The 121,896-nt window shown below is 51.1% G+C and overlaps 1 protein-coding gene across 1 annotated transcript; it reads right to left on the bottom strand.

Annotated features, from left to right (window-relative positions):
• Nucleotides 1-21,933: 21,933 nt before the first annotated feature.
• Nucleotides 21,934-72,669, bottom strand: KLF13 (Kruppel like factor 13). The gene is made up of 2 exons (XM_021940392.2): nt 71,727-72,669; nt 21,934-27,749 (listed from the first exon to the last, which is right to left on the bottom strand). The coding sequence occupies exons 1-2, from the start codon at nt 72,301-72,303 to the stop codon at nt 27,460-27,462; spliced, it is 867 nt and encodes a 288-aa protein (XP_021796084.2). The 5' UTR covers nt 72,304-72,669; the 3' UTR covers nt 21,934-27,459.
• Between the last annotated feature and the right edge of the window lie 49,227 nt (nt 72,670-121,896).

The raw sequence follows: 121,896 nt of genomic DNA, 5'->3' as shown, positions 1-121,896 counted from the left end.
CCGTAATCCCAGCACTTTGGGAGGCTGAGGCGGGTGGATCACGAGGTCAGGAGATCGAGACCATCCTGGCTAACACGGTGAAACCCCGTCTCTACTAAAAATGTAAAAAACTAGCCGGGCGTGGTGGCGAGCGCCTGTAGTCCCAGCTACTAGGGAGGCTGAGGCAGGAGAATGGCGTGAACCCACGAGGCGGAGTTTGCAGTGAGGCGACATTGTGCCACTGCACTCCAGCCTGAGCGACAGAGTAAGACTCTGTCTCAAAACAAACAAACAAACAAACAAAAACTCTAATTCCCCAGTGCTTGAGGAGACTGATTTGAGTAATAACGAAACTCCAGTCTCCAGCACAGCTGGCTCTGAGAGAATTACTCATTCTCTATTGCAGTTCCCGTCTTGAGAAACCAGCTCTGTTCAGGCAGCGGGCAAGATGAAGCCATTAGTGGGTTACCCTGTCTCCCCAAAACATAGCCCAAGGCTTTCACAGGAGACCCTTCTTGCCCCACCAGGCTCTTCTCCGGCCCTACAGCCCCTGGCTCGGCCTGATCCCTCTACACAGAAGTCCTGCTATGCCCTGTCACCTGGTCCCCCTTTTCTTTAGTATCCCACGTCACCCTCACAGCCCCCAGGCTCTAAGGCCCAGCACCTCACTTGGGGCTTGTGTGTTCCTCATGGGCTGGGAAGCCTGGCGGACAGGGATGGGGACTTAACTGCACCCCCAGGAAAGTCCTGCCAGGCCAAGACAAGGCCAAAGGCAGGAAAAGACAAGGGGCCTCTGCCTAGGGGGCTACCCCCCGAGTCACTCAGAAACTCTACTCTGTCCCCAAGGTCCCGTCCCTGCAGCTCTGGTACCACCATCCCAGACCTGGGGTATTAAGAAAACGAAGGGCCACATCAACTTCCAAACTGGATCCAACCGGCTTAACTAGACTTGCCCATCTCCTTTTGTTCCTTCTCTTTTTCATGAAATAAAAAGAATGAAGAGATGAGCTTTGGTTTTATAGCAGTGATTCTCAGGGCGTTGTGGGGCCCAGCAGTGGCAGCAGTACCTGGGAACCGGCTGGAGTACCCAGGCCCACCGCAAACTCACTGAAGCAGACACTGTTTAATGAGCCCTCCAGAGAAGCCTGATGCTGGCTGCAGTGTGCAAGCTCCTGGCCTGCAGCCTCTCTGTCTCACCCTCACACATGACCCCACCATTGCTTCCTTCAGACCAGGAGCTCAGGAGTTCGGGGGCCCCGAGGGCATCTCCCACTCAGAATCACTCCAGGGCTTCCCTCCAGGGCCTCCCATCTGTTCCCCTCATCTCTGATGCACACCCAGGCTGACTCCTGGAACTCCTGATCTGCCTGAACGTTGCCCTCACCAAAGACCACACCCAGGTGCGTGGGCAGCTTAGGGTCAGACCCCCTACTCGGCTCACGGGCTAGGAGTCCCGGTCCTATGGACACTTGCCTTTTGCCTTTTAACCAGGCTGGGGGTTACAGATCTATCTCAGTGTCTGGTCTTCTTTCTTCAAAGGCACAGCCAAGCATCTGAGCAGGGACAGAATAGGGCGCTCTGCAACCTCTGTCTGCTGGAGACACTGGTAACAGAGGCGGCCACGGAGACATGGGGGTGACTTCCACAGTAAGGTGCCCAGACCAGCATGCCAAGAAGCCACCGTACACTGCTTGGGCACCCTGACCCTCCCTCCACTATCTCAGTTCACATGTCAGTGCTGATGGGATGCCCTTTCAGGGCCCCACTTGTCCCCCATCCAACTAACCAGGCTGAAAATGTAAGCCCTTGTTACCTAGTATGCAAAAAGCTGCAGGAGCTGCTCCCCCCTACTCCGCAAGACCCAAGCAGAGCCCCGGAGTCCTTCACTGGGTCCACTGCTTTGCCCACCCTCCCTGTGTCCCCATGTCCAGCCAAGCCAGCCATCAGACAGTATCAGTCCCCCACACCAGGTGTGCCCCTGCCCCTGAAGCCCACAGACTGTGGTCCTTTCTCTACAACCCAGTGCCAGCTCTGTGCATCTCTTGGGTGGTGTCTTTTCCTTTGGAGTAGTACCTCAAGTCCCTGTGGTCTCCCTGACAAAGGAGACCTTCATCCCTTGAGGGCAGATTCCTCATTCACCTGAATGTGTTCTCCCTCTGCCACCCTCCCAGCACCGGCCACAAGTCCAGGCACATGGAATCGCATGAGTCAGAAAGACTCTTTTTTTTCTGAGACAGAGTCTTGTTGACCAGGCTGGAGTGCAATGGAGTGATCTTGGCTCACTGCAACCTCTGCCTTCCGGGTTCAAGCAATTCTCCTGCCTCAGCCTCCCGAGTAGCTGGGATTACAGGCATGCACCACCACACCCAGCTAATTTTGTATTTTTAGTAGAGATGGGGTTCCTCCATGTTGCCCAGGCTGGTCTCGAATTCCCCACCTCAGGTGATTTGCCCGCCTCAACCTCCCAAAGTGCTGGGATTATAGGGGTGAGCCACCACGCCTGACCTGAGACTCTTACATATAGTAAACTGCATTTGAACATTTAAGTTTTAATTTTCTTTTTAAATAGTTCAATAGTCTCAATAACATTAAGAAAAAAAAAACTTTCCCAAGTATGTAATCAATTAAGTATATTAAAATATGATGATTCACATTTTCGAAGTGTTGTGGTATTATATATGAACTCAGATTTGGGGCCAGGCATGGTGTCCATGCCTGTAATCCTAGCACTTTGAAAAGCCAAGGCAGGTGGATTGCTTGAGGCCAGGAGTCTGAGACCAGCCTGGGCAACATGGCAAAGCCCTGTCTCTACAAAAAATTAGCCAGGCCTGGTGGCATGCACCTATAGTCCCAGCTGCATGGGAGGCTGAGGTGGGAAGATCACTTGAGCCTGGGAGGTCAAGGATGCAGTGAGCCATGATCATGCCACTGCACTCCAGATTGGATGACAGTGTGAGACCTTGTCTCAAAAAGAAAAGAAAAAAAAAAGAACTTAGAAGTTAAAATCTCAAGTCTAAATTAATTCCTCAATTTTAACTTTAAATTCTTATTACATGGTTGGCCTATGACTCTAACGGGCCACATTATCCAAAACATAACAAATGCTGAAAAGACCAGGTGCACATGTTTTACAATGTTAAAATTGTGGGTTTGATTCTCCTTAACATCTGGATGAACAATTCTACAATGTTGTCATCAAGATGGTATCAGAGTTACCTTTCCAAGGAACGTCGGGTTAGGTTCCTGGCTAGTGGAGTGTTTAACATGTGGAGTGGCCCTGCTCACAGCCAGGCAAGAGGCTGAGCCTATGTCGCGGCTGCTTTGCCAATTTTTTTCACATGGCAGGAGAGGAAGAGCCCTCCTACACAAGTTCCCTGAACACTGGTCACACGTCACCTAATTCCTACCTCTTTTCACTGACATTTTCTAGCTCCACTCTGGTGGCTGCACACTTCTGTGTCCCACTGGACTATTTACTGCTTCCTTTACTTCCGGGGTGTGTGTGTGTGTGTGTGTGTGTGTGTGTGTGATTTTTTTTTTTTCCAGGCCTTCCTGTCTGTTAGCAGAGCCAACAGGTATTTAAATGACACTTGTCTGACTCTCCGCAACCTGGTGACACCTGACCAGGACCGTGGCTGCTTGGTAATGGTAGGCCCCCGTGCCCTGGTCATCTGTCCCCGACAAAGCTGTACCAGCCTCAAGTAGATTGTGCTGTCTGGTGGCTCCAGCTAGATGTCCAGCAGCATGGACAGGATGACAGGGTGTCCCAGCCCCGCCCTACATCCCCAAAACGAATCTGTGTGAGGAACAAGCCCCATCCACCAGCCCCAGGCACCCCCCAAAGCCAGCCTCCCCACAAAACCCCCTGCTCCCCCGGTGTGTTCGGACATCCCTGCATCCCTCCCTCCAGTCACTCCAGATGTTGAGCTGCAGACCTGAAAAGGGGATGTCCTCAGGCACCGGCCTCTCAGGGGTGTGGGGGAACCGTAGGGGAAGGGATTCTCAGCCTGACCATCCATGCCCAGGCAAAGAGGCGTGGGAAGCGCCCAAGCCCCAGTGTGTTAGACACTGCCCGTGGTGACAAAGAGCAGATGTCCTCCTCGGCTGGAGAAGTGGGCTGGCAACAGAAGGAGGAGGCCTGGGAGAGCTGGTGGCCGACCCACCATCCTCTGTCTTGATTAAACCAATGCTCCCTGCTGGGCATGATGGCTCACTCCTGTAATCCCAGCACTTTGGGAGGCTGAAGTGGGCGGATCACCTGAAGTCGGGAGTTTGAGAGCAGCCTGACCAATACGGAGAAACCCCATCTCTATTAAAAATACAAAATGAGCCAGGCGTGATGGCGCATGCCTGTAATCCCAGCTACTCGAGAGGCTGAGGCAGGAGAATCCCTTGAACCTGGGAGGCAGAGGTTGCAGTGAGCCAAGATCACGCCATTGCACTCCAGCCTGGGAAACAAGAGCGAAATTCCGTCTCAGAAAGAAAAGAAAGAAAAGAAAGAAAGAAAGAAAGAAAGAAAGAAAGGGAAGGGAGGGAGGGAGGGAGGGAGGGAGGGAGGGAGGGAGGAAGGAAGGAAGGAAGGAAGGAAGGAAGGAAGGAAGGAAGGAAGGACCCAACCTTCCCAGGGCATGTGTATCACAGCCCTGAGGGGACAACAGCCAGAAAAGTGAATGTCCAGTAGGCAGAGGATGGAGGGTCGGGGACTCTGAGGCAGACTTCTTGGGCCAGAACCTCAGCTCCACCACCAAGCAGCAGCATAACTTGGGAAACTCAATTCCTTCTACTTTGGGGGTTCCCCTCCCCGATTTTTATTTTAACAAATTAATTTTTAGGTGATATTATTAAATGAAATTAAATGTCAAAACTGTAGATGAAATGTGCACCCTTGCCATCCAGGAAATGCAAATCAAAACCATAATAAGGTACCACTTCACATCCATGAGGATGGCTATGAACAAAAAGGTGGACAGTAACAAGTGTCGGGGGATGTGGAGAAGCTGGACCTCTCATGGATTGCCAGTGGGAATGTAAAACAGTGCAGATGGAAACAGTCTGGCAGCTCCTCAAAACTAAACATAATGTTGCCACATGACCCAGTAATCCCACTCCTAGGTGTATACCCGAGAGAAACGAAAACTTATATCCAAACATAAATAAATAAGGAAAAAAGAAAACTTATGTCTACACAGAAACTTGTACACACATGTTCATAGCAGCAGCATTCATAGCAGCTAAGGAGTAGAAATAACCCAAACATCCATCAGTGGACGAATGGACTTTAAAAAATAGTATGCCCATACGACAGAGTATTATTCAGCCATAATAGGGAGTGGGGGCCGGGCACAGTGGCTCACGCCTGTAATCCCAGTACTTTGGGAGGCAGAAGTGGGCAAATCACTTGAGGTCAGGAGTTTGAGACCAGCCTGGTCAATGTGGTGAAACCCAGTCTCTACTAAAAATACAAAAAGTAGCCGGGTGTGGTGGCGGGCATCTGCAATCCCAGCTACTCCAGAGGCTGAGACAGAAGAATCCCTTGAATCCAGTAGGTGGAGGCTGCAGTGAGCCGAGATTGCCCCGCTGCACTCCAGCCTGGGAAACAGAGGGAGAGACTCCATCTGAAAAAACAAAAACAAAAGCAAAGCAAAGCAAAGGGAGTGGAGTACTAACACATGCTACAACATGGATGAAACTTAACAATTTATGCTAGGTGAAACGAAACAGACACAAAAAGCCACGTATTGTTTGATTACATTTATATGAGATATTCAGAAAAGGCAAATCCAGAGACAGCACGTAGATGAGTGGCTCCTAGGGCCAGAGCAAATAGGGGAATATCCCGCGGGTGGGAGGGGATAGCTAAAGGGTACAGGGTTTCGTTTTCAGATAGTATTCTATGATTGACTGTGGTAATGGTTGCACATGTCTGTGAATATACTAAAAGCCAACGGATTATATACAGTAAAAGGGTGAATTATATGATATGTGAATTATATCTCAAAAATGTCATCGAAAAAATGGCCTAGAGAAATCTGACTTCCACCTCCATCCTCTCTGCCCATATCCACAGGACTTCTTTTTGAAAAAATAAGCAAAGTCTATATAAAATACACACCCACACTCTTTAAAATACTCCAGGTGTGCCCCTGCCCCTTTTCCTTTTCTTCTTTCTTTTTTCTCAATCGCTCAGGCTGGAGGGCACTGGCTTGCGATCTCGGCTCACTGCAAGCTCCGCCTCCCGGGTTCACGCCATTCTCCTGCCTCAGCCTCCCGAGTAGCTGGGACCACAGGCGCCCGTCACCACGCCCGGCTAATTTGTTTTTGCATTGTTTTAGTAGAGACGGGTTTCACCGTGTTAGTCAGGATGGTCTCCATCTCCTGACCTTGTGATCCGCCCGCCTCCGCCTCCCAAAGTGCTGGGATTACAGGCGTGAGCCACCGCGCCCGGCCAAAATACTCCCTCCTTTCTTACTCAGGTAGTGTTGTCTTTCCTGTGCTGCTTGGCACCTTCCTTTTCTTTTCTTTAACTTAGCAGTGTACCCCAGCGCTGTCAGCATCTCTCTTTGGTGCACAGCGCTTCTCCGTGGAGACCTTAGCCTCATGGACTGTGCCGCCAGGAACAACCCTGCCTGCAGGTTGCTTCCTGTCTGTCCAGGTGATCCCTGTGGGAGGCCCCTGAGATGCAAGGGCAAAGGCAGTCCAGACTTGGCAGGTGCGGCTGCCTGTCCCCCCACCTCCCCACCCACCACCCTCACAGACGGGAGCCCGACCCCGTGCCCTCCAGCCACGCAGCATGCCCTTGACTCTCCACAGAGGCCTCCGTTTGCTCTGTGAACCGGACTGTGGTAGTAATGAGACGAGTGGATACAGGTCCAGCACTCAGAACGGTGCCTGGGTCATAATGAACATGAGCTCAGTGGGAACTCTCCTCACCACTCCCCTCACCTTCAAGGCCAAAGCAGCGATGCCTGGCTGGGAAAGCTCTGCCTTTGCTTGCTCTCTGGTCTTGGAGCACAGAAGCGGCTGCAGCTGCGACCCCAGAGCACAGCGGGGTTGAGCCCCGCGGCGCGGCGTGTAGGGGGTACTAGAGGAGTAGTGGGAGGACCCAGGGACAGGGTGCTGGGATGGGGGCTGGATGGCCGGCACCCTGCCCTGGCTCTGAGACCCCCTGGCGGGTGGGTGCATCCTAGGTCTGCGGGAAACGGGGCGACGGGCCGGGGGGTGACAGGGAGGGTGCTCTTTAGCCAGGTTTAGGGAAGGCCTCTCAGGGGGAGCACTGCAGCAGAGGCGTACAGGGAGTGCGCAGCACACCTCCGTCACCTCTCTCTCTGGACCAGGAAGTGCAAAGGCCGAAGGCCGCGCCGGTGGCTGCTTAGTGAACGCTGCATGCTGCTGGGAGGCCCAGGTAGCCCCAGCAGGGTGGGGGCTGGCGGGAAGGTAGGGGCAGGCCGAGTTCTGGGAGAGACCTAGGTGCCAGGTGGGGGAGGATCTAGAGGCCGCTGGAGCAAGAAGGCAAGCCGCTGTGGGTTCTCCTTGTAAAAGGCTCGCGCGCCCGCCTCCGGGCTTGCAGGCTCTCCCAGGCTGCGGTCCGTCTCCGTCCAGGCGGGTATGGTGGGGCTGGAGCCAGCGGGGCTGCACAGTCGTGGGAAGGAGATCTGCTTTGCAGGTGGAGCCGGCAGAACTTGCCTCCATGCTCTCCAAGCGTAGCGGACCTGGCCGGAGCCGGACCGCGCACCTAGAGCCGTTCCCAACGCGCCCATTGCAGCCGCTTAGACCTCCCGGAAGCGTCGGGGGCGGGAGGTGTGCGGCGGGGGCGGGGTGGGGGCTAATCCCAGAAATGGGTGTGGGGCCCCAGATGGGGCTCCTGGCCCAGCCCGGAGCTGACCCGTGTCTTGGGCCGGTGCAGGGCCCCCATTGTTAAAATACCGCCAGCAGACTCCACTGAATTTCCAAAACGCCACCCAAGTCACTGGGGCTCCTTCCTCGGGGCTATTTACAGGGCGGACCCCCAGGACAGGCCTGAGGGGTCAGGGAGGACGCACCCTGAAAGCCCCTTCAGGAGCGGGACAGTCGCGCGCGTGGAGGACCCGGGATGCGCGGTCAGGGGCCTGAGGAGCCCAGAGTACCGGGGGGAAAAGGACGCGGGTGGGGAGCGGGGAGAGCGGGGCGGGGCCACGTCCCCGTGACCTGTGACTCGGCGCCTGAGCCCGCGGCCAAGGAGGTGGCGCCTCCCCGGGTCTCACCGAGGGTCGCTGTCCGCGTTACATGAGCTCACGTGAGGAGAAGAAACTTAGAATGACAGAGTGCAAAGCACAGTGACGATTCTTATCGTTCTCTCCCGGACCACGGGCTCATCCTTGTGCCATCTGAGCTCGCGGTGGGCTGGGGGCATCGCAGTGGACAGAGGGCGCTGCGAAGTGGAGACGACGTCCTGCGGTGGCCGCGAGGGCCTGGGGCTGGCCGGGGTCCGAGCCGGGGTGGAGACGGCGCCGCGGGGGTCGGGGGCGAGGGGGCAGCTGTCGGGTGTGGCCAGTCGCTTCGGAGGCAGTGAATGGCCCGGCCCGGCTCAGAGAGCCCGCCCGGCCAAGGGCTCCCCCGCCCCCGGCCCAGCAGTCCCGGCTGCCCTCCGGGCGCGGCAGTCCGCGCAGGAATCCTCGGCCTCCCCGGGGCCCTCATAGATCCTCCCCCAGGCCGGCAGTTCCCTAATTCCAGGAACTTACTAGAGCCTGGGAAGCCCGGGAAGCGCCTCCCGCCGAGGTCCGCCTCCCCTAGCCCAACTCCGCGGACTCCTCTAGGGCTCCTGGCTGCCTGAGGAGCACAGTAACACCCAGCCCCCCACAGCCCACACAGCCCCACACAGCCCCCCACAGAGTCCCCTCACAGACCTGCAGCCCCACACAGACCCCACAGTCCCCCACAGACCCCACACCCAGGCCCCCACACTCAGCCCCCCACAGCCCCACACCTCCTACACCCACAGCCCTACACAGCTCCACATCCAGCTCCACACATCCTCCCTCAGCCCCCCACAGCCCAACACCCAGCACCACCCCCACAGCCTCCTCAGTCCTATTCCCAGCCCCTCCACAGCACCACACAACCCCCCCTAGAGCCCCTCACAGCCCCCTCAGCCCCACACAGCCTCCCACACTCACCTATAGTCCCCCACATTATCCCTCCCCTCCGCCCCATAGTCCCCACAGCCCTCCAACCCATAGAGAAGGCCCATGCAGTTGAGAATGTACATCCTTTCCTGACTCAACAGCCTAGTAAGGGTCAGGACAAAATGCCATGGCCAAAAGTGCCATGAACAATGCCTGGGGACAGGATGGCCAGAAAGGCTCCCACAGGACATGACCTGTGGTCTGGGTCTTAGGGGATGAGTGAGATTTGAATAAGCAAGCCTGTTTCAGCTCAGGGAGCAGACCAGAAGAAAAGAAGGAAAATAAACACAGGGCTAATGCTGAACACAGAGATAAGGGACACAGAAGCCTGAATCAGTAAATCCACCTTCAACTAATAGGAATTCCAAAAGAAAAGAATGTAGAGGGAGGGCAATTAACAATACAAGATTGGAGGAAAGCAGTGCAGACCTAAGGAACAGACCTAAGGAGACATGGGTCTGCAGATGGAGTGCTCCATGGAATGCAGGATCAAGGAAAAAATAACCTGCCTCTAGAAATATCTGAACAAAAGTGCAGAGCGACAGGGAGTAAGATTGGCTGACAGATTTCAAAGATGGTAAAAATAAAATGTTCACTGCAAGGGCTGAGAACTGCAGTGCATCACATCCCCATCAGTAGCAATAGTCGTAAGAAGATGATTGGGAAGTAATTTTGAACCTTGTTTTCTACACTAGGCCAAATTATGAATCAAGCATGGGGTAGAAAAAAAGATACTGTTAGACCTCCAAGGACTCAAAAAAACAGAAACCCATCCTCCCATGCATCCTTTCTTGGATAGTTACTTGAGGATGTATTCCAGCAAAGTGAGAAAGAAAGCTAAGAGAAAGACCTGGGATTGACTCTTGAGTGATCCACCAGGGGGTGGTAGAGGGAGTCCAGGGCTGTGCTCCTACCCAGGGACAAGGAGTTGGAGTCTGGATCCATGGGGTAGGAGAGGGAAGGGGAGGTCTTGAGAACAAAAAGGTGGCAAAACTGAGGCCATGTCAGAGGCACATTATTATTCTGTTATTAATATTATGTGTTAATAAGGAAGAAAGGCAATTTAAAGCTCTAGGGAAAATGTATGTAACAAAATTCAGCTTCAACTATAAAGCAAACGAACATAGGATAGGATTTTCAGTTCCTGAGGGAAGGCAAAATGAGTTTGCCCCATTTGCTCTGATGCTAAGAATACCTTCCTTGTGTGGTTGGACAGGGTGGTGGTGGTGGTGATGACTTTAGGCCCACAGAGAAAGAAATGTCCCCCTGGCCCAGCAGGTAGCTGTGCAGTGAGTAACATGTAACAGTGATATGCCCAACTGCCCATGAGTGTAGAGGCTCCCACTGTTGCAGTTTGAATCCACTGGGCTCCACTTTTACTATAGACAAAGCCGCAGAAGTAAAGGCTGAGGAGGATGGTGTTGTGGGACCTAGAGAGAGTGGATAGCAGAGGCCATCCTACTATCACCTTCCATGAAGGGGAGTCAAGACGCAGACCAAAGGTATGGTGGTAAACACAGGGGAGTAAGAGCTAATGTAAAGTTTCAGAGATAACCTGCAGAAGGTTAAAACACTCCTCTAATGTAAACACAGGGGGAGGAGGGAGAAGGTACAGAGGGGAGAGGGGACTGGAGGTAATTATAGTTGATGCTTGAACAACACCGGGGTTGGGACCATTGATCCCCTCCCTCATGAAGTCAAGAATCCACATAAAACTTTTGACTCCTCAAACATTTAACTACTGATAGCCTGTTGACCGGAAGAAGCCTTGCCGATCACATAAACAGTTAATTAACACATCTTTTGTATGTGAGATATATTATATTCTGCATTCTTACAATACAGGAAGCTAGAGAAAAGAAAATGTTATTAAGAAAATATAAGAAAGAGAAAATATATTTAGTACTCATTAAGTGGAAGTGGATCATTATAAAGGTGTTCATTCTCATTGTCTTCATGCTGAGTAGGCTGAGGAGGAGGAGGAAGAGGAGAAGATGGTCTTGCTGTCTCGGGGTGGCAGAGGCAGGAGAAAATTTACATAGAAGTGGACCCACACAGTTCAAACTCGTGTTGTTGAAGGGTCAACGGTATTCATCTTTCATATTAGGAAGCCAGTATATTTTGTCAAATACTCATAAATCACAAAGTAGGAGGACAAGTATTTTATTGAAGCTGAAGGGAATAACGACAAAAACAAATTAAAAACAGAAGCGATAAAGTTTAGTCCCAAGGTGGTAGAACTGGTGTGTGTGTGGGGGGATGGGTAAAGAGACATTCTATCATTCGTTTTTTGTTTTTTGTTTTTGGTATTTTTTAACCTTGTTCATATGTATGATTTGAATTCCTGAATTTTAAAAACAAAACCAACAGTCAAATTACTTCCAAAGTCCTTGAACATCATGACTCAATACTCCATAAAATAAACATATTTTACTGTTCCTTTTTCTTTTTCTTTCTTTTTTTTTTTGAGACAGAGTTTCGCTCTTGTCGCCCAGCTTGAAATCTTGGCTCACCACAAGCTCCACCTCCCGGGTTCAAGTGATTCTCCTGCCTCAGCCTCCTGAGTAGCTGGGAGGGTTTACAGCCATGCACCACCATACCTGGCTAATTTTGTATTTTCAGTAGAGACGGGGTTTCTCCATGCTAGTCAGGCTGGTCTCGAACTCCTGACCTCAGGTGATCTGCCCGCCTTGTCCTCCCAAAGTGCTGGGATTACAGGTATGAGCCACCATGCCCAGCCTTACTGTTTCATTTTTTAAATCATTTTCACTGGCACTTTCTCAGTTTTACAACTGTCAGCAACTGTATGCAGAGTATGCATTCTTTACCTAGACATGAAGGGAAAACAAACAAAAACAGTTTCTAATGCTTTCCTAAAGGGACAGTGCCAGCTGATAAGAAGAGTAATAACCACCCAGCCCCATCATGTTCAGGCACTTCCAGGTACCAGGGCAGATGACTTGACTCCTTCCTGACTCGAGGCAGCATCCTTACCTAGTCTCAGATCAATGAAACCTGCTCTTGTTTTAAAGGCCTCGCAGCAGGGAGCTCAGCCTGTCTCCTCTCCAGCTGAAGCAGTTCTATTTTTATTCCACGCTGTCGGATGGCTCGTGTCCAAGCCAGTGGCTGTGCTCCAGGTGCCAGACTCCCTGGCAGCACCCCTATTATGGGACAAAGCTCTGCCTGCTCCAGACAGCAGCCTGGCCACAGCCTGATCACAGGCTAGTCACAGCCCTGTCACAGACATCTGTGCACACTTCAATCTGCCCATTGTGGGGACAGCCTGCAGGCCTGCCTGAACCTGGCCAAGCCCCGATAACAGGCAGGAACCACATCTGTGAACCAGGTCACAGATTGTCAGATTGTCAAACATTTCACACCTAAAGTGAATACGGAGAAAGGAAAAACAAGCCTCACTTTTCCCACCGCCCAGTTCTAGTACAGGCAGACCTCAGGATATTGTGGGTTTGGTTCCAGACCACTGCAATCAGCAAATATCACAATAAAGAGAGTCAAACACATTTTCTGGTTTCCCAGTGCATATAAAAGTTATGTTTAAACTATACTGTAGCCTATTAAGCGTGCAATAGCATTCTGTCTGTAAAAGCAATGTACATACCTTAATTTAAAAATACTTTTTGCTAACAAATGCTAACAATCATCTAAGCCTTCAGCAATTTTTGTCTTTTTCCTGCTGGAAGGTTTTGATTCAATGTTGATGGTTGCAGACTGATCAGGGTGGTGGTTGCTGAGGGTTGGGGTGGCTGTGGCAATTCCTTCAAATAAGACAACAATGAAGTTTGCCACACCAATGGACTAGTCTTTTAGTGATGGACTTCTCCGTAGTGTGCAATGCTGATGGCATTTTACCCATGGTAAAACTTCCTCCGAAATTGGAGTCCGTCCTCTCAAACCCTGACACTGCTTTATCAACTAAGTTTATGGAATAGTCTAAATCCTTTGTTGTCATTTCAACAATGTTCACAGCGTCTTCACAAGGAGTAGATTCCATCTCAAGAAACCACTGTTTTTCCTCATCCATAAGAAGCAACTCCTCATTCATTCAAGTTTCATCAGAAAGGAGTCTCAAAGTGGGCTTCAAAATATTCGGTAAGCCATGCTGTAAATAGGTGTGCTGTCCTCCAGGCTTTGTTCTTCCACTTCTAGAGCGTAGGCAGAGTAGATTTAGCGTATTTTTAATGGTCCCAGGATTTTCCGAGTGGTAAATGAGCGCTGGTTTTAACTTAAAGTCATCAACTGCCTTAGCCTCTAACAAGAGAGCCAGCCTGTCCTTTAAAGCCAGCCATTGACTTATCTCTAGCTTTGAAAGTCCTAGATGGGATCTTCCTCAAATAGAAGTCAGTTTCATTTACACTGAAAATCTGCTGTGTAGTGAAGCCACCTTCAGCAATGATCTTGGCGAAGATCTTCTGGATAACGTGCCGCAGCTTCTGTAGCAGCACTTGCTGCTTCGCCTTGCACTTTTATGTTGTGCAGATGCCCTCTTTCTTTTTTCTTTTTTTTAAGATGGAGTTTCACTCTTGTTGCCTAAGGTGGAGTGCAATGGTGCAACCTCCGCCTCCCAGGTTCAAGCAATTCTCCTGCTTCAGCCTCTCAAGTAGCTGGGATTACAGGTGCACACCACCACGCCTGGCTAATTTTTTGTATTTTTAGTAGAAATGGGGTTTCACCGTGTTAGCCAGGCTGGTCTCGAACTCCTGACCTCAGGTGGTCCGCCTGCCTCAGCCTCCCAAAATGCTGGGATTACAGGCTTGAGCCACTGCGCCCAGCCTAATACCTTCTTTCTTTAAACCTCATGAACAAACCTCTGCCAGCTTCCAACTTTTCTTCTGTAGCTTCGTAGCTTCTCTTAGCCTTTGTAGAATTGAAAGAAAGTTAGGGACCTTGCTCTGAATTAGGCTTTGACTAAAGGGAATGTTGTGGCTGGTTTGATCTTCTATCCAAGCCACTGAAACTTTCTCCATATCAGCAATAAGCCCATTTCACTTTTGTATCATTCATGTGTTCACTGGAGTAGCCCTTTTAAAAGTTTCTTTGAGAACATTTCCTTTGCATTCACCATGTGGTTAACTACTTGGCACAAGGTGCCTAGCTTTCAGCCTACCTCACCTTTTGAAGCTTCCTCGCATGGCTTCCTAAGCTTAACTATTTCTAGCTTTTGATTTAAAGTGAGAGACCTCTGACTCCTCCTTTCACTTGAACACTTAGAGGCAATTGTAGGGTTATTAATTGGCCTAATTTCAATATTGTGTCTCAGGGAATAGGGAGGCCTGAGGAGAGAGGGAGAGACAGGGAAAGGCAGGTTGATGGAGCAGTGAGAACACACACATTTATCAATTAAATTTGCCACCTTATATGGAAGTGGTTCATGGCACTCCAATTATAAGAGTAACATCAAAGATCACTGATCACAGATCACCATAACAGATGTAATAATAATAAAAATGTTTGAAATATTTTGAGAAATACCAAAATGTGACCAAGACACAAAGTGAGCATGTGCTGTTGGAAAAATTGCACCGATAGACTTGCTCAAGGTAGATTTGCCACAAATCTTCAATTTCTAAAAAACACAATATTTGCAAAGTGCAATAAAATGGTGTGCACTAGAACAAGAAATACCTGTAAATCCTAAATAAATCTAATGTTGCAACCCCCTTGGGCCCCTCTCAGTCATCTTGTCCTGACTTTGGGATTAACCTTCATCATGTGGTTTCATACTCTTGGTCTATAGATACTCATCAGTTCAGGCTGCTAAAACTAATTACTATAGACTGGATGACTTAAACAACAAACATTTACTTTTCATAGTTCTAGAGGCAGGGAAGTCCAAGATCAAGGTGCCAACAGATCCAGTGTCTGGTGAGGGCTCTCCTCCTTGTTTGCAGATGGCCACCACCTCCTTGTATCCTCATATGGCTGAGAGAGAGATCATCCCTCTCACATCTCTTCTTGTGAAGGCATCAATCCCATTCATGAGGATTATGAAATCATGAGATCCACCCTCATGGTCTAATCACCTCCCAAAGGCCTCACCTCCTAATGCCATCCTATTGAGGGTTAGAGTTTAACATGTGAGTTTGGCAGGGACACAAACATTCAGTCCATAGTAGGTATGGATGCATGAGCAGCACATGGCATTGCTTGGTGTGTTTGGTGCTCCTTTAGCTGTTTGCTTTTGTGGTGCAGCATTGTTTTTGGTGACTTTGGGATGACACCCTCAGTTCTACATCATCCCTTTGCACCAATGTGTGGTCAGCCATTGGGCGTGTCTGTCCTTGTGTGGACATGTTGAGGGCATTTGGGGTGTGTCCAAAAGTACGGTCATGAATGTTGGTGGACATCTTTTGGGGGATGGAGTGGGGACACACTGCACCAGCTTACCTTTGGCAAGCTCTTAGCCTCACAAAAGTGCTATTGTGAGTTTTAATGACAAAAGTGATACCTGAGTAGTTTTGAGAATTTGGAGAGCACACAAAAATAAGTAAATAAAAGTCCTCTGTTGTCTTCTACCTAAAGGTAACAATTGCTTGAGTTTGTTCTGTCTCTTACCTATCCTTATGTTTTTGAGAAGGAGCCTCACTCTGTCGCCCAGGGTGGAGTGCAGTGGCGCGATCTCGGCTCACTGCAACCTCCGTCTCCCGGGTTCAAGCCGTTCTCCTGCCTCAGCCTCCTGAGTAACTGGGATTACAGGCACCACCACCACACCCGGCTAATTTTTGTATTTTTAGGAGAGACGGGGTTTCACCATGTTGGCCAGCCGGGTCTTGAGCTCCTGAGCTCAGAGGATCTTCCCACCTCAGACTTCCAAAGTGCTGGGATTACAGGCATGAGCCACCTCACCTGGCCTACCTACCCTTTTTCTATGCATTTAAACATGTAAACACAATATAGCTATAGAGAAAATTTTTTTAAATAAATCATGATCATACTTCCGTACTGTTTTGCAACCTACCTCTTTCACTTAATAATAGATTGGGTATTGGTGATTATGGAGGTTATGTGGTTCATTGAATTGATCTCGTATTCCTGGACATTTAAGCTATTTGAAACATCTTGGTATTTTTAACAGATAACTTTCTTTTAATGTTGTTCTTATGTGATATTCGCTGCATTCACAAGAACATATGCAATGAAAGTGTAAGTGCGGCCCTGTCCTCAGCACTAGGCTGCTCGTCATCGCTGACACTCCTGTGTGTGCCTCTCCTGGCCCTGTGGCCCTCACTGCAGAGGCACCTGTTCTCTCGGAGTTAGAAGTTGTGTTTCCATTGTAATCCGGGTTCTGCAAACTAGCAGCTGGTCTTCCCAAAGTGGAAGGTTCATGTACAAAGTCCACTGGGCCATGGTGGGAGAGCACTGCAGAGCCTGGGAAGGAGGCCATCCTCCCTGCTCTGAGCGTGTCCAGCCCCCACAGGCCAACAGTCAATGTCAGGAGACCCACCAGAGTGTGTTTATGGTGAAAAGACCAGGAGACAGATAAGAGACAAGGAGTAGCTGTGTTCAGGGTAAGCAGGTAATAACCACTTTCCCAAAATACAATCCGTCAGTGACCCTTGTGTCGCTGGTGTTGAGATGAGGACTCCTCTTAGGCGGTCCAGAGGAAGTCTGCTAATTATGCAGGCCATCTTGATATTTACTGTCAATTCTCCCTGGTCCCCTGGCGAATTCATAAGTAAATGATTACCCAATTGTGAGGTTGGGAATGGAAGACATTATGATGGGCTCAAGAAGGAGCCCTGGAGCTGGGGTCAGGACACCCAGACTGAGCTCCTCAGGCCTATCATGTGTTTGCAAATAAGGGCAACGCCCATCACCACGTTGTACTCTCTAAGTTCCAAGAGGTCTGAGTGGATGTGATATCTACACACATTGGCACCCTGGGCACGGGAAGTCACAGCTATGCAGGAGAAAAGGCTTTGCCTGGTTGCTTGGCGGGCCCTAAAGGGAGGTCTGAACCTCACAGTGACTGGGACTGGGCCCCTTGAGGGCAGCTTGCTCGTCTTCTTAGAGGACATTGCATTGGACACATGAGTCTGCCAGGTGCAGGCACACAGACTGGCCAGTGTTCAGGCCCCAGAAATGCAGCAGCCAGAAAAATGCTAAGTCACCAGCCCTGTGTCATGGGGCCCGCCAGTCTTCTGGGCCTGTCCCACAATGCCACAGAATAGACAAAGGTACCCCTAGACAGGATAGAAGCCTTTAGAACTCAGAGCTTAAAAGGCAGCTGTGGCTGGTGGTCCAATCAGACCAGGATCCCTCCGTGACTTTTGCCAGCTGTGTGACCTTGAGAAGACCACTTGACCCCTCTGAGCCTCGTACCCTCTGCAGCCCTAAGTTGGGACTACTCACACCTCCCTCTGAGAGTGCTCAGAGGGCACAGCTCAGCAAGCAAGCACCTGGCCCAGGACCCGGCCAAGTGGCTGCTGCCTGGGAGGCATCTGGGACAGGGAGTGCCGTGTGAGACAGCCTTCCTCGGTGTCCCCGGTCGGTCCCGGTCTCCATCCACAGGGATCATTTCCCAGTGGCATGTGAGAGTGGAGGCCTGGCCTGGGGGCCTGAGTATCTGGCATGGGCACAGTTCCCAGCATCTGACATCTCACAGCCCACTGTGAACTTCACCATGACCCTACACAGACCATGCCAAGCTTGCTTCCCAGGTGAAGGCAAGGCTTAGGGAAAGACTTCTTTCCACAGCTGCGTGGCAGGTTGCCCAGAGCGGAGACACCAGACCTTTCTCCAACACTGTGTTGTGTGGTCACCGCCCTGAGCAACGGCTGTGCAGGCAGCAGCAGGTGAGCTGGGGTGCAGGCCTTCAAGAACTGATCGGCTTTTAAGAACTGTAGTGAAGTGACAATTATTTTGATTATTACTCCTACTTTTTAAAGCTGAATAATTGATGGGGAATACTATGAAGGACAACAAAACACAGGTGGAAGAGATACTCAGTCCAGTTTAATTCAACTATGTGTTGTGGCCCTTGCTAGGGCCGTGGAGAGTGGGATGCAGGTTCCTTCCACTATGCAGGAGTTCATCAAGCCCTGCAGCCTAAGCCACCACTTTGCTCTCCCCAGCCCAGGGGAGTGCAGGAAGGACATGAAGGCTGGGACGGATGGGGGGCTCATCCTGGACTAGCTGGGGGTTGGGGGCAGCCTAATGTGCAGCCACATCTCAGCCTCACAGGGTAATCACAGAGGCCCTTATAAGAGGGAGGTCAGGAGATCAGAGAGGAGATGCTGCTTTGCTGGATTTGAAGATAGGGGAGGAGGGCACAAGCCAAGGAATGTAGGTGGCCTTTACAAGCTGGAAAGGAAAACAGACTCCAGAAGGAAGCAGCCCTGATGACACCTGGATTTTAGCCCTGTAAGACTTGTTTTGCGCTTCTGACCTCCAGAGCTATAAGAGAATAAAAGAATAAACTTGTGTTGCTTTAAGCCACTGCTTATGGTAATTTGTTACAGCAGCAACAGGCAATTCTTTTTTTTTTTTTGAGACAGTCTTGCACTGTTGCCCAGGCTGGAGTGCAATGGCACGATCTCACCTCACTGCAACCTCCAGCTCCTGGGTTCAAGCCATTCTCCTGCCTCAGCCTCCCGAGTAGCTGGGATTACAGGTGCCCGCCACCACGCCTGGCTAATTTTTGTATTTTTAGTGGAGATGGGGTTTCATGATGTTAGCCAGGCTGGTCTTGAACTCCTGATCTCATGATCTGCCTGCCTTGGCCTCCCAAAGTGCTGGGATTACAGGCATAAGCCACTGCGCCCAGCCAGCAATTGGCAATTAATACAGACCTTGTGTTTCCAACACTGTCTTCTGTTCAAACCTGCCTGTCCTATGTACCATCGGAATGCTGGTCTCCGACGCGTAACGGTGCAGGAAAGTTGGTGCAGAGATAGCAGCCCTACCAGGAGTAGCCGCGTGTCTTTACTGCTTCCCACACAGAAGACCTTTCCGGAATGGTGCTAATGGCAGGAATTTTATCATGGCCTAGATGAGGTTTGATTGGGGGTGACTGAGCCACCCATGTCCCCAGAATAAGCTACACATTGCCTTATCTGTTATTCAAGGCCTTCTACAGCCAAACCCAATCCAGAAAAGGCTAGTCCACACCCCAACACGACCGACAAGGCTAGGAGCAAGTGTCAGAGGGTCTTGATGATTACACCCCAGTGAGTCCCCTTGGAAAATCCTGTGGCCCTTCCTCTGAACACTAACCAGGCCCCCTTCCAGAACACCAGTCCCTTCATGGAATTCCTGGCAAGCAGTGTTTCAGCTCCTGCTTGAATGCCTCCAGTGACAGGGTGCTCACTGCCTACAGGCCAGCACCAAGGGATGGGAAGTCCTTCTTTATTTATTTATTTACTTGTTTTTGAGACAGAGTTTCGCTCTTGTTGTCCATGCTGAAGTGCAGTGGCGTGATCTCGGCTCACTGCAACCTCCGCCTCCTGGGTTCAAACGATTCTCCTGCCTCAGTCTCCCGAGCAGCTGGGACTATAGGAACATGCCACATTTTTGAATTTTTAGTAGAGACAGGGTTTCTCCATGTTGGTCAGGCTGGTCTTGAACTCGAACTCCTGACCTCAGGTGATCCGCCTGCCTTGGCCTCCCGAAGTGCTGGGATTACAGGCGTGAACCACCACGCCAGGCCGGAAGTCCTTCTTTAGAGGGGCAGATGTCACTGTGAGCCTTCGCCAGGCTCTGCCCTCTTGGGGAGTGCACCCCCGCCCTCCACCAGATGCTTCTCCTCACCTGCTCACTATGCAGCCAGACACAGCACTTCACCTAACTGCCACAAACTGACTTCTAATCCAAGTCTTGAGAAATATGGAAAAAGGGTCAGAGCCAGGAGTGTCCTGAGGCTGACCCCTCAGGCCTGCCTCCAGGATGCTGTCATCTCTGACACGATCTGTCAGCCACAGACCCTCTCTGCCACCCAAAACTGCTTTGTGACCTGGTCCAAAAAGGAAGTGTGAGAAGAAAATGTGCTATGCGCATACCACAGACACTCATACATGTGTTCTTCGAACGCCAGGAAAATCTATTGCTTGCTTTTTTTCTCCCTCTTACATTACTGGGGGCCTCTGAAGGCCTTAGGAGACCCCTCACTCCTGGGACGGGGGCTCCATGAATGGTGGGGGCCCCAGTCTTCTGGAAAGAAACCCCAGGAGGGGTTTCAAATCTTGGCAGTGACATCATAACTGACAGGCTTTTTTTTTTTTTTTTTCTGTCAATATTTTTTAAGCATCTGGGATCCTCTCGACACAAACCTATTTCTGGAAGCGGATCCACCCTGCAGTTGCTGCTATCTGGAGAAGTTCCTGAGCAATAAATGGCTCTGAGAAGGCGGAACAGTGGCTGTCCCGGGAAAATACTCCAACCAAGAACGGGCTCCAAATGTCTCCGTACCAAAAAGACTTTTGTTTGAAAAATGTGTGCTTGTTTTTATGACTGTTCAGCGTGTGCCTGGGTGCATTCATTTCACGCCTCCCTGCCCCCAACCTGATACAGAAAACAAACGTTCATCAGGCGATGCCAGCTGGTGTCGGGGGAGCTTTGGGAAAACCCACGTCTGATCAGCTGCAATGCCTGCATTTGTTAGTAACACTTCACATTTTGTGGTGGTTTTCATTTACCCCATGAGCCGGTCATCACAGGCCGGGTATGGTGGCTCAATCCTGTAATCCCAGCACTTTGGGAGGCCGAGCAGGTGGATCACCTGAGGTCCAGAGTTCGAGACCAGCCTGGCCGATATGGCGAAGCCTCGTTTCTACTGAAAATACAAGTATTATCTGGGCATGGTGGCAGACGTCTGTAATCCCAGCTACTCAGGAAGCTGAGGCAGGAGAATTGCTTGAACCTGGGAGGCAGAGGTTGCAGTGAGCTGAGACTGCACCACTGCACTCCAGCCTCGGCGACAGTGAAGAGTGGGGCTACACAGCGAGACTCTGTCTCAAAAAAAACAAAACAAAACAGGTAATCATGTACAAACAGCGTACGGCCCAGACGCAGCGCTGGTCTACCCCTGGGTGACCCTGAGATGTGGCTGCACCAGCACCTCCCTTCCACATGCTGTAGCTAGAACAGGGTTCAGGCCAGACCTCCACCCCAGCAGCTACCTCCTCCACTAGCTGCAGGCTTCCAATTGCCTCTGATGAGGACATCATCTGCCTTGGGGGCAGCCAGGGGCAGTTAGTGTTCCTTGGGGACTTCAACAGGCTCTGCTATCAACACCTGCCTTCCTACTCCCCAGACTCCTAGGGCCTGGGGACCTGTCCTCGCTGCAGCACACTTTGGGGTCTGTGCCCATAGTAGGTTGTAAGAACTTTGGTAGCTAGAAACAGGTGTGTTTTCTAGACTCCAGGCTGAGGGGTAAGGCGAGCAGGGCACATGGGATTGAAAGAAGCGGTGGCTGCTGCCCAGCCAGGAGAAGGAAGTCCAGGTGTTTTGGGGAGACTCTGAGGGAAAGGCGCTGTGCCCTTTGAGGGAACCTGCCATCGCCACATCCCTTTCTCCTCCATGCTCTTTCGGATGGACGGAGGGGTGGGAATGTGATGAGCTGAAATAGCCTCCCATGGGCAGGAGGGGAGCCAGAAGAGCACCCACTCTCTGCAAGAGCTCTTCTGCAAAGCCTTCCTTCCAAAACACGACCCGCCAAGTTCCAGGCAAGCTTCAGTCCCTCAGTCAATTGCGACTGCTTGATTTTGTCCATTTCAGTTCCCTTCCCATCCCAGAGCCTCTGCAAGACATGCTCTTCAAACAGACTAGCTCCAGCAAATAAAATAATGAATCATAAATTTTATTTCAAAATGTAAACGTCACTAAACATGCATACACGTTAAAACAATAAAATTTACAATTTCGTTAATTTTTCTTTTTGCATAGGACATCATTACAATATAGAATCTATGCCATACAAAATACATACAAAGTTTTATCCGAGCAAGCCAAGGCCAGACTGGGAACTGTACAACTGTAATACTTCACTGTAGTGATCCAGGAAGATGAAACATGGCCTTCAGAATTATGGTGGGTGCTGGTTAAAAAAAAGTTCCTACAGAAAAGAAAAACATGAGCTCCATGGAAATGGTCTTGGACCCTTGGATTCTGCCTTGGGCTTTTGGCAAACGATTCCAGAGAAGCTCCACCAATGGCTTTGGATGGGAAAGGGTTGCCTGTGCGGGCCTGAGGCAGCTGAGGCCCGGAAGCATGCACCCAACACATGCACACAAGCAATTCCCAGTCACCAAGGAACCACTGCAAGCCCCAAACCCGACAATGACAATGCATAGTTGCTCAGTAGTGCCTCCTTCCTGCTGAGGCCGACCAGCCCCAGAGGCCCCAGCACTCGGCACCAGGGGTGGAGCCCGCACAGACACTGGGGCTGATGGGCCCGCGGGGTGTCTAGAGCCACATGGGAGGTGGCCCTTGCTCCTCTCGGGGCAGCCAGATACAGGGGGGCTCCTGTGCCGAGTGTGTGGCCTCGCAGGCATTCGGCTCACACACCTGGTTTCCAAATAAGCAGGCGCTGTGGCCTGTCCACAGGCCCTCCAGAAGAGGCCGGAGAAAGCAGGACCCTGAGGCCTTAAGCAAGCTGTTCGCCCCCCACCCCACCCCCGGACTTCCTGCCTCCACCCCCCACCCCCTCTCGGGAATGTGTGACTTGTAGGGTAGGGGAAGCTACTTCTCTCCCATCCAGTTCGTTTTTAAATAAAAGTAGTAAAGTTTTAAAGCTGTATGAGAAAGAGAGAGGCAGGGCAGGGCCAGGTAGCCGCACTGCAAGTCCGAAATCCGTAGAAACCAAGCGCGGCCCCTCTCCCCTCATGGACACCGGGCTCCCGTCTCCGGCCGAATTCAACTCTTCTGATGCTGAGGGACACGACGGCAGGCAGGCGGCGGCACCTCGCCCTAAAGGGTACTCAGGTGTGTGTCAGTAGTAAGCTGGACTGTGCATCCAAGTTCTGGTACAAAGGTCTCTGGAATGTGTCTCAGACAAGTCTTCAGAGCCTCAGAATCAGGAAACTTAGTAATAGGACCTGGTTCTCCCTGGGGTAATCCTGATTTCAAAAACCATCAGCCCACGCCTCAGATTTTAGCTTTGGAAAATATGGTGGCCAGAATTGTATATGGAAACAGTCAGCAAAAGATGTGGATAACCTACAAAGCGTTTCTTACCGGTTGTGATGTGACCAACACATCACACCCTTTAAACCTTCTGGCACTGTGTCTTTGACTAAATGACCTTTTTTAAATGGGGGAAAGAAAATCAGTGACACCTGTCAGAGGTCAAAATAGTCAGGTAGCCCTGTAAACACAGCCACAACCAGAAGTGGAGAAACAAGGCCACACTATTGCTCAGATCACATCTTCCCGTTGGGTGGCACCCCTGCCCAGCTGAGATCCTGAATGGGTCCCTAGGGAGTACCAGGGCCCTGTGCAGTCCATCTTAGCATTTGCTTCTGGCAAGAAAGAGGATGGTCTTCTGGACACACCAGGTCAGGAGACAGAAGACTTGAGGTCAAGTCTTGAGGCAGAGTGGCCAGCCCTCTCTGCCCATCCCCACCTCTGAATCACCCCTCACTGGTCTGAGCTGTGTTCAGGGTGCAGCAAGGCCTGGGATCGCCATTGCCTCAGATCTTTGTACCTGGAGGCTGCACCATGGCGAATCCTGCACCTGCCTTGGTGTGGGGCCTGGGAATAAAGTCAGGATTAGGAGTGAGGCCATCTTGCACTCGAGTGTCGTGGGGAGGGGCGCAGCAGGATGCAGGCAGGGCACCTCCAGGACCATGTTCCCATCCAGGACATCTCTGCTCGTTCCTACGCAGCACCCTGCAGGACAGGATCCCAGGGCTCTTTGAGGAAAGGGCTGTGTCCATCTGTTTTCCTGTATGGCTGTAGGATCCAGTAGGCATTTGGGGAGCTGACAACCATTCCCCTAATATGGCTGATGTAAAGAGGGGCTTCCTTGTCTGGGACATGAGCAACACCAGCCCCTTGATGGCTGAGCCCCAAATCAATGTTAGGCCTTTTATAGGGGAACTCTCCCTTCACTCAGGCAAACTTCATTCTGAGATCTCTGCCCCTATGGACCACTAGAACTGAAGTCCCAGAATAAGGGTTTGAGTTTTCACTATTATTTATATGAGTCCTATGGGTTCCTCAACCCCACCAAAACTGGCAAGCATGGCCATAAACCACAAAAATGGAAGACCCTGAAATAGATGCAGTCTGGGAAAACATTCTGCATGTTTGAAGAAAATGAAGGCTGTTTCAGGAGGGTCCGCCTTGTGTGCCCACTTCAGTGGAGGCAGCGTTCCAAGGCCCACCACCCTCTTCCACAGGAATCCCTCACTTCATGACGAGATGGACATCTGCCCTTGAGGACCCCTGTGAACTGTGCCTGAGATTCATGGGTTTCTCCCCGCCCTTCAAGTGAGATGAGTTTAAAACCCCAGATGATCCAGGAGGGTCTGGCCAGGAGTACCCAGCAGGATTTCTCTCCTGGTGCCCCACCCGCCCCCATTTCCCAGTCCAGGCCGGGGCCTAAGGACCACACCCTGCCATTAAACGAGAACCACTTTGGGAAAGAAGACACACTCTTAAGCCAAAAATAGCCAATGCCTGCATATTTCTGTTTTAAGGCAATGTTACCCTTCCATCTATCAGACGGAACAGCCCTGGGTCATTTAAAGGAAAAATTAAATTAAGTGCTCTCTTTGGAAACAGCCAACACCCGCTTCCCTCCCCCACCCCCCGCCCTGCTCTAAAACAAACCAGCTCTTCTTTTTATTCCAAGATGACTAGGTTTAGAGTCCTATCTTTTCCTTCCTATGTGCAGACAGATGTGGAGCTAGAAAATCTCCTTCCATGACACCCTGGGCAGATCACAAGGACGCCTGACCGCTCCCTGGAGAGCGCTTTGCCAGCCTCCCAGGGATGGGCCGTTCCCTCTCCCTGCCTTGGGGAACGGTGGACAGTGAGTGCACCAAAGGACTTTGGAATAAAATTCCTGAACCTGGAATGTGAATTCCTGAGACATAAAATGTAGTCAGAGTGTGGCTTTCTCTGCCTCACACGAAAACAACTTTGGGAGGGACCTCACTTTGGAACTGGGCATGAAGATCTTTGCACCACAAGCACCCAGGGCTCTCTTCTGTCAAGGTCCCTACCGAATATTCCACTCTCTCTTCCAGACCCGACGCAAGCAGGGCTGTCAGGGAGCCTAACACAGCATGGCAGCCAGAGTGGCCAGTTCCGCATCCAACCAGTGTGGGGGTGACCCTCTCCCTGCCAGTTCTCACCGCAGCAGAAACAATGCCACTGCCCAATTTAGGGCCCATCGTTCTACCTAGAAAACACTACCACGCTGTCGGCCACTCCCCGCTGGCACACAGTGGTGAGAAGCGGGCACCCGGCGGCATCCTGTGCCTGAGCAGCTGCTGTGGACAGAGGGTACCTGTCCACTCTGGAGCCAGCCACAACAGTGGCCAGCAGCGGTGAGCAGTGGCTAGGCCTGGGTCCCGGGTTTGTGCTGCACCCCATACCATGGTAGGACTGAGTAGAAGCAGGATGGCCACGACCAAGGCACGCTGGGCCCAGGAAGCCCATCTGCGGCCCTCTGAGGTCCCAGAGCCGCTCCTTTGCATCAAAATAGGTACTCATCAAAACAGGTATCTCTGGCAAGACACCCTGAGTCCACCCCAATCCCCCCACCCCCCAACACACACGCGTGTGTGCTCACACACGCACACACACACGCACGCACACACTCTGTCCTGGGCCCTTGTATTTACAGGCCCCAACTCTCAGGAGGAAGGGAAGGTGGTACCTGGGCCACAAGCCTGGGGTCGACACTCCAGCCATCTGCAGAGGAGTTTGCTGGACCACAGCTTGACTGATCCGGCCCAGGGCTCCAATCCCAACCCAGGACCCAGCTCTCTGCTCCTCCTCTCCTGCCAGGAGAAGGCTGGTGATGGGGCACTGGAGCAGCCCCACCAGCTGGGTATGGCCTGGAGCCTCCAGGCAGGACAAGGAGAAGCAGGAGGAAAAGGGAGGAGGAGTCCGGGGACACGGAGAGGCTGGAGGTTTGCTAAGTCTGAGTTGGGGACATGGTGGGTCTGAGAAAAGTGTGGCCCACAACTTTCCATCTGGCATTCCCTGGGGAGGAAATAGAATGCGCGCTCTCCGACAGCATTTCCTGTAACATCCGCGCCACTCCTGAAAAGGTCCAAGTCACAATGTTCCGGTCTCTTGCTACAGAAGTCTCTGTGAAGCACGATGCGCTGCCACAGGCACAGCCGCTCACACAGGCCATCTGACGAGGAGGCCCCATGACCTGCCCATTGTTTCCAACACACGTGCCCATGCGGGAGGACTCCGGAACTGGATGTGCCACCAGGAATTTCTAACATCTTTTTACAAGACCAGAATTCCCCATCAGAGGCCCAGGTATAATAGTGACAGGGTCCTGCATGCCTTCTGCAGGGACACGGAGAAGCGGAGTCCTGGCAGGTGTGACCCCGGCCCCTGACTCGGAGGTCGGACGGTGCAGTGCTACGCTCAGCCAGGGCTGGCACCTCTGCTTTCAGTGCTCCCTAGCGCCGAAGGAGAGGGTTCCCGGAGGCGGGGTGTGAGGCAGGCAGGGTGCAGAGGGCTGAAGGCCCCCTCCACTGTCCCCAAGGTGGAGTGCTCCTCCAGCCGGGGACAGCTTTAAGGCATCCCTCTGCAGGGGCCTGTCTCAGAATCAGCTGCGTTGCAAGCCCGGCCAGGCTTGTTGGGCAGACGCCAGAGGCTGGGTGGGGGGCCGGGCAGGAAAAGGTCAGGCCCGCTGCTTAGGAATCTGCCATGGAGGCACAAACGTCAGTGACCACATCTGCTCCCAACAGACCCACAGGCTGGCCAGCCAGCCAGACGCTGAGCTCCACCAGACTGGCTGGCCTGCTCTGTCCCCAGCGTGTTCCCGAACCTAACAGAAAACTCCAGAGTGCAAATCTATGTACAGAGTAAGGCGGCAGGAAGGGGTGTCCTCACTGACCTCGTGGAACGTGTCCATCCCTGAGAAAGGGGGTTCAACACCGCTGAATCTCAACTTTGTGGGTATATCTGTTGTGCAATTGGTGGGTGGTGTTTTTTGAAATTTTTGTGTTTTTTTTTTTTTTTTAACAAATTTACTTTGACACCTGAGGTGAAAAAAATTGTTTTTTCGTGGACTTCACATCAAGTTCTCTCTCTTCTCTCTTATTACAAAAGGAAAGGCCAGGGACTCACGAGGGGGTGGGAGCGGCTGCTCATGGCTGTGGCGGGCTCAGGGCGAGCTGGCCGGGCTGATGGTGGGGCTGCTGGCGTCGGAGCGGCTGTAGTCGCTGAGGGAGCCGGTCCGCGAGCCCCCGCCGCGCCGCTGCAGCATTCCGGGGTGGAAGTTGGCGTGGCGGCGCGCGTGCTTGGTCAGGTGGTCGCTGCGCATGAAGCGCTTCTCGCAGATGGGGCAGCTGAACTTCTTCTCGCCCGTGTGCGTGCGGTAGTGCCGCGCCAGCTCGTCGGAGCGCGCGAACTTCTTGTTGCAGTCCTGCCAGCTGCAGGCGAAGGGCCTCTCACCTGTGGACACAGGGGCAGAGCGTCAGTATCCGCACCTGGCCCCGCTTTCACACCCTCTCTGGGAAAGGACCCGCAACACCCAACACCCCGATCTCTCATCACCCCTCCCATGTGCCCCACCTCCAAGGGCTCCTGTGACAAATCCATCAGGGCAGAGATGAAGGTGGCCCCTGCCCTCCCACCCACGCCTGGGATGGAGGCAGAGGACACGGCCTAGGATAAAACAGCATTTCAGGTGCTGAAGCTGCAGGGCCCATGGGTAGGAACCGGTCAGGGCCCCAGGCTCCTGGCAGTGGACCCCCTAAGTACACCACAAAGCAGGCTGCACTACACACTCATGCAGGGCCAGCGGTCTCCAATGCATGGGGGTTGCAGGCCCACGCCCTGGCTTCACAGGCCTCCGGGAGCCCAGCTGCCCATGTTGCTCCATGGGAGCCACACTCTGGACCCCTGCAGGGCAGGAAGGCAATTCCCATCCTGACCCTCCTCAGTCTAGTCTGTAACATGAGAGGGTTAGCCTACGTGAGTTCCTGGGCCTGGAATTCTACAAACAGTCTGCTGCTCCTTCTCTCACAGAAGTCCCAAAGTTGCCAACCAGGGACGGCTGGCAGAGCAGGAGAATGAGACAGGCTCTTGCATCCCAAGCGTGGTGACATACAAGGGCAGCAGCCCAGAACACCCCATTAGGGGCCTGTGCAGGTGGGGAGGAGGCAGAACACAGTGGGGTGCGAGGTAATCAAGGTAGGTCTGGATGCTGCTCCCTCCTTCCCATCCCTCACTCAGAGCGGGAAACAGGCCAGCGTTTACCCAGGCAAACTCTTCACACACAAAACTCTCAATCACAAAAATGACATCAACGGCTCAGGAAGAACCAGGCTTGGGGCGGGGGGGGGGGGGGGGGGGGGGGGGCTCTGGCACCCCAGAAAGGAGCCCTTCTGGTATTAGGGGTGGCCGCAGGGCTGGCGTTCCTACCTGGTCACTTCCCCTCTCACCCCCACACAGACCCTAAAGTGACTGCCAGTCATTGAAGCTGGTCTACCCATGTTCAACAGAGGAAACCCACTCACCCACCCACCTTAAACACAAGCAGACACCCAGGGATGGCCAGACAGCCAAGGAGAACCAGCAGCATGGAAGAGAAAGGCCAAGCGCAATGCAACCACCAACTCTAGAGGAAAAGAGTGAAGCCAGGAAACAGAAGACAATTTTAACTTGAAACTTCTGTATTCTCTGAGGAATCTGAGACAAAATTTGATGCAAAAGCAAAGAGGATACAATACAAAGGAAGTTCAGAGGGCAAAAACGGCCAGGCACGGTGGCTCACGCTTGTAATCTCAGCACTTTGGGAGGCTGAGGCGGGTGGATCACTTGAGATCAGGGGTTTGAGACCAGCCTGGCCAACATGGTGAAACCCCGTCTCTACTAAAAATACAAAAATTAGCCAGGTGTGGTGGTGTGCGCCTGCAATTCCAGCTACTTGGGAGGCTGAAGCAGGAGAATTACTTGAACCTGGGAGGTGGAAGCTGCAGAGTGTCCAGACTGCATCACTGCACTCTAGCCTGGGCAAGAGAGTGAGGGTCCATCTCCAAAAAAACACAAAAAAAAAACAACCCAGCAAAACAACAGCATTTAGAAATTGAAAACAGCATTATGTCCATATAAAACCTTCATATAAAAGCTGGAAATACACTCAAAGCAAATATATGAGAAAAAAACAACAAAAAACAGTTCTGGAAAAGATGTGTTCCGTCTCCTGGCACTGCTGAAGCAGGGGCCACGTGTGGGTGCCTTTGTTCTCTTTATTGATTTTACATTTTGGGGGAAAAGGTGTTGGGGGGATTCAAAATCAAGTAGCACCACGATTTCCCAAATACATGACAATTACAATCAAGTGAGAAAACAGAAAATACGGAGAAGAAATTACAAAAGAAATAACAACAGTCTCTGTCAAAGAGTACAAAAAAAAAAAAAAAAAGAAGAAAAAGAAAAAGGAGACAGGAGACTAACATGAGACAGGCTGCACTGAGGTGGACCAGGTAAGTGAGTTAAGATCTCTGCTGTGAGAAGCTCTGCAATGTCAGAACACTGAGTAAAAACAGGAGCTCTCACAGCTTAATAGAGAGAGGAGGAAGAAACAAACACCAGGTCATCCACAAAGGAACAAGGCTGGGACAGACACCAGACTTTTCCTAAGTCACAGTGGATCCTGAAGACAAAGGAACAGGGTCTTCCAAGTTAATGTCTCACACACTCCAGCTAAAATGAGATAAGACCAAGGAGCTAGGGACATGACTGTATAGTAAAGGGCCACCTCATGACAAGAGCGAGGCAGAGACCTGGGAGGTCACTGAAGCACAGGACCGGGGCTCACGGGGGAAAATTCCAGGAGGAAAGTGAGTTTTGTGCACCACAGAGTACCATCAAAAGGCTGGATACACTTCAGGATACAGTAAAGACACATCACTCTTCTTTGTTTAAAAGAAAAAAGAGGCAATTAGAAACTCCAGGAAAAATAAAAGACATATTAAAAAACTGTGGTTCAAATTAGATGTAAACGAAAATGCCTCATGATTATGGGTCAAGAGCTCCGAGCCAAGCTCGGTTCTAGGGATTTTTCCTATGCTCTATTATTTATTCTTCACAACTCCATGAGGTGGTGGCAAGAAACGTAATCCCAGCACAGGCCCTGCTGATGGAAGCAAACTTTACACAGCTGTGGTCATGCTAACCTTAGCACTAGTTGTCAGTGTTCAGAACCAATCCTATAAACAAAGGCCATACAACTGACCTGTGGGCCCAGCAGAGAACATGGATTTAAGGGAAAAGTCGGAATGCACACAGTGTGCAAAGAACATACCTAAATCAAACACAGAGATTTAAAATTACAAAGATAGTCAAAATAAGTAAAATAATACATCCATCAATTTAGGAAGAGTTGGAGGGGAGGGACAGGAGTGAGGTAAATCCTTAAATTTCATGGCAGGGGGGATAACAGAGAATATCTAAATTTGATAAATCAAGAAACAGCAATAAGATACAGTTCATTTATAGCAGTAACCATCAAGACAACTAAAATCAGAAAAGAAATGCTCTCTAGGGAGTGGGGCTGGACTGGTGAGAGGATTTTTTTTTGTTGCAAGCTCCTCTGTGTTATGGGTATCTCTACCTATTTACCTATCTATCTAACCTGAGCCAGTCTTGCTCTGCCACTGCAACCTCCACCTCCCGGGTTCAAGTGATTCTTCTGCCTCAGCCTCCCAACTGGCTGGGATTACAGGCGCCCACCCACGCCTGACTAGTTTTTATATTTTTAGTAGAGACAGGGTTTCACCATGTTGGCTAGGCTGGTCGTGAACTCCTGACCTCAAGTGACCTGTCTTCCTCAGCCTCCCAAAGTGCTGGGATTATAGGTATGAGCCACACGCCCACCTTGGGTCTTAAAAAAAAAATCCTATGTATTTGTTTCTTCCATAACAATAAGAAGAAATGTTTAAATATAGTTCCTTACATATCTAGTCCAACATTTCCCAAAACATGTTCAAAGAAATGTTATCATTGTATAAAACTATTCACTGCTTCCAGAATAAAAAATTTTGTCAACCAAAGAGTGAAAATGTTGCACAGTAATTCCACTCTTGGAGATTCACGTCGCACACTAGTCATCAAAAGCTTGGGAAAGTCCAGCATTAAATGGTTTAGCATTAACCATGTCAGGTCTGACAGATGAGGTTCAGACCCTGTTCCCTAGCTGTGACACTATGGCCTCGAACAAGCTCCTTGCTGGCTGTAGTAGAGTGAATAATGGTCCCCAAAAAGATATAGCCAAGCCATAACCCCCAGAACCTGTGCATGTGATCTTATCGGGAAAAAGGGTCTTTGCAGATGTAATCAGGTAAGGAGCTGGAGATGCGTTCCCAAGTGTGGAGGGTGGGGAAGAGGGGGAAGGGAACAACTGAGAAGGGGGAGAAAGGGGGCAGGGGAAGGAAGGGGAGGCATGGAGCAGATTCTCCCTCAGAGCCTCCGGAAGGAATTAACCCTGCCAACACCTTGGTTTCTGGAACTGTGAGACAGTGAGTTTCAGGTGCTTTTCAGCCACCCAGTTTGTGGTAATGTGTAACAGCAGCCACAGGAAGTGAGCACACTGCCCCATCCTCATAGGGTGGTCCATACAGTGATCCCGAGGGGCGGTGCATGACTGGCCTCAGCACAGTGCCTGGCACGTTCCAAAGGTCCACTCCTGAAATCTCAGCTGTTACTGTTGCTCTTAGTCATTAGCCCTGTCAAGTGATTTGCGCCTGTTGGTGTGGGGGGAAGCCACACTCAGCCTTGCTTCCTAATAGCTCTTGTGAGGAGCCTTGTCCTTTAGCTCCTTCTGCCTGCAGGCCGGGGAAGCATGTGAGGTACACAGAGCTACAGATGGGCCACACGATGTTGGGGCCGCAGAGAAATGCAGCATCCAATGGATGGGGCGCTGGTGCCAGGCAGCCTGGAGTGGAGGAAGGCGGGTGTCTGGTGCAGCCACTCCACCAGCACAGCTCTTGGCCTCCCTGTACGTCAGGAGCTTTATGCTTTGACAGGGGACATACTGGGTGCCTGGCCCAGACACACGGTCCTGACCCAGGCAGATGCAGGCCCCACGGCTCCATTCTCTGCTCCTCCCTCAGCCCGCTGCAGAGAGGTGACAGTTGTGAACTGGCCCACAACAGGAGTTATGGCTCAGGCCAGCAAGGAGCAGCAGCACCAGGTCTGGCTGGGTCCCCTGGTAGTGACACTCAGGCAGCACCCAGGAGGCTGACAAGGAACAGCTCAGAGAAGGGAGAACAGGCTGGGGCGGGAACAGGGAGCAACATGCCCCAGGCCACTTTCACCCACACGGTCGCAAGGAGCCCCAGGAGCTTTCGTGTATGTGGGTGAGAGCCCCTGCTATTCATCATATTAGAAATTAGAAATTAAAATGGAAACAAAGTCTTCAATCCAAGCATGCATTCCAGTCACTGAAGAGGGACAGTGCTGTCACACATCTTGTAGCATCTGCAATAGCCTACTGTACTCTTTTGGGAGAATGAGGCAAACAGTGCTACTGTTATGAAAACAGTTTTGATCTTATGGCCCCGGTGAAGGGAAGACACCTGCGGGTGTCTTCCAGCTTCACTCTAAAAACTGCTGTTCTGGGGACAGACTCCAGGGGGGCTGTGTGCAGCCAAGTGAAGTGAGCACAGGGGGGCACCCAGTGAGGTGAGGGGCCAGCCAGGCCTGGCCCTTCAGGGAGTGCGCCCACCTCTCATTCTACGGCAAAGGGGGCCCATCGGACTAAACAAACCCAAGCACCCTCCTTGCTGGGCTCAAACCCTTCATCTGCCTCCAGCCGGGCATGTCATATGGAGACAGCAACAGCAGGACAGGGACTCAACAGGACAGGGCTCCCTCTAGCTCCAAAATGACAAGAGAATCGGTAGGAGATTCTAGACTCTTGCGGAGGAGCTCCTAGCCTTCCTGCCGGATCCCAGAGCCACTCCAGCTCCCCAGGTGGGAGGGCCCCAGGGGTTCTGGCTGTGTGTGCCTGCGCCTGTGCATGGGATGGGGGTCCTGAGACAAGGTGGGATTAGGCCTTGTGAGGAGATTGGGTGAGAGGAAGGGGGCTGGGGTGGAGCCTGGAGGGGCGCTAGGTGCCCTGGAGCCTGGAAGGGGGGCTGTAAGAGGGCTGGGGGAACTGTGGGGAGCTGGGGGAGGGGCTACGCCATGCTGGGGTTTGGGGGTCCTACGGGTGCCAGGTAGTGGGGGACTCTTCGGGTACCAGGCTGCATGGCCGGGGGGTGCAGGGTAGGGGACCGCATGGAGTTGCGGGAGAGTAGGGGGTGGGGATTGGAGTAAGGTTGGGCAGGGCAGCTGCTCAGGGCTGCGCGTTACATAAATGTTCCCTGGCGCCACAGCGAGGCCGCGAGCGGAGCAGCGCCGACTGAGAGCAATTGCCTCATCTTATCAGGGAACACAGCGTCCCACATGCTGCTCTTGCCCAAGCCGCAGGCCCAGGCAGGGACAGCGTGTTCCCTCAGAGAGCCAGCCGGGAGGGGAGCGCAGGGGCTTTCTCTCCTTCAGCTGAGCCCCCCATCCACCTCAGCAGCCACCTCCCCCCTCCCCCACAGCAGCCACGTGCAAATGCAGCCAGCTCAGGAGTGTGCATGCTCCAGCTCAAAGCCTGAGCTCAGACTCGGGCCGTGGCGCGGACTCCACTCTGCTCACCTACGCAAAGGGCACGCTCCAAGTTATCTCCTGCGATCCAGCCTTAGCCAAACTCCTACCCACCACCCCACAGGTGAGTGGGCCCCCCGCCCTCCACCCGGCTCCAGCTACCCCTGTATGAACCACACTGCAGATCTTTCTGTCTGTGAACCTCCTGTGGGAAGCCTGTTGAGGGGTCATTTTTCCAATGTTCCCAATGCCCAGCACCAAGCTAGGGCCAGAGCAGCATCTGCCGCAAGGGCCTCTTCTTCTGGCCTCCTGCTGGGTCTTCTCTCGGAAGCCTGGCTGAGCTCCCCTTCATGGAAGGGAGAAGGGAAGAAATGCAACTCCTACCGGGAGGTCCTGGAAAGGCAGATGAGCTGGCACCCTCACAGGGATGTCTTGGATGCAACAGCAGACCTCTGCAGCGCAAAGGTCCACGTGGGTGTGTATCTGGGGGCAATGGCTGGGGCAGGGCTGGTCAGACTCAAAGGGAGGCATGGGGAGAGCCTTCCAAAGAGAAACTGCTTCCCCTCGGGCTCCCAGGCCACTGCCCCCAGTCTCCAGCTATTCCCCACCAGTGAGTGGGCTGTCATTCACCGATGGACAGCTTTGCCCTGTGGGCAGTGGTTTGGGGCCACTTCTAGCTCCCAACCTCAAGACTGCCATGTTTTTCACTCCAGGGAAGCCTGTTCCCCTCCTGCTGGAGCAGCTCGGCACACAGCCAAACACAGGGGCTGATCAACTGCTGGCCTCCAATGAAACTCAGGCATACGGCCTCAGGGGTGGCAGAAAGAAAGGTCTGGCCTCTGTGGTGGGAGGTGGACTTCCTAACTCCTTTGGAGGCCATTTGGTTGCCCTGCTCGTCTCTAGAAATGTTAGTAGTGGTTTATTAAGCCACATGCAGCTGACATGCACATGGCCGCCCAGGAAGTCCAGGCTGGAAGCTCTTACCCACCCATTGAGCAGGTAAGGGAAGTGAGGCCCGAGAGGAGACAGTGAGCTGTCATTCAGCTGGCTGGCGCCAGAGCGAGAGCCACAGCTGGGATCTGCCTGTGGCAAGGAAGCAGCCTGCCCCACCCCCACTCCTTTGTTGATGCCTCAGGGATTGTCATCCAGCCTGTTTCTGTCACTGTGAGGGTTACGTGGGAGAATACACGGGACACATGCCTGCTGCACAGTGGTGCCTGGAGGAGATAACAATGTTATCACCTATGGGCCAAGGGGCCCCGGGAAGCATGTCTGTGAGCCACGCAGTAAAAAGGACATGGGGGGCACGTGTGCCCCGTCCCAGGACGCTCTGGTCTAGTGCCGCTGATCACACACTACTATCCACTCTTCACATGCAAGAGCTGGCAGGGTGCTGAAGCCTGGCTGGAGACTGCCACAGTGTCGGAGGGAACGCTGCTTCAACGAGAGAATCCTCCTTGGGCAAATGTGTGTCTCTACATTTCTACAATGCATGTGAAGGTATTTTTTAAAGTAGGCATTTTTCTTGTCGCTTTGCTTTGTTTTCGAATAGGATAACTTGATCCTAAAAATTCATACAGAAAAACACGCAGGAATAGCCAGAAAAAATCCTGCAAAACCATGACGTGGGGAAACGAGACCACCAGGATTCAACACAGTTTCGTAAGATGATCACTGGCCAGTGAAGCCCAGAGGAAATGGCAGAATTAGAACGAAAGGCAGTGATAACTGCATAGGATGGAGAGACATTTCCAACCCCTAGGGCAGGGAGCAGTCAATATAAGGGAGGAGACCACCCCTCATATTATCTTATGCCCAATTTCTGCCTCCAAAGAAAGAAGAAGTAAAAACTAAAAGGCAGAAATGAAATCCACAAGCAGACAGCCCGGCGCCACACCCTGGGCCTGGTAGTTAAAGTTCGACCCCTGACCTAATCAGTTATGTTATCTATAGATTACAGACATTGTATAGAAAAGCACTGTGAAAATCCCTGTCCTATTCTGTTCCATTCTAATTACCAGTGCATGCAGTCCCCAGTCACACACCCCCTGCTTGCTCAACTGATCACGACTCTCTCACATGCACCCCCTTAGAGTTGTGAGCCCTTGAAAGGGACAGGAATTACTCGGGGAGCTCGGCTGTTGGAGACGTGAGTCTTGCCAAAGCTCCCGGCCGAATAAAGCCCTTCCTTCTTTAACTCGGTGTCTGAGGAGTTTTGTCTGTGGCTTCTCCTGCTACAAATACACATATCAGGACGCTTCGGTAGCATCTGGAAAGGTTGGGTTCATTCTTCCCACCCTATACCAGCATAAGTTCTAAATGGGTCAAAGATTCAAATGTGAAAAATAAAACCACAAACATTCTAGGAGAAAACTGTAAGACAGAAGTTCCTTCTATGAATCAAAGTCCACAAACCATAAAAGAAAAGACTAAAGGCTGGGCGTGGTGGCTCATGCCTGTAATCCCAGCACTTTGGGAGGCTGAGGCAGGAGGATCACCTGAGGTCAGGAGTTCAAGACCAACCTGGCCAACATGGTGAAACCCTGTCTCTACTAAAAATACAAAATCAGCTAGGTGTGGTGGCGGGTGCCTGTAATCACAGCTACTCAGGAGGCTGAGACAGGAGAATCACTTGAGCGTGGGAGGCAGAGGTTGCAGTGAGCCGAGATCACACCACTGAATTCCAGCCTAGGTGACAGAGTGAGACTCAGTCTCAATCAATCAATCAATCAACTGCACAAAAAAGTATACTATACTTCTCCATGAACAAAGTCATCATAAACAAAGGCAAGAGATAACTGACAAAACTGAGAGAAAAAATATTTGCAGCTCATATCACAAATGGCTGATCTCCAAACCAGAAAGAGCTCACAGGAATTTTAAAAAGAAAAATATCCAGCAGAAAAATGGGCAAAGCCGATTCATAAAAAAGGAACTACAAATGGCTCTCAAGTGCCTGAAAAGATGCTCCACCTCATCCATTACACACGTTTGCAGTATGTAACGGCAAACGAAACACACTGAGATGCAGCTTGGTAGCCATCATCTCGGTAAGGCTGCAAGTAAGCAGGCATTCTTTGCTGATGGAAGTACAAACTGCTACAACCTCCATGGAGGGCGATTTGGCAATACCTATTAAAATGAGAAATGGGCACACCCTTTTATCCCACATCTGAACTTTTGACATCCTAGCCTATAAACCCATCTGCACATCTCCAAAATGGGATATGGTCCTGATTAGTCAATGCAGCAGGAGCCTGAAAACAACTCATGTCCTTCCACTGGGGCCTGTCAAATAAATTATGGAACGCCCATATAACAGAATACTATCGCAAAGAGGTAGAACGAGTTCTTTGCAAACTGATACGGAAAGATTTCCAAGCTGAGTGAAGAAAACAAGGTTGAGGAGAGATGACCAGCGAGGATCTACGTGTGCCTTGGCCTGTATGTGCAGAGAGAGGGTCCCTAGGAAAGTAAGAACAGAGACCACCCAAGGGAACACTGAGCAGATGGAGGACGAGGAAGGTTGACAGAATTTTCCCTGGGGAAACTACTTAAATCTTTCAGATTCTGAAACACATACATGCATTTCCTACTCAAAAAGTTAAATTCAAAACAAAAAAATCCATAGCAAACTAGAAAACGCAGCCATCAATAATGCCAATTTAAAAAGCAGATATTCAACACTCTGAGCACATTACTGGCCCCATTCTGTATTCCCTGTTTCAAAGCACATTTCCTCATATTACCCCAAGAGCTCTCTTAAAATAACAATGGTCGCCCAGACAGATTCTCCTCAGAATGTGCTGGGCAGTGGCTTCCAGGATGAGAAACTCAAAAATAGCAATCAAGTCCAGTCTAGCTTTGTAGGAGATGCTCCCAGGGCAGGGCTCTGGGGCTTGAGAGCCCCTGGGTCACACTGCAAACTGTCCTGTTGGAGGAGGGTGCTCCCTGATAAATTATTTGACAGGCCCAGCAGTTTAGAACGGGTCAGACTTAAAAGGCTATGGGTGACAAATATTCAGCAAAGGATTTAAACAGAAGCAGTTCCAGGGTTGTAATTACACGTCAGAAGCTCCCTTCAGGCTTCTGAATATCACACTCCTGCCATAAGACCACTCTGTGACACCACTGTGGGCTGAAAATTAGCCCAGGTGGACGGGGCAGGTATTGGCAGCTAGGACAGCCATGTCCATCTGGCCACTAGGATGCAGACCCTAAGTGCTGCTGCAGGGGCTCATGAGGAGTGGGAACCAGGGAATCTGTGGATTACTGGGAAAGGGGTTTCTCTTGCACCAAAACAGAAAAGGCAGGAGGGAGGGAGGGAGGGAAGAAAGAGGGCAGAGCACGTGGTGGGTAGGTAAAGGGACACAGTATGGAAAGGCCTCTTGGGCTTGCCTCTGGCTGTGATGTCTGGGCGGGGGTGGGGGGCACCAGCCTTGGCAGTCACAGAGGAGATCTGCAGAACCTCACAGAGAAGTCCAACTGCTCCTTGACATGAACAAGCACCTGCACAGCCAGCCCCAGCTCTGCACCCCAGGGCCCCGTGCTCCCGGCTGGCAATCTAGGCAACTGAGGGAGGGGCCCCTGTCTGCAGAGCCTTCGGCAACCATTGTGGCCCACTTCCTCTTCCTGTGTCTCCCCTCCCCCAGCCTTCATTTCCTCCCCCTGCCCTCTCCTTCTGTGTCTCCCGGGGCGGGGGGACCTTGCTGGCAGGGACCCCACCCTGCTAAGCTCTGCTATAGACACTCAATGGCACAAACAGCTGCATGCACACTCTTTACAGGGGCGCAGCTTTTACTTTTGGCCTGCACTGGGCTCACTGGACTCTACCAACCTGGAGAGACAGAAAGTGTTGATGTGAAACCCATGTCAGAGGTAAGGAACCAAGTGACCTCACCAAGGTAACACACCCAGAAGAGTGGGGCCTGAGGCTAGGCTCCACCAGGAAGAAAGACATTCTCACAGCCCCTCCCCAGCATGGAATAGGAACACTGCTGCCCACGTTCACGTTCCAGGAGGAGCAAGCAGGGACACCCACCCACTGTGCGGTGAGGCTACCCTCTGCACCCCGGGGTCCCTGCGGCCCCCACAGTCAGGTTCTACGGGCCTATTTCACTGTAGGCTTGCCCAGGCTGGGGGCATTTGGGCCTGAGGACCTGTGGGGGACCTCCACGTGGGGGACCTCCACGGTCCCCAGCTCCCCTGCAGCAGGAAGCCACAGCTGAGGAACGAGCCGGGCAGTTCCCTGGGAAGGGCCGAGGGCCACCAGGCAGCGCACTCAAAACAATGGCACTCAGAAGCGCTGGAGAAGCCTCGGCGGGCTCCCCTTCCAGGCCCAGCACCTGCCACCTGGCCGGCTCCAGGTGCACAGCAGGCTCAGTTTTCTCAGGAAAAATGTGGCAAGGTTTCCAGCAGAATATAACAAAACAATATATTCTTCAGGGTTGGTTTCACAAAGCAAATACATCCGAATTACAATGAGCTTGTAATGTGGACGAATGGCCTAAAAAACGCCTTTGGTTTCTGAGGGAGCTGAGGCAAAACAACAACAAATGGGACAATGATCTGTTTTCTCTGGAACAGGTGAACAGTGCCAGGGGCTTCTGCTAGCAACTTCCAGACCCCCAGGAAGGAGCCAGAAAGCCCCCAGGCCTCTCCTGCAGCAGCCCAGGCCCATGGAGCCACCCGGGGCTCTCTCAGTCTTGCCCACTGGGAGCAAGTTGCCCCCTATCTTTTGGAAAAGCCCTTGTGTCCAAAAACCCTCTAGCGGAGAACAGGTGACCTGGCAGATCCAGGCCCTGTCCCTCAGCCCTGACCACAGGTCTAGTAGCCCCCTACATCCTGCTCAGGCTTGTCGCAGCCTAAGTGCACTGGAGAGAGGGCTGGCCTGAAACAGAGCTCCACTGCCTGCCATGTGGGGAGACCAGTGCTCTGGGGGCCACCTCTCCTCAGGAGACAAAGCCTGCCCACCGCGTGTCTGTGCCCATACCTTCCTCCCTGCATCCTGCTGGCCCTTTTTCCTATGCCCTTCCCTGTCCTAGCCTAGAACAGGGCCCTAACCTTAAGGGAGCTGACCCCAGGGACACCAGCCAGGAAGAAAAGCAGTGCCACACTCTGCACTATCCCATGGCTAGGCCCCCAGAAGCTTCAAGGTTGGAGTGACCCCCTCTGCAACAGCTCTGTATGGGACTCCAAGACCTGAGGCTACCTAGGTGTGCCTGATGCCAAGGGAGGGCTAGCAAGAGCTGGGAGGAGCCACTGGGGCAGGAACACTGTCCTGTGTCCTGCCTGCCTCCCTCCCCCAGGACCACAACATGGCGGGTAGGGGGTCGCGCTCCTCGAGGTTGTCCCCAAGGTCACTGGAACCAGGCTTCACAATCTGTTGAATGGGGTGGACGAGGGAGAGTAAGCACATGGAGACAGCCCAGCTATGTCTCTCGAATGTTCTTCCGAACCACTGATGTGAGCCGCTCATAAACAGCCCCTGGGAACGTGGACAGGGAAGAAAAGAGACTACCAAGTGGCTGAGCCCCGCCCTCAAATGCACACACGAAATGCATATGCCAGAGCTCTCATTGCAGGAAGGAAACAGAGGTTACCTCAGGAAGATGGGATTTGTGTGTGACTCTCCTTTCTGCATTTCTGTCTTCATCAAATGAATCCATTTGGACAGATGGAATTAATGCAATAACACTATATAACAAAGTGGTGTATGTACACACACATACCTTTTACCCAAGCTCCAGCTCACCACTGGGACTGCTTCCACGGAACCCAGCACCCCAGCTCCTAAGAAGGGAATAGCGCTAGTCTGCATGCACCAGGACACTGCCTGGAAGGTTAAAAGGACCACATGCCAGAATTTCATAAAGGTGTTTGCTCTCCTTTTGCTAAGGGTTACAAAACACATTTGCAAATTTCCGTTCTCAAGGTCTGTTTTAAAAACAGCACTAATAGAACACCAATGGTTTCTGCCAACAGAAGGCCAGAAGCCACCTGAGACAAGGGCTCTGGAGCTTCTCTCCTTCATGCACACCCCTGAGTCACAACTCCTGTTGCTCCTGAAGGAATATGTAGGGAGAGGTATATCTGCCTCTTGCCCCAGAAGCTTCCAGATCATGGATTGCTGCAAGTGAAGGCCTTCTCCAGATGAATGGTGCTACCTCTGGACTCGAGAGCTGAACCCAAAGAACAGACATTTCCATTTCCTTTCCACTGTGAGAGCCTCATCACTAATGCCTCCCAAGGGAAGCCAGGAGCATCTTCCCTGAGCGCAGTGGGGTGACGCACGTCCAGCTGACCCCCACTGCCCCCACCTTTCCTCTGCCATCTTGAAGGGAACGTTTCCTGGCTTCAGGAGCCAGTGTGTGGTTAGCACCCTCGTTCTGGGCATCGGGAGGCAATGTGACTGCTTGTACACCAACACAGCCTTGATGGCTGGTGATAGCCCAGGGATGACATTGCTATCCACCTCTTCAGAGATTTTCTGAAGCACCAAGGCAAGACAGGAACATGAGGCTGGAATCCACAATTACAGAGCCAGGTTTATTTAGCTGATAAAAATGCTCTTCATTTGAGGCTGATCAAAAGTAAAGGCAACTTGTATCTAAAATACATAAAGAACTCAATCTCAACAATAAGCAAACGCCCAATTTAAAAAATGAACAAAAGATCTGAACACTCAATCAAAGAAGATAGATGGTAAACAACTGTGTGAAAAAGTGCTCAGTGTCATTTGTTATTATGAAAATTCAAATTACAGCAAAGAGGTATCACTATACCCATTTACGAGAATGGGTAAAATCCAAAACACAGACAATACTAAATGCTGGTGGAGCAACTGGAGCACTCATCCATTGCTGCAAGCATGTTAACCACGGGGGAGCTGAGCAGCCACTCGAGGAAACGCTGTTTTGATGGAAACTGTAAGAATGCAGACAATTGTGACTGTACTATAGTCAACCTGCCAACCTTAGGTTTGAACTCTCTCCTTCCTCTGCACAACTGTCTTCTTGTGAGCTGCCTTCAGTTGCTTCCAGGATACTGCTGGGTGTATCTCTGGCAAACTCCTGGATAACACTGTTGGGCAAGAACCCCTGCCTAGTGCTTACCTTATCCTCTCATCTCTCCCCAGAGCTCCTGCACTGGACCAAAGGCCTAATAGGAACTCTGGATAAAGACGGCAGGTCAGGCACAGGCACCCACCACCTTTCCAGCCCCAGATCCCACTACAATGAAAGAAAGTCGATTTTAGCAGACAAAACAAAATATAAAGAGAATAACAAAAATAAGCTGGAAGCAAGAAATTAGAAAGACAGCAGAGAAGGCAAGAAAGCAATCCACGTTTCCCCACAAAGGCTCAGGAGTCGCTGGTGGGGGTGGGGGTGCAGTTAGTGGGGGGCACCTGGACACCAGATAAAGCAGCTGTGGACGCAAGGTCTTTCCCCACCTTACAAACGGCTGCCTGCCCTTCCTGCACCTGCCAGGGACCAGAGGCTGACTTTCTGGGAGGGTCCACACAGGAGGGAGCTCTGGACCAAGGACTCCAGACCCAGCTCAGAGTGGGGCAGCCTCCAGAACGGGGGTGTGACGAACAGCCCGCTCACTGAGTACTGCCTCCCAGCTTCTCTCCCAGTGCGGCAGCAGGACCACCCTCCCTCCCCCAGGCAGGAGCACAACACTCATCTCGGGGGAAAACGCTGAAGGAGATGGCCCAGTAGACCACCCACAGGAGGCCACCATTGCTGAGCCCGCTGGGCACCCAGGAGCCCCCACTCAGCTCAAGGCTCTCTGGGCCATGTCACCAGACACCGAGGATCAGCAGACAACGCAGAAGAGCCTGACGTGGGTGGGCGAGAGACCCAGACCAAGGAGCAGAGACAGGTGATGCGGAGGGAGCAGAGGCCACGCAACGAGAAGACCTCCAGAGCTGTCAGTAACATCCTCACCGCACAGGCGGCCTGGCGGACGCAAGAACGGCATGCGCCTTTAACAGGGAGGCCCAGAAACCCGAGTTTGAAAGTAAAGATACAGAAGGAAAAATGTGGCAGAAATAAAAATCCCAATAGCAGGGTTTGGGAGAGAACACTGAGATAATTTCACAGAAAACAGAGCAAAAATACAAATGGATGGATAAGAGAGAAAAAATACGAAAATGTAAGGATCAGTTCAACAGCTCCAAATAAAAGAAACTGCAGGCAGCCCTGAGAACACAGGAGGTGAGGTGGATCGTGAAGAAAATGGCAAGAATGTTTTCCAGATGCCACCCGAAGGGCCCGCTGCAGAGGACAGAGCTTGGCCAAGCACCTCCATGCATGTGCACACCTCCAAGCCCTGGGTAAAGGCACAAGCCCAAAAGGCCCTGAGAGGCAAAGAGACCAGCAGGTGCACACAGCCAGAATCAGAACAGCTTCAGTCTTCTCCACAGCAACATCAGAGCTCAGAGACTGCAGCAAAGCCTTCCAAACCCCACGAGGAAACCATTCCCACCTATGATTCAACCCAGAGAAACGTGAATCAACCTCAGACCAGGATCAAGACATTTCCAGACATGTAAGCCTTAAAACAATAGCCTCCCATTCTCCTAAGTGAATTAACGCAGGAAAAGAAAACCAAACACTGTATGTTCTCGCTTACTTTTTGAGATGGAGTCTCGCTCTGTCGCCTGGGCTGGAGTGCAGTGGTGCGATCTTGGCTCACTGCAACCTCTGTCTCACAGGTTCAAGCGAGTCTCCTGCCTCAGTCTCCTGAGCAGCTGGGATTACAGGCGCCCGCCACCACACCCGGCTAATTTTTGTATTTTTAGTAGAGATGGGGTTTCACCATGTTGGTCAGGCTGGTCTTGGAACGCCTGACCTCAGGTGATCCACAGGCCTTGGCCTCCCAAAGTGCTGGGATTATAGGTGTGAGCCACCGCGCCTGGCCCGTTCTCACTTATAAGTGGGAGCTACACACTGAGTACACAGGGACATAAAGGAGGGAACAGCAGACACCAGGTCCTACTTGAGCGGGGAGGGAGGAAGGTGAAAGATTGAAAAACTACCTATCCGGCACTATGTTTATTACCTGAGTGATGAAATAATAATAACATCAAACCTTGTGACATGTAATTTACCCATGTAACAAACCTGTACATGTAACCTCGAACCTAAAATAAAAGTCAGAAGGAAAGGAAAAATGGCCTCCAGTGCACCCCTTCCAGGAGGCTATGCAGCAGGAGCTCCACCAAGAAGCAGACGGCAGGGGCTCCAGGAAATGGGGCCTAGATGGTAGGGAGGGGTCCCAGGATGACAGCCAACCCCCACAGAGATGTTACCCAAGCCACACGGAACAGGCCACACTAGGTGTGTGGGGACACCTGGGGGGCTGGGGGTGTGGGGACAACAGCACTGGAAAAATCAAGTAGAAACAGCAACTATTGAGCCTCAGGGAAAGAAACACACGTAATGTATGGGTCACCTGCAACTAGCATTTACTGTCATGATCCCCAAAATACTGCATGCTGGTTCCATCCTAAATATCCAGTTATCACACGTGTGGGGGAAGGGTGCCTGCAGGCACTCATGTGCCATCATGGGAAGTCAGGAGATAATGCCCAACACTCTTCTACCATCAAGAAGAGCCCCTATGAGCATGTTATCGAGCTGGGAAAGGTAAATACCAAAGGCAGTAGCTGAAGAAGCTGGCAGAGGGTGGGGGTGACCTGCTTATCACAGTGAGCGTACAGAATGACTGGATCCTTAATCTATGTGTATTACCACATGCACTACTGTAATAATACAATTTTTAACATAATTTACAAAATGGGATGGGTGTAGCGTTCTCGCCAATCCAGCCTTTTCTTAGAGCATCACTTTCTTCTCCTAGTAGCTCCTCTTCAGAAGCCATTAGAGGGTGCTGGCCCTGCCATCTCCCCAAGGCATGTGGAGATGACACCCTGCCCTTCTGCTCACGGGAGGTGAGGGACCGTCCACAGGAGACACTGAGCACCTGGCCTCTTCCTCACCTATCTGTGTTACCTCAGTAGCACTGTTGATCGTTTCCGTTGTTGTTGCTTTTGATCTCATAAACACCTGTGTCCTGGTTGCCTTCTTTTTACCTACGGACTAGTTTTAACTCCAGGCTGAGGGATGGCGAGATGAGCTCTATCACTTCTTTAAATGGTGGCTCCAACCCCAAGCTCGGGAGTTTTAGGGCTGGACCTATACAATTCCCAATACCAAGTCACGTGGGGTGACTTCAGGCTTTGGATTCTTCACTCCACGCTATTAGCCCAGTATCAAAATTAGACGTATCAGGCTTTCATTTGAAGATGTAAGGCACTAAAATATTTATGGACAAATTGATACTGCATCTGGGATTTCCTTCAAAACAATTGGAGGGGATGGTGGTAGGAGAGAGGCAGAGATAAGACTGCAGGGGGCTAGCAGGTGCTTAAAATGTGGGTGTCCTGAAGATGTGGGCATCTGTCTGAAGTTCTCCAAACAGAAGTTTAAAAACTATTAATATGACCGGGTGCGGTGGCTCATGCCTATAATCCCAGCACTTTGGGAGGCCAAGGTGGGCGGACCACTTGAGGTCAAGAGTTTGAGACCAGCCTGGCCAACATTTCGGTGAAACCCCATCTCTATTAAAAATACAAAAAATTGTCTGGGCGCGATGGCGGGTTCCTGTAATCCCAGCTACTTGAGAGGCTGAGGCAGGAGAATTGCTTGAACCCGGGAGGCAGAGGTTGCAGAGAGCTGAGATTGCGCCATTGCACTCCAGCCTGGGCAACAGGAGTGAAACTCATCTCAAAAACAAAAACAAAAAAACAAAAAGCTATTAATATATGGACAGAGATTGCAACCCTAGGCCCTGCCCGGAGGCCACTCCTCCTAGCTGGATTTCAGCCCATCCCTCCTCTGGCTCTCCCCAGGCCTGCTCACCAGCACACCATGGTTTGGGGTTTGGTCAGCTGCTTCTCTGCCTGCCCCTGGCAGGCGAAGTCCCATCCTGCAAGCCTGGGCTGATGTCCTGGATTGGACATTGCTGTCAGTCCACCGCAGCCTGATACTCACTGGGAGGGCAGAGTTGCGCCAGGCTCCGGGGCCATGCTGGGTAGGGACTGGACAGGCCCGAGGCCTCCACACTGACACTGTCTCCAGGGCCTGGCTGTAGTCAAGTGCCACATCTGACCCCACACTACAACCTGGGTCCTGGAGTCGGAAGGGCTCAGGGGAGTCAGGGACTCTCAGGGGTCTTCAAGCTAGGCAGGGCCACGGGGTGTACTTTTCCCCCAGAAGCAGCCTGGTTTCCGTTTAAAACAAGGAGCAGCAAGCTCCGCTTCTCTGCGGCCCATGCCTGCAACACAGGCTCCTTGGTGAGAGAGGAAAGGCTGTGGGGGGCTGCCTGCCGAGAGCCCCCTGCCCCAGGCTTGGCCACTGCGAGCCACCCCACAGCCCTGCCAGCTCACTGTTGGAAGTCTGGCCACAGCCACCGCAGCCCCCCCTTCCCAGCAGCTATTCTTGGTCTGTGTCTCCCTTTGGGGGGAGGATAAGGGTGGAAATGATCAGCAGCTAAAATTAGCAAGAGGCAAACAATTGAGGCCAGGAATCTGAGGTCAGCTGAGGACAACAGTTTGTTCTCTGCAGCCCCGAGGTGGTTTTAGCAATAAAGGGAATTGAAAATGAAAACAGATCTGGAAGCACCCCAAGCCCTGGTGGGACCAGGCCCAACATGGCCAGCCCCAGGTGGGCAGGCCAGATGGCAGGGACTTTGCCCAGTCCAGACCCCCCAACCTGGGGCTCCCCTCTTCACAAGGGGGCCCTCTACAGCCGGGAGGCAACACCCAGAGCACCTGCAGCTATGGTTACAGAATGCCTGGGACAGGTTTCCCACGCACTTAACGCGGGTGTGACTTCCTCTCCAGGGGAGGCCCAGCACAGGTGGCTGTAAACACCCCCAGTAACTGCTGGATGACCAGGGCCACAAGCCCCTGCTTTGATACCTCCAGGCACTCCCCCTTTAACAGGCCCCAGCAAAACTCCCTAAGTGACAGACCAGGAAATCAGGCCACAAAGTCAGCAGATGTGGAGCCACCCTTGAGCCCAGGCCCCTGGCCCAGGGTCCCCTCCCTGTCACCACCTCTGCAGTCCCTCCTCCCCTGGAAGGCCCGCCCAGAGCAAGCCGCACACTCCGAGCTGCCACCGACAGAGCCCACAGTCTAGATGGGCTGCACGGTGGCTGCAGACAGACGGGGAGGTGGGTCTGGCCTCGTCATGCTCCACAGTCAAGAAACTGCCCTCTGGCCGGGCGCGGTGGCTCAAGCCTGTAATCCCAGCACTTTGGGAGGCCGAGGCGGGTGGATCACGAGGTCAGGAGATCGAGACCATCCTGGCTAACATGGTGAAACCCCGTCTCTACTAAAAATACAAAAAACTAGCCGGGCGTGGTGGCGGGCGCCTGTAGTCCCAGCTACTCGGAGGCTGAGGCGGGAGAATGGCATGAACCCGGGAGGCGGAGCTTGCAGTGAGCCGAGATCGCGCCACTGCACTCCAGCCTGGGCGACAGAGCGAGACTCCGTCTCAAAAAAAAAAAAAAAAAAAAAGAAACTGCCCTCCCCACAAAAACTCCAGGTAGCCACCCTGGAGGTCCCAATGCCAGTGGTCTCTGGGTTCCATCTGGTGATGCTCAGTCCTAAGGGAACTTGGCTCAGCCTAGGATGCATGGGATTAAATATAGCCTTTTATTAAGTTTTTATTCACTGATCTCTGCCACCTAACAGTTTGCAAATGTCAGAAGAAATAAATCAGCACAGTGGTCATAATTCAGAGCTCGGAAGCACACAGGAGGCTGGAAATGCACAGACCAGGTCGGCAGACCCACAGCCCTGAAGATACTGCTCCTGTCCCCAGGAGTGAGTAGATGCTGACAGGCCCTTCCATGGGGCCACCACAGGGCCAGGAGCCAGAGGCACACCAAGTGGCACCACATTAGAGACACTAATCTCACAGCTGCTGAGGCTGCTGGCCGACCTCATGGCCCATGGAGAAGGCAGGCATGGAGCCCATGGCCAGCCTACATCTGGGCCAGGCAGAGCTCACACAGCCTGTCCTCACTGGTGCCATCAGGTCTGTGCATTCTGAGCAGGACCAAGGGAGCCTGTGGGGCAGACACTGGGACTGAGGGAGGTAGAAACCCCTGAGCGTGGCCTGCAGCAGGCCAGGCCTCTGCTGTGAGACAATCTCACTTTTCCCTGAACTGCAAGATCTCAGGACCCAGCGTCCAAGGCTGGACCACAAAGCCTCCAAGATCTGAGGGTCCAGGTGAGGCCTATTTGGAAGAGTCTGAAGCTCCCAGGTACAGGGCAGCCTGGGGACCCCTCTGTTGTGTAAACTCTACTTAAACAGTGACTTCTGTTCACTGCAAAACCCCCCTTTTTTTTTTTTGAGACGGAGTCTCACTGCAACCTCCACCTCCTGGGTTCAAGCAATTCTCTGCCTCAGCCTCCTGAGTAGCTGGGATGACAGACGTCCGCCACCACACCCAGCTAATTTTTGTATTTTTAGTAGAAACGGGGTTTCACCATGTTGGCCAGGCCAGTAGTCTTAAACTCCTGACCTCATGATCCGCCCACCTCAGCCTCCCAAAGTGCTGGGATTACAGGCATGAGCCACCGCACCCGGCGTGCAAAACCCTTTCAACAGTGTTGACTTGTGAGTGGTGGGATTAAAGTTAATGATTTTCCTCTTTACTAATGTTTCTTGATACTTTCCTGTTTCCCAAATCATCCTTAATTAACATGTTCCACTTTCGTAAGTAGAAATAAAAACAAGTGCCGGGCACTCAAATGATGACGTTTTGGCAAGGCAACTTCTTACAACAACAGGAACACGCTGACATCTGACCCCAGCCCAGAGCACCAAGAGCAAGTCCATGATATGGGCTGAGCAAAGACTCTCCAGCTCCGGTTTCCCAGGCCGTGGCCCAACTCAGAATCTGCCCCAGGTCCAGGGATGGTAGATTTGGCTCATTTTACAAACCAAGTGGTTCCTGGAGACACTGGGGAACTCTTATTCGGAAGTCCATCCACACTCCCTCCTAGCCTCCCTGCTGTCACTGTCATTATCATGTTCTTACACAAAGGCCATTAAACATTAAGCTCCTTACTCAAAACTGCTGCTGCCCAGAAGGTGCCTGGGCAAAGAGTGCCAGGCCTGCATTCTGGCCTGGCCATGGGCGCACCTCACGAGCTTGCTTAGCCTCACCTTCTCCACTGGCATGGCCACCTCTAAGGTGCTTCTCAAGGGCTGTACCCAGACCAAAGCTTCCTTGCAGATCCTTCAAGGTCTGAAAGCTGAGCCAAAGAGCCAGTCATTGTGCAAGTCCCAGACTTCACCAAAAAAGGGGGTGAAGTTGGGCCAGAGACCACCCTACATGCCAAGCTGCTTTCTAAATACCCAGTGGATGGAACAGGCACAAAAGAACCAAGGCTTGGGTGTCATTTCCTTTATCCTGAACCCTGCAGGGGCATAATTTCCTACATTTCAAATATTAAGAGTTTGGTGAAGACAGAAGCAAAGTGGAGCATCCTTGCCCAGAACCACACAGACTCCCTCCTTTGAGATCTGTAATGAGATGAAGTTCACAGATGTCCACCTGCCCAGCTGAGAGACCATCGTTCTCATTAGGCCCAGGCAGAGGAGAGCTAGGGTGAGGTTCCGAACAATGGACCGATGTGGTCGGCATCCAGGTGCCCTGCACCCTTGGGGGCCTGCTTGGCCCATCCCCTCCCTCTCCAATCCCAAAGCTTCATCTTTCTGTCCAGGATCCGTGGGTCCAGGGTGCCCAATATCCTACCACGACTGAGGCAGACCCTGGCCCCTTTCTGCCCTGTAATGGGCATATTGGCTTAAAAACAGGGGCCGCATGCTGTACCACTCTCTAAGTCTGGAATGACCGAGAGTTAGGGGTCATTTTCTCTAGGGCTTCACTCGGTGGAGAAAAGCACATCATCTCATGAAATGGGATTCATCCCATGAATCACAAATTCGGCAAAGGCTAGGCTACTCTGAGGACTTGGCAGCTTCAGCAACACTCCGAGTACTTTTGGTTCCGCCAAGAACACATGGCTGGTTACATTACACCATTCAACTTCATGTGGAGTTCCAGGGACATCTGAGCTCATCTGCTTTTCATTAATTCACACCCAAGTTCACACTGGCAGGAGGGGACCTGGAAGCTGTGAACCCCCTCCCCCAGGAAGCCCTCCAGGCCCAGGAGAAACAGGCTTAAAGCAGCCTGAGGATCTGAAGCCCCCTGCTCCCAGCATGGGTCACAGGCACAGGGGCACAACAGGTTTGGCTCATACTGACCTCACAGGGGCCCGGAGGACTTCTCCTGCAGACACCAGCCTACTTCCTCCCCACTGCATGCCAGGCACTAAGAGCAGAGCACTGCCCTTGCACTCATGTAGCCAGGACAGTGAAGTACCAGAGGCAAGGTGACTAACCACAGGCTGGCACCAGCTGGAGCAGACTGGGTCCCAGAGACTCATGTTGAGAGTCAGTGCAGAACGAGGCAAGCGCCCTCCAGATCCCCAGGTCCCCGGCACGGTGGCCGTTCCATCGAGGAAAGCGCTGCTGTACCACTGCCGCCTGACAGGGCACCTGCCTCTCACATGGCCCAGCCAGTGTCAGTCCATCCCAGGCTCCGGGGAAACACGTCATAATCTGCACAGGTGGCTCACAGGGAAAGCAGCGTCAGCCTCCCCTCCCTAAATGGGCAGCAGCATTGCCCTGGGTCGTGGGATTCCCCCAGATGAAGTGACAGTCACAGGCTGTGGCCCTACAAAGTTAAGGGGCAAAAAAGCTGCCATGAATGGGGAGAGTAGGCCTGCAGAGGATACAGTACCCCACCGCACCTCGCCATCTGCACTCCGTGGTTAGGCAAGAACGCTGAGCACTGTAGGCTGAATGTCCGTGCCTCCTGAAACCCACACCCTGCGGCCCTAACTCCCAGGGTGATGGGTGGCCTTAGGAAGTGGGGCCTTTGGAAGGTGATAAGATCGTGAGGACAGGGCCCTCCTTATGGGATGAGTGCCCTTAGAAAGGAGACCCCAGAGAACCCCCTCGCTCCTCTACCAGGTGATATTATAGTAAGAAAACAGCTGTCTACGAACCAGGAAGAGGTTCCTCACCAGATACACAAGCTGCCAGCGCCTTAATCTTGGACTTCCAGCCTCCAGAACCATGAAAATAAACTTGTTGTTTATTTGCCACCCATCTCCAGTATTTCTGTTACAGCAGCACACTGGGCCTACGCCACGGCTCTGGGGTGGTGCTTAAACTCTACACCGCCAGCACCGAGACACCCCGCTGGAGCCCAAGGCACTGTGGCCTGAGAGGCAGTCAGGACTCCAGGGTCTAAAAAATGCGGACATCGGTGGCCAGAGCAGGCAGGCTGCCGTGACTGCAGGGCCACACCCTTGGCTGCCAGGAGGGGCTTCCTGGGCTCCATGTTGGCAGGTTTTCAGTGAGAACAGGGCCAAGCAACAGTCCCGTCTGGGAAGCAAAACTGTGGGTGCCACTTAATTTCTTCTTTTAGCTTTTCTGTACTTAAATGGTCTGTAGCACATGTATACTTCAATAAGAAGTATGTGGTGCGGCGTGCGCATGTGCCTACGGACCATGCATGGTTTTTTCCTTTCGGAAGGCACTGGAGGCTGGGCTGACATAGCCAGGCCCTCTGGGTTCTGCCGCCCCTTTAGTGCAAAACCAAGATGAAGAGGGGCGCCTGTGCTCCTGTGTACTACTCCCTCTTCTAGACATCACCCTCCAGTCACCCTCCACAGTCATTCTGACAAGAGTAGCAAGTTTCCTGTCCCAGCTCCACAGGCAATCCACGGGGGGAGGAATGGCGTCCCGTCTTCCCACAAAGCCTGTGTGTTTTTCACTGTCCTCCACCAGCAAGTACACCTGGGGTTTGAGGCCTGCCTCCCGCCTTCAGAAAAAAAGTCCCAGAAAGTGCAGGAAGAAGCCTCCACACTGAGGGAGACTCATGTGGAGTGGCCAAGAAGGCCAGGCTGGAGACAATGAAGCCTGAGATCTGGAACGCACTGAGAAGTGCAGCTCTCTCCCTCATGTTGGGAGCGGGTCATCCTCAGGGGGTGTGGTCCAGGAGAAGCCAACAACACACCTTCCTGTTCCACCAGCGTTGCAGCCACTATAACAGAGGCAGCCCCCAACCCCTGCAGCCTATATGCCGCCCCAGGGCCCCAGAGGCTGGAGGGCGTGGGAGAGCAGACATAAGAGGTTGGGCCCCCCTCAAGTTGCTGCCACAGGATGGCAGCATGGGGGCCTTTGGGCCCAGCCACTGAGACACCCACTTCTCCTTTAACCATTTCTTGCCTTGACTTCCCAAGCCACACTGCCCCTGCCTCTCTCCCCTACCCTGCGGCTCCGCTGGCTAAGCGCCTGCTATAGGAAGCCCCCATCCCTCATGAGCAGCACTTCCAAGGCAGAGTCACCCCCTGGGCCCCACATCCTGTCTCTCATCACCACAGTCAAGGTGGGGCCCCTCCCAGCCCAGCCTGAGGGTCCCCTTTGACGCTAGCACACACAGGTTCTAGAAGGCTTGCCACCCACGCGCCGCAAAGCCTGGGTAGCTCCTCTCTGCCTCCAGTCTCCACTGCCCACCCCCAGCCTCGCCTCAGGGGGAAGCCTGTTCACAGCTCCCCTTCCCCACCACGAGAACCAAGAACAGCCTCTTCCTGAGGTGTGATGTCCCGGTGGGGCTCAGCAAAGAAGCTAGTCGCCCTGATCCCTCCAGGGGGTTCCCAGGCCCTGCCAAAGAAGCCTTTTTCTGGGAAGGCTGGTGCTACCAGCAGAGCAATGAAGGGGGAATGCCTGCTGATCCCAGGAGGGTGTCCAAACCCTGAATTCCCTGCTTGACCTTCTAGCTTCACAGGTCCTCAAATCCTCCTACCTGCTTGGGCTCGGTGCCACGCCCTGTCACAGACCTGACCTCGTCCCAGCCCCGATGACAGCCAGCAGGTGGGGGAACCAAGGTCCTCATCCATGCTTGCTAACACAGTCTGCTCCTGCCCCCAGACTCAGGACCCTACGCTGCCCCTCTCCCCTACTGGCCCACCCAACCCACACGTCCAGTCTGCATCTTCCCAGACCCTCCCTGATGCCGCCAGCACAGAGGGTGCGGAGTGGTGGCAGGCAGGAGCCTGGCCTGCAGGCCAACAGCCCACCTATGGCAAGCAGGAGCCCCAGCCCCACCACCAAGTGCCTGGGATGTCCCTGTCTAGAAACAGAAAGATTTCGAGGCACAGGTGGTATTTTCATTTCTTCTTCCAGTTGAAGGCGATGCCTTTAAAAGAGAAAGAAAGATACGGAAGTAAAGGCTGCTGTGTGACACAAACGTCAGCCCGGGGGCCTGCAACGAGGGGACGCCCCATTTCCTGAGAAAGCTGGGGCAGGGGGCAGCAAGAGGCCTTGGGGCTCCGGCCTGGAAGCCTGTGAAGAGGAAGAAGAGAACCCGGAGAGGAGCTCCTACCCGGCTGTGGCCTGGGGGCTTTCCACAGCTGTGTGGGTGGCCACAGTTCCAGGGTGGCTGAATATTGGTAACGGGGTGGGGGGTCCATCATACTCTTTACCAAAGAGGATGCGTCAGGTCAGAGTGGACCAGTCCAGAAGGGGAAGGACAGCAGCTGCTGTGCAGGAGCTCAGGCCTGTGGCCAGGGCGAGGGGCCCATGTGGAAATCTCTCCTTCTGGCCTCAGAGAAAAGCAGAGGACAGGAGGTCGGGGGAGAAGGTTGTGAGTTTCAGAAAAAAAGAACAGGTGCTTTCTGGAAGCCACAGATGGGTAATCTTCCCAGAAACAGAGTCAAGATCATTGACCTGGTGTTCTGTGCAGAACAGCTCTGGGTTCCCGTCAGGGTTCGCGGGGGCTCCTGAGAGAAATGCCTGGGCCGTGGGCCTCTCAGCGTGAGGCAGGCATCTGTACAGAGGGGCTCACGCAGGCCTGTGCCAGATGCCGGCGCACAGGGGCACACTTGTGGAGCCCCACTCCCTCTGAGCTCAGATACTCTCCCTCTAGAACCAGAACCCCTAATAGTGCCTACAAACGGTACCCTCCAGGCAAAAGAGACAACCAGGGGTGAGAGGTGGGGAGCAGCTGCAGCCCTCCCCAGCAAGTCATTTGCCCCCGGTAAACTGACGGTGCAAATATGACCTCGTGTGGCCCACAGCATCTGACGACTTGACACCAGGCTGGCAGGGCAGACGCCCGGGTCAGAACTAAGCACACTAAGCCCTGGCGTGGTCAGTCTCAGCCTGCGGCCTCACAACTGCAACAGCCAGGCACGACGCTGCCCACGCAGGGCCACTGGGAGACAAGAGCAGGGCAGGGTCCCGTGGTGAGGGGGCTGGGGGCCAAAGGAATGGTGCACCTCCTGGGCTTTCTCCACCCCACCCAATCCTCACACTCACGGGTGTCCTGTCAGTTTCAGGAGGGGACCCTGCTACACTCCTGGAGATCCTCTGCTGCTTGCTGGTGGGCACGCGGTGGTCACTCAAGGCAGGATCTGGCCCCAACTCCAGTGCTTTCCAGGCAGGTACCCAAAGGGGCAAGACGCAGGCCAGAGGTACAGGAGGGCAAAGGCAGGCTGGGGTGGGGACACAGGCCTCCAGGCCCCCAGAGCAGCACACATGGCCCTGCTCTCAGATACCACACCCTCAAGGGACAGAAACACCAGCCAAGGCCAGGCCCCTCATGACACTCAGGCAAGGAGTGAGGAATGCCCAAGACCCCGCTCCACCCCTGTCCACCGACACCCCACAGTCCCAGCCCGATGCAGCACGCCTGCCTGTCCTGCTCCTCCCCTGGCTCTGTCCGGGATCTCACAGCTGCCTCCTCCTGACCAGCCCTATGGAGCCCAGACCCACCGCCCGACCTGCTCAAAGGTGGGGAGACCAGGGTGGCACCCTCAGAAGGGCCAGGAGCGGACCCTGACTCACACAGCCTGGAAGGCACCTGCCCCAAACTGCAACAGCTCACACTCGCTGGCCAGCCCCCAAGGTTGGCTTGTACCTAGCCTGGCTGTCCTGGGCTGAACCCTGGAACCTTGGCCTGCTCCTGGTTACTTGCGGCCCCTCCCTCCCCACTCAGGCAGCTTCCTTGGGGAACCCAGGGAGGATCCCGCACAGCCCCAGGACAAAGTCAAAACCCCTCCCACCCTCATCCTGCCCCACCCGGCAATCCTCCCAGCTCTTTCTGCACTGGATTCCAGAAGATTTTGTAAAAAGAAAGGTTCCATTATGTTTTGAATAAAAATCTGAAAATCTGTAAACCCAAGGACCAGAACTCCTTCTCCACATTCTTACAGCAAATTCTATAATGGTCCCTTGGGGGGTCTCTCCCTCCCCATTGGCCCAAACCCCCACAACCCAGAAGAGAAACAGGGCCCTTGGCCTGGCCCAGCCCAGTCTCAGCTTCTAAGCAGCAGGTGACCCCTTTTGCCATGGGCCAGCCATGACAGTGGGGTGAAGTCACCCCCAAAGGCCACCAGCCAAGGCACTGAGAAGTCAAGCTTGGCAAATGTCTGGGGTGGCTGGGGATTCCTGGCCTTGGTGCCTGGCACCCCTGCCACCTCCCCTGGAGCCCCTGCCAGCCAGACACATGAAAACGTCCAGCCATGGCATGTTTTCAGAGTATGCCCTGGCTTAAAAGGCAGGTGAAGGAGGCCACTCTCTGCTGACACTCCTTCAGTCCTGCCCCAAAGAGGGGCACGCCTAGGTGCCCACTATCCTCCTGACACAGGCTGGAGGGGAGAATCTGGGATGGATGCATCTGCACAGAGATGGGTACGGGTGTGGGGAGAGCCCCACCTCTGGAGCTGGAGTGACAGGCCCCGGGTGGTATGGGTACCCAGAGCCAGCTGGAGGTAACTGCTAAGTACTGGCAGGTGTTTGCCCCAGGGGGTTGGAGAACATCCCCCAGGGCCAAAGTCACCCGAGAGCCAGGCCATTTGTGCAGAGTAAGTATTTAGGGCAGCAACCAGGCACGGGTGACTTGCAATGTGTGGCTCTCCTGTCTCTGCTGCGGTCTCACAGGGAGAAACACTGAACACATTATACAAAGACTGACAAGTGACCAAAAGTATGGGTGGGGACAGGGGATCAAGAGGTCTCCCAGGGAAGACTAAGGAGCAGGTTAATTCGTACACCAGAGCCTCAGACCTCTCCAAGGAGACCTTCCCTGTGGAGTCACGGTGACCCGCAGTTAGTGGGAATATCCCCACACCAGGACTCAGCTTGGCCTGAGGGCTGCGTGCGCTGTTGGAAAGCCAGAGCTGACCAGCTCTTAACAACAACAGGCAGTTTAAGTTGAAAACTTTTCCAGGTCATTTCTTGAAGCTGGAAATTATCGCCTAACGTGAAATTCAGTTCTTGCTCCTGTGGTTCAGGAGACTGACAGCAAGGGTGGGCACACAGACTCTGCCAGGGCCCGTCAGCACCCAGGCCCCTGTGGATCCCCACTGAAGGCTGGATGCACCCTTCATGCCTCCGTGCCTTCTCCCTTCAGGTGAGCAGCCTGAAGGCTAGTCTCCTTCCCACTGCTAGGGGCCGACACCTGGTGGGAGGTGTGCAGACTTAAGACTGCAGGAGGCTGTTTGGGAGGCTGTGTGCACCCAGCCTGTCTGCGGGCACTGTGTCCCGCCTTAGGGATGGGGACAAGTCTGAAGTCCCGAAGGCATCTGCGTCTGCAGAACATTCAAATGCGGCCACCCCAGACCCTGCCACTGTTTCTCCCAGGATGGTGGCTGCTGCACTCCTGAGCCGGCGGGCCCTGTCCAAGGGTGCAGGACAGTCCCCAGCACAGGCGCCACTCTACACCCAGTCACGCAGAGCAGAAGAGACAAAAGGCCACTCACGACCACAAGAGCAGAGCACGAGACAGTATGTGCCTCAGTGTCCTCCTTTCCCCAAGCACAGGAGCCTGGCCAGCAGGCGGATGTGGAAACCCCATGGCCAGGAAAGGCCCCGACCCCCTCCAGCAGGCTGGCCCTGCCTGGGGAACACGCACAGTGTCCGCGGAGCAATCAGATGCCGGGAGAGCGAAGAAGGCCACGCTCTCCTTAGTCACTCCAAACGTTCACCTCCGACCACAGGAAGCACTTCCATACCAAATACACTCACAGGAAGACGGAAATCAAGCAGGAAAGGGGTGCAAAGGCCCGGCTCAGCAGCCAAGAGGCCAGCCTCAAGAAGGCCTCATGCTTCCCTTTAGGAAACAATCCTCATATTTGCAAACATAGAACTGCTGCCCCAAAAAAGAAAGAAAATAAAGGAAAAAATACATATATCCGCAGATGGCCCAAAGCTCATGAAGGCAATTACTCCTGTAAACAAGAAGTGGAATGCCTGTGGAAACGAGCGAAGCCCAGGCAAGACACAAAAATAGCAAACCTAAGTCCTGAGTGGGATTCTCTGGGCTGCTGATGGCTGAGATGCCGACGGCAGCGATGAGCTCGCCCCACTTATAAAGGAGCTGTTATAAAGCGGTCGGGTGAGGCAAGTTTTGCTGCAAACAAGATTTCTGTTGTTCTCTACTGAAGAGCTGTCAGTTAAGAAACCCATCATGGTGCCTGGGCCTTGGGAGGGGAGGCGGGCCACCCAGCAGGGCACTGCGTCCCTGGGAGTGCAGCCGGCATTCTCACCCAAGACTGCCTGGTCTCAGAAAGTCCTTCCCTTGGGGTGGGGTCACTCGGCAGGACTAGCATGGCCACCTGCAGGCACAGTCTCTCCTGTCCCTGTGAGACTGCCCAAGACTGCTGACACAGGGTGCAGGGTGCAGGGCAACCTTCAAGCCCACCTCAGACAGGTGGACTTGTCCAGAACTGTTCTGACAACTGGGAACTCAGTCTTTCACCTTGAGGTTGAGGTTTCCGTTCAGCTACTTCTGCTGATTAAAGAGTTTGGCCAGGTACAGCTTGTTGGTACCCGAGAGGGGTTGGTTACCTGGTAACACGTGAGGCTCACCTGAGACGGGGTCACCACTCCCTAGTCTGAGCATGCTTGATGCCTAGCAACACGGTCTCCATAGCAACAACAGGATGCTCACAGGAGCTCACAGACTGTACCACTTTCCTGCAACCAGTCTGGGTTTATCCAGGAGGATACAGACACAGAAGCTGAGGCTGGAGATGCCGGGAGCTTCACCCCACATGCTGTGTCACAGGGTGACTCTTGGAAGTGGGGCTCAGGGCAGGCTGTGAAGATCCTGGAAAGTGACCCAGCACCTGCTTTAACACAGTAGTTCTGGGCTGGGTGTGGTGGCTCACACCTGGAGTCCCAGCACTTTGGCAGGCTGAGGTAGGAGGATAGTGTGAGCCCAGGAAGTTTGGGGCTGTGGTGAGCCAAGATCGTACCACTTTGCTTCAGCCTGGGTGACAGACTGAGACCCAGCCTCAAAAAAAAAAAAAAAAAAAAAAAAAAAGTTCTGAATTGTCCCAGTCTCAAAAGAAAAAAAAAGGTTCTGAATTGTCTGAGAAGACAGCAAACCTGTCTGTTCATTCAGGTGCCCATGAACAATACTGCAGGGGGTGAAATTCTGCTCTTGCAAGTTAATCACTACTTACCTTACCCGACACACACATGAACACACACGCACACATCCCTCCTACTGGGTGCCTTACCCACGTTCTACCCCTCTGCTCCTAGAGGCAGCATGACCAGACCTATTTCACAGTGAAAACCCAGAGCTGGGTTCAGCCTGTCCCACTCTGAGGCCAGGGCTCTTCATCACTACGCCACAGTGCCTCTGTTTAGATAACAAAGAATGATCAGACAAGAAGGCCTTTCTCTGATGAAAAATAAAACACTGAGAGGCTCCCAAGGAAGGTCATGCGAACACAACATCTGTGGAGTCAAACTTCCAAGAGGTGGTCCAATAAGAAAGACACAGCAATGACTCGGGGCTCCAGGTCCAGAGCCCAAATTGTCAGGATGAACACAGTGCACAGGGGCGCTGGGTCCCCCGAGAAACTCCCAAGTGTGCTCATGTTTTGGACTCCTTTAACATGTTCCAATACTATTTCAATACCTTCGACTTGAGATTTTTTTCTTGTTTTTAAGACAGGATCTCCCCGTGTCGCCCAGGCTTGAGTGCAGTGGCAAGATCGTGGCTCACTGCAGCTGCCACCTCCTGGGCTCAAGTGATCCTCCTGCCCGCAGGCTCCTGAGCAGCTGGGACTACAGGTGTGTGCACCACCATGCCCCGTGGAGTCTCACTATGTTGCCCAAGCTGGTCTCGAACTTCTGGGTTCAAGCAATTCTCCGGCCTCAGCCTCCTAAAGTGTTGGGATTACAGGCATGAGCCACCATGCCCAGCACGAGTTTTTTCTTAAATACTATAAAAAGTATATTCACCAGGAAAAAAAAAATCAAATTCTGCATACATCTTTGAAAGGGGTGATGTTAGCAGGACTGTTTCTGCTTTACAAAGAGAGAAAGGATGACAAGAAAGGAGCTGAGCACCCAGGTGAGGATGGATGCTGGGGCCCTCGCCACAGCCCTGTGCCACCCAACTGCAGGCGAGTTGCCTGTTCAACAGGGAAACCTGGAAAGGCCAGGAGGCTTGGGGTGTGCACAAGCAACACCAGGGACTCATTCTAAAACAAATGCAGCAAATCTGAACATTTTTTTTAGTGCTGAGCTCGCTTGGCAACTGCCACGGCAGCTGCTGCAGAGAGAGGCTTTTGAGGCAGGTTCATGCCTGAGGATGGCCGTGAGGGCAGTGGAGAGAGGACCCAGGAGGCAGCCCAGCCCAACTCAGCACATCCTCAGCCTGCCTCAGTCGTGAGAAGGGACCCAAATAGACCTGCAGGCCTACAATGAAGACGAGACCCTGGAAACAAGCCTAGAGGCAGAGAGGCTCACAGGCCACACCACCCACCAGGGCAAGCTGGGTCAGCCCTACTGATAGTAAAATAAACAAAGCCACTTCCCCTGGGTCCTCACCTGGCTCCTCCTTGGGGTGGGTGACTCTCTACAAGATAATCCATGGGTGGGCAGAGCAGGGAAGCCCAATGAAATCCAAGGTGAAGGGTCAGGCCTGTGCGAGAGCCTGCTGCTGCATCTCCCACAGCAAAGTGCCACCTGGGGCACTCCCACGAGACAGCAGGCGGGGGGCGGGAGGCCATCCACTGGGCGCAGCCAGCCCAGGCTACCTACGTGAGCAGTTAGAATTTAACAGCAACCACCAACAAGGTATAAACAAGCACATGCCCTGACCTGCAGGGAGGGGGCCAGGCCTCTGGCAGGAGAGTCCAGCACTGGGTGGGAGGGCGCTCCTCAGGCTCAGTCAGACTCATCAGCCTTCAGACAGCTTCTGGAAGCACCAGTTATGGGTATCTGAACACCCAACAGGGGAAAGGCATCTCCCCAAAATTTTCCATGGAACTTAATTAGCCTCGAAGCCAATAAAATCCTGGTGTGGTGTTTACGTAAGAACGTCTGGTCCCTGGATTGTGGCCAGTGCTCTCCCAGCCTCCCGTGCCAGCTGTCGGCAGCGGGGGGCCCTCTTTGCTGCCCCCGCACTGCCTCACCAGGGCCTCGCCACCGTCTAAAAGAAAAGTCAATGAATCACTAAAACATTCCTCCTATAAAGGGAAGACAAATGTTTATTAAGAAATTATAGAAACCAGGTCAGACATTTTGGTATCTTAGTCATTCTTGCTAATTAAAAAAAAAAAAAAAAAAAAGGAAAAAAATCAAAATAGAAACCCATCCTAGAAACTTGAGACAACGGGAACTTCTCTAGCCAGGAGCACTTGGAGCTGTGGTACAGCCCAGTTGCCAAGGCAACCCAGTGTTTACCTCCAGTTCTGCTGTGTAGGAGGACCCTGACCATGAGCAGGGACAGTCAGCCAAGCTACCTCCTCCCAACACCCCAAGGGACAGGCCGCCAGGGCATCCCCAGAGGGCGGAAGGAGGAAGCCACAGCCTCCCCCACAGTGTCTCCCAGGCTGAGCAGCTACAGACAGCACAAAGGAGGGGTACCTTCCCCCTCTCTCCTCAGGCCCCCTGGGGTCTGCTCCCCTGCATACCCACCCACCTGCTTGTCCTGAAAATCCCTCAAGGCTCTTAAAGAAATGCTGAGATCCCAGAGTACAAGGGGGAGTAGGGGAAGTGAGAATGGGGCCACACTGAACCTCAGCTGGGCAGCCAAGGAGTTCAGTTCCCATGCATTAATCTGGCCAGGGCCAGGATCCCAACAAGTCGCTGGCCCCCCTGGTTTGCAGAGGAGGAGCAGAGAGACCAGGGGGCAGAATGGCCCAAGATGGAGTGCCCCATCACGGACTAATGGTACACACCTTCAGGCATGGCTCCAGGGTCCCACCCTCCATCCTGAAGGCTGGTTCTGCCTACACAGCCACGGCTGGGCACGCACTGCTGCTTCCTACCCTGCTCTTGTAGAGACGGGCCTTTAAGTGATGCAGCCCCACTGGGGTTCATGGGGCTGGGAGAAACAAACATCGTGCTGCAGACTGCACCACCTGGCCAGACGCCTCCACACTGGGTTCCTTCCAGTGGAACGATTGTTCTGAGACTTGGCTACATGGCTGACCACATGTGCATGTGCATACACAAACACACACACACACACGCACGCAAATACGGGCATATACACACACACACGCATACATATGCACACACTCACATAAGTATACATCTTCCAAGGTCATGTGCGGTGCTACATGTGCAAAGGAATTCCAATGCTTGGTTCATAATCCAGGGCAACTAGGAAGATCAGGGAAACAAACTTTGAAGTTTCTCAAAGGCTGAAGTGAGTAAACTTAAGAATGATACAATTTGTCCAAAGCAAACTGCTAAAGTGTACTACCCAGCCCATCATTAGGGAAACTTCAAATCACAAGCTAGAAGTAGCCAAGGCTGTATTTCCTGTAAGACTCTAAAGCCTGACAGTAATTCAGGACAACCACCCACCTGCTCGCCAACACAGCGGCTCTATACCTGTGACAGTAGACACTGAAGGTCTCCTGCTCTGTCAGCCGCAAAGGGGACACGGTGTAAAGTGCTAAAACTAATTTCAACCTTGATAAAACACGGTAGCCTGCAAAGCCCCTCAGGCTTCCCCAGAGAATGCCCTGGCACCTTAGGCCAAGCAGCAAAATACAGCCATGCACCACATAACGACATTTCAAACAATGACAGTCCATGTGGGATGACAGGCTGGTCCCATAAGATGATATCCTGTTTTAATTGTACCTTTTCTATATTTAGATACAAAATGCTTATCACTGTTACAGTTGCCCACAGTATTCAGGACAGTACCATGCTGTACAGGCTTGTACCCTAGAAGCAATAGGCTACACCATACAGCCTAGGTGTGCAGTAGGCTATGCCGTCTAGGTGTGTATAATAAGTACATTCTATGACGTTCACATGAGGACGAAACTGCCTAACGACACATTTCTCAGAACGCACCCCTGTCATTAAGCAACCTATGGCTGTAATTTTAGAAAGGGCCTGCCATGCAAGCAGAAAAAAAGGGCACTCTGGAAAAGATAGTAAAACCTTGGGCATCTTCCCTCTGAACGTACAGCTGCAAGGGGCCAGAGTCCCTGTGGGTCCTCACGTGCTGCTGTGTGAGGCGTCCTCCTGCCACCATCCCTGCTAAGAGACAAAAACGACAACTGGTGGACGAGCACAGCAGAATCCTTCCACGTGTAAGGCGGGCAGAGGAAGGAAGTAAGACCCAGCAATGGGATGGAGGGAATCTGAGTTCCTGCCTGCCCTGCCCCGGGCCACTTAGCATGCCTGGCAGGAAAGGGACATGGGGGCAGATGGCACCCCTATGGATGCCTTCAATGACCAGTAGGCAAACCAAATACGGCCAGTCATGCAGGTGAGGACAACAGGCAGTTAAGTTGGGAGAGCAGATAGGCCAAAATATGCAAAGTAAGACCATAGAGAGTCTGCCAAACCCTCAGACTGTGTGTCACATTTACATATCCCAGATTCAGATGTGTGGCAACCATGTCATTAACTCCCATTTATCTGCCCTGGTCCATGACAATGTGTTGGGGTTTGTTGTTGCTATGATGCCCGGGTGCACCCCAAGGTGCTGACTCCAGCTCCCAGATCCTGGCTTTGAGCAGCACCCCCAGCCAATGGCCCGGGTGAACAGCCTTCACCTTTCCGGTAACCCGAGACCAATGACCTGCTGGACCCATGCCCTCTGCCCCACTCCCAGTGGACAAAGGAGTCAGGTTCTGAACTTACATATGCCTTTGCTCTATTTCCAATCTCCTTTCTAACAATTCCTTGCAGACACCCCTATTCATGCTCCGCCATTAACTTTAACTTCCACCAATAGCCCTAAACCAAGTTCCCTTTATTCTTCTTCTTTACAGTGAACATTTAGACAATAAAAGAGTTAAGACAAGTAGAAAGTCTCGGAGAATATTAGAGGAGGAAATGTTGGCTGTATCACAGGCCCTGCACATACTTAGGTGTGGCCCAAGGACTCTGAGATCTCGCTAACCCATGCATACCTGTTAGATCTCCAGGGAGCACCTGACCACCTCCCACATACCAGGACACCTGGCCTCGCCATCCACAGCTTGGACCCACATATGGAAGCACAAGGCTCCTGCCATCCCCAGTGGCCATAGGCCTTGGGGTCACTGCTCTGTTCACAGGCTCTCCTTACTCCAGGAGGAAGGCAGATGAGTCCTCCAACGAGGCCAGACCAGGAAAGGATGGTAGACCCCCAAGGATTAGCTGCCAGTGCTCCAAAAGGGAGTGAGGAGGCCCCAACCAGGGCCCTGGCCACTCGCCAGGCTGCTTAGGCATCACCTCACCTCCCATGTGTGTCCCGTGGACGCTGGGGTCGGGGGAGAAGTTCCAGGTTCCTCTGAGCCCACATCATCCTCTCCCCACTTCCAAGCTTCCTTCCACCTGGCCTGCGCTCACAGGAGACAGGCACGTGCCACAACTCCACCTTTAGAAGCTTCTCCTGAGACAGGAGGCCAAGGTAGGCTCTGAGCCACATGCTCTTTGGTGAGCGATTTTTGCTTTGGGCCTTCAATTCATGCAGAGCTCTTTCATGCTGCAGCGTGGGCTCCAGCTTCAAGGAGACAAGCCTGTGCCCTGTGCCTGGGGACCCAGGGTCACCCATCCATGCAGAGTAGGCCACACCCCTGTGGCACCAGCACAAGGACATTTAATCTGAGGCATCAAGCCTCAGTGCTTCTCCAAACAAGTCACCTTGGGACAGACTGGCCAATGGCCACGGAGTGTAGCCAAGTTTCTGGTTAGCAAGTGTTTTTGTGATGAACTTCAAAAACGGAGAACAATAAACAGAATCCTCCCCCTGCCAAACGCTCTCTCTGTCTTGTTTGTCCAGAATGATGTTGGTAAAAACCAGGGACTGGTCAAGGCTGAGTTTCTGGTGCTTGGTGCCATGCTGTGCCCTCCCCCCACCCCACCCCTGCCACCACACACACACACACACGCACGCACACACACACAATGCTTAACAGCAAATGGTGATCACAGCCTGGCCCCGCATCAGGAGGGGAACTGAAGCAGTGTGGAGGACACAGGAGCCCGGTCCCTCTGCTGGGTAGGGCAGCGGGGTGCGAAGGCAGAGCCCCTTCACCACAGCCCCAGTTTGAACTGAGCAAACTCCACGTCTCACCCAAGAGCCTGACTCACAAACAGCTGATCCACATTGGCTGGGGGTGAAGACGGACTTAAGATCTAAAACTGAACTAGAAATCAGAGGTTCCACATAGCCACTATGTTCCAGGTGTGCATGCTCCTCTGTTCAGCAAGCATGAGCAGGGTGCCACGTCCACTCACACACACACCCATATGTGTTTATACACATGTACGTGGATATGGAGGCATACGTGTGTGTTCATGGCCAAATGGCAGAGCTTTTGGTTGGGTGAGGATTTCTTCTGTGCCCAGTGCCCAATTGATGCCAAGAGTAAAACAAGTTCAAGTCTCCATCATATTGGCCCAGAAAAGTGTCCAAAGCCTTCTGAACTCGGTATCTCCCACCGCAAGGACTGCACTGGTGGCTGTCTCCATAACCCCATCCCCAGCCACACAGCACAGCGGCTGCTTTTGAATCGCCAAGCTGGAGAGAAGTTTATTCCCATCTCGACCGGAAGTTGACTTCTCAAGAAAATAATCCCATTTGGGGCTTTGAAAAGAAAGAAAAACAGGCTCAGGTGCGTGGACTTAGGATCATTTTTATTTCTTGAAAGCACATAAAGACCAGGACTTTGAGGGTGTCACCCGTCGTAGGCCCTCCCCAGCCCTGGGAGACAGGCTGCCTGTGGCACAGGGCCAGCATTCAGGTAGGCTGACCAAGAACACTCGCACAGCTACCCTTGCGCTGGCTATTCACACCACCTGGAGCCATTTTCATTCAAAGGAAAATCAGGGTGCCCTGCCTGTTTGGGGAAAGGAGCGCCCAGGCCTCCTCCAGTTGGTCCTTTGACTTCGAAAGCCTTCCAAAGCTGAACCCAACCCCCAACATCTGTCCAGTCAAGGAAGTTGGAAGATGGAGTAGAAACCAACCAGCTGGATGGAAGGGGCTGAGCCTGGCCGCCCACCTTAACCATGTGGTCCTGCAGTGGGACAGGCTAATATCCCATGCCCCGCCCCCATGATGCAATGGAAGTACCCAACATCACCTGTGCCATATTTTGGACCAAAATTTGTTTAAACCAGACCTGATCACGGGAAACAATCAGACCAATCCAGATTGTGAGTTGTTCTACAAGACAACTGGCTTCGGGCCTTCAAATGCCAGTGTAATATAATAAAAGACCAAAAGATGGGAAACTATCCTAAGCTAAGGGAAACTAAATAGGACAACCAAACACAACGTGTGATTGACTGGATCCTGAATCCTATAATGGACATTTTAGGAATCACCAGGGGAACTGAATAGGGACTGTGTATCAGGTAATATATAATTTAAAGAGAGAGGCGAGATGGAAAAGAGAGAAAAATATAGACAAAAAATTAAGTTTTCTTTCTTTAGAAAGAAAAAGGGAAGGAGGAAAGGAGAAAAACGTAGCAAAATATGACCCAATGACCCTATGGGAAGAGTACTGGAGTGTTCACTGTACTACTCCCTCAATCTTTAAGCAGCAGCAAAAATCTGTGCGGGAAGCCGTGTACCGGGGACATCCAGGTTTCTACTACCACAGGGCCCTGCTCACCTGCAGTCACCTGAAACACTGATCCAGACAGAAGTGGCAGTAGACACAGTAGGTACACCTACCTCAGAAGCGCCTGCCCAGGCGCAAGCCCCAGCTCCAATCCCTGTTCCACCCTCACTTACTGTGTGACCCTGGGCACGATTCCTAAGGCATCGAAGCCTTAGCTTATTTGAAATTTAGTAATAATAAGAGAGCCTACTTCACAGGGTCCTTGTGAAGATTAGATAGCTTGATGTAAACTAATACAAACAGAACGATGCCTGGCCCCTAGAGCAAACAGTCTGGAAGTCTTAGGATTGTGAGAGCTGAGTGCACCGTTCTAGAAGTTTTTATTTTTAAAACTATTTTAACTGCTTCCTGAAAACACAAACTGAACACACTTCACAGTGCCTTGGTATCTCAAGATCCCTGCTAGAGTGTTATTCATTCCAGGGTCTCTCATGCAGACCTCAGGGACTGCTGCGGAGACACATGTGCCCCTCCACAAATGGCCCCACACTTGTTCCAGTGCTGGCTGACTGTGGGGCTTCTTCATGACCCATTTAAACACACAGACTTACACATGCATATGTTAACAACCTACTGGTTTGTTTCCTCCCCTGCCTTTAGCTGCTATCCATGTATTTCGCCCTTCCCCAGTAACCAATCAGATTAAAACTATGTGTAAAGTGGGAGCCAACAGGACCTAAGGGCAGGAGGCTGTCAGAGCTTGAGAAGTAGGCTTCATGGCACCTATTCAGAAGGATTGTGTTCCAGACATGTGAAGCCCCAGACACAGGCTACTGGTTGAATGAACTGCCTCCTATCAGTTGGCTCAGGCAGCACACCCTCCAGCCCGCTTTCTGCGGAGTGGGGAGCGGGGGCAGAGACAGCACCACACCAGCCCCCACCCAACTGCTCCGGGGCTGAGAGCCCACCACACACTCTCCATCCAATCTCTGTAAAACCAGAACTGAAGATGGCCAGGAGAGCCAGCCACCAGGCGTGCGGGAGTGACAGTGGTTTTGCTGACACTGTTTTAAATGTTCTCAATGTTCTCACACACAAAAAAGGAGAACTGGGAGAAGTAAACATTTTCAAGAAGGTGGAGTGGTGACACAATAGGTCTCTCGCTCAGGGGAGGGGGGACCAACAACTGCAGTCTACTTCCTTTAAAAACATAACATAGTAACTCCACAACAAATTTCACCAACACTTATCAACCCTGTTAGCACCACCACTAGGTCTCAATCCTACAGAAATGCCAGCTCCCCTGCACCAAGACACACACACATCAGAGTCCAATGAAACACAACTTGTAATAGCGAAAAACAAAAAAGGCAATGTAGCTATCCTGTCCGTAAATGAAGGGTAAATAAGTTACAATACAGCCATATAACCACATCTTGGAATACCATGTGGCTGGGAAAAAGAATGAAGATGCCTCATTTAAGCACACACACCGAACAAAATGCCATCAGTGGGATGTTTGCTAGGATCCTATTTATGCATGTTTCAAAATGTCTATGTAGATACACATGTATGCATACGTGCAAATCCATCTAGAAGGTCTGTAAAGAAAACCACCAATGTGGGGTAACAGTGGTTTGGGGTGGTGCAGGCTGGCACCTCCCATGCTGCATACACTTCTGCATTGTTTCAGGAGTTTCACAACTAGGGCCACTGGTAGCCTGGGACTGCGAAGGTGTGAGAGGGAGGGGTGGAAGTGCTGAGCCCCTGGCCTGTGTGCGTCTCTGAACAAGGCACGGGCCACCAACAAGCCCGGCTTTACCCTGGGTAAAGGAGATCCCACCCAGATGTCCTCTGCTCTGCTTTCCGAGGCAGCATTAGGGAGCATCTGCAGGGTGCTCAGGGAACAGTGTGCTTGCAAACAAGCCTCTAAAGCCAGAGTGTGCCTTGGGGGAGGGGTCGCGATAATCGGTCAGGATCAAATCCCCGCTTCAGTGGGTAAAGATAAATTTCAGGTTAACCCCACCCAAATTATCACAGGAAATGGCTGACAGAATGTGATCTTGCTCTACTTCCCTCCTCCACCCCAAACAGGGCCAGGGGACCACAAACATGCTTCGGGTTCTGCAGGAGGGAAGGCTGTGTACACCACTATGCTCACCTTTCCGTGGAACCCCCAGAACCCAGACAGGGCCCAGCATGCAGAGAGATGTTTTGGCTCGAGCGCTGGAGGGAAAACAGGGCACAGAGCAGTTTTGAAAACAATTATTTTTGGGAACAAATAGGTAGATATGTATTCAGGGTTTCTCTGCCAAGAGAGACCAAGTGGCCATTCTGCTGGGAGCCTGCCAAGTCTCCCCATTCAGGACAACACGCAGGACCTCTCCAGAGGCAGGATCTGGGGAACCAGTCTGCCCTCAAGAGGGCCCCAGCCTGACCTATCCGAAGGTAAGTCCTTGAATTTCTGCATCAAAGCACCTCAGGCTCCAAGAAAATCTGCTCCTGGTCTTGCTGCTCCCCTATGCCCCTTTTAGCAAACTTTCCAGATCTGGCCTGGGAAGTTCTAACTGGCCAAATAACAAAGTAGCACGAGCTGCAAAGATGCTTTTCTAGGTTTGGTGTTATGCATTCGTTATAACATCAACAATTACCTAAATGTGACAGAGACCAATGTGTCCACAGAATAACTCCTGGGAGAGTGGGACTGGGAGACCACACTGCTACACAGCTAACCAGAACAGAAAGCTCTCAGCATGCAACCGTTCAGAGAGTGGGGGTGGAAAATCAGAGCAGAGCCGCGGCCAAGGGACCACAAGTGCCTCCAGAGTCAAGGCCGACCCTTGCATTTCCCAAAGGGTCCTCACATACTTGACCTCATTTCCCTGAAGACTTTGCAGGTGGTCAGGGCAGACATCACCAAGTTGCAGGGAGATCTGGGAACCGGTCCCTGGTCACAGAGGAAAAGCACAGAGCAGCTGGCTACCTTCCTGGTTTTGATATTCACCCTCTGCCATGAAATTACTGTGGATCCTGGAGATGCAGGAAGCGGCGGGGGCACCTTCCCGCACCTAATGGAGCACAGGGTTCGGCATGACCTCCGTCACTGACTGCAGAGACCCCACAATGCTGCTAGAGGCCCACAAACCACAGACACCTCAGAGCCCATGGCTGCAGCAAAGCTATCCCCTCGTGGCCTGCCTTCTCAGTCATCCCTGAGGGCTGCCTGGGTTTCTTCCTTCTGCAAGACGCTCCTCTTCTCCTTTGAGGAACACCAGTTACTTATGCTCTGCCCATCTGGGCAGGAACTGGAAATGGGCTTCCCAGGGGTGCCCTCCGCCAGATGCTGAACCACACTCCCTCCAGAGGCAGGTTTCTGGGCAGTGCAACCCTCATAATGGGTCACCTGGGGTACCGGTAACATGCATTCCCAGCTGCAGGCTAGAACGGGTCGGCATCAGGGGCCTGTAAGTCTGCATTCTTCCCAACTCCCCGCCACCCCGCTGCCGGAGCCCTGTGCACTCCCGACATGGAGGCCGGTTTCCACCCTGGAGGTAGCACTTCTGATGTCTGCACACCCGAAGGGTGGAACAGTTTCTCTGCTTCAAGAATGGACACTAGCACGCTGCAAACGCTCAAAGGGTTGGTTCTGTTCTCTTTTGCCTGCCTTCGGTTTCCAGGCGCTCCGAGGAAACTGGCCCCACCTATGGCGGGAGGCCCGAGTCTCCAGCGCCCCTGCACCAATATTCTAGTCAAGGGGCTCGCGCGGGGCCAGAGCCTGAAACCAGAGGTGAACCCACCAGGAAGACATCCCAGGGCTGAGGCCCTGACGAGCCGGCCCCGCCCACCACGGCGAGCCCCTCCCCTCGGCCACCCCCCTCCTCAATTCCCAGCTACCGGTGCTGCCGAGTGGCAGACCACCCTGACAGGGGCTGTAGAAAAATTTCCCAAACATTAAGTATCCCGCTCAACACGCGCATCTTCCCCCAAAGCGGATCTCAACCCCAGCCACGCCCCAAGCGCTGCCCCGACCCGATACTCAGGGTCCACCTGGAGCCGAGCCCAGCCTAGCCTTGCCTGGCCCCTCCCCCAGGGCCACACCCACCCTGCAGCCGCGTCCCGAGCTGAACTCTGAGTCCATACTGATCCCCACCCCCAACCTGAGCCCCCATACCCTTAACTGACCCCGAATGCCTAGAAATGGCCGTGCTCTCACTCTCTAGCCCATCACTTGCCACGCGGTTTGGGGCGGCCACAACAGCCTCCGGAGTGAAAGTTAGTCCGAAATTCGAAAGCCTCACCTGCAGACCTCGGGCCCTTTCAGTTCCAAATGTACCGGAAAAAAGGGGGCCTTCCGCTCTACGGTCTCCAAGGCTGCAGGTTCTTTTAATGCCTTTTAATCACTACGTGAACTATTTTACAAATGAGACACTACCACTCTTGGTCACAAGGCAACAATATTCAGTACATGGGTTTTGAGCCTGCCTCCCGAAGAGGTGAGTGTCACAGAAGAACTCACGTGAGCTCAGGGGAAGCATATAATTTTTCACACAAAAATGGGGGAGGATTGCCGTCCATTAACACGTTTTCATCTTTGTGTTAAAAACGAAACAAAAAGGGGGGGAGGGAACCGCCACAGATGAATCAAGTACAAAGTATCGGGCCGCGCGTGGGAACTGCTGCCGCTGGGCTGGCGGGGGCGGGCGGTGATCCCCAGGCTGGAGGCTCAGCGCCTGCCCTGGCGCAGGTGCCGCCCGCCGCGCACCGGCCCAGGGCAGGTGAGAGGTGGGCAGGCGAGAGGTCAGCACGGAGGACAGGCAGCAGCCAGGGCATTCCTTTCCGGAGAGAGCTGAGAGGCCGAAGAGCCCTAGGGCCGGGCGCGCCCCCGCCGGCCGACTGGGCGGGGGTTCCCACAAAGAGCCGCAGGCGGGGAGCGGGAGCCGGGACCGCCCCCCGCATCACCCAGCGCCGCCGCTGACTCTGGTTACGACAAATTAAACCTTAGAGCGCTGGAAAAATTACAGGAAGAAGAGAGCGGAGAATGTACCGAGTGGCGAAGGAAGCCTTGTCCCTACGTGAACTTCGCCCGCCGCGCGCCAGGGCCGGCCCCTCCCCTCCTGAGCGCGCGCCCGGGCGGCGGGGGAGGAGACTAGGAGGGACCCCGGAGAGCGTCCCCTGCCCCCGCTACCGGGCGCCCCACCGTCACGAGTGCCGCCTGCGGTCCACACCCAGGCTGTCCGCACCTGCCTACACCGCCCCCCGGCCGGGCGGGGTCCCCGCCCCCGACCCAGATGACTACATCCGCCCCCGCGGCCCCACCCGAGCGCGCCCGGGGAGGGGGCGTGCCCGGCGGGGGCGCGGTCGCCTGGCGGGCGCCGGCTCCAAGAGCCAGGACCCGCCTCGCACGGCGCGCGGGGCCAGCCGCGGGTTGGAGCGGCGGGGGAAGGGGCGAAGCCCCGGGCGTCCCGGCCCGCCCGGCCCCTACCTCGCGCCCCGCCGGCGGCTCCGGGGGCGTGGTCGGGCAGCTCGCACTGACCCCGTCCGCGCAATCCGGGCGCCCGCGCCGCCCCACTGACCTGTGTGAGTTCTCAGGTGCGCCTTGAGGTGCGAGGATTTCCCGTAAACTTTCTCGCAGCCCGCGTAGTGGCACTTGTGCTTCCTCTGCGGGGACTCGAGGTCGGCGCGACTTCGGCCCCGCCGGCCCCTTTGTCTGAGGCCGGGCTCGCCGTTCCCCGCGGGCCCCGGCTCCCGCTCGGGTTCCAGCCCCGCCTCGGGCTCCGGCTCGCTCCACGCCGGGCTGGGGGGCGCGGCCGCCGCGCCTTCGCCGCCGGGGGAGGCGGGCTCGGGGGCGGGCGGCGGCAGGCGGCAGGGGGTCCTCGCCTTCCGGGCCGCGGCGCCCTCCCTGCGCTCCGCCGGGACGGGCGCCGGTGCTTGCTGGTTGAGGTCCGCTAGGATCCGCGCCACCACGAAGAGCGAGGCGCTGTCCTTACCGTCGCGGCGCTCCTCGACGCGGGGCAGCGTGGGGGTGGCGGCCGCGGCCGCGCCCTCGGGCCGGGACTCCGGCCCCTCACGCGGCCCGTGCACGACCGCGCGGCTCGACATGGACACGAGGCACTCGGCGGCGAAGTGGTCCACATAGGCGGCGGCTGCCATGCTGCGGGCTGGGGCCGGCGGCGGTGCTCTTGCTGCGAGGCGTCAGCCGCGCATCCGCACCCACGGCCTCGGGAGAGCGGGCGGGGGGCGGGGGCGCGGCGCGCCCTCTCCTCGGGCTGGGCTGGGCTGGGCGCGCAGCCGCCTCTGCCGTCACCCGCGCGGCTCCGCGTCTGCGAGGCGCCGGCCCGGCCGGGCACCGAAGAGCGAGCGCATGGGGGGCGCGGACGACTGAGGTCCCCGCGCGGCGTCAGGGGCGGCCGGTTCTAAGGATGCCGAGCGGCGACGTTAGCGACCACCACGCCAAGTCGCGGCCGCAGCTTCGCCGCGCATTGTGGCAGGCGGGACAGCTGCCGAGCGCGCCGCGGCTCGGTGTGGGCGGCCCGGCCCCGGGGGTGGGCGGGGCCGGGGCCACATCTGGACCCGACGTCAGCCCCCAGCCACATCCTGGCGGCGCAGGTTACAGGCGGCGGCGGCCGCGGGGAGCTGCGCGCGCGAAGGGGGCGGGGAGCCCAGAGCGCGCACCGGAGGAACGGAGGGGTCGCGTGCCCGCGCCTGGGGAAGGGGGCGTGACCGATTGCCGGGACGGACGCCATTGGTCCGTGAGTGCACGGCCAGGCCAATCCGGGCCGTTAGAGGGGCGTGCCCGGTCCCGGGGCCTGCGCGCGCCAGTGGGCGTGTCCCCTGGGCCGGTAGGAGGAGGGGCGGAAACTGGAGCGGGGCGCGCTGACGAATGACGTGCGGGGGTGGTGGGCCTGGCAGTCGCGGCGCGGAGCTGCTGCCCGTACCCCCCGCGGTGGGGACACAGCGGGCACTTCCCTGCCGGAGCTTTTGTGTGGTGGCCAGCCTTCGCCCCCGGCGTGGAGCGGAGTGCTTTCTGGAGGGCGCCATTTGTTCCTCCCGCGATGGGCGCCGGCGGGGAGGCGTGTCTGCTCGGCCGGGCGCGGGGCTGCCTGGGGGCGGAAAGCACTCGCGCCGCGCCCTCAGCCGCCAGCTTGCCGGGTGGCCGCGCCTAGAGCCTCAGGCCGCTCGCCCGCTCCACGCCCTTGCCCTGCAGAGCTCCGGGAGTCCGGGCGGGGCAGTTCCTGCGGGAGGGACAGACTCGGGCTCGTTCCTGGCTGCCGGGGTCCGGTGTGCGGCCGCGCTACCCTTGAGCTTGGGTCAGCCCGAACAGGTCTGGCCTCGGCTGGCGGTGAGCCTGGCAGCCCGGGTGGCGCGCCCACCGCGGCCTGTGCCTCCAGAAGCGAACTACGTGCCAGGGCGGCCGGCGCCGCCGCTGAGGGAACGCGGGGCCCCTTCCTCCCCCTCCCGCCTCAGGCCCGCTGCCAACTCTTCTAGGCTGCCCCTCTCCCACCGCGGTCGGGGGGGCTTCAAAAGCCACCAACTGCGAGGACCCCGCCCACCGCGCCCCACCCGCCCGCTGTCTGGGCCTCCCGGAGGAAATGCTCGGCTGCGTCCTGCCCGCGCCTCCCGGCCCGGGCCTGGCCAACTTGCCCTTGACTCTCACCGGTGACCCCTACTCCAGCTTGCGGCCCCAGCCATTCTCCAGGCCTGGGCTGTCCTCGGAGACGCCGGTGAATAACTTCCCACCGCCTCGGAACCGGGCTCAGCAAACCGCCTACTGCCTCTCCCCGGTGCATTGTGCTTAATGGACATTGGAAGGAGTCCGCCACCCTTGCTGTGTTCTGAGAGGAGCCTGGAGAATGAAGGAGCCCGGGCACTCACCCTCAGTGGACCCCAGCAGTGGGAGGGGGGTGTCATTCTTCTCTCAGAATTAAGGTTAATAGCGGAGTTCAGGTTCTCACCAAATTGATTTGGGGTTGGGGCCCAGTAGGACTGCTTTTCAGGTAACCGACGGGGTACCGAAACAGCCATTCCAGGTTGCGTGTTATGGTGAACAGCAAATTGCATGTTTGTTTGAGCACCCTCAGTATCTGTAACTAAAACCCAAAAATGCGGTCTCGCTGATTGAGTTGCTCCCCTCTGGGCTGACTATAAAGGTGCTGGGCTGGGTCTGGTCCCTCTAGGAGGGTCTGTGCTTGGCAGAAAGTAATCATGTTTCTTCTAGGCAGATTGTGTTGATGACATTTAAGAGACGTGTGTCCTGACTAATGATTCGGAATGTTCCTCCATTCCCACCACATGTCACAGTCAGTCACTTCTTAAGGAAGGAGTGGTCCTACACTAGCTTATCAGCCACCCATACCCTCCTGGCCCCTTTCCAGCCAGCAGAATTCTCCCCAATCTTCAAGGTGCCACGTCTCTCCACCGGGTCACCCCAGCCAGCATACACAGTGGTAGGCCTCCTAGAGTGTGCACTATTCTAGGTGTTGGGCTACTACAGCCATGAACAAAACAGGCCTGCCCTGGGTGAGGGGATGCCCTGCATGGCCAAGGGTCCTCGGCACTGATGCACCCCCTCCAAGGGTTTCCCAAGAATGTGGATGCCAAAGAATTTTGACTGTATTCTGTGGCATTCTGGATAGAAAACTGAGCCCCCTGGCCGGTTTCTCAAAAATCCACTCAAGCGTTTGATGATTGTCGTGGTGTTCACTGACTTTATCCCAAACCTACATGGAAGTGTCTTCCGCACAGACACAGCTCTTCCCCAGAGAAAATCTCTTAGCTAAGAGTCCATGTTTTCGTTGCTAAGTAAAATTTTGACAGAGATGGCCTATGTATATGTGAGGGCTGGGCCGCCTCATTTCAAATGGAAGCAACAGAAAAGCAGAGCAGATGTGTTTGGGGAGTATAGAGACTAAAGGCTGAAAGGGTGATTGAGTTTCTGGGTAAAGTTGGTGGATGGTTAGTATGTGTTGACTTTAACTTCCTTCTGGAGCATTTGTTAGAAGGCAGAAATCCACAAAGACAGGGAGAACAAGAGAGGAAGTAACAGCAACACAGTTTTTGAAGCTAAAATACTTAGCAGATTCAAGAAAATGAAACCCTGAGATAGTAGCTAGGAAGGAAAGCTAAGAATATACTCCATGGAATCCCCCAGAAGGTTCACTAATGGGTGGCACTATGTACCTCTGAATGTGAGAGTAAACCGGGGTGAAGGTAGGGTTGGCAGAACGTCTGCTTGAGGAACACTCAGATGCCCATATTTGCACCCCAATGTCATGCAGCCTGATAAGTGCCCCTTCCTTGTTCTGACAAAAGGCTGGATATTTATGACCCGAAAAAAGTAAAAGGCAGCGTCTGGGGTGGGTGGACAGCAGGCACAATTAAGGACAGAGGTACGGTAATAGGATCAGGCGATTAAATGCACACATGGATACTGGATGCGGAGACCCGCAAGCCCCTGTCTGGGATTTCAGAACGCAAGCAGCCAGGAGACTAGAAGGGTCTTTCCTGGGGGAGCCAACCATGCCAAGGGGAAACTTCCAGACATTCTGACATTTGTGGCTGCCCAACTACCCTATAGGGAAGGCCACAGTTAACACCGCCACTCATGTGCACAGAAGTTCTTGTCAGCCTCTCAGTCCCTCCCGGGCAAAATACAAGCAGGCAGCCAGAGCTGACCGGCATCTCAGGAAACCCTGTGTCATGAAATACAAAGTTAGGATACAGTTTTAAAACAAGTTGGAAGAAACAGTCCATGCAGAAGGAAGTAAACATCAACAAAACCATCAATAATGTCATTAAATTTTAAAAGACATACAACCTGTGAAGGGAGAACATATATACAGAAACATTCAGGGGAAGAAAAGTGTTCTTGAGATGTTTGCAAGGTAGCAGAAATGTAATAGTGAAAAAGCTCCCTGAAAGTAGAACCGAAATAAAAATTTAAAAAAAAGGAAAATAGAGAAAAGCTAAATGAGTGGACCAACCAAAAAAAGTCATTGATCAACGAGTAGGGACCCCAACAGGTGATCAGGGAAAGCACAAGAGAGAAAATCATCAATGAATTATTAATTCAAGAGAGGTCTTCACGGACATAAGCTGAAAGGGAGAGAGCCCTACACAGTGGGAAAAAATAGCTCTACGCCAAGACATATCATTGGCGAGTTTCAGAATGCAGGGAACAAAAGTGTCCTGACATTAAAACAAGTCACATACGGATAGTCGGGTCAGAACGACCGTGGGCCTCTCCACAACAACTCGTTGAAGTTAGAAGGAAGGGAACAAAGCCGTGGGAAATAAATGAAAAGGAAAATTATTTTCCAACCTTCACCCAGCCAAACTATAAACGAAGTATTTTCAAATGCATGAGATTTCAAAAAATTTATCTCCTATGCATCCTTTCTCATAGTAGGAAGCCACCAGAGATTATACTTCATCAAAACAAAGATGTAAACCAAGAAAGTGGGAGACATGTGATCCAGAAAGCAGGGAAGTCACTGCAGGATGGAAGGGAAAGGAAGTCCCAGGTAACAGCTGCCCAGCCAGGTGCAGAGGGTCAGCAGCCCAGGCTGGAGCAGATTGGCAGCTCCAGGAACAGTTTCAAGAGATAAGATGAACAGAGTCCCTGTATCAGTCAGGAGAGGCTGGGCCACACTGCGAAGCTCAAAGGTTTATTTCTGGTCATGCTGCGTGTCCATAGGGAGGCACTTGGGGACAGCAGGTTGATGGAGCAGCCTCTATATAGAATGTGCTGGTTGCCACACAGAAGACAAGGGATAGCATGGACCCAAGGTTGTTAGCTACCCCTTCTTTCCCATACACGAAATACATTTTACCCCTCCCCAGGTAGGCCTGACCCATCTCACATGCCTGTTTAGTCTGGGTCTAGAGGCCAGAGACAGGATAACAGAAATTTGAGGTGAGGGATATTCTGTGGCAGCCAGTTCAAAGCCCAGGACCCCCGTGAGAGGAACAGTGGTTTCTTCATGTGGCTCATGTGGTTCCTCTTGGTCTAGAGACCTATGATATAAAGATGAATTGTCTGGGCCCCTGCTGCTCATATGCACACCCAATGCTGGAAGTGCAAAGAGATAGAATAACACAACAAACAGCCTAATTCAGAAAAGGGAGGAGGGGGAGACATGCAGTAGACAGTATCCGTAGCAATCCTGAAACCCTGCTGGGCAGATATGGCCCCTGCCCTAAAGTGACACTACTCCTTGAATAGCCTCAAATGTGCTTGCTGTGGAGTTTGGGGATGGGGCAACCAGGGGCTTTGCTCCACCCTCGGGAAGTTTTCCTTTTGCAGTTCTCCTCCTTGGCTGCACATGAAGTGGATATTGGGGAAATATGTCCTTTTGCTTTTGCGGGCTGAGCAGTTTTCTCAGCCCATTTTCTGCCTGTAAAAGGTTGGAGACCAAGAGTTATTTTAAGTTCCAGCCACAGGTTGTATTACTCCTAATTTTGGGCACTGCTAGTTTCTTGAAAATGTAGTTAACATCTTACCCAGTCTCTTTGCTTCCACTTGCTTTCATTGTCAGTATCCGCTCACAGTACTTTTCAAGACATGCCTCTCTCTCAACTTGATTGCAGATCCTCTGAGCCTCTCAGTCTTTGATGGTAGAGTAACACCCTTAGTCTCTTTTCCCTGAACCTTTTAAGTTATCCAGTGTGACAATTTACCAAATATTCTGCCATCCAATACATGGATGGCCATGCTTCCAGCCTTCAGAATCCATTTTCCCACTGCCTTCTTGATCAGCCACATATCTTGGTTTCTGTTGCAGCAGTGCCCCATTCCTGGTTACTATTCTCTGGATCAGTCAGGATCAGCTAAGTTATGTTACAGTAACAAATAGTTCCTGAAGCTCAGTGGCTTAAAATAGCAAAAGCCTAATTCTCAGTACATTGAGGGTTGGATGGGGACTTTGCCCTCTGTCACTATCATCCTCACCCCACCACTCAGATCAACAAAGCAGCCACTCTCTGACAGTCTCATGGCAGAGGAAAAAGGGACTTTCTGTAAGGTCTTGCATTGGCCCAGAAGTGACACACATCATTTCTGCTCGTAACTGCTCACATGGACCGTCTACTAAAGACTGAATGTTTGTGTTTCTCCAGGATTCATATGTTGAAATCCTAATCCCAATGTAACAATAGTTGGAGGAGAGATCTTTGAGAGGTAGTTAGGTCGTGAGAGCAGAGCCCTCATGAGTGGAATTAGTGTCCTTAGAAAAGAGACCCCAGGCAGGGCGCAGTGGCTCTCGCCTATAATACCAGCAACTTTGGGATGCTGAGGCAGGTGGATGACTTGAGGTCAGGAGTTGGAGACTAGCCTGGCCAACATGGTGAAACCCCGTCTCTACTGAAAAAAAGTACAAAAATTAGCGAGACTTGGTGGTGCACACCTGTAATCCCAGCTACTTGGGAGGCTGAGGCAGGAGAATCGCTTGGACCTAGGAGGCAGAGGTTGCAGTTAGCTGAGATCATTCCACTGCACTCCAGCCTAGGTGAGCAAGACTGTCTGTAAATAAATAAATAAATAAATGAATAAATAAATAAATAAGAGAGACCCTGGAGTACTCCCTGGCCCTTCCACCATGTGAGGTTATAGTAAGGAGATGGCCTTCTGTGAACCAGAAAGCAGGGCTTTACCAGACACCGGATCTGCCAGCTCCTTGTTCTTGGACTTTCCGGCCTCCAGAACTGTGAGATATAAATTTTTGTTGTTCATAAGCCTCCCAGTTTGTGGTGATTTTGTAATAGCAGCCTGAACAGACTAAGACACCATCTTGTTCACAAGGAGCCAGGAGTAGACCCATGATGTCCCCAGAAGGCAAGGAACTGAGCTATTCAGGGACACATCAAGAGTTTCTCCAATACCCAATCTGACTTGAGAAGAGTGAGAAAACTGGTGAAGGGTTTGGGATTGAAATAATAAGTAGATAGAAGACTAAATGAAGAGAAAAGACAATAAAGAGCTCCAAAGAAAAGAAAAGGAAAGTCAGTTATAGTTGACTACTTGGCACAGTTGCAAATAGTGTTTTCATGATGGTAATAATGAATACTGAACACTGATCTAATAAGCTTTTCTGCATGGATCTGGTAGGGGAATGGGGCACTCAGGTGTACACATGGCAGAGGGGTGGGAGGGAAGTCCCTATCTACATACATAATGGGAAGTCAACAGACACGGCTCCAAACTGAAAAACCGAGAAGCAGCGATGCAATCGTGCTGTGGTTGGCAGAATTCTAAGATGGCCCCAGCATCCTGCCTGTGGTCTGTGCTCACCTTCTTTCTCCCAGTTAGTCAAACACTCAGTGTTTCTGTGAGGGGTTTTGCAGATGTGACCAAGGTCCCAAATCAGTTGACTGGAAGATAGGGAGACAGTATCTGGGTGGGCCTGCGATAATCCCATGAGCCGTTTCAATCTGAGTCAAAGGTCAGAGACAGGGAGCTCAGAGAGAGTAGAAGCATGACAGTGATTTGAAGTGAGGAAGAGTCTATTGCTGGCTTTAAAGACAAAGGGGCCACATGGCAAGGAACTCCGGCAGCCTCTGGTAGTTGACACTGGCTCCCGGATGGCAGTCAACTGAAATGGAGACCTCAGCCCTCTAACCACAGAGAAGACTCCTACCATATGGAGCTTGCACAAGGACCCAAGCTGCAGAGAACACAGCCTGGGCAATACCTTGATTTTAGCTTCGTGAGACCCTGAGCAGAAAACCCAGTTGCACCACACCCAGGCTTCTGATCACAGAACTTCGAGATACTAAACCATTGCTGTCTCCAGCCACTAAGCTTGTACTGTTTTGTTAGGCAGCAGTGGAAAACGAATACCCATGCTGTTTGAGTCATGGAAATAATTAGGTAAAAGAGGAAAAAGAGATCATTTCTGCGGAGGGAAAGGGGAGGAAAGGAGGGAAGGACTGCTGTGTTTCCTAACAAACCTGGTAGAACTATCTGACTCTTCAAGTGATGTGCATGTTTAACTTAGATGTAAGGAAAAACAAAAATCAGAAGATGGGGTCAGAGAGCACTAGCTGCCCAGTGAAATCTCTCCTCTCTTTCCACAGTTGCGACTCAGTTCACTTCCCAGACACTTTTTTTTTTTTTAGACGGAGCCTCGCTCTGTTGCTCAGGCTGGAGTACTGTGGCACAATTTCTGCTCACTGCAGCCTTTGCCTCCTGGGTTCAAGTGATTCTCCTGCCTCAGCTTCCTGAGTAGCTAGGATTACAGGTGCCTACCACCACACCCAGCTAATTTTTGTATTTTTAGGAGAGATGGGGTTTCACCGTGTTAGCCAGGTGATCCGGCCTAGGCCTCCCAAAGTGCTGGGATTACAGCCGTGAGCCACAGCACCCGGCCTTCCCAGACACCTTGTAGTTAGGTGTGACCAGGTGACTAATTCTCAACATGGGAGTATGGGTGGAGGGGCTGCCTGTCACCTCTGCACTGGGGCTTTTAAGAGAGCAGGTCTCCATGCTGCAGCTTCCCTTCCCTGCCTGCCATCTACATGCTTATGGCAACAAAGCTGTAGGGGATGATGGAGCCACCAAATAGAACGAGCCTGGGCCCAAAAGTCTTTTGGCCAAGAACATGCTCCCGAACCATCACTGTGTTTGAGCCGCAGTAGACATTGGGGTCCACCTGTTACTGGGACTTAGCCTACCGGAATCAATGTGGAAACTGGGGTGGAAGAACAACAACAGGTACCAGGTAGAATGGGGCTGGACCTTTTTCTGGAGTGTTGCTCTCTAGGCTTCCTGGTGACAGCCAGGCTGTGAGATGCCCACTCTGGGCACTGTCCTCCTTCTTCCCAGGGCAGCCATTGCCTGCAAGCCCTGCTTCTGCTCACAGAGTCCAGCCTGGAGCTGAGGGTGGTTTGGTTTATCCAGGATGTCTCAATGTCAGCGGTCAGTGCCCCCCAACTCAGAAGGCAGGCAATGTCCTCCTCAGCCCAGGAGTCATGTGTAAGCACTCAACTCCCCCCACCCCCACCCCACACTCTCCTATCCGCTTTTGACCTGTGTCCTGACGTACTTATAATGTCACCAAGGAAGCCTTCCATCCAAGGAGGGCTTAGACCCCAAAGTTTTTACAGCCCTCAAGCCTGACCATGTCAGAATGGGGTTGTTGGATGAGGAACTTCTGATCAAAAACCTCATCTCAGTCACTGACGGTTTGGCGTTTTACAAAGAATAAGCCATTTTCTGTTGTGTGACATGGGGTTGGAGTAGAAAACTCTTTTTATGCCCTGTCTCCCAGTAGTCCAGAGTGCAAAATAATTGATCAAGTTCTAAAGGACAAAAGCCAACTTCGCATCTGGTGCACATTTACACGGGGAAAGATTAAAACCAGCAATGCTTCTGAATCTGAGCCATCGAAATAGCCGAGAGGTATTTACAGCATCTGCAACAAATGTACGAGGGAAGCAAGTTAAAATGATGGACGATCCCTTCTAGGCTTGCCAGAGCAGATGGCTCCCGCTCCTAAACATGACAACTGACACGGGATCCCTGCCCTCCCTCATGATCTGGGAACATCTCCAGGCTTGATGACAATTGTCCATTCTACATGACCCCTCCCACTCTCATTCCTTGGTTGTCTGCCATTCATAACTGGTGATCCCCTCCCCGCTTGGGTCTCAGGGTCAAATGCTGCATTTTATCCCATTGACTCTGAGATTCCTGCCAAGCTTCTGGTCAATAGCAATAAGCCCCCACCCATCAGTGCTCACCAGACACATTGACACACACAGGAACTCTACACAGAAGGTGCCATTCATTCCCATTTCCAGGTGAGAAAACTGAGCCTCAGTCAGGCCAAGAGACTTCTAGAGCCACATGAAGCAAGATGCAGAGCCCAGGCTCTCGGCCTAGAATCCTTTCACCTCACACTGGTGCCCCCACTGCCAGCCTACAGGAAGCTGGCCAATTAGCGCAGGGACTTACCAGATCGATTCAGGGAGAGCCAGGCTGGTTCATTCTGGGCTGTCACGGGAATCCTGTCTAATGAGTGTTCTCATTAATGGGATTGGGAGGATTTATCATGAACAATGTAGGCTATGACTGCCTTGAATTCTGGGCTGTTTGCATCTAGAGCTGAAAGATGGCAAGGGTTAGCCGTTCTGATACACGTGAAGTGGTTTTTCTTTTTGTTACTGCTAAAGTGAGTACCAGTTGGTAGCATCTAGGCACCATCAAATCACAGGAAGTGAAGCTGGAAATGAACTGCTAGGCCACTCATGGTCAGGTGGAGCTCAGCAATGAGCACACATGGTCTGTTGTTAACCTGGGGCGGCAGGCAGTGAATCCTCAATCTATCATGTTCTTCATGTATTCAGTTAGTTTTATGGGCTCTGGGCTTTCTTTGTAGGACGGTGTATTGAAGAGTCAGGAGCTCTTAGACCTGATTTTATAGTTCGACAAATTGATTTAAAATATTTTCAGGATACAGGTCTGAGGAGTTCTTTCTGTCTCAGCCTCTTTGAACTGGAGCTGTCTGATCTGGTATGAGGTGTGAACTTGTTTCCTATGTAGAGCAGAGAACTGCACAAAGAGGGATGTGAATATTCCAGGAATAAAAGAATGTTTTCCCCTCAATGAAAGAGAAAGCAGAAGTTAAAAATCAGATTTAATCATATTACAGGAAACTTGAGAGCAGCCACAAGGCTGCCATTTCCAACCTGAAGTCACTTCCGAAAAGTCCAGAAGTCATTCCCACTGGAAGCCACTGACTGGGACTGTTTGAGGGGTCTGCATTGGGTCTGGTGGGTGAATACAAGGTAGATCCTTAAACAGCTCCTCTGCAGTGGAGTAAGAATGCCCACGGCTCTCAGCCAGCTCTGGGATCAGTCACCAGCCATCTCTCCTCGGTGTCCAGTGCCTTGGGTGAGCAGCCACTCAGGAAATAGGTGCCCAGACAATGGGGGAACTCTCCAGCCACATCTGTGGTCTCCTTGAAGTCTCTCCTCAAAGACCTTTATCTGCCCAGGTGTCGTTATGAAGCAGTAATCCTGGACTGAGACAGCTCAGCTCAGGGACTGCAGCCTGGATTCCTGGGCCCGCTGACAGTGAGACATCCAGGGGAACTGCCCATGAATGTAACCACCCCAGCGGTGTGCACACACCTCTACCTACAGCAGCTCCACCACATGCCCACAACACAGAGAGGACCAGCTGGTGTGGGGGCTGCCCCTGCTCTCAGGGAGACCTTCAGTGCAAGCAAGGAGGGACCAGGGATCCCCTGAGCCTCGGCTCAGTTCACAGCCGTGCTGAGCTGAAGGAACCCCCTGCTTCAAGGTAGAGATTGTTCATACAGTGTTGTTGCAGTGTCTTAAAAAATAGCCAGGCCGGGCACGGTGCCTCACACCTGTAATCCCAGCACTTTAGGAGGCTGAGGCAGGCAAATCATTTGAGGTCAGGAGTTCAAGACCAGCCTGGCCAAAATGGTAAAAGTACAAAAAAAAAAAAAAAAAAAAAAATTAACTGAGCATAGTGGTGCACGCCTGTAATCCCAGCTACTCAGGAGGCTGAGGCAGGAGAATTGCTTGAACCTGGGAGACGGAGGTGTTTCTAGGTCCTCTTCCTTCATCATGTCCTTCTGCAAATGACCTAGTTTTCTTGATATCTATAAATTAAGTTGCTGAAGGAAACTGACCCATATAATCATAATAATCCATTTTGGCATAACCTCTTGTGCCAGACTAAGTCACAGGCCACCTAAAGACGGGCCAACTTTGAGGTCTGGGGCCCACCCCAGTCCAATCAGCTGTGACCATTGGGTATAGAGAACTTACATATACTCTAAGATCATTGATATCTGCCTGGAGACAGGGCTGGGTGAGGCAGGGAGGGGCTCTGCTCTAGGATGTGAGAGAGGGAATGGATAGAACAGCTCTTAGCCCAGTCCTGACTCCAAGTTTGCCATTTTGGAAGAAGTCCAGGCCTGCCCTGGAGGACCCTCAGGTAATTAGCAGACCAGAACACCTTCATTGGCATACAGCCCCCTCTGATCTCTGAGGGCTCATCTCCAGAAGAGTTAGGTGGTCTTTGGTCCTCTCCAGCAGCAGCCAGAATACATATTTCTCTCCTGCCTGGCCATCCTGGAGCACCAGAACTGCAGTCCAGGGTCCTGGAGCCATGTCTCTGCCACCACCCCTCTGTGGAAATGCATGCACATCACCTCTGCTTTCTACAGCTCAGTTTCCTCATTTGAAATGGCTTACCATTGCTGTGTAAAATCCACCACACACCTAGTGGCTTGAAACAACAACTGCCATTTATTTATTTTTTTCATTTTTTTTTAAACTAGAGATGGGGTCACACTATTTTGCCCAGGCTGGTCTCAAACTCCTGGACTCAAGCGATCCACCCACCTCAACTTCCCAAAGTACTGGGATAACAGGCATGAGCCACCATGCCTGGCCTACTTTTATTTTTACTTTTTTGAGATGAGGTCTTGTTCTGTTGCCCAGGCTGAAGTGCACAGTCACAGCTCACTGGAGCCTCAACCTCCCAGACTCCAATGATCCTCCTGCCTTGGCCTCTCAAAGTACTGAGATTATTTGCATGAGCCACTGCGCCCAGCTATGACTGCCATTTATTTTGCTCACAGCTCTGCTATTTGGACAAGGCTTAGAGAGGATGGCTCATCTTGGTTCCATGCAGAGTCAGCTGGGGTGGCTCAGCTGGGACAGGAAGACTCTCTTCCATGATGGTGGGTTCACATTGGTCCTAGTTGTTTAACGGGAGCTCAGCCACAGCTGTGAAATTGGGCATTTTGTCCTTAACCTCTAGATAGGCTGCTGGCACTTCCTCACAGTATGGTGGGCTGTGTTCTAAGAGCGGGCATCTCAAGAGATCAAGGTGGAAGTGCATGACATTTTTACAACCTGATATTCAGAAGTCACGTGGGTTAGGCAGATATAGTGACCCACCTAAGTTCAAGGGAATGGGGATGTAGATTCCACCTCTTGGTAGAAGAATTACAAGGGACTAGAGGAGCCTGTGGAACTGGAGACAGCGGTGTGGCATTCTTTAGGAAGCACAGTCTGCCACAGAGAGCTGACAGGGTTGAGCCCTCTCCATGCTGACATTTGATGGTGTCTGATTCATAAGGACTTTGGGGAAACCCAAGACACCACAACCCAGTCTCCCTACCTCCTTCCAGGAAACCAAATTTCTTTATGAGAATAGAGATTTTTTCTTTTAAAAAATAAGCTATAATTTCACAAGTGCCAAGCTGAGATGTATCTTTTCTTTAGAACCCTGCATGTTGTGGAATTTGTCCTGGCAGAGGAGGAATTTCTGTGATTCAGGAGTCAGCTCCAGAGATTGCAACCAAAGGCCACTTCCCAGAGGGACACATCGAGGATGACCGCTCATGAGAGCATTGCTTCACTGCAGGTATATCTTCCCAAGGGCCTCTGAGCAGAGACAAGTGGGAAACAAATAAAAATCCCTGACTTGCCAGCCTCCCTGGCAGCTGGGTGTGCCACAAGACCACATGTGGGTCCGTAGGATCTAAGGACCCAGCACGATATCTGTCATTTCCAAGAGACCTCTGAACTGGGAGGTCTTGCTGCCTTCTGTTCTCCCTCCACCCACTGCGCGGGACCCAGAACCTTGCTGGCAGTCCAGGAGCCCCCCACAGGCAGAGGAGCTGCTGCACCCACCCTGCTGCATCCTCCGGCTGCATTATGAGAGAGAATAAGGAGGTCCTCTTTTCCTGCAGCAGGGCTGCCCCTCGCACATACAGCCCTCTCCAGTGCCACGTCTGGACCCAGCGCAGCTCCTTGCAAGTATGCAGTGAGCACAGCATACTTGGAAGTTCTGCTGGAGGGACCTGCAGGAACAAGGCCTGGGAAAGGACAACTGGATGCTCGGACAGGAGGACCACCTGGCAGTGACTGCCACGGGCAGCTCCCTTTCCTGGCTCCCATCCTTTCTCCTTCAGATGCTGTGGCTGCCTCTCTCTGCTGGCTTTGCCCCTTTGGCTCTTAGCACCCCAGGGCTTCCTCTCCCAGCAGTCTCCTGGCTCAGCTTCAGCACCCTCTGCTGACTCTCTGAGTCTTCAGGGACAGACCCCTTGGGGGAGATCTGGTGGGCAGCTGGCGGCCTGCCATTGGTTCTCGCAGCAGGCCACCTTGCAGCCCTGGTCAACAGAGTGGGCTGCCCCGGGGAAGATCTCAGGTCCGGTCTGTCAGGGGAACATGGTGAGAAGCATGCAGCTGCAGTCAAGGAGCTTCTGTGGCCCCTAAGGGCTGCCCAAGGTGCGCCGTGCCGGGGGAGAGGCTGGGCTGGAGTCCTGGCTGGACTGCCCCAAATGCCTGGCTCCCTCATCCTAAAGTGGGGAGCATCCTCCTGCCTCTCATGGGGCTGCCACATAAACACCTCCTGGGCGCTGAAGAGGGCTCTGCAAGGCACTTGATCCACAGGAGACGCCCACCCGGGACTGGAGCAGGGTGGGAGGGCAGTGCCCAGAACGCCAGGACTGTCCAGGACATATGCCTTCAAAGTCAGGGGCTGCAGCAGAGGGCCTAGCAGCTCCTGCTTTTCTCCTCAACATTCTGTTTCAAAACTTTTCAGCTGGGCGCAGTGGCTCACACCTGTAATCCCAGCACTTTGGGAGGCCAAGGCAGGTGGATCATGAGGCCAGGAGTTCAAAACCAGCCTGACCAACATGGTGAAACCCCATCTCTACTAAAAATACAAAAATTTGCCAGGCCTGGTGGTGCGCACCTGTAATCCCAGCTACTTAGGTGGCTGACGCAGGAGAATCTCTTGAACCCAGGAGGCGGGGGTTGCAGTGAGCCAAGATCGCGCCACTGCACTCCAACCGGGGCAACAGAAGGAGAGATTTTGTCTCAAAAATAATAGTAATAGTAATAATAATAATAATTCAACCAGAAGCCAAAACAGTAGTGCAATAAACACACTTTACTCTGATTCACCAACTCTTCAGTGATTGCCGCGCTCATTTTGTTTCTCTTTCCATCTGTCTGTCTATATCTCTATATTTTTTTGAAATGATTTGAAAGCAAGCTGCTGACCTCACAACACTTTGCCCTACATATTTGCAAAAAGGAGGACTTGCTCTTGGATAGCCACAGAGCCTATATTGGACTGAATAACTTTATTGTTCATCTATGAATATTGTATAATATGCAGACCATATTTACATTTTTGCAGTGGACTCCTAATCTCTTTTCTAGCCAAATCTCTCTCCTTTTTTATGAGATAGAGTTTCACTCTGTCACCCAGGCTGGAGTGGAGTGGCACGATCTTGGCTCACTGCAACCTCCGCCTCCTGGGTTCAAGCGATTCTCCCACCTCAGCCTTCTGAGAAGCTAGGATTACTGGCACCTGCCACCACGCCTGGCTAATTTTTGTATTTTTAGTAGAGACGGGGTTTCACCATGTTGGCCAGGCTGGTCTCGAACTCCTGATTTCCGGTGATCTGCCTGCATTGGCCTCCCAGACTGTTGGGATTACAGACACGAGCCGCTGCACCCGGCTTAAATATCTCTTTTTTATCAACCAAACTGAGATCTCTGTCTTCAGAATGCTGCACTCTCACCCTGGTCGTACTCCGTGTTAGGGCTTTTCTGAAGCCTGCCCACCTCTGCAGCGGGTGTTGGGAGCGCCAGTGAGGGTGGAGCAGGGAGCTGCAGGGACAGGAACATTTCATCCCCTCACTGCCATCGTTGTCTGTAAAGATACAGCTAAGCTCTGACAAAGGCACCATTGGTTTTCCTGCCTTTAAGAAGTTTGCTTCCAAACTCTACAAGCCAGAAGAGAGTGGGGGCCAGTACTCAACATTCTTAAAGAAAAGAATTTTCAACCCAGAATTTCATATCCAGCCAAACTAAGCTTCATAAGTGAAGGAGAAATAAAATCCTTTACAGATAAGCAAATGCTGAGAGATTTTGTCACCACCAGGCCTGCCCTACAAGAGCTCCTGAGGGAAGCACTAAACATGGAAAGGAACAACTGGCACCAGTCACCGCAAAAACATGCCAAATTGTAAAGACCATCGATGCTAGGAAGAAACTGCATCAACAAACAGGCAAAATAACCAGCTAACATCATAATGACAGGATCAAATTCACACATAACAGTATCAACCTTAAATGTAAATGGGCTAAATGCTCCAATTAAAAGACACAGACTGGCAAATTGGATAAAGAGTCAAGACCCATCAGTATACTGTATTCAGGAGACGCATCTCATGTGCAGAGACACACATAGGCAAAAAATAAAGGGATGGAGGAAGATCTACCAAGCAAATGGAAAACAAAAAAGGCAGGGGTTCCAATCCTAGTCTCTGATAAAACAGACTTTAAACCAACAAAGATCAAAAGAGACAAAGAAGGCCATTACATAATGGTAAAGGGATCAATTCAACAAGAAGAGCTAACTGTCCCAAATATATATGCACCCAATACAGGAGCACCCAGATTTATAAAGCAAGTCCTCAGAGACCTACAAAGAGACTTAGACTCCCACACAATAATAATGGGAGATTTTAACATCCCACTGTCAACATTAGACAGATCAATGAGACAGAAAGTTAACAAGGATATCCAGGAATTGAACTTAGCTGTGCACCAAGTGGACCTAATAGACATCTACAGAACTCTCTACCCCAAAGCAACAGAATATACATTCTTCTCAGCACCACATCACACTTATTCCAAAATTGACCACATAGTTGGAAGTAAAGCACTCCTCAGCAAATGTAAAAGAACAGAAATTATAACAAACTGTCTCTCAGACCACAGTGCAATCAAACTAGAACTCAGGATTAAGAAACTCACTCAAAACTGCTCAACTACATGGAAACTGAACAACCTGCTCCTGAATGACTACTGGGTACATAACGAAAGGAAGGTAGAAATAAAGATGTTCTTTAAAAACAATGAGAACAAAGATACAACATAGCAGAATCTCTGGGACACATTTAAAGCAGCGTGTAGAGGGAAATTTATAATCCTAAATGCCCACAAGAGACAGCAGGAAAGATCTAAAATTGACACCCTAACATCACAACTAAAAGAACTAGAGAAGCAAGAGCAAACACATTCAAAAGCTATCTGAAGGAAGAAATAACTAAGATCAGAGCAGAACTGAAGGAGATAGAGACACAAAAAACCCTTCAAAAAATCAATGAATCTTGGAGCTGGTTTTTTGAAAAGATCAACAAAATTGATAGACTGCTAGCAAGACTAATAAAGAAGAAAAGAGAGAAAAATCAAATAGACGTGGTAAAAAATGATAAAGGGGATATCACCACTGATCCCACAGAAATACAAACTACCATCAGAGAATAATATCAACACCTCTACGCAAATAAACTAGAAAATCTAGAAGAAATGGATAAATTCCTGGACACATACACCCTCCCAAGACTAAACCAGGAAGAAGTTGAATCTCTGAATAGACCAATACCAGGCTCTGAAATTGAGGCAATAATTAATAGCCTACCAACGAAAAAAAGTCCAGGACCAGACAGATTCACAGCCGAATTCTACCAGAGGTACAAAGAGGAGCTGGTACCATTCCTTCTAAAACTATTCCAATCAATAGAAAAAGAGGGAATCCTCCCTAACCATTTTATGAGGCCAACATCATCCTGATACTAAAGCCTGGCAGAGACAACAAAAAAGAGAATTTTAGACCAATATCCCTGATGAACATCAATGCAAAAATCCTCAATAAAACACTGGCAAACTGAATCCAGCAGCACATCAAAAAGCTTATCCACCATGATCAAGTGGGCTTCATCCCTGGGATACAAGGCTGGTTCAACATACGCAAATCAATAAATGTAATCTAGCATATAAACAGAACCAAAGACAAAAACCACATGATTATCTCAATAGATGCAGAAAAGGCCTTTGACAAAATTCAACAGCCCTTCACGCTAAAAACTCTCGATAAATTAGGTATTGATGGGATGTATCTCAAAATAATAAGAGCTATTTATGACAAACCCACAGCCAATATCATACTGAATGGGCAAAGACTGGAAGAATTCCCTTTGAAAACTGGCATAAGACAGGGATGCCCTCTCTCACCACTCCTATTCAACATAGTGTTGGAAGTTCTGGCTAGGGCAATCAGGCAGGAGAAAGAAATAAAGGGTATTCAATTAGGAAAAGAGGAAGTCAAATTGTCCCTGTTTGCAGATGACATGATTGTATATTTAGAAAACCCCATTGTCTCAGCAAAGTCTCAGGATACAAAATTAGTGTGCAAAAATCAGAAGCATTCTTATACACCAATAATAGAAAGCCAAATCATGAGTGAAATCCCATTCACAATTGCTTCAAAGAGAATAAAATACCTAGGAATCCAACTTACAAGGGAAGTGAAGGACCTCTTCAAGGAGAACTACAAACCACTGCTCAACGAAATAAAAGAGGACACAAACAAATGGAAGAACATTCCATGCTCATGGATAGGAAGAATCAATATCATGAAAATGGCCGTACTGCCCAAGGTAATTTATAGATTCAATGCCATCCCCATCAAGTTACCAATGACTTTCTTCACATAATTGAAAAAACTACTTTAAAGTTCATGTGGAACCAAAAAAGAGCCCACATTGCCAAGTCAATCCTAAGCAAAAAGAACAAAGCTGGAGGCATCACGCTACCTGACTTCTAACTATACTACAAGGCTACAGTAACCAAGACAGCATGGTACTGATACCAAAACAGAGATGTATACCAATGGAACAGAACAGAGCCCTCAGAAATAATACCACACATCTACAAACACCTGATTTTTGACAAACTTGACAAAAACAAGAAATAGGGAAAGGATTTCCTATTTAATAAATGGTGCTAGGAAAACTGGCTAGCCATATGTAGAAAGCTGAAACTGGATCCCTTCCTTACACCTTATACAAAAATTAATTCAAGATGGATTAAAGACTTAAATGTTAGACCTAAAACCATAAAAACCCTAGAAGAAAACCTAGGCAATACCATTCATGACATAGGCACAAGCAAGGACTTCGTGTCTAAAACACCAAAAGCAATGGCAACAAAAGCCAAAATTGACAAATGGGATCTAATTAAACTAAATAACTTCTGCACAGCAAAAGAAACTATGATCAGAGTGAACAGGCAACCTACAGAATGGGAGAAAATTTTTGCAATCTACTCATCTGACAAAGGGCTAATATTCAGAATCTACGAAGAACTCAAACAAATTTACAAGAAAAAACAACCCCATCAAAAAGTGGATGAAAGATATGAACAGACACTTCTGAAAAGAAGACATTTATGCAGCCAACAGACACATGAAAAAATGCTCATCATCACTGGCCATCAGAGAAATGCAAATCAAAACCACAATGAGATACCGTCTCACACCAGTTAGAACGGCGATCATTAAAAAGTCAGGAAACAACAGGTGCTGTAGAGGATGTGGAGAAATACGAACACTTTTACACTATTGGTGGGACTGTCAACTAGTTCAACCATTGTGGAAGAAAGTGTGGTGATTCCTCAAGGATCTAGAACTAGAAATACCATTTGACTCAGCCATCCCATTACTGGGTATATGCCCAAAGGATTATAAATCATGCTGCTATAAAGACACATGCACACATATGTTTATTGCAGCACTATTCACGATAGCAAAGACTTGGAACCAACCCGAATGTCCATCAATGATAGACTGGATTAAGAAAATGTGGCACATATACACCATGGAATACTATTCAGCCATAAAAAAAGATGAGTTCATGCCCTTTGTAGGGACATGGATGAAGCTGGAAACCATCATTCTCAGCAAACTATCACAAGGACAAAAAACCAAACACCGCATGTTCTCGCTCATAGGTGGGAATTGAACAATGAGAACACTTGGACACAGGAAGGGGAACATCACACACCGGGGCCTGTCGTGGGTGGGGGCGGGGGGAGGGATAGCATTAGGAGATATACCTAATGTAAATGACAAGTTAATGGGTGCAGCACACCAACATGGCACATGTATACATATATAACAAACCTGCACGTTGTGCACATGTACCTAGAATTTAAAGTATAATAATAAAAAAAAAAGAAAAGAAGTTTACTTCCGAGAACACAGACCTCCAGTCCCACTCTCAGTGACCCTAGGCCATGCGGCTGTTCTCAGGCCCACAGCCATCTGGTAGCCCTGGCCCCACCTGGTTCCCTCCCCTCCCCTCCCTCCCTCCCCTCCTCCCTCCCCTCCTCCTTCCAGCCCTTCCCTGCATTTTACATCGCGGACGCATGCATCGCCGTGGCAACGGCAGCAACCGGCGGGTCAATAGCCATGGCAGGCTGGAGTGCAGTGGCACAATCTCCAGCTCACTGCAAGCTCCACCTCGGGTTTACTGCTGTTCTGCCAGCCTCCTGAGTAACTGGGACTACAGGCGCACTGCCGCCGCTCGGCTGAATTTTTGTATTTTTAGTAGACATGGAGTTTCACTGTGTTAGCCAGGATGATCTTGATCTCCTGACCTCGTGATCCACCTGCCTCAGCCTCAGTCAGTGCTGGGATTACAGGTGTGAGCCACTGCGCCCAGCCCATCCCATCCTTTCTTAGAGATAAGACAATAAAAAAAGAGTACTCCTTGTCTTCCCCCAGTGTACTATCCAGAAGGCAGGGGGTTATCTCTGAAAGAAATTGGTGATTACTAGGAAATCATCTACATTTGTCCACCCATCATGACACCAAGCACTCAGGCTTCTCGGTCTCCTGTCTGATCCCCACAGACTGAATTTAGTCCCCACATCCCCAAATTTATATGTTGAGGCCCAACCCCCAGTACGATGGTAGGAAGAAGTGTGGCCTTTGGGAGGCGATTAGGTCATAAGTGGGGAGCCTCCATGATAGGATTAGTGACCTTTTTTTTTTTGAGATGGAGTCTTGCTCTGTCACCCAGGCTGGAGTGCAGTGGCATAATCATAGCTCAATGAAACCTCTACCTCCTGGGTTCAAGTGATTCTCCTGCCTCAGACTCCCAAGTAGCTGGGACTGCAGGTGCTCACCACCATGCCTGGCTAATTTTTGTGATTTTAGTAGAGTTAGGGTTTCACCATGTTGGCCAGGCTGGTCTCGAACTCCTGACCTCTGATGATCCATCCGCCTCAGTGTCCCAAAGTGCTGGTGTTACAGGCCTGAGTCACGGTGCCCAGCTGGATTTGTGACTTTTTAAGAAGAGAGGGAGGAGAGAGGAGAGAGAGAGAACATCTCCACCACGTGCAGAAACAGAAGGAAGACAGTCATCTCCACGCCTGGGAGAAAGTCCGCTACTGGTACCCGGGTCTTGGACTTCCCAGCCTCCAGAACTGTGAGAAATAAGCCACCCAGTCTGTGCTATTTTGTGATAGCCTCCTGAGCTGATAAGACACTCCGTGATGCAGGAATCAGGCCCACTGCGCAGGAGGGAAACCTGCTGTGAGAGACACAGTGGGCCACACAAAGCCACACAAAGCCACGCCTGGGGCCTACGTTGGAGTCTGTTGATCTGTTAGATCAGTCAACAGCCAGTTAAAAAAACAGGGGTCTCCCATCATAAGAGGTTGGCAGGTGGGCACTTCCCAGGAAGTGGCTCAAGGGTGCCCACAGGGACCCGGCTCCTCTACCATCCTTAAAGTGTTGGCTTTCCGCTCCAGAGACATCTGCCACTGCTCCAGGTCTGCAACTGGAGTCAGAAGCCCGGGGAGGCTGGTAGAAGCCAGCGACCTGTGCCCTCCTTAAGAAGAAGATGCTTTTCCAGAAGCCTTCTGTTTCACTGTACTGGCCACAGGGTGCTTGGCCCGCCAGCACTGAGGGAGATGGGGGAAGCAAGTTTGTGACCTGGCAGCTCTTGTAGGGGAGGCAGCACGAGAGAGAGGCTGGGCACAGCCATTGGATCAGCCCATCTGGTGTGGGCCACCCCCAGGGTCTTACTACAGACCCTGAATTCTGATTCAGTTGGATAACTTGGGACAATTTGGGGAACTTATTCAAATTCCAAGTGCCCTTTGAGGTTTAATTGGGTGCCCAGCAAATGCCGGTGCCCTGAGGAGTGGGCTTTTGCTTTTCCAGTAGAGGGGGAGCAGGGGATGAAATTTTCTAATTCCACATCTCCCTTCTGCCACTCTGAGATCTCCCAGGGTTTCCTGGTGAGGATGGTTAGCCTGTGTGTCTGAGGGTTTTCAAGCTCACCGTAAGCTTGATCAAGGCGGCTCTGACCCCCAGGAGCTTCCTCGCAGGTGCGATGGGGGAGTCCCTGGGACCTAAAAGGAGGGCAAGCACAGGTCCTTTTCCCCCGCAGCCTGCAGCTGGCTCTGTCTTCCCCCACAAGCTGAATAGTTGTGCAGTAGGGGTGCAGGCCAGGGAGGGTGGGGCCCAGGCAAGGGCTCAGTTCCTCCTGGGCTGTGACACTGAGGTCCCGCCCATAGCTCTCCTGCTGGCCAAGCCCACCTGCAGCCTCTCCTTGGGGTCTTCTCCACACCTCCCTTTCTTGTCGAGGCTGCGGGGTCTTTCTCCTCCTGAGCTCTGGTTTCTGCACCTGCTGCATGCTGATCCTTCCCACGGCCCTGTCTTCCAGTCATGGTGTCACCTCCAGCTGGGCCAAGGTTTCCCCCGGGGGCTGTGCTCCTGGCTCCTCAGAGGACACACCTCTACCCCAGTCCACTGGTGCATCATGGACTCCTTTGACCTCCCTCTGGTTGGTTTTGGACTTCGGGGAGTCCCAGTAGGAGATCCCCAGGAGAAAGAAGGAGGGAGCCTTCCCTGGAGTCAGGGGGCTGTGAGCAGGCGGTGGCTTTGAGGGCCCCTCTCCTCACGCTGTTTCCAAGTTTGCAGCACAGCCTTCCCCCTGCAGGGTGACTCAGTGGTGATGGCCCCCGTCCCTGCTCTGATATCTGGAGGGGATGGCCCTCACCACAGCTTTTCCTACACAGTTCCCGTCTCCGTCAAGGCCTGAGGAAGGGCCGCTGCCTGCGGGTGTGCGGAGGCCTTTGCACCTGCGGCTGGCACCGCCCCAGCCCCTTCAGGTGAGCCAGAGGCAAGCACTAGTTAAGCCTTTCTCCTGTGAGTCAGAGTAGCCACAGCGTTTGCATTTGGAATACAGTTGTGAAGTCAATTTAGTTCCATGAGTGCTGGCTTATTGCAGGCGCTAAGGTAGAGCTTCTGGGCTAGGTACCAGGTGCCAAAATGCAGGTTCTCACAGCCGGGACACAGGGCCATGCATGGAGAGAAGGCAGCCGGGCTCAGGAGGGGCTTCTGGGGAAGAGGAAGAGTGCACAGGGGCTCGGCAGGCTAACAGGAGCTTGTGGATCCATAAAGGACACAAGGGAGTGGCGTGTCATGGACACACCCCTGGGACCAGCGAGGAAGAGGGCAGTGCTCCACAAGGAAGGGGATGCCGCTGACGGCAGGCACCCCAGGGGCGCGGCGAGGGCAGAGGGCCCTGTGCTTGCTGCCGAGGCAGCTGGATGCTGTGGCGAGGCCATTGAGGAGACAGAGAAAGTACTGAGAAGCTCAGAAGGGAAAGGGGAAAGGGCCAGGGGAAACTCTGGGGCCCCTGTGAGGAGCATGCCCTGAGGGGCTGGGCCCTTCAAACCTGGGCTCTGCTGTGTGATGCTGGGCTGGCTAGTGAACCTCTCTGAGCCTGTTTCCCCATTTGAAGAGTAAGAAAAACACCTGTTGTGAGTGAAGCATCAAATAATGCAATGCTGCAGCGTGGGTGCCGCACACCTGGGGTTTATGGTTTTCTCCTCTCTTCCAGCCTACACTGGTGACCTTGGAGACCTCACCTTGCCACTGGCCAGCCCCGGGCCATCTCCCCAGGCCCTTTGGGAGCCAGGCAAGGTTCCCCCACCACCCACCCCACCCCTCACAATGTGTTCTGGATGATGCCCGGGGCCTCCGCGTCTGCCCCTGGCTGTGTCCCTAGCAAAGGCATCAGGTGCCGTGCAGAGCCTTGAGGCAGCGGCGGTGCAGGGAGCAGGTGCTGGCAGCTGCCGTCAGCCCCACAATGTGGCTTTTGTCGGCCGGGGTAGCTGTGGAGCCCAGGAACTACCCCTGTCGGGGAACAATTCCCAAGGCTCAGCCTGAGCGAGGCTGCAGCTCTCAACAAAGCCGCCGAGAGCCGTTGGGCAGGCCCTTTTGTCATGCAAATACAGGCAGGGACCGGCGCACTCCCCTGCATGCTAACTGCTTTCAGAGGAAGCCAGGGCCCTCCCGGGAAAGGCGGCGGCTCCTCGCTTCCCTGGGCCTGCCCTGCCTCTCCCATTGTCCTCTCCTGCACCCGGCTTGGTGAGCATCACGCTGGGCCCGGGACGCAGGCCCTGATTCTCAGAACTCACAGTCTGACCAGGAGTTGACCAGACCCGAGGAAAGATGCAGAGGCCAGAGGACATCATCCCAAAGTGTCCAGCTGGCCTGGAAGAAGGAGACCGGGGAGCTGGGAGAGGGCTGGGTGGGGAGACCCCTCCGAGCAAGCCAAGCTCCCAAGTTCCGGCCAGCCAGCCCAGCTGAGGACAGCGTCTCATAGGGGAGAGCCTTGGGGGCAGAAGGTCTGTGCATCCTAAGGCCCCAGTGGCGTGGCTGGTGACTGGTTCCAGGAGAGCCTGGCTGGTGTGAGAAGGGCCCGTCCGTGGGCTCCTGGCACACAAGGCTTGCATGCTTGAATGGGGCTTGGAGAACAGGTCAAGGGTCCAGGCCCCCTGGGCGGGGCAGGTGCCCCAGGGCTGGGCCCGCGTGCCCTTAGGAGAGGGCCTGACAAGGGCCTGAAGACTCAGGGTCCATCCTGACCCCACCCCACCAGCCCAGATGACGATTTGGCATGTTGCTGAGTTTTTCTGAGCATCTGTGTGCTTATCTGTAAAACCAGCATCGGAAGAACTTCCATCTTAGGGCCATGGTGAGATGAAATAAAATAATCCAGATAAAATGTTGAGTTCAGTTTTCAGCATGTACTAGGATCACAATGGATGATATCAATGGACAGCAATTTGCAAAAATTTCCAATCTTAGAAATGCATATACTAATTTCCCGTTAATGCTACTTCTAGGAGTTTATTCTACACATATTCTCACATGTGCAAAATGACATATGTTCAAGGTTATTTTTCACAGATTTGTTTGTGACAACCAGAGATTGGAAACAGCCCAACTGTCCATCTAGAGAGCCTGGCTAAATAGATCATGGTCTGTCCATCCATGTCACAGAGTAGTCTGCAGACGAGACAAGAACGGGGTGCCCTTTGTGCACGGACACAGGGATCTGACCTCACAAGGAGACACGAGGGAAGGCCCCCCGCACAGCCAGTGCCTGTGGCCCAGAGTCGGTGTCCCATGAAAGGAATGGGGCCAGTATCTTGGGGACCCAGGCAGCCTCCTGGGCAGGGACAGAAGGTCCACTGGGCCCAGGGAAAAGGTGGGGGTGGCAGGAAGGGCAGTGTGCAGGGTCCATTTCTCTCTCCCTCTTTCTTTTCTCTCTCTCTGTCTTTCTTCTTTCTTCTCTCTCTCTGTCTCTCAAACACGCGCACACACACACACACACGGACTTGGAGATAGAGACTTTCTCCTGCAAAAACAGACCGTGTTGGGCAAGGTGGGGCACACAGCTCTGTAGGATAGAATAACACAACCAGTCACCATAGCAACAACAGGGAATTGTAATTTTCAGACTGTGAGCTGCGCCAGAGCCCAGGGAGAGGATGCAGGCCACCAGCAGGGCTCCCTCCGGGCAGGTGCCTCTGTAACTTGAGGAATGGAGGCCTCAGCCACTTCACCTGTAAAAGTAGGATCTGATCTGCACACCGTTGCATTGTGATGCCTTGGAGGAGAAATTGAGAAAGGCTGGGAGGAGCTTTTAAGCAGGCAGAGGGCTCTGCAAAGCGTGAAGGCTGTCAGCCTCCCCCAGCACGCCCAGGGGAGATGCCTGGTCCCCTTCTCTGCTCCCAAATGCCCTCATTAGAGACGCCTACGTGCAGCCCTGAATTTCTATCATAAAAGCATCTTTCAGATAAATAAATAATGACTAGAGAAAAGGAAGAAAGCAGATTGCATTTCACTGGGCAGGAAAACTGCTTGGCCTCTCGGGGTAATTTGGCCAAGCTGCCCACAGGTGCCCTCTGCGTGAACACAGGTGTGAGTCCCCACCAGGTGCTGTTCATTGCTTTCTAAGCACCCTCGCCCCCACCTCCACCCCAACCCCACCCCAGCCCTTCCAGCTTGCAAACTGTTTGCAAAGTCATTCTATCATGGCTGTCTCTCCAACAGAGAGCAGTTTCCCAGGAAGGCACTACCCTGACCACTGGCCTTGTCCTGTGACATGAAGCCAGCCTCACTCTGGACATCGCTAGCTGAGCTGGTTGGACTATGACCGTGGTGGCCAGCACCTCCCAGGACTGACCCTGCAAAGAAGGGCCACAGATGAACTCTGACCCTTGGGTGCAGCCACCCCAGCCAGCCCAGCCAGGCCCAGCCGGCAGCCCTCCTCTGTCCCCATGGGCCTGGGATGCAGCATCCCATTTTCCCTGGTGAGACTGACCTTGTAGGCTATACAGGGGGAAGGAACTAGCAAGGCTATTCAGGGCCTCACCAAGGGGAAGGGTCGCTGTCTGTGTCTGCCAGTTTCTGGAGACATCCCCGATGGTCTTCCTCCTGCAGGTTCTCAGGCGGTGCCCTCCCACTCCAGGCTGTGCGTGGCTAGGGGGTGGTGTGCAAGCCAGGCTGGCCCCAGGCTACCACTCACACTAGTGCTATGGGGCTATGGTCGCATCCCTCAGCCGGGCTAGAAATGGAGACGGGCTAGGCTCGGGGTGGGGAAGGGTCCATCTTCAATAGCTTAGTTCTCAAACTGTGTTCTGGGGTGGGCAGGGAGGGTGAGCCACGCTCCATAGGCAATGGTGAGTGCTTGAAAACGCCTTTTAAAAACCAGGGAAAGCAAACGCAGGAGTATGCTGAATACCACACATCATCCCCATGACGTTTTAAGGCAGAGCAACATCTCATACAGGTAGCTCTGCAGGGAGCCCTCTTGGGCCTTATCACTCTCAGGCGGTGGTGGACAAAAGTCTGAGACCCCCATCGCGTGAATTCGTGTTCCTGTCACTTTTCACATGCATGATCTCTGGTGCGTGACCTTTAATCTTTATAGGAGTCATTTTATCTCTTTTGGAGGGATTTGGGAGTGAGGAGTTGAGAGGCAAGGCTTTAAAGGAGCCTGAGGTCACCTCCCCTCACCCACTCCCAAGCAGAATCAGTCCCTGAAGCCCCTCTTGCAGCCAGGCAGGCTTGGGTGTGGCTCGGGGCTCTGGGACCAGAAGGCCCTGTGGGCAGGGTGGCTGTGTGGACTGGGTGATTCCTCTTGGCTTGGCTCGGGGGCCCGGTGCTGTCCCAATCTTGTTCAGGGTGTGGTCTCTTTTATGCTGTATAATGACTCAAAAAAAAAAAAAAAAAAAAAGAAAAAGACTTTGTTCTTGAACAAACCAAGAATATCTGTCCCAGCATAATGACAGAAATATTGTGAGAAATTAAGCATCTGTCATTGAGCTATCAGGCTCTATTTTAGGTTACACCTGCTTAGAGATTACGCTCCTTTCAGCTCAGTGCTGCCTCTCACAGCGCCCTGTAGGCACTCTGAGGTTCTGGGGACAATTGTGGGGCCTCACCAGGCCCCAGTGGCTCCGTCTGAGGTTCAAGAGGGTGGGCTCAGCCCCTGCTCAGACACTCACGGCTCGGCACGTCCAGCCAGCTTAGTCCCCTTTCATCCATTTCTCCATAGTCCCCTTCCCCTCCTTGGCAACCCCATCTCCCACCTAGGTCCTAATGGCATGTGGCACTCAGTGAGCTCCAACTCTTGCTAGACTGTGGGAGTTGTAAAGGGAACAAGGTGCCCTCTTGCCTGTCCCTGGCAGAGAGAGCCCAGGGACCCCACAAGGGGTCTAGAGGTCTAGAAACAGGCATGCACCATCTCCTTTTTGGGCCAGGGCCAGAGGGACACACACGGCAGCTGAGGGGGCTGAGGTCACCTTCAGGCCTCCTGGGATGGTCTGGAGTGTGTCCTGCTGTGTCCCTCAGCCCCCTCCATGCCTGGAACTGCCCCCCAGAAGCCCCTCATTCCTAGAGGAGATTCCAGTCACTCGATTTCCCCAGGGATCTCTGCATCTGCAGTGCCTGGCATTTATCTCCCCCACTGGTCTCAACTCCACAGAAGAGACAACTGCCTCAGAGAGGCGACCTGCGCGTGTTTCCCCAGCCACTTCTAACCTGCCGACCTCATGCCCTCTTCCCTAGCCTGCAGGTCCTCTGCCAGCCACACCTGGGGCCATGACGTCCCATCTCAGGCAAGAGCCAGAAGCTCATCCCTGGGTGACTTGGACTCAGAGCTGGGCCAGGGAGTGCGGAGTGGCCCTCCAGCCAGACGCTGCATTTTGCAGAATGCGCCGTTCCGCACGGCCCCCGCACACGCTGCTCCCTGGCCTGGAATACATCCCTGCGCATCCTTTTTCTGCTCTGGGAGCCTTCTCTGCCCACACACTCTCCTGGCAGCCTGGGCACTGTGCAGTTATTTAGGGCTGTTCCTGTTCGTTTGCCTCCTCGGCTTCCTACCAGACTGTGAGCTTCTTGGGGCACTGGTCTGGACTCAGGGGACCCAGATGGGCCTCATGGAGTCCAGGGAGGGCGTGCAGACCACCCTCTGTCCCGCAGTTCCCACTGTCCCCTCTATGCATACAGAAAGGCCCAGATGGCGGGGAATGTTCCAAGCCCAGAAGCATCAATTCACTGATCCCTCCCTGAGTAGGGGTGTCCATAAGGTGCTGTCCCCTAAGTTCCCAGAGCCCCTCAGGGCCAGGGCCTTTCCCCACTGGTCTGGGAAAGTCAGTCTCAGCAACCAATGGCACCTAATTATTTACAGGACTGAAATGGGTTAGAAATCTTGCAAGATTCAGGCCCAGTAGAAAGGCCCTTTTGCATTTTTTGAAAACCTCAATGCAAATTCAATGCAAAAAGGAAATAAAAATATCTGAGGGTGTTTCTTAAATTAAGTTCGACACGTTACTGTGTCATTCAAAAAAACAGGCCTTCCCTGGATTTGTTTCTTAAACATTTCTGTGAAGGAGAAGCAATTTCCCTGCCACTGCCTCACTCCAGATGGCCCAACCCCTGGGGACCTGCTTCAGGCCCGATAACATCTCCTGGTGGGCTGGTCACAGTAAGGCCCTGCACTCACTTGGCGGCAGGGTCCCCAAGGGACCTCGCCACTGGGCAGCCGTGGCAGATGGGCTGTCCCCGCCTGCCCACACACAGCAGCCATCCCCACAAGGCAGGGGATGGTCCCTGCTGGCTGAAGGACGGCTGTTTTTCTCAGATCCAGGCCAAGTCACTCGGGCAAAAGGTCTGTTCCTTCCTACAGAATGCTCCGTTTGTAGCAATGCTAGGGCAACCCAAAGAGGACGGACTCTGTAGGGAGCCCATTGACACCACCCTCATCTGCCAAGGGAAGAGCTGAGGAGGAGCTTCTTGCCCAGCATTGCCAAGGGTGTTCCTGAGAGCCGGGCTGGACACCAGGGACCGGCCCTTGTCCCACACGGGCTGGAGGGGAGCCATGCAGGGTTGCACAGGTGTGCGTTCTTAAAGTGGACAAAGGCAGTGGGGTGGGGAGGGGCAGGGAAAGGAGGGTCAACGCCATCCCTGGTCCAGAGGGGAGAAGGTCCCAGCTCAGGAGAGCCCCCACCCCCACCCAGCTCTGGGAAACTCTGGGGCACCCACACAGAGCCCTCCAGACGTGCCTTCCCGGCTGCCGCGCGCCAGCTGTTCCCCACAGCTGCCCAGCTGCGCCTGCGCGAGGCGCCCCGCCAGCCCGGCCAGCACCGAGGGGTCAATGTTTGGGGGCTTCAGGAGCCACATTTTTATAAAGGCTGAAAATAGAGTTGGTGACTTTTAGTTTTGCTGATTAAGGAGGTTGTCATAAAAACAATCTCTATGCACTAGAATAATTTCATTTAAAAAGAATTTTTTAACATTTCAAAAAACTCATATTAAAAATAATAGAAACATTCAGCATTACAGACATGGGCAAAGCTGTCCTCTTTTTTCTCATTTCACCCGGGACCAGGGAGCTCTGTTGGGAATCCCAAGGCAGGCTGAGTTGGTCCAACCGGTGGCCTGGTGGTCCCAGGGTACCCCACAGGCCCTGCTAGTTGGGGACTAACAGCCAAGCCTCTGTTGAAAGTTTCCTGTTCCCCAGACACAGCCTCTAGGGGTCCTGGGTGTCCCCTGAAGAAGCCTGGCCAGCCCAGGTGTTTCCTGGAGAGCGCCTGGCCCCAGGCCCTGGAGGGGTTGGGCAGGGTGGATCCTCCCTCCCCAGCCTGGCATCTCTGGCTTCCAGGGCTGGCACTGCTGGCCAGGACTGCCCCAGACACTCTGCGTGTGCTCAGAGCCAGCTGCCACACAAAGCCGCATTGTGGGCCTCCTCCTGGCAGGCAGACATGTGACAGCAGAGGGTGGGTGGTGGGCTGGGCGGGTGTGCCCCACCGCCTTCCTCCTGGTCAGGGCTCAGCATCCTCACATCTGACCCCACAGAGCAGGAGCCAGGCCAGGCAGGCTCTGGGGCCTGGCAGAGGCACGAACAAACGCCGAGTTGTAGTCATAGTGCCCTGGAGGAGGGCTATCATCCAGGGGCCCCCAACTGTACTCCTTCCAGGGGCGGCCAGCACCCAGGCCACAACTTTACCCAGACCTTGGTCCTTCTGTCTCTGCTCCAGCCCAGCGCCCCCACACTCTCCCTTTCTCTTGCAGGTGATGGATGGACGGCTCTGACTTACAGCCTCAGCCTGGGCCAACTCGGCTGCAAGGAGAAAAGGGAGCCCCTGAACTCAGGGCCTCCAGCCACCCGGAGGTCTGTCTCCAGGAGCACAGCTTTCACGCAAACAAAAATTGCAAGACTGCTCTGCCCATGCCACCCATGCCTTCCTGTAAGACCCCGTCCTGCTCAGGGCTCCCACAAACAAGGATACGAATCAACAAGAAACACCCCAAATGGAGAAGAGACAGCCCTCCATTTGGAGCCTACCCTTGGGTTCCTCTCCTTTCCAAACCTCCCAACAGCACGGCCTGCACCCTGGGGTGACCAGGATGCCCGGGTGTGATGGGGCACCATCTACACTGTGGAATATTATGCCATTAAAAAAATACCAAGACTCCACACAAACATGAAAAGAATGCGTGCCCAGCCATTTCCCTGGCAGGCCCCATGTTGGTGAAGGGGGTACCATGCTCCTCCTGGCCCAGGCCAGGTGCTGCGGTATCCCGCTAGAGTCCTCCCTCTCCTGCTTCCCTGCATTCCCCTGTCACCCCCTGTACGGAGGCCAGTGCCACCTTCAGAGCCGCTATTCCGGGCCCTCCTCTGGTGGTGCCCCCCCCACAGGCGAGGAGCCTGTGGGCCCGGGAGATCTGCCCACCCAGACCTGTGCCCCTGCTAGACCATGCAGCTGGCCCTGGGGCCTAGCATTCCCCCCCGACACCTCCACCTGGGCCTCGTGGGCCTCCCTGGGTCTCTTCCTGATAGGGGTGCACAGCTGTGGGCCTTGCGCCACAAGGGGCAGCTGTTTCCAGTGATAATCCCCATATGGGCTGGGCTGGGCTGGGCTGGTCTGGGCTGGCGGGGCTGTGGGACGGGCAAGGAGTGGGAGTCGAGGGGAACAGGTGGGGCCTTGGCCACATTTCTGTGCAGAATGGTTCCAGGATCCTACACTTGAGCCTGGCCTTCCAGTCATTGTGAAGACTTAGCTGTCAAGGTAAATGGATAGAAGGTATCCCATCAGCAGTGCCATAGCTGAACCCATCACTTTCCTACATTAGGACATTGTGATTTTGTGCTATAATGAAGAATATGCATGTGGCCTTTTGTAGTCTCCCCACCCTCTTTCCTGGCACACAGCTTCGAAAACTCTTGAATCTCCAAAGCCATAAGTGTCTGTGTGTGCTCATGAGAGCGACTGGTGGCTGGGGGCTCCTGGGTAGACTCAGGAATGGGGTTGGTTGCCAGGAGAACCAACCAGTAATTGGAGGGTTGGGATTTCAGCTCCACTACCCCACTACAGAGAGGGGAGAAGAGCTGAAGGTCAAGTTGATCTCCAAAGGCCAATGATGTAATCAATCAGTCTATGTAATGGAGCCTCCATAAAAACCCGAAATGACAGGTTGGGAGAACCCCGCGCTGAACGCAGAGGGGCCGGGAGGGCGGCACCCAGAGAGGCCTGGAAGCCCCGACCCCTTTCCACGTTGCCTGCCTGCACATCTCTTCCATCTGGCTGTGTATCTGTATCTTTTATAAGATCCTTTAAAATAAACCGCTAAACATAAGTAAAGGGTTTCCCTAAGTTCTGTGAGCCATTCTAGTAAATGATTGAACCCAGGGAGGGAGTCGTGGGAACCCCTGATTTACAGCTTCTTTGTCAGAAGCACAGGTGACAACCTGGACCTGCAGTCAGCATGTGACAGGGCAGGGCAGCTCTGTGGGATTGAGCTCAGCCCTTAACCTGTGGGGTCTGATGCTATCTAGGTAGATTGAGTCAGAATTGAGTTACACTGTAGGACACCTGTTTGGCATCCAGGGAACTGGAGAACTGCATTGCTTGGTGTGGGAGAAGCAGCCCACATTTCCAGAGACTGGAGTGGTGCACACAGGTACAGAACACACACGGCTTGCCCTTCCTTCACAGGTGTGGAGCCGGTGGGCTTTGGGGTGTGCTTAGCCCTGCAGCCCTGAAAGGTGCCTTGATCTGGCCCTTGCGTCACTGCCTGAGCTGGGGCTCGGCCCCTCAGTTCTGCTAGTCCCAAACCCACTGCTTTCCCAAGCCTTTCCATGCTGAAGAAGCAGCCCTGACCAGACTCACCCAGCCCCTTTTGGCCCCTTTCCCCACAAGCTCAAGGTCCAGGACTTCTCTTGATTGTCATCACCCACGCCCTTCAACCCATCCCAGGGTTTTAAGGCTGACCTCCCACTAGCTCTGTCTTGTCCCCCCATACCCTTCTCCCCAACCCTGGTGAGCTCAATGGGTGGCTGGTCCATTGGCTGTGACCCTCCCTTCCCCGCTGTTTGAGGCTCACCTTGATGTGCCCCCCTCCTCCCTGCCAGTGACGTGGGGACTGTCCTGGCTGGCCACTACCAGCTGTTTGACTCTCTCCCCACTTGCTGGGGGACTGAGGACCCTGTCCTGCTGATAAGACATAAACAAAAGTTGGCTGGGAATTCCTGGCTAAGGTTTCCTCTCTGATAAAAGAGACCCACAGGAAGAAATAGTCTAGCATGTTCCACGGGACGTCTGCCATTGTCAGGATATCACATCTTTTACCAGCCAAGTGTGAGGCCACACCCTGAGGAGGGCTACACCCAGGGAGACACCCTGGAGCCTGGCATAGGGTGCCCACTGCCACCCTGCCTCTGTACTTTCTGCTACAAGATCCTCAGTCCCTATTGCTCCTTCAGCTTGATCCTGGGTCTTTGTCACTTGTAGCCAAACAAACCCCCTACACCTGGCGCTGCCCTGCAGAGTCTCCTCTGATTCAGTCGCTGGCCTCCTTCCAGGACTCAGTCCCCGCTGCCTTTGTGCTCTGGCCTCCTGAGGCAGCACACCACCCGCCAATGTGTACCTGAAGAGCAAAGGTCATCCCGCATCCAGGGCTGCGTCCTGCCCTCTCCTGCCCCTCCCGGCATCCTGGTGACAGGCCAGATGCCTGTCCAATAGAGTTCAGTAGAGTTTGTTGACACAATGCATTTTTTCTGGTAAAACATCCACTGTGAACCTGCTCATTTTGTTGTGCAATATCTTTAAAGTCCACATGGTATTAACATTTGTGAAGTAGGAAAACATTTCTCCCTCCCTAGAGATTAATTAACAGCTTCTATTACAGGTCTGCAGTCTCTAACACACAGTTCCAAATTCTAAATAATCCTGAAAACCAACACTTTTTCCATAAGTTCGTGGCAAACTCATTTGGTGGCAAAACCTGACTTGGTCAGATATAAGGATAGTTAAAGTCTTAATGTGAATATTTGCATGTTTCACTGCAAAAATGTATGAATGCACTTGGCAACGAGTTGCCACCCTAATCCTATTAGGGCGTTACTTAACATACATACGTAGTTTATTACTGGTCTAAAATCCAAATGTTCTGAATCAGAAAAGCATCCACCCCCAAGAGTTTCTAATGAAGAATCATGGAACTGTGTTAGATAGCAAGCGCTTTGTAATGCTATTTTCCTTTTTTTTTTTTTTTTTGCCTTGACTGCCAAGAAGGTCAAATTTAAATAATTAAGCTTATTCACAGCAACAAGCCTTTGTCTCAAGTTTCTTAATACAATTATCCTGTCTTTTTATAACTTGCCTTTAAAAAATTATTTCCACAATATAGCTTTCTTGAATTGGTGTCTTTTATTTAATTCTGGTTTACAACATTATTTTTTTAATGAGATGAAGATAAACTTACAGCAAATTTATGACTGCAGGAGGCTTCTATGGACTATTGGGACAGATGGCCCATAAGTGTCTCTGTCTGCCATCCTACCTCCAAGGGGGAAGGAGGGGCAGGGCTGGTCGGATCGTGGATCGATTCTCCCTGTGCATCGATTCTCCCTGTTCATCGATTCTCCCTGTGCCTCACTGCATGTCCAGGGGAAACAAGCGACACTCCCTTGCCATCCCAGCAGCCACAGCCCTCGGTGGCTTCTCGTGAACTCGTCCATCCCACAGCCATCCTGCCACCATCCACATGCAACAACACGCCTACTTCAGGTCAGTGCAGCAAATAACTGGCTTGCAAATTTGCATCATTAACAACCTCCCTAATTCTTCCATCAGATCCACCCTGCTAGGGAGACTCAAATATAGCATTTGTAGAAGTCATACATTATGAGTTAATTTTTTCATACAAGACTATTTGTGTGGATATATTGATAACAGAGTACAAATGTTTAGCTGCTACAATAAAAAGAGTGACAAGCACTAACTGATGGGGACTATGGTGATTCTTTTGGGGGACTTGCCATTACATTCTAAATTCTCAATGATGGATAAGTATTACTTTTGCAGTAACAATCAGGAGTGCAAGTTTGTATTTAATTGCTTTGCAAATACTATTATAGAGCTGTTTCTTAGAGTATGGCAGCCCTTTTCTAAGAAACAGGCTTCCCTGGATCTCCCTAAGACACTTTCACGGGAATGTGTCAGAAATCTGAAAATGCAATCAGGCTGTACAATATTTACTTCAATTAAATTTCTGAGGCTATCTCTTTTATCAGGTAACATTTTAATTTTATGTATTTTTTTAGAGACAGGGTCTCACTCTGCCCCCCAGATTAGAGTGCAGCAGTGCAATCATAGCTCACTCTAACCTTGAACTCCTGGGCTCAAGCAATCCTCCCTGCTCAGCCCCCCAAAGTGCTGGGATTACAGGTATGAGCCATCATGCTCCACCAGGTAACATATTTAAAAAGCTACTTAGAGCTTTGTCTACATGATGTCAAAGCAGTCCAATAATTCAATAATTCTGATTAAAATAAGCAGACTTTCACTTCTAGTTAAGACAGAGCACTGGCATCAGACTAGCCTTCCTGCTGCAAACAAGTTGGAAACCAGACAAAATATATGAAAAAACTATTTGCAAATAACAGGCAGTGCAGGCACATGATCCCTCAGAGCAGCTAGGCAGAAAGCATGAGCCCTCCAATTGACCTGGCTTCTTGCCTGCAGGCATTTCCCAGCCCTGGTGCAGAGAGAGGATCCAGCAGAGAACAGTGGTCTTGCCAAGCTGAGGAAACAGCAACTGGAGTTTGGGGAGGCAGAAAAATGGGTTCATAGGCCAGGCATGGTGGCTTACACCTGTAATCCCAGCACTCTGGGAGGCCAAGGTGGGTGAATCACTTGAAGTCAGGAGTTCAAGACCAGCCTGGCCAACATGGTGAAACCCCATCTCTACTAAAATTACAAAAATTAGCCAGGCGTGGTGGTGAGTGCCTGTAGTCCCAGCTACCTGGAAGGCTGAGGCAGGAGAATTGCTTGAACCCAGGAGGCAGAGGTTGCAGTGAGCTGGATCACACCAATTGCACTCCACTCCAGCCGTGGCAACAGAGCTAGACTCCACCTCAGAAAAAGAAAAAAGAAAGAAAAAAAGAAAAGAAAAGAAAAAGAAAAAAAAGGGGGTTCATGAATCTGCACGGGGTCACCCTGAGTCTCAGATGAAAACAGATGTGTACCTATATAGGGCAAGAGTCCATGGGGCTGGACACACAACCACAATGCACAGGTAGAGGCAGCTGCAGGCATTGCAGTAACCAGAACTCGCACAGGTTGGGAGGCCTTCGTGTTCTGGTCAGCCAGAGGGGAGAGTCCTCGCTGAATACCAAATTACAGTCATGCACTACATGAAGATGTTTTTGGTCAACGATGGATCACGTGTATGACAGGGGTCCCACAAGATTGTAGTGGAGCTAAAAAATTCCTCTCACCTAGTGACATCATAGCCATGTAACATTATAATACAACACATTACCTTTCCTATGTTTAGATATGTCTAGATACACAAATACTTATCATTGTGTCACAGTTGCCTACAGTATTCAGTAGCACGTTGCACAGGTTTGTAGCCTAAGAGCAATAGGCTGTACCACATAACCTAGGCGTGTAGCAAGCTATGCCATCTAGGTTTGCGTAAGCACACTCAACACTCTCTGTTGTTTGTACAACACAATTGCCTAATAATACATTCCTCACAATGTATCCCCCTTCTATAGTGGCATGTGCCTGTAGTCCAATAGAGAACACAGAAAGAAATGACCCTAGATAAAGCCCTAACAAAGTTTTAAAACAAGTCTTGAGAGTTTCAAGTTGATGCACAAAGAAATTAAGTGCCCATCAGAACAAAATGCAACACTTTCTAAAGGAAGACAACCAAATCCAGATATTCAACAATGCAATATTCTCAAGTCCAGCATTCCATAAAAATTATTAACATGCAAAAGGCAGGAAAATGTAACCCAAAACAAATAAACAAAAAGAGTCAGTAATAACAGACCAAGAAAAAGCAGAGGTGATAGAACTAGTAATCATGGACTTTAAAACAACTATTATAGATATATTCAAGTCTAGCATTCCATAAAAATTATTATACATGCAAAAGGCAGGAAAATGTAACCCAAAACAAATAAACAAAGAGTCAGTAATAACAGACCAAGAAAAAGCAGAGGTGATAGAACTAGTAATCATGGACTTTAAAACAACTATTATAGATATATTCAAGGATTTTTTAAAAAAATGCAAACATAACAAGGGGAGACATTAAAATCACAAAAAGAAAAAAACTAAAACAAAAACAAAAAACAAATGGAAACTCTAGAGCTGGAAAAATACCCCATCTGAAATAAAAATTCACTAGATGGAGGTAGGTTCCTGATCTGGGCGAGATGAAATAAGCACCTTTTACCTGCCTTTCGGCTGAGTGAAATGATGCTTCGTGGACAGAAGTCAAGGGGCAGCCGCCTGAGAACTCTAAAAAAGCAATGGTAAGCTGACAGGGGAATGAGGCCAGAAGCTGAGGGGCCACCAGATTAGTGGTGTATTTCCCGTTTACCTTTCCTCCAGTATTACCCAGCCTGGACTCAAAGCCTCTTCCCCCAAAACCTGCGAGGGTACAATGGGTGTGGACAAAGAGCACTCCAAGAGAAGCCCTCTCTTTCTGCTCGAAGAGCAGGAAAGGGGACTCCTGAGAGTCGGAGAGTGAGAGGAATGCCCTGGTTATTTTTCCATCCTCTCCCTCCCAGCCTCAAGCAATCCCACAGCAGCAGGGGTGACAAGGGCAGTGGCTGTTGGCAGGGTGCCTGAAACTCTAATGGACAGGAATCCTTCTCTCTGACCAGAAGAGTCACAGTACCAGGAGTGTGAGACAATGTTTCATTGTTTTTTCTCTCCCTGGATTCTCCCACAGATTGACCCTGGATGCAGTCTCAGTTGTGGGAAGTGTGCAGCAGAGTGAGAAACTAAAGCCTGGGCTCTCTGGCCACAGGATGAGAAAGGGAGGCTCCAGAGAGCAGGAGATAATGGAAAGAAAAGGTCTCAAGAGAGTAATCCCATAGAATTGTGTATGAATTTCTAGGCTCACTTCTGAGCTGCGTTTGCATGGATCTGTTCCTCATAGCACACCACAAGCTTTGAGAATTGAGCTTAAAGGTAGACCACAACCCCAGGTCCCAGACAAGCCCATGGAGAATGTACAGGCAGAGCAGATTCACATAGTATTGCAAAGCCTTTGAAAACTGAATTGACATTGGAACCACAGCCCACAGATGGTGGGTCAGAACCCGTAGCCCGAACCTAATCAGGTCAATTGTGTATTAAAACAACAATGTCAACATTCTCTTTGGGATTTAAATAAGACACAGAGCCTTATAATATCCAAAAGGTCCAGGTACAACCACAAATGCCTTGTAGTTAAAGAACTAGAAAAATCTCAAACTAAAAGGAAAAAGATAATCAAAAGGCATCAACCCTGAAATGACACATGTTGGAATTTTTAAAGACTTAAAGCAGCTATTGTAGCCATGCTGCAATATGTAAGGGGAAACTTTTGAGATGAAAGGATTCAAAATCTTAGCAAAGAAATAGAAAATACAAACAAGAACCAAATAAAAATTTTAGAACTGAAAGCTGCAACAAATGAAATTAAAAATTCCCTGGATGAACTTAATAACAGAATGGAGAGCAGAGGAAAGAGTGAGTAAACATGAAGCTAGAGCAATAGAAATTGAAGAGTAGAAAGAAAGAAAATCAATGTACAGAGCATCAGGAACCTATGGAATAACATGAAATGATCTAATATTTGTATTATTGAAACACAGAAGAAGAAGAGAAAGACTGTGGTACTGGTATAATATGTGAAGAAATACTGGCTGAGGCTGGGTGTGGTGTCTCACACCTGTGATCCCAGTACTTTAGGAAACCAGTGCAGGCGGATCACATGAGGTCAGGAGTTCAAAAGCAGCCTAGACAACATGGTGAAACCCTGTCTCTACTAAAAATACAAAAATTAGCCAAGTATGGTGACTCATGCCTGTCATCCCAGCTACTCAGGAGACTGAGGCATGAGAATTGCTTGAACCAGGGAGGCAGAGGTTGCAGTGAGCTGAGATCACACCACTGCACTCCAGCCTGGGCAACAGAGAAAGACCCTGTCTCAAGAAAGAAAAAAGAAAAGGAAAGAAAAAGAAAAAAGAGAGAAAGAGAAAAAGAGAGAAAGAGAGAAAGAAAGAAAAAGAAAGGAAGGAAGGAGAAGGAAGGAAGGAAGGAAGGAAGGGAGGGAGGGAGGGAGGGAGGAAGGAAGGAAGGAAAAGAAAAAAGAAAAGAGAAGAAAGAAGGAAACAAAGAAACAAAGAAAGAAAAAGAATGAAAAGAAAAGAAGGAAAGAAAGGAAGGAAGGAAACAAGGAAGGAAGGAAAGGAAAGGAAGGAAGAAAGGGAAGGGGAGGGGAGGAAGAAAAGAAAGAAAAGAAAGATATGTATGTAGGAAGGAAAGAAGGAAGGAAGTCCTTCTGAGTCTGCTGGCTGAGAATTTCCCAATTTGGTGAAAGACATAAACTTACACATTCAAGACGCTCAGTGCATCTCAAACAAGATAAACTTAAACAAATTAATGACCAGACACAGGATAATCAAATTGTTAAATACAACGACAAAGAAAAGAATCTTGAAAGCAGCCAAAGAGAAATGAAACATTAAATAGAGGATCAAGGATTTGTATGATGATGGATTTCTCATCAGAAATTATGGAGGATAGAAGAAAGTGGCACAGCATTTAAAAAATACTGAAAAATCCCCCAAAACTGTCTGCCCAGAGTTTTCTGTCCAGTGAAAATATTCTTCAGAAATGAAAATGGTATAAATACATTGTAAGATGAAGGAAAATTAAGGCAATTCATTGCCAGTAGACCTCCTTTAAGAAAAAAAATCTGAAGGAAGTTTTTTTAGATAGGAAGAAAATGATGCCAGAGGCAAACTTGAAACATTGGGAATTAAAGAAGAAAAACAGAAATGGCAAATATATGGGTAAATATAACACACCACCTTTATCCTCTTAAATTCGTTAAAATATGTGTGACCATTAAATGTACAAAGTATAACACTGATGTGGTTTTCACTGTGGGTAGATGTAATATATACGGCAACTATATGATAAAGGGAAAAGGGTAAAGCATGACAGTAAGATTTTAAAATTTCAGCCAGGTATAGTGGCTCATGCCTGTAATCCCAGCACTTTGGGAGGCTGAGGCAGGCAGATCGCTTGAGGTCAGGAGTTCAAGACCAGTCTGGCCAACATGGTGAAACCCTGTTGGTGAAACCATGTTTCACCCTACAACATTGTAGAAATGTATTTCTCTACTAAAAATACAAAAATTAGCTGCGCATGGTGGCATGTGCCTGTAGTCCCAGCTACTTGGGATGCAAAGGCAGCAGAATCACTTGAACCCAGGAGGTGGAGGTTGCAGAGACCTGAGATTGTGCCACTGCACTGTAGACTGGGCCACAGAGTGAGACTCTGTCTCAAAAAAAAAAAAAAAAAAAGATTTTAAAATTCCACCTGAAGTGGTAAAATACTAATTCTATGTAGACTACAAAAAATATATATCTAACAATGAATATTGTAATCCACAGTGTAACCACTTAAAAAAGTACAGAGATATTATAAAAAAAAATCTCAAGAATTAAATACAAATGAAATACTAAATGTATTTAAGTAATCCAAATAAAGGAAGGGAGGGGAAAATACCAGAATAAAAAATCAAGGAACAAATATGAAACCAACAAAGAAATTGTAGATCTAAACCCAAACTTCAAAAATTACATTAAATGTAAGTGGTTTAAACATATAAATTAAAGGAGAGAGATTATAAGAATGGAATTAGAAAACAAGAACCAATTATATGCTGTCTATAAGAAACCCATTTAGAATATTATTATATGGATAAGATAAAAGTAAAAGGATGCAAAATGATATACCATATAAACAGGTTGGAGTGGGTATATAAATATTAGAAAAAGTAGACATCAGAGCAATGATATAAAGGTCAATTCACTAAGAACACATAAAAGTCCTAAATATTTATACAACTAACAACAGAGCTTCCAAATAAATGAAGCAAAAGCTCAAAAAACTGTAAGAAAAAATGGAAAAACTCACAATTATAATTTGAAACTTTAATACTTTTCTCTCAATTACCAATAGAACAAGCAGACTGAAAATCAGTAAGGATTTGGAAGACCTGAACAAAACATCATCTACCGAAAGAATCCAAATGACACTTTTAGAATACTCGATCTGACAATAGCAGAGCACAGATTTTTTCTTTTCAAGTACATGTGGAATATTCAACAAGATGGATTATATCTTGTCTCATAGAACAACCCTAACTAATTTTTAAAAATTTAAATAATTCAAAGTATGTTCTCTGACAATAATGAAGTTAAATTAGAAATCAGTAACAGAAAGATAAGTGGGAAATCAGCAAACACTTGTAAATTAACACATCTAAATAACTCATTGGACAAGAAGTCTCAAGGGGAATTAGAAACTATTTTTAACTAAATATAATTGAAAATATATCCAAATTTGAGGGTATAGCTAAAGCATTGATTAGAAAATTTTTTTATCACTTAATGTTTTTATTAGAAAAAAATTCAAAATTATTCAATCTAAACTTCTACCTTAATAAAGTAAACAAAGGAAAGCATAATACACCCAAAGCAAGGAGAAGGAAGTAAACAATAAAAATGAGAGAAGAAATCAGCGGAACCAGAAAAATAATAGAGAAAATAAATGAAACAGAATAATTGTTCTTTGAAAAGATCAGTACAATTAACTAACTTCTAGTCAGACTGATGAAGAAAAAATAGAAAAGATACAAATTACCTATATCAGCAAAGAGGGGATATCACTATACACCATAAACGTTAAACAGATAATAAGGGAGTTCCATGTACAACTTTTATACCTATATTTTAAATTTTAGACGAACCAACTTTTTTTTTTTTTTGAGATGGAGTCTCACTCTGTCACCCAGGCTGGAGTGCAGTGGCATGCTCTCAGTTCACTGCAACCTCCGCCTCTGGGTTCAAGTGATTCTCCTGCCTCAGCCTCCCAAGTAGCTGATACTACAGGCTCATGCCACCACACCTGGCTAATTTTTGTATATTTAGTAGAGACAGATTTCACTATATTGGTGAGGCTGGTCTCGAACTCCTGACCTCATGATCTGCTCTCCTCGGCCTCCCAAAGTGCTGGGATTACAGGTGTGAGCCACCGCACCTGGCCAAACCAACTCTTTAAAAGCTACAAACTACCAAAACCCACCCAGGAAGAAACAGACAACCTGAATGGTCCTATGTCATTTGAAGAAATTAAATTTGCAGTTAAAATTGTTTTGGAACAGAAATTTCTAGGCTCATTGGTGAATTCCACCAAACACTTACAGAAGAAATAACATCAATTTGACACCATAAAACTATTCCAAAGTGCATAGTTCAGTTGTTTTTAGTATGTTCAGAAGACATGCAAACATTCCCACTGCCTAGTTCCAGATCATTTCCATCATTCCTGAGATTAAAAAAAAAAAAACAACCTGTATTTATTACCAGTGACTCTCATTGTCCCTTTCTCTAGCCCTTGGAAACCACCAACTTGCTTTCTGTCTGTGGGGATTCACCTCTTCTGAACATTTTGTATAAGTGGAATCATACAATATGTGGCTTTCTGTGTGTGGTTTCTTTCACTTAGCTAAATATTTTCAAGGCTCAGCCATGTTGTCACGTTTCAGTACTTCCTTTCATGGCTGCAGAACGTTTTGTTATATGGGTATACCACATTGTGTTTATCCATTCATGAGTTGTTTCCACTTTTGGCTATTCGAATAATGCTACTGGGAACATTTGTGTACAAGTTTTTGTGTGGCCATATGTTTTTATTTCTCTTGGGACTATACCTAGGAGTGGAATTACTGGGTCATGTGGTAACTCTATATTTAACTGTTTAAGGAACTGCTAGCCTGTTTTCTAAAGCAGCTGTACCATTTTACAGCCCCACTAGCAGTGTATGAAGATGCTAATACCTCTGCATCCTTGCCACCACTTGCTCTTATCTGTCTGAGATATTTGATTATAGCCACCCTGGTGGGTGTGAACTGTTATCTCATCATTTTGATTTGCATTTCTCCTGATGGGTAATGACATTGAGAATCTTTTCATGTTCTTATTGATCATTTGTATATTTTCTCTGGAGAGATGTTTATTCGAATCCTTTGCTCATAATTTAGTTTTTTAAATTATTGTGCTGTAAGAGTTCTATATGTATATTATTTTCCTGGATATTTGACACTTGTCAAATATATTGTTTACAAGTATTTTCTCCCATTCCATTGGGCTGTTTTTTCTTTGGGATAGTGTCCTTTAAAACACATAGGTTTTAGGGCCGGGCGCAGTGGCTCATGCCTGTAATTCCAGCACTTTGGGAGGCTGAAGTGGGCAGATCACCTGAGATTGGGAGTTCGAGGCCAGCCTGACCAACATGGAGAAACCCTATCTCTACTAAAAATACAAAATTAGCCAGGCATGATGGCGCAGGCCTGTAGTCCCAGCTACTCGGGAGGCTGAGGCAGGAGAATCGCTTGAACCCGGGAAGCAGAGGTTGCGGTGAGCCAAGATTGTGCCATTGCACTCCAGCCTGGGCAACAGAATGAAACTCTGTCTCAAAAAAAAAATAAATAAATAAATAAAATAAAATAAAAATAAAAAATAAAGCACATAGGTTTTAAATTTTGATGCCTATTTATCTATTTTTCTTTTAAGCCTTAGGTGTAATATCTAAGAAACCACTGTCTAATCTAAAATGATGGAGATTTATGCCTATGCTTTTTTCTAAAATATCATAGTTTTAGCTCTTATATTTAGGTTTTTGAAACATTTTTAGTTAATTTTTGTAAATAGTATGAGCTAAGGATCCATCTTCATTCTTATGCCATGTGGGTAGCCAGTTGTCCCAGTACCACTTACTAAAGAAACTATTTCTTCCTCCATTGAATTGTCTTGGCATGCTTGTTGAAGACCAATTGCCCATAAATATATGGATTTATTTGTGGACTCTCACTTCTGTTACATTGATCTATATGTCTATCACTATTTTACTCCCACATAGTGTTGATTACCGTGACTTTATAGTAAGTTTTGAAACTGGGAATTGTAAATCCCCGAATTTGTTATTTATCAAGAATGCATTGGCTATTTTGGGTTTCTTACATTTTCCTACGAATTTTAGGATCAGCTTGTCAATTTTGATGGTACATCAAAAAAATAAAAGTTTATTGTACTGTACATTAATTTAAAAAAATAATGTAAGTCTGAAAAAACACCAGATAGGCTTAACAGAAGATGTGACATGACAAAAGAAAAGGCAGTAAAATGGAAGACAAGGTACTCGAACTATCCAAACTAAAGCACAGAGAGAAAAATGGCTGGAAAAAAAAATGAACTTGTTAAGGAGCGTAGTACCTCTAAAGATGAACAATGTCAAGGGGTGTAACTTACCTGTAATTGCAGTCCTGGAAGTGGTCAAGGGCAGAGAAAATGGATGAAGAAACGATAACTGAAAATGTTCTAACATTTGATGAAAAATACAAACACACTATTTTAAAGAACGCATTGAAACCTAGGAAGAATTAATGCAAAAAGCATCATGGCCAAGATCATTATATTCAAATTGCTAAAAACCTGTGCTAAAGAGATCTCAAAATCAGCCAGCAATAAGAGACACATTACGTCCCTCACCAAGGAAGAGGTACAGGTGGCAAATAGGCATACGAAAAGATGCTCCACATCACATGTCGTCAGGGAAATGCAAATTACAACAACAGTGAGCTACCACCACTGCACACCTATTCGAATGGCCAAAACCCAGGAACTGACACCACCAAATGCTGATGAAGAGGGGGAGCAACAGGAACTCTCATTTATTGTTGGTGGGAACGCTAAATGCTACAACCGTTTTGGAAGACAGTTTGTGGTTTCTCACAAAACTAAACATACTCTTACCGTACAATACAGCACTGTGCTTCTTGGTATTTACCCAAAGGAATTGAAAACTTTAGTCCACATGGATGTTCATTAGTGTGTGAAATACCTGCATATGGATGTTTATAACAGCTTATTCTTAGCAGCAATCACGATGCTCTTTAGTAGGTGAATTAATAAAATGTGGTACATCCCAACAATGAAACATTATTTGGTGATGAAAATAAATGAGATATCAAGCCATGAAAAGACATGGAAGAAACTTAAGTGCATATTACCAAGTGAAAGAAGCTGATGTGAAAGGCTACAGACTGTGACTCCAACTATATGATACTCTGGAAAAGCAAAACTATGGAAACAGTAAAAAGATCAGTGGTTGTCAAGGGTTTCAGGGAGGGAGGGATAGATAGGCAGAGCACAGGTAATTTTTGTAGGGCAGTGAAACTACTCTGTATGATACTATCATTATACATTTGTCTAAACCCAGAGAATTAATGATGTCTAGAATAAAAACTAATGTAGACTGTGGACTCTGGGTGATAGTGATGTGTCAGTGTAGGTTGATCAGTTGTAACGTATGCACTGCTCTGGCAGGGGATGTGTATGGGGAGGAGGTGATGCGTATGTAAAGGCAGGGAGCATTTGGGAAATCTCCGTGCCTTTCCCTCCATTTTGCTGTGACCCCAAAAAGTAAAGTTTCTTTTTAAAAAAGGTACCTTATGTATAGAGAACAAAAATAATAACGACCATCAGAAACAATGCAGAGCAGGAGACAGTCAAGTGGATATTTTTCAAGTGCTGTGGAAGAAAACCTGTTAATTTTTCTCATTCAAAAAAATATAATTATTTACAACAATAATAATATTAATATGCTGTGGAATTTATTACATATATGGACATAATATATCCGATAACAGTGGGATGGAAGGCTAACAATGGGAAAACAAAGGATGAAAGAAATTAAAGTATATCACTTTAAGGTTTTCCACCTTACTTAAGCAAGTATACTATTATTCGATTAGTTAATGACAGATCTTGTAAACTCTAAATTAACTAGTAAAAGAATAAAGATAACACATATAGCTAATAAGCCAATGGAGGAAATAAAAATGGAATATTGAAAAATACACAATTCAAAAAAACAAAAAGAGAAAAAGAAACAGATAGACAAAAAGTAGACAAGTAGCAAGATGGCAAATGTAAAGCCAACTATTTCAATATCTAAAAAAAGAAGAACTAAACTAAAAGCAGCAATGGCCATATTGAGTTAAAAAAAAAAAAAACTCCCGAATGCATGTTATCTATAGGAAATACACTTTCAATGTAAATCCCAGGGAGATAAACAGTAAAAGGATAAAAAAAAAAAATGTATAATGTAAACACTAATCATAGATAGTAAAAATTGCTTCATTTATATCAAATAAAATAGACTTCAGAAAAAGGAATACTGCTAGAAATAAGGAGGAGTATTCATATTAGTAAAAGTGTCCATTCATCCAAAGATATAACCATCTGCTGTAGATTGAACTGTGTCCCCTACAAATTTATATGTTGAAGCCCTAACCCCTAAGGTGACTGTATTTGAAGGGCCTTTAGGAATTGATTAAAGTTAAATGAGGTTGTAAAAATGGGGCCCTGCTCTGAAAGGATTAGTGTATTTGTAAGAAGGGGAAGAGAGAGGCTGGGCGCAGTGGCTCACACCTGTAATCCCAGCACTTTGGGAGGCTGAGTGGGGCGGATCACCTGAGATCGGGAGTTCAAAATCAGCCAGGCCAACATGGTGAAACCCCGTCTCTACTAAAAATAAAAAATTAGCTGGGCATGGTGGCGCACACCTGCAGTCCCAACTACTTGGGAGACTGAGGCAGGAGAATTGCTTGATCCTGGGAGACAGAGGTTGCAGTGAGCCGAGATCATGCCATTGCACTCCAGCCTGGGTGATGAAGTGAGACATCATCTCAAAAAAAAAAAAAAGAGAGAAGAGTGTCTTTGGGCTGTGCATGCATGCATGCACTGAGGAGAGGCCACTTGAGCACACAGTAAGAAGGCAGCTGTCTGCAAGCCAGGAAGAGAGCCCTCACCAGGACCTGACCATGCTGCCACCCTGATCTTGGACTTCCAGCCTCCAGAACTGTGAGAATACTTTTCTGTTATTTAAGCCACGCAGCCTATGGGATTTTGTTATGGCGGTTATGTTTAACCATGTTAAACGTGCACGCACATAATAAGAGAGCTTCAAAATATATGAGGCAAAAACGGATAGAACTGAAAGGAGAAACAGACAACTCCACTATTACAGTGGGAGATTTCAACACCCAACAGACAGAAAATCAGCAAGGATCCAGAAGAATTGAACAACACCATCAACCAGCTTGACCGAATTGACATTTACACAATATTTCATCTCCCACTGCAGACGACACATTATTTCCATGCTGGGTCATAAAACAAGTCTCAATACATTTTAAATGGCTGGAAATTATACCAAGAATATTCTCTGACTGCCGTGGAATCAAAGTAGAAATAAATCACATAAAGATGTCTGGATATCCCCCAAATATTTGGAAGTCAAACGAATACTTCTGAAAATTCCACAGGCCAAAGCAGAAATAACAAGAATTACAAAGTCTTTCGAATTGAATGGCAGTGAAAATACAACCTGTCAAAATCTCTGGATACAGTTAAACAGCGCTTGGAGGGAAACGTGTGGCTCGAAACACTTACATTAGAAAGGAGAAAGGTGGGTGGCAGCCAGGACCACAGCCGTGTGTGAATGACACTTTGGGAGGACCTCCAGGACAGCACGTGAGGGGCAGCTGGCCAGGCAAGGGATCAGGCTCAGGGTCCTAAGCAAACAGAGCCAGAGAAATGTCAGTGCCTTTTGCACATGCACACACACACGTGTGTGTGTGTGTGTGTGTGTGTTTCAGGTTTGGGTGGAAGGTCGCTGAGTACCAGAGGATTCCTTCAATTGCACTTTCTGCCTGAAAATGGAGAAATGCCTTCTGGTGTTCAACGCCACCCAAATACCTGGAAAGCAGTTTGGTCAGTGCGGGTGGAGGAGAGTTAGACCTGGTGGGGGTTGGGCAGCTGAAATCTGAGGGCGCAAGTGTGGGGGCAGGGGGCTCAGGCGCCCCACCCAGGAGTCTGTCTAAATTCCCACAGCCTGGAACTGACTCCCCTGGCATTCTCCTTCTCTCTGGGTGGGGACAGGACGGAGCTACTGTGTTCTGACCTCACAGTGAAATCTGAATAATTGATGCCCAGTCTAATGTTTCACCCAATTGTCATAAAGCAAGAAACACAAGCCCAGTGTGCGGCAGATGAGGCCCTGGACAAAGAGCTGTTTTCATTGCCCCCTTTCCCGGCCTCAGGTCTGCGCGGCTCTCCTCCCAGCACATGATCTGTGACAATCATCCTGTGTTCTCCCGTCCCTCCCCGGGGAGCCATGGGAGGGATTATTGGGAGGTGGCTCCCCCAGGGTAGGGGAGGGCTGTGCCCCCACCCCTGCATGTCATCTGGAGCGTGTGCCCAACCGTTGCTTGATACCCACTTGGCACGGCCTTCTCCTTGCCAAGGGCTGCCGGCAGAGCTGCTGTCAATACAGAGCTCTCACCCAAACAAACTGCGCAGATGGGTCCCCAGGGGCCTGTGAGCTCCCAGCTCCAGTTCCATGTGCTAGGGGGTGGGACATGAGGAGTGGGTGTTGGGGACAGCAGAGGGACTCCCTGAGCCCCAGGCAGATGGGATTGAGCCCAGCCCTGTTTGGATTTCTGGCACTGTTGTCTGGGGGTAGGGCTCATTAGTCACACCCCAGGGGAACATACACAGTAAATGAACTTCAAACACACTCAGCTCCATGAGCAGGGGACAGGTGACAGACCTCATTTAGCCTGGCACCTGAGGCCATGACAGCATGTCTGGGCCAGGACAGGGCAGTGGCACAGGGGTGTTGGTGCCAACCTGGTCACCATAGGCGCTACGGAAACCGGGCCTGCGGGCAGGATGTGGCTTGTGTTCCCTGCAAGTTTTCCTAAATCGGTCATATATGCAATCTCGGAAAATCACAGAAATCTTTGGTGAGCTCAAGTTTAACACTCCCACCCTCCCCAAGTTCACAGGGCTGGGCCCTGGAGTGTGTTTTTAGGTTTGGGCGGGGAGAAAGGGGCTGAGCCTCTTCCTGATGAAGGGAAGATGGGAGAAGAAGGTGAGATTTGGGGACCAGTGTGTGGGCTGTGTGGGCCACAGTCAGCAGCTTACAGGCCCTCCTGGTGTGTCTACTGAGAAGACACTCTGAGAGCAGGGCAGGCAGCAAATGAAAGTGTGGGCCCTTGTTCAGAAAGCAGGAGGCGTGTTTTCTTCTGCTATTTAAAATCAGCCCTGGGCTCAGGGATCCCTGCGGGGCCTGTGCAGACCTCCCAGGTGCCCAGGGCTCTATCTCATCCGTGGAGTGCCCGTGCTGGACAGCCTGCGCCTGCGGCAGGGCAGGGGGCAGCCCAGAACGCCTAACAGGGGGTGGGAAGGAAGCAGTAAAAGGAGTCTTGGAGGACGCTCCATTGTCCCATTGACTTCACTTACAAACACACATTCAAGGATAAACTCATTAAGAATCCCAAGAGCGGAACCCCAGGGCATGGCCGAAGGGGTG

This window comes from Papio anubis, chromosome 7 (assembly GCF_008728515.1).
Source record: "Papio anubis isolate 15944 chromosome 7, Panubis1.0, whole genome shotgun sequence".
NCBI lineage: Eukaryota > Metazoa > Chordata > Mammalia > Primates > Cercopithecidae > Papio > Papio anubis.
This window is presented reverse-complemented; position numbering and strand designations above follow the sequence as displayed.

Coding starts and splice junctions, on each gene's coding strand:
- KLF13 (XM_021940392.2), bottom strand. CDS start 72,303: ATGGCAGCCGCCGCCTATGTGGACCACTTCGCCGCCGAGTGCCTCGTG. Junction 27,750..71,726: donor GCACCTGAGAACTCACACAG/GTCAGTGGGGCG, acceptor CTGTGTCCACAG/GTGAGAGGCCCTTCGCCTGC.